Genomic DNA, 144179 nt, shown 5'->3' with positions numbered 1-144179 from the left:
TGTAGGGCCTGGTATTTTAAAAATCTGGATGGAGGTGGCCAATGATTACTACGGCCCTTTGCTCGCTGGGTTTCCAAGCCGCTTTCACAAACACCTTTACTGTAACCTTCCAAAGGCACATTCAGTGCTTAGTTAACACCCACTTAACACTTATACAGAACACAACACACAGATTTTCACATGGGATTCCCCCACCACCACCATTTAAAACAGACCAGAAGACAGTATATTGCCAAACTTATAATAATCGCAATTCCAAATCCAGGTCCAAAATCCATTGACAAAGGTAAATCCAAAAACATCCATTCCTTCCTTTCCAGACCCTTTTAGCCTAAGGAGTCTGGTAGAGCTTTGGCAGGACTCTAACTCACATCCAAAAGCTCTTACAACCCCCCTGTTGAGAAGGTAATCCACACTCAGAAGGTATAGCTCCTGTTTAACTGTTTCCCGGCTGCTCCTGCAGGACTCTAACCCTCCCACCTCCTTCGTTTTTTCTTTTATGGGACTCTAACCCACAATCCTGAGAGGACACTTACGCCTCTACAACTTCCTCAGGCTATCCTGCACATGACTTACGGATTTTAGCCAGTATAACTTTTTAGTAAAACACTTTTAGAATGCCTTTTAGAACACTCTTTTTAAATTTTTTAAAATATCCCCAGGGTTTCAAATTTTACGCCAGATACTTTAAATGTGGCTTACGAATCCGCGTCAGGATCTTGTCTATCCCCGCGACGATCCAGGGGTCCATGGAACCTCCTGCAGAGCAAAAGGGCTCCAGGGTGGCCTTGGAGGGGCCACAGCCCCGAGGGTCTCACAGCCAAACAGAGATTCTCCTGCTGGCTCACCACTTGATTCAAAGGAATCCACCGACAAACAAATTGTCCCCCAAAGTATCTTTAAACACCTTGGTGGAGAAGACACGGGGTTAACCACACAGATGTGCCTTCTGCCTTTCCACATTTTCCATGGGTTTATATAGCAGTTTTATCATAAATGCCAGGCACTCTTTACATTTCTATGGTTAGTAGCTGATAAACTAAACGGTTAAGCACATGTTACAATAGCATTCTGTTTTACTTAGGCCTAAGACATATTTTCTGGCTTTCTTGATAACACCTGTCTACGTGCCTAAAAGCAACAGTTGGTTACCTATCTGTTTCTCCAAGCCTGTTTATGTGTTTTTGAAGAAACAATTAGTTAACTATCTGTCTCTCGCACAAGGGTTGTTCCCTATTTGCAGCTAGCAGTTTTGAATATTCGTTAAAATATTCCAGTTTGCTAAGTCACACTAAACAAGGCCTGCTTATGCTAATTACAATTACAATATAAAGTTGACAATTCTTTGTTTCAAAGTAAACTGGCTTTCAGCGTGAGAACCACCTTTCACTTTTTCACTTTCGTAGCAGGAAAACGGAAAGGAAATGCCAGAAATAAGAAGTGTACTCTTTTAAATATTCCTTGATAACTTGCAGTTTCACAATGTTACACAGCTTGCAAAATGAAAAGAAAAATAGAAAAATATACCATTCTTACTACATGCCTGACCTTTGGAAAATAAAAATATGGTTGTTTATAGAGAATTAAAGCACATTAAATCACACGTGGGCAATGTAGTAATTATCACCACTGTACAAACAGCAGGCTTGTCAAGCCATATAATTGTGGAAGATGGACAGATGATATTGTAATACTTATTGCTTAACTCCAACAAAGAAAAAAAAAACTGTTCCACACAAGATCACCTCCAAATGTGGAACATTAATCTGTAAAAATCCATAATTACTCTTTTCAAGATTTTCACTAACTTCTCATGTTAGAAGTTTAATGGCAGTAAAGGTCTTTGTAATCCATGTCTGCTTTGGTTTCTTAGATGTTAACACCTGCTACACAAAGAATGCTCAGGTTTTAATCAAACCATCAAGGAACTGTTGATTCAAATCAACAATTCTTAATGCATTTTTAATCAAGTCTTTCAGCCTTGACATAAATCAAAATTTCTAAAACATTTTTTTTCTGGCTCTTAATGAGTTAATTTCTCCCACCTGCAGCATTTCCTCCAAAGCAAGTACCAAGTTTATTTTTACAGCTGAATTCATAAATAACAGGTCAGTGAGGGGAAGGGAGTGTTTGCTGCAAGTGGAGATTTCATGTTCTGCTTTTCAGTAATAGGTTTCTTTGAGAATTATTCTGGTTGTTGAGTATAGCGGCTGTTCAAGCTATTGGTAAATTACCCTTACTACGTTTAATTCTTTTTAAAAAAGAAGAAAGAAGCTACCAAGAAAAAATGCTGCCTCTAGAACAGTGGGAAAAGAGCCGTAATTTTTCCAAGGTAAATTCTCTGCTATTACCTTCTGACTGAGTCATCTATCCCCCTAAGGGGTATAGTTCACTTTCTGAGATCTTAAAATAGACTTTTGTAATGGGTTTGTTACCTCATCAGACACTTTACTTCTGTAGCTGCCTTAAAAGGGCTTAAATTCTTCTAGTTACTGCCTGATTGCCTCATTTCATATCCCTCATGTCTTTGGCACAGAATAATGTTCAAGCACTAGTTTTTTCTTCAAAAACATATGTTAGAATGCAGATTTGAATGGGAATGCTGAAAAATGCACGGGCTTCTGATCTCATAGCAATTACTGGCTGCAATGGTTGACTCCTCTACTTAGAAATACACATTTTGGGGCAAGCCCAGTGAGAGATCAGCTCTTTAAAGCTCTTTTGTTCTCTGCTTACTAGTTTAAAAGGTGGATGATGAAATGTGCTGTAGAACAGAAGGTTAGCCTATAACATGGGCAGTAGTTTTATTAAAGTGTCAGGAAAGAACAAGTAAGAGGTGCTGCCAGAGAGTATTCTTTTGCCTGTGTACTGTAACTGGTTTGTTTCTTGTGTGTGTATCATGTGCAATTTGAGTTTGCATTAATACTTGCATAACTTTCTGTTATGTTTGGGAAGGGGAGTTTTCATGTTGCAATTTAGTATTTAAACACTGATAACTTCTATCTGTAGTTTAATAAATTACTTTTATTTATTTTAATATGTCTATTGTTATGGTCACTCTTCAATGTCTAAACACTGTTGTCAAAAGTGACACTTTTTTGCTTTAATAATTTAAAATCATGGTGAAAACACAGGGTCTTTGTCTTCACTGCTTAAAAAAATGTAATTTCCCTTTAAAATAAGGTTGATAAGCTGAAGAATGTCTTTTCTCTGTAGCTATCTGAAAAAATTTCCAGGTGAGAAGGTAGCATTGGATTCCGTATGCTGATTGTAAACCTTTTTCTATCTAGAGCTTTTACAAAGGGAGCCCTAAGTATTAAGTTACCTTTTCAGGAAATAGAAGAGCAGCTTTTGTTAGCATGGTCTGTGCTGTGTTGGAAGCCTTTAACCTTCTGCTGCATCGCCCTGCCCTCTGGTGGGCACTCAAAGGCCATCTGAGAGCCAGCTTTTACATAAACTGGAAGAAATCTTACTTAATCTTACTTAACAGATCTGAAGATTTAAAAAGATTTGGGTTTCCCCATTGTGTTTCAAGCACAGTTCTGCAGTCCTGTGGTAGCAGCTGAGACGTGCATCTCGGGACATTAAAGTAAAAATGGTGGGATTGATGGCACTGCATGTTATATGGTACTTTCTTTTTCTCCCCATATTTTGGAGATCTCCTTCCACAGAGTTAAAAAGAACGTCAAAATTAGTTTTTCTGAATGCTACCTTGCTTACCAGTTTTGTCTGTGATATTTTTAAACACACTGAACTTTGAGCAGAAAGAGTAGCTGTAGTATTTGATTCCAAATTAAAGAATTGTGTTCCAGTGTACATTTTTATTCTGCAAATTCTTGGCTGTTCTTCTGTAATCTTAATAGGAAGAGAGATGATGTTTAATTTTCCTGTTTAAAAAATACCTTCTTCATCTTTCACTAAAGTTTTTCTGCCTTTCTCCCTCTGCCACAACTTGCCCTTTATCACTCCATGTATTTCCCTTCCAGTTAAGGATACAGAAATCAGTAAAGCTCAAAATGCCCTGAAGGATCTAATCTGAATTTACTACTGTTTCATTTTGAAGCAATCTGATACACGTCTTAGGGAGATGCAATCTTGTTTTATAACCTACTGAGGTTTTTTAAGTATAGACTATGAATCTGATCCTGCAAGCAACTAGTAGCATAAATAGATGTTATGTAATGGTTCACAAAGTCACCAGGAAGCATCAGGTTCTTATTAGGAAGCTGCTGAGGGAAAGACTTGTATAATACTAGTCATTTGGGTTTTTTTCAAGAAAAAAAGGGAAACCTTGGGCATGTTTTTGGTCATATTTAGTAAGTGTGACTTCTCATAAAGTGTGTTGTAGTCTTTTCTAAGTGATATATGCAGTGAAGACTGAAAATGCAAAATTCACCCAGGATAGTAATCTGAATCTTCTGATGAAATTGCAGCTGAATCAAACTGTCAAGTGGGAGTTAATGCTCAGACATATGTGGGGCTGAAATCACAACATAGAGGGTGTAATATTTGAATTAGAAGTACTAGAAATTACTTGGATTAAAAAAAAGTTCTTTATTTTCAATAGGAAGGGGTTTGGGGTTTTTTTTGTGGAAACAAAGTTGTTGAAAAGAGGGTAAATAGTCCAAGTTTGTCTGGAATATTATAATACAATATATATTAGTAGTTGTATATACTAAATACATATATATATATGTATATAGATATGTTTGATATCCATTAGGAGAGTCCAGATGAGGCCAACAAGATGATCAGAGGAATGGAGCACCTCTCCTATGAGGAAGGGCTGAGAGAATTGGGATTGTTCAGCCTGGAAAAGAGAAGGCTGTCTCTGGAGCCTTCCAATATCTGATGGAAGCCTATAAGAAAGATATAGAGAGTTTATTTACAAGTGCCTGGAGTGACAGGACAAGAGAGAATGGCTTCAAACTGAAAGAGAATAGGTTTAGATTAGATATTAGAAAAAATTCTTTACTATGAGGGTGGTGAGGCTCTGGAACAGGTTGCCCAGAAAACCTGTGGATGCCTCATCCCTGGAAGTGTTCAAGAGCAGGCTGGATGGGACTCCGAGCAACTTGGTCTAGTGGCACGTGACAACTGTCCATGGCAGTGGGGTTGGAATGAGATGACCTTGAAGGTCCCTTCCAACCCAAGCCAATCTATGATATTCTGTCATTCAACAAAGTTTACCTCATAAATGAAGAGGCAATTGCAGGCCTATACACTTGTGGGGCCCTCTGGTGGTCTAGTGGTTAGGATGCGGCGCTTTCACCGCCGCGACCCGGGTTCGGGTCCCGGTCAGAGGAGTCCCCCGGGTAGATGGAGCTCGTTAGCCCTGTAAGGCCATCCATCTAAGAGAAGGTCACTCTAAACAAACCTACGTCCTGAGGACCTCACTGCCACTGTCCAAGCTCGCTCGGCCCCGGCAGATGAACCTTAGGATTAAAGGGTGGGCTCAGCTCAGCGCACACTGTGTCTCACCTAAAAAATCCACTGCGCAGGCTCGAAGGGCAAAGACCCTTCCCAAATCTTCGTTCGCGAAGACTGGCCATACATACATACACTTGTGAAATATAGCTTTAGTGATGCAGTGTTAAAAGATGTGTGAATGTCTGTGTCTGTATATAGATGCTTGTATTTGCAAAGAAATGTGTACTGAATATTGTTTATTTATCAGTATATTGAATGTTTATAACTGAAGAAACTTGAAAGGGAATGGAAGAAAACTTCCGTTGTCTTCTTGTCCAAGTATCATGATCCAGTGGTCTAATTATGAACAATTTTTAACAAAAAAAAGGAAGAGAGAGTGTATATATATATCATTTTTGTATGCTACCTCAATCAAAGTTTTCATGGCAGAGGTCATACCCTCTGAGTTCTTCTATAGAAGGTTTCTGTATAGCCCTCTCCTCAAATACTGTCACAGAGAACTTTGGGATTAAAGCTTTGCTTTTTGTAATTTATAAACTAAATTATTGAAATGTCTTCACCCAATAGCCACTTTCTGCACAGAAAAGCACTTTAGGTGGAACCACGCAGATTCCTTTTACTATTGTGCCTGATTAGGATAAGAATGAAGAAAAGGTATAGTAATACTCCCTGTGCAAAATTCATAATAATGACAAATTATGTCCAGTGGACTGGCAAGGACGTTTGGCATCTGAAGTAGCAGTACTTCATATGCAGCTGCAATAATGTAAGCTTTAGATGAGAAATTACTTTCTTCCTCTCATTTTATGAACAACAGTATCTTAGAAGTCTTGGTGCCTAAGATGTCCACAGCTACTGTAGGATAAGGGAAACCCCTGTTTTTGTGAGGACTGTGGGAGGAGATCCCAAGCAGGGGCGTTTTGAGTATGTGTGGCTTACAGAAAACAAATACTTCCAAAATGATAATGATTTACTGAATCCAGAAGTGTTTTATAAGTCTTGACTAATTTATGAAAAACGCACAGTGCAGCACAGACAAAAAAAAAAAAAGTGATGGAAGTATTTCAGCACTTGAGTTTTGCTCTCTTCAGAGCTTTGAGGAACGCCTGCTGCTCAGAGAGGAGGAGTGTGCGAAGGAGGGGCAGAGCCTTGAGGAATAGACACTAATTTATTCCCTTTGGTAGGGAGGTCACTGCACCGGCCAGTGGATTTCAGTAGCGATCTGACGGGCTGCTGGTGCACGAATGGGCCAAGTGTGGGTGAGGCTGTACCTGTGTTGTACGTGCAATAAGCATATAAGAACTGTTGTGAGATGGGGCTCTACATATGAGAGATATACACGTACGTGTGTAAATACTCTCTGTGCTGACCTGAGCGCGGCTCCCCGTGGCCGGACAGCGGGACTACAATTCCCGGCGGCCCCGGCGCATATCCCGCGCCTGCGCACATGGGGCTCCCGCGGCGGCGGCGGCTCCCGCGGGTCCCCGTTCTGCGGGCGGGGGCGCCGCGGCGGCCGGACTACAGCTCCCAGCGGCCCCCGCGTACATCCCGCGCTTGCGCAGGCGGAGCCGGCCCGGCCGCACTCCGCCGTTGTCGCGGTCGGTGGGTGGGGGAAGGGAGCGAGCGGGAGGAGGAGGAGGAGGAGGAGGAGGAGGAGGGAGGCGGGGGAGAGTTGAGAGTTCACCCGCCGCCGTCGCTGCCAGGCCGGACTCATGATTCCCATATGCCCGGTAGTTTCGTTCACCTATGGTGAGTAGCGGCGCTCGGCGTGTCCGTGCGCGGGGAGGGGGCGGCGGTGGGGTCGGGGTGGGGGGTCGGTGCTGAGGCCCCAGTTCTGACCCGGCGCTCCCGCGCTTTCTCTGTCCCTTGTCGCTCTATTTGTGTCCCCTTCTCTCCCCTTACCCGCCTCCTCCCGCCGGGCCTCCTGTCATGGCCCCGGCCGCCGCCGCCCCTCGGTCGCCGCCGCCGCCGCAGTGCCCAGCCGGCTGGGGGAAGATGCCAAAATGGCCACCGGCAACTACTTTGGATTCACCCACAGCGGGGCTGCTGCCCAGTACAGGTAACCACCGCCGCGACCCGCCCCCGGGCCCCTGTCCCCGACCGGGACCCCGCGCAGCCCCCGCCCCTCGCCTCTCGCCCGGGGCGCCGTGCCCGGACCCTCCCGCCGCGCCCTGGGGTGCGTGTCCTCAGGCTCCTCATGCTCCTCATGCTCCCGGTGTCCCCCGGGGTGGGACGTGGGGCCGAGCACAGCGCGGGAGGAGGGGGAGGAGAGTCGGCGGCGGCATCGGGTCCCCAGGCCCTCAAATTAAAATGGCCACTTGCAGGCAGCAGCACCGGCGAGTCACCGAGTGCCGCCCCCGGGCCCGTCTGCTCCTGCGGCTCCGGGCAGCGCGGGCCCTGCTCCCCAGGGCTTTGCTGTCGGTGCGGGACGGCAGAATCCTTGCTAACATGGGTCGGAACCCAGCCTGAGAGAGACGGGATGGATAAGGGGAGAGATGGAGCACGGGAAAATACAGGGGACTTGATCCAGTTGAAGTAATGTTACGATTGATGTGTCTGAGAAAGTAGAGAAGGTACTTTCCGGGCCAGGTACCTTTTAGAAATATGTCCTGCTATGATTTCTAAGACCAGGAGCACGTACTGTAGTGGAACTTGAGGACCTGTGACGTTAGGCAGGTGTAGATACCTGCATCTTATAGGTCTGTACAGATCTCGTACGAACACACTGCCACGAGTCTCTGGATGTTTGTTGGGTTTGTTCATCCGAATCGTGACCAGGGTGCTAAAAAGCAATTGGTAGCATCTATTATCTCACATTTTCTGACATCAGGTTGCTTAGTTTGCTACATACAATCAGGAATGCCTTCACATTTTTGGCTTGTGTGGGAGTAGCACCCTAAAGTCCACATTTCAGTCTTATGTTGTTCATTCTGTAAATCTGTGATAAAGACCTTCCATGGTGCCTACATCTTGACTAATGGGAAAAACAAAAGAAGAAAGCATATATCTCAAGGATTATTAACAAACAAGTGCAGATGTATGCTACTCTAATAAAAATTGCATACCTGACACAGTTTCAGGAACGTAGTTTTATGGAGGTCTTGTAACGACTCCCAGACTGTTTTTTTGCAATTATTTTTTCCTGGAAATGGAAATGAAATGCATTAAATTTCATTTACTTCAATGTTTAATATTAAAGGAGAGGATTAAGCCTAGCTCATATTCTAGGTCCCTTTCCGTGGCACTGCTTTGCAGCATCTCATTTCCCAGTCTATCTGTACATCCAGGGTTGCCCTGTCCCAGATGCAGAGTTTAAATCAACACTGAAAAGACTATGGAGCTATTATTGGCACAGAATTTACAGTGTCTTCCTGGGATTCCAGTTTATCTGTGGCCTTGGTGGATCATTTAAATACTCTCTCATGCTGCACATGAAAGAGAAATTAAAATTTGTCCAAGTCTTAACATTAACTGCTGATATTTGAACCAGTTTTAAAGGCCAGATTGGTAGGTTCTCAGGTGTTAGATCTTGGATTTGGAAAATTCAGAAGTACTGTGTTGTTGCTGTTTAATCCCAGCCAGCAACTAAGTACTACGCAGGCTCTCACTCGCTTCCCACAGGTACTGGTGGGAAGGAGAATCAGAAAAGCAAAACTCCTGGGTTGAGATAAGAACAGTTTTAATAGTTGAAACAAAATAGAATACGATAGTATGAGTTATAGCAGTAATAATAATAAAAAAAATAGTAGTAATGAAAAGAGCGGGGAGAATAAAACCCAAGAGAAGAAAGTGAAGCACAACACAATTGCTCATCATATGCTGACCAATGCCCAACCTGTCCAGAAGCAAGCAGCAGCTCCTGGCCAATTCCCCGTAGTTTATACACTGGGCATGATATTCCATGATATGAAATACCTCTTTGGCTATTTCTTGTCAGCTCTCTCCATGCTCCCTCCTGACTTTTTTTGCAACTGTTCTCTGGCATAGCACGGGACACTGAAAAGTCCTTGATTTAGAGTGAGCCCTGCTGAGCAACTAAACCATCAGCGTGTTATCAGCATTATTCTCATACTAAATCCAAAACAGCACTAAGCCAGCTACTAAAAAAAACTAACTTCACTCCAGCCAAAAACCAGGACAGGCATGCAGGAGTTAATAATATTTACCCTTGTAACAGTGTGATTGGTATTGACTAGATAAGAAAAGGAATAGATGACTGTATTTATTAGTTCATAAATACTAATTTTCATAAAACACACTTGAAATCTTAACTTGTTTCATGTTTAATCAAGGGCAGCAAAAGAGCTAAGTGCCCTTTAAACCTGTAAATAATGTATTAGAAGCATTCTTGTTCCTTTCAGTGTTGTTGCTGCATAAAATTTCCTGCTATCCTACTCATTTAAAATTCTTTGTGTAATAGTATCATGACTTAATGAGAGAAGCATTAGATTATGCAAATACTAATGCAGGAAATGTTTCTGAATATTGCAATACCTTTCAATTTGTGCTTTCTGCCAGTGATGGTATTAGGGCCCAAGATTATAAACCTGCATTCAATGCAAACTTCATTTGTTATTTATTTTAGTGTCTACTAATCCATCCATTTAGAAGCCTGAAATAAGTGTGGAATTTGGTGATACTAGACCTCATTTCTTTGTGTCTATTCAGTGTGAAATTACCATACTAATATTGGCTTGTCTTTAGCATGTAAAAAATATTAGCATGCTTGGTTCAGTGCTGGAGAGAGGCATAATATGCTTTTATTCTGAAGTTTGCTGATTGAAATGAGAGGATGCTGATGGAGAGATAGGGGTATTGAGTAATGTTTGGACAAAGTGTGTGAATGTGATAGTCTTGTTTAATTAAATTTGTGTTATGATTTTGCCTTCTGTTAAAAAGATGAAGAATCTTTAAGTGCTTGAGTTTCATCTTAGAGATATTCATACCATGTCTCTGCTCTAGTGAGACAGGTTAGTGATGGAGATGCTCGTATAGTTAGGAGTGATTTGTTAACTTTGAATTGCCTTGAAGCAGAGTGAATATTGCTGAACGTGCTGAGCCTTCACAGGTAAAGGCAATTTTAGCAGTTCAGGTTCAGAGCAGACCACAGTATCTGTGAGTTTAGGTTCAGATGCAATCTTCAAAGCAGCCATATGGAAGTGAACTCCTGCAGTTAGAGCTAGTTTGGAATTCAGCTGTAGTGCTTGATGTTAAAACATACTTGAGTCTGGTGCAGAACAGCACAGGAGGGTGAATTGCTGTGACTGGGCAAGGTGGCTATTGAGAATTGATTGGGGGTGGAGTGTTTTTTTCACATTTGCTGGTATTTCTAATTAACTTTACTTTTGTCTTCAGTGTCTTCCCCAGGTACCTCTTCTTCAAGTAGGTACTGGTTTGAAAAGTATTCAGTCTTTCAGAGGCATTAGGACTGTAATTCACACAGGCATATAAAGTATCACTGAACATAAGTCAGAGTTGTACTGGTAGAAACAGATGAGAGCAATACTGAGTAGACTTTCTTCTGAAGAGAGTATGTACTAGTAGACTTAAACTTACACGAAGAAAAACATTTATTCATCTTATAGCACATACACCTTACTCTAAAATGCATGGACAGTGAAAATAATCATAGTTTTACCATAGCAGGAAGGTAAAAACTCCAAATACTTGCTCTGTGAATTTTATGCCCATACTCTCTTGAGTTGCATCACATCTTGAAGCATACAGATTTTCAGCCAAGGAGATTTCAGTGAATATGACAGAGCTGTGTGGAGCTGATTCTCTTTTTGTTTAGTCTTAAGTGCTATCCTAAACATGCTGTTCTAGCTTACTTAGTGTACACAAGAAGCCTCCATTACTGGTGTTTATGAAAGGATTTTGATAGACCTCTTTTCAAGTCAATGACGTCCTGCTCTCAAAGGAGGTACACCAACGGGTTTGGAAAGGCAAGGAGGGCTCTGAGCTTGTTAACATGGGCTGTACCAGTGTTGCAGTCGGCTGTAAAGGGGAGACAAGAGGAGGTGGTGGTAAAGGAGGAGGAAAAGTGCCTCAGGAGTCAGAGGAGCCTTTGTCATTTTAAGGAGAGAAATCTGCCAACTAGTTGAAATTTGCAGCAGGCTCTTGTCTTTAGGAGCAGAGCACTTGGGGAAGCATTTCTGTTAATGGCGTAGTTATGGTTAATGGTATAGTTATGTCCTTTGAAGTTGTATCCTCAGAATGGGTTGATGATTGTAGGCTTAACTCTAGGGTGTTAAATAATGTGGAAAATTTGATCTGTTTCTAAAACAAAACAGTGGTAGGTTAATGTGTTGTTACATTATTGATGCTAGAAAAGCAAAGTAATAGCTTAAGATAGGAAATACAGAATGTTATAACAATTTAATACAATTTTCCATACTAGTGAAGTTTCTTTACTTTTACAGAGAATGTGCCAATTTTAGCATTTTTTTCTATTTAAGATCTTTATTAATGGCCCAGATGATGGGGCAGAGTGTACCCTCAGCAAGTTTGCTCATGACAGATACCTGGGAGGAATGGCTGATGTGCCAGAGAGTTGCAGTGACATTCAGGGGGACTTCAAATGGCTGGAGAAATGGGCTGACAGGAATCTCAGAAAGTTTGACAAGGGGAAGTGCAAAGCTCTATATGAAAGAACAACCCTATGCGCCAATATATGCTGTGGGCCACCCAGCTGGAAAGCAGCTTGGCAGAAAAAGGACCTGGGGATCCCAATGGACACCAGACTTGAATGTGAGACAGAAATGGGTCCTTGCAGCAAAGAAGGGGAATGGCATCCTGGGCTGCATTAGTGCAAATATTACCAGGACGTTGAGAGAGGTGATCCTTCCCCTCTAATTCAGCACCAGTGAGGCCACACCTGGAATCCTGTGTCCATTTCTGTGCTTCGGTACAGGAGAGATATGGACATACTGGAGAGAGTTCAGTGAAAAGCCCACAAAGATGCTGAAGGATCTGTAGCTTTTACGGAGAAAGACAAGGAGAGCTGGGATTGTTCAGTGTGGAGAAAAGGAGGCTGAGGGGGATCTTCTTAATGTGTATAAATGCTTGAAGGAAGGATGCAGAGAGGACAGAGCCAGGCTCTTTTCAGTGGTGCCCAGTGCTGGAGTCAGAGGTAGTGGGCACAAACTGAAACACAGGAGGTTTCCTCTGAACATCAGGAAACACTTTTATTGTGAGAGTGACTGAGCCCTGGCAGAGGTTACTCGGGGAATTTGTGGAGTCTGCATCCTTGGAGATACTTGAAAGCCATCTGGATACAGTCTTGGGTGTCTGGCTGTAGGTGGTCCTGCTTGAGTGGGACTGAACTTCCAGATGATTTCCAGAGGTTCCTTCCCAGCATCAGCCATTCTTTGATCTTGTGATTTTGACAGGGATAATGTTAGTTAGCTGGCCCTTTTCAGGCAGATGTACCATCTCAATCTCAGGTCTTTTTGTGATGTATGTTACCACTGTGAACACGGCTGTTGACTAGACTTGAGAAAATCAACTTTTTGAAGAAAGCAGTATAGGCAATGGGCTGTGTGTTGTGAGCCAAGGGAGGTAGGTAACAGGGTGTATATTGCGTCACTGTTACAGTCACTTGCAGTACGTACATGAGGAAAACATTGCAGAATTTGATTGGAATTAAATCAGGCTGTGAAGCTAAATGTAAAGATTATCAATGCAGTAAGAGTGTTTTCAAAACATGGGACTGTTCACCTTTGAGGTTAAGTTATTCATAATATATGGTTTAGCCATCTAGTAGCAGTCATTAATTTTGGTTTGTATTGGAATGATACAAGCAAGTTCTTAGAACAAGGAAGAAGAAGGGAAACTCAGCTACAAAAAACTGTCTTTTTTAGGCTTCATGTAGTTAAACCATAGAACACATTACTAGGAACTTCTGAAATTTAGCAGAATCCAAGAGGGGATTGCACATTTGCATGCCTTCAGGCCTCTCTTTGTATTGCTAGTGAATTGAATTACAGTGTTCTGTTCACAAAACTGTAAGAATGGGAGAAAATTTAAAAATTTAATTTAAAAAATTAAAGTTCTAAAAATATATATTGAGTCTTCATCAAAATTTTTTTGCCTGCAGTGAGTGACAAGCTCTAGAAAAACAGAAGCAAAGTCACTTCTAAAGTACCACTTACTATAGTCTGTTATTTCAACATTTTATGCTGCTTTTTGTCAAGTGTGCTTAGGAGGAAAAAAGTTCTCACTTTTTTCTGTTTTTCAGTTATTATTTTGTTTTTACTTTGCTCTGTCCGTGTTCCATTAGCACACCTGAAACTACATCTGGTTATTCAGGAGTGCCTCCCCCTGGGTTAGAATCTTTAGCAGTAGCAGATTGCACTGCTTCTAACAGTTTTTGTGGCGACGGCCAAGAATGCACTCAGATAGCAGGGAAAGGCACACAGCTACTTTATTTACCTTAAGCTTAGACTTATATTCTTCTTCTCTGTCCACGTGCAAGCATAATATATTTCATTGGTCAGGTACTTCTATTCACACGCCTGAACTCGTCTTTTGATAGGTGGTCGACAGTTCTTCGCGTGCTGGCAAATCTCAAAACCAGCACCTGTTATTGACAGCAGTTTTGGTCCTTTTCTACTTTCCCATCCTGTATTGTTTACATTCTTTACAATTTCAGAGCTGCAACTGCTCAAATTCAAGGCCTACCATCCAGTTGTTTCCCACATTTTTGTAGAGTTGGATCATACTTGTATCAATCCTCATATTCCTGAAAAAGCTTCAAATCTGTATTTTTTTGCTATTCATAGAATAATCTATGAAACTTCAAGAAGTCTGGCAGTTAGGTACCATCAGCTATGGTTTCCTTGATGCTAAAATGGTCAAATATTCTTAAAAGTTAGAATTTAAGAAATATATCTTAATTAGTGAGGGGTTTAATTCAAGATACTTGTATTTTAAAATTTATTTTAAGACTTGCTTTAATGTTGTGCCAAACTAGTGTGGAAATCGCCTCTTTAAATGAAAAACACCTGCAAGAAATATGTTTTAGAAGTTGTAATTTCTGAGGAAGATTGTCATTTGGATAAGAGACAGACTTGGTTTTAGGCCAAATCTTAACTCTCTATCAAAATACCAGTCCTCAGAAAACTGAAACTAAAAAACTGAAGATGTTCTTTGCCTCTAGGAGAGGAGTTTTCAGTGTCCAGCAACCTAAACAGAGCTGGAACAGTAACGGCATTTGCATGTGTGTGTGTGCATATTGGTTGTTCGTACAGAGATGTGCTGGAGACCAGCATTTTTTTTCTTCAGGTTATGTACACATGAGTAACAATTAATTTCCTTTTTTTTTAATTAAATGAGTCGGTATGACGAAAAGCAAGGCTTATAGGGAACCTTTTATGTGTTTCCTCTATATAGAGCTTTTATATGCTATATATCTTAGTTGGAAATAGACTGTATTTTCCTGAAAATGTGTTATTCCTCTGACAGTAGTTGCTACAGATAGTTCATCAAATTTCTTAATGCGTGACCTACCCCACAAATATCTTCATGTAGAAAATACAATATCTTAAAATCTTTAGTTATCTGGAAAAATAGATATTTTCTTTTATTGTTAACATGCAAAAAATAAAGCTTTCTACTTTCAATTCAGTGTTTTACAAAAAGAAAAACCTCAATTTTTTTTTCTGGGAAAGGGTAATAGCTGGAAATGAAAAAAAAACATGAGCCAAGTGTGTTACAGAAGAGAATTCAATATTTGTTTCATAATTGCTCTTAATTTTCTGTCATTCACGGGTAATCCAGACCTTCTATCAGTGTTGTTACTTGAAAGTAACTAACAAGGGTTCCACTGTATTCTATCTAATAGTTTAAACAAGTTCTCAATCTAAGCTTTTTTGTGGAATATTGTTGCTCATTTACAAACTGACCTTATATAGCTATTTAAGTTAGACAAATGTGGTTTTGGGACTGGAGAACAATGTTTTGCCAAGTGGACATCAGTACCTCATTAATTGGTATTGATGAGCAATTTCTGCCTCCTAGGCAGCTTCTGACTTTTTTAAGTGTGTTCCCAGATTTATTTTTTTTTTTGCTTTTCAAGGCCATATTTCTTTTTCTGTATCAAAAACACTGCTATAGTTTTCTTGCTAAAGATTTTTGTGCAGCTCAGAAAAGGTTGTTAATTGCTGCTTGAGTGTTCTGATTTTTGACAAGGAAAATAAAAGTTACCAACAGAATTATGAAATTAATCTAGTTACTTTAACAACAAATATTGATGGCTGACACCTTCTGAGAGCTTGTGCTCAGGGTGTGAACTTTTTGTTGCTGATATTTTCATACAGCTTGGCCAAATGTAAGTGTCCAGGGTAGGATTTTCCTGGCTAAGTACCTATCTAGAATTTTACTGTTTTTTTTAAAAGCCGTGCTGTAGCTTATTCGATTTTGTGGTGTAGAATTGAGCAGGGAGATCTTCATAACTCTTTGGTGTCTCGTTGTTTTGGAATGGAGACTTTGCAAATGAGAAAAATATCTTTACATATTACAGTGTTTCAGAGTGATAGTTCTGAGTGTACACAACAGGTCGAATGGTGGTCGAATACCATGTAAACATCTGCTGTATTACTTTTATATCCAACTTAGAAAGTATTGGGGCAAAATGCACACCTGCTTTGAGAAAAGGTACTTGCACTTGGTGCGGGGGGTTCTGTGCACGAGACAGCAATAATGGGCAAGGCCAGTTTTTTCTGTGGACTTTGCTCTGGTATAAATTCTGCAGGACTGTGAGACAGTGTGGCCCCTGACTCCCACCCCCAGAAAATCAGATTGTCATGGAATTAGAGATTACTGTGGAGAAAGATACACAGTCACAGCTCACTACAGTCAGTCTTATCAAGGAGGTTTAATCTCATAGTGATATTTTCACAATATCACACTTGTTCTGATACTAACACCACAGAAAGATTAGTATTTCCTGTTGTTAGTGTCAGTAAAAATTAGAATAGAAGTTATTCAAAGATTTGAGTCAAAGGTGTTTTACAAAAAATACTTTTCTTGTGCACTGTAATACAATATTTGTGAATAAAGAATTCTCTCGTTCTTGAGGTTATTTAGTTAGGATGTGGAAGATGAGGGCAAGTTAAGTGTGCACTGAGGTGTGAAACTTTTGAATAGAGGTGACCTTATTCAAGAGAAACTAGTAGAGAGCATGGGTAAATAGTGATATACATGTGGAAAAGAAGGTAAGGAGAGACAAAGCACATTAGGTAGGGTCCTGCAGGTGACCTTTTGTAGTTGACTGAAGCATACCTACAGAACTTGAAGCAGAAGATTGAGTGTAACATGTGCACTTTAACCTGGCTCTGGATGGGATAGTGAAAATGCTGTGATGGGGATATCTGAACTGGAAGATGAGCGTTGAAGAATGTGTTCTTCCTAGAAAATAGAAATTAAGTCAACGTGGTGGGAAAGCACTGCTATTATTATTATAAGCTAAAGAAATAGGAGTAGTTATCAGTAAAATGTATTATTTTTGAATGAAAACTTCTGGTGGAAAGGGTAATATAGTAGCAATACAGCAGAGTACAATATGAAGAATTCTTCAAGAATTCTTAAAGAATTATGTTTATTTTGAAAGTAAATTTAAGGACTGTAAGAATTGTTACATGAAGTTACATTGAATTGAATGGTCAGAAACTGGATTTGCCTTATATAAATGTTGGTCTAGAGCTCATCTGTGTTTGAAACTGGAACATCTATAAACTAAGGAAAAAATTCTCAACAGGGTACTCGAATATTGTGTGCTGATTTTGGCTGGGGTAAAGTTAATTTTCTTCATGGTAGCTGATATTAGGCTGTGTTTTGGATCTGTTCTGAAAAGAGTGTTGATAGCAGAGAGATGTGTTCATTACTGCTGAGTAGGACTCACTGAGCCAAGGCCTTTCAAGGCCTTTTCTGTTCCTCGCCCCACCCCACCAAGCAAACAGGGAGACTGGGGGAGCACAAGAAATTGGGAAGGGATGCAGCTAGGACAGCTGACCCCAGCTCACTAAAGGGACTTTCCATACCATATGGCACCAACTCAGCAGTAAAACTGGAGGAAGAAGGAGGAAAGAGGTGATGTTCAGAGTGATGGCGTTTGTCTTCCCAAGTAACCATTACACGTGATGGAACCCTGCTTTCCTGGGATGGCTGAGCACCTGCCTACCAATAGGAAGTGGTGGATGAATTTAGAGACTCACAGAATCATAGAATCATTAAGGTTGGAAAAGACCTCCAAGGGCATCAAGTCCATCCTTTGACCAAACACCACCATGTCAACTAAACCATAGCACCAAATGCCATGTCCAGTCATTTCTTGAACACTTCCAGGGACAGTGACTCCACTACCTCTGTGGGCAGTCCATTCCAATGCTTAACCACTCTCTCAGTGAAGAAATTCTCACTGATATCCAGCCTGAACCTTCCCTGGCACAACTTCAGGCCACATTCTCATGTTCTGTCTCTTGTTCTGTGGGTGAAGAGACCAACTCCCACCTGGCTACAACCTCCTTTCAGATTGTTGTAGAGAGTGATGAGGTCCCCCCTGAGCCTCCTCTTCTCCAGGCTAGACATCCTCAGCTCCCTCAGCTGCTTCTCATAGGACTTGTCTCCAGACCCTTCTACACTCCATTGCCCTTTTCTGGACACACTCCAGCACCTCAGTGTCTTTCTTGGAGGGACCCAAAGCTGGACACAGGAGTTGAGATGTGGCCTTACCAGTGCTGAGTACAGGGGGACAATCAGTTCCCTGGTCCTGCTGGCCATACCATTTCTGATCCAAGCCAGGTGCCATTGGCCTTACTGGCTACCTGGGCACATGCTGGCTCGTGTTGAGCTCCTGTCAACCAGCTCCTTTTCCATGGCAGCTTTCCAGGCAGTCTGCCCCCAACCTGTAGCACTGGTTGAGGTTATTGTGACCCAGGAACAGGACTTGGCAATTGGCCTTGTTGAACCTCCTACCTTTGACCTTGGCCCATCGATCCAGCCTGTCCAGATCCTTGTTTTGCCTTGCTTGTGTGCAAGACTTTTGCTTTCCCTATTAAACTGTTTTTTATCTCAACTGACAAGCTTTCTCACTTCTATCTTCCAGTTCTCTCCCTGCTTCCACTGTGGTGGAGCAAGTGGGCAGCTTTTTGGGGCTGAGTTGGCAGCTGAGCTCAAACCATGGCACACTGGAACAGGTTGTCTAGAGAAGTTTTGCTATTTCCATTTTTAGTGATGATGAGAACCTGACTGGACAAAGCCCTGAGAAAGCTAACTTTGAAATAAACTGTGTTTTGAGCAGGTAGGAACAGATGACTTCCAAATCTTTGGTTAAACCTAGATTATTCTGTGATTTTTAAGCTCCACCTACTTAATAAAGCAGGTTGGACCCATAAAAACAGATAATGATAGGATAGGTGTACAGATGGAGTGAAAGAGGGAGTCCGGCAAAATAGTCTAGGAGGAGGTAAGTTCATCTCAGCAAATGTGATAAGGCACTAATCACCAAACAAGGGCAAGAACTCTTGTAAGTTAAATGAAGAAGTTGGCACAAAGTTATTTTTATGTAAATTAATTCCATGAAAATGTCTGATCATCTTAATGTTAAAAGACCATGGGGAGAAGAATGTCACAAATTTAGATGAGATGTCACTGTGAGTTTCTGTAACATAACGTAACATAACTTTTAGGAAGGAAGAAGCACTCAGTTCTGGAATACTTTTCTTGCAGTCTTGGAGACTCAGTCACCAGCTCTGCATGATGTTGCAGAAGCAAGGGAAGTAGGTTTGCTAAAATTAACATGGACATAGAACTGTATTACCCTTAGAAATCAAATTATTTGGGCTGTTGTCCTATGCTATGATAAGGAATTTTGATGCACAAGAAATGGAACTGCTTGTACCATGATCTTGTTAATAGTTCTGCCAGTAATGATTGTAATTTCTTCACAATATTAAATATGGAAAACTATCAGGTATCTTTAATCATACATATTCTGAGAACAAAAGCATTTTCTTTGATAAATAGACAGGCACTGTTATTTTGTAGTTTGTTGTGAACTCTGTATCATATTTTATAATAGTGACTTAAACGCAGTGAAGCTTGGAAGAGCCAAGCTAGTGCTTCTGCACAGCTCTTTCTCCTGCTCCCATTTTCTCCCCATTTTCCTATATATATAACTTACATGGGTTCTGGCACTCAGCTGACTTACTTTGTAAGCTCCAATGTTTCTTAATGTTTCTGCCATGTTAGAAAATGACCCCAGCAAAAAACCCTCTCTTTGTTTTCTTCTAGATTAATGAGTCAATGAATCAGTGCACTGAGTGGCTTGACAAGTAGCAGAATTAGCACCAGGGATGAAATAAAATGGCTTAGGTTTGGGAAAGAATAGTGTGCAGTAAGATTTACCTTCTTGGCAGTAGTGGACTGTTGGTGTGTTCAGTTGCAGTCTGAGTTAAACAGTCTGTTGTCTGTTTACTCAGTTTAATGTGATTTTAGGAAATATGTATGGTAGTGATAATTACTTCAGAATTTGTGAATATTTTACGCTTCTATGCTGTTAGCTATGGAGATAATGCAGCCTAATTTTATAGACTGTCATTCACTTTTACCATCATAAACTAGTTTTCCTGAATTCTGTGGTGGAGTCCAATTCTCACCTTAAACAAACAGAGAATCTTCCTATATACATCAGGTAGGAGGAATTGTTTCAAGCAGTGATGGGAGTTACATCAAAGTGGTTTAGTCTTTTCCTTCTACTCTTAAGTTAATAAATTGAAAATAACATGAAACATAATTGTGAGTACAAGTCACAAATGGATTAAAATTGGGTAGAATGCAAGTGGTCTTTTGAGCACTCAGGGATCTGTGATAGGCAGAAGGTTGAGTCCAGGCATGTAAGTCCAATAGCAGTAAAATTTTCTCTGTTTCTGCTGTGAGAATGCTGATGGGTGGGGAGGGGCAGTTGTTTTGTTTAATTGAAGTAGATGGGTTCTATTGTAACTGAAATGACAAGATAAGGTTTTCTAAAACTAAATTAAAAAAACATACTGAACAAAAGTGAGTAGTGGAAATGTCTTTTGCAAAGCTAATAATAGATACGGTTAAAAGGTGCTTTGTTTCTGTCAGAGGGAATACTGAAGACATTACAAAAAAGTAGTGTAACTTGTTCCTTTTGGTTTTGAGCGTAACCATATTTCAGTTCCACTGTGCTACTGAGTATGTTTACTTCAAATGAGATTTCATTTTTCTATTTTTTGAAAACCAGGGGATACTACCTCTGTACTAGGCATGGAGTAGTTTTTGAAATGCCTTCTAATAGTGCTATGGCGATTTTAAACCCTACAGAGATTCTTAGCTGTTATTGAACAACAGTGCAGAGAGTGTATTAAAAATTTAGAATTATCACTGAATCCTCACTTGATGACATTGTTCCAGATGGTGATATTTTGCCTGCTTTGCTTTATTTGTTTAAAAATCAAAATAGCTATTCTGAGCTTCTAAAAATAATCCACAGTTGTACATCAGTATAGGACAACATCACGCAGAGTTACACATCAGTACAGGACAATGATACTAGTTTCTGTTCAAGTACTTAAACCTTTGAAGCCATTATTTTTTACTTCTTCTGTTAGTATTTACTCATTCTTAGTATATATCCACATATTAGTGTCCTGCCTGCAAATTTTAGAGAGCTAGATTAGTGGCAGCATGTGCCTGGAAGGTTGCCAGAGCTCTGGTGCCAGTCTTTTTGCTCAGTAAGACTGACTGTTCTTTTGATGCTTCATGTTGTGTCAGTGGAATTCTGCGTGAGCAAGTGGGGCCAGTTTTTACAATTTTAAACTTCTGTGGGAGAAGTCCTCTATCAGAGGTGTCTATTTAAGTAAATGCAACAGTTCTGAGCTAATTTTCATGGAAGTCTTCAATAAATCATATTACTTGAATATGGTTTCATGGAAGACTTCATGCTAGTACTGGTCATAAAAAAGCTCTGACAGAAAAGTGACATCTTTCTTAGTTTGACACGTGTCCATCTTGTGGAAGAACCACTAAAGCATTTTAAAACTTGCCAGTCATGAAAAGATAACAGTTTAAGACTATTACATTATTTTGAATGAAAGACTTGTTCCACTGCTTAGAAAAAAAACAGCACAAACTCCCCCCTTGCTAAGAAAATCATCACCTGTATATGTCAGAAACTGTAATGATAGTAAAAGGAGTAATGGGTAAAAACTGAAAGAAAGGAAATTTGGGTTAGATATTAGGAAGAAATTCTTTACTGTGAGGCTGGTGAGACACTGACACAAGTTTCCCAGGAAGGCTGTGGAAGCCACAGCTCTGGCAGTGTTCAAAGCCAGGTTTGATAAGGCCTTGAGCAACCTGGTCTAGTGGGTGGTGTCCCTGCCCATGGCAGGGGGGGACTAGACGATCTTTAAGGTCCTTTCCCACGCTTTAACATTCTGTGATTCTATTCTGTCTGTCCATCCACAGAACCTTCAGAATGATACAGCCTTTTTCATGAGGGTGGCAGATGGGTAATAAAAGTATGCACAGGTGGATAGCTGCTCCAGGTCCGTCTGTAGAACAGACAAGTATTAATCAAATCTGGGATTTTGAAATGTGTGGGCAATGGCTTTGTATGTTGGAATAATTTACTTACTGTCCTTTTACCCAATGCAGCCAGCAGCCAGCCTCGGGTGTAGCCTATTCCCATCCGACCACGGTTGCCAGCTACACCGTGCACCAGGCGCCAGTGGCTGCGCACACGGTCACCGCAGCCTATGCCCCGGCAGCAGCCACAGTGGCCGTGGCCAGGCCAGCCCCTGTGGCTGTTGCAGCTGCTGCCACAGCTGCTGCCTATGGAGGGTATCCCACGGCACACACAGCCACGGATTATGGCTACACGCAACGCCAGCAAGAGGCCCCACCACCACCGCCTCCTGTCACCACTCAGAATTACCAGGTTGGTTCCTGTTGTGTGGTATTTAAACGATAATTTTAAAAGAGAAGGGCTGTTTGGAAAAGAAAATGGGATTTTGTGAAGCTGCTGCTGAGAAGAATAGCACTGACTTGTCTCAGCTAAGTGATGTTCAAGTGGTGTGCAGTAAAATGGCTCATGGAACTGATGTAGCTGAAAAGACTGTGCCAAAGGAACTATTCTACCTCCACTGAAAATTTTTACCGGAAGATTCCTGGGTGCCATAGGAGTTGTAGTACCAAGCTTATGAGGATAGAAGATTGCTCTAGAAGATAAACTACTCTGTAAATAGCTTTTGGGTGCCGTCTGTGAAATCCCTGCCTAACCTGCTGTGGATACAGGCTTCTGCAAATGGGAACTTTGTCCCTTTTCATTGTGAAATACTGTATCTCGTTTCAGCTGTTTAGTCCTAAACTTATCAAGGCATTAGCTAGATTCTAATTAGTAGCTTAGTTTGTCTAAAAGGACTATGTTATTACTGCATGTTCTCAATTCTTTTACACAGTTCCTCTAATTTTTTACATATTGTAATTATGGGGTCAGTTAATAGACAAGAAAGTGAGACCCCAAAAGTAAATAAAGTCATTTGTTTACATAGGGTGGTTTGAAAAAGGATTTTATGTTATATTTCTTGGAATTACAAAAGATTTTTATACGTTAATGTATTTCAGCTCTAACGGTTCATGCCTTGCTACTCCTCAGTTGATCAACTCTTTGTGCTTTACCACAAACACTGTGAGGATGAGAGAATATATGTACATATATGTACAGTGGCTTCCAGGTCATTTCCTTTAAGCTTACTAGGCATCTCCAATGTTTTAAAGGTGTCACATGGGCTATTTGCCTTGCTTTTATAGACTGCTTATGGTTCGGTAAGGAGAAGAAGGCTTTAAAAGTACCACCTTCACACTCCAAAAAACATAACGAAGAAAAATGTTGTAAATGATAGGATTTTTAAAGCCAATATGGGCTCATGTTTCTAACCTTGTGAATTTATGAGGGTTGTAGAAATTTACATTTTGTGGAGATCTGTTGTGGGTTTTCCCTTCATATTTTCAGAAATAGAATCTGATACAGTCATTATTAAAAACTAGTGAGATTAGATGTTTTTCAAAAACAAAAATAATTAGGTAGGGAAAGTGATGTAATAGCATGAGGTTAATTCCTGTATTAAGTCTATAAAAGGCCAGTAGGGTTGTTTCAGACCTGAAGTACCTTTAAATGTAAATTTAATTTCTTTAATGCATTTATTTGTATATACTCTATAGATAGATGGGGGGGTTTTCATTCTACTTTAGTAGGCCAGAAGAAAATGCTAACGACTTTTATTACTCTAGATAGACACCTAAAGGTGATTTCTCTGTTTTGAATTCTTAGGATTCCTATTCCTACGTTCGATCTACTGCCCCAGCTGTGGCTTATGACAGCAAACAGTATTATCAACAGCCGACAGCGACCGCGGCAGCCGTAGCTGCTGCTGCCCAGCCTCAGCCCTCAGTGGCCGAGTCCTACTACCAGACAGGTGGGTGGCGTGGTTCACACTGCTCTCCTCGTTCACAGCCTGTCAACTGCTTTAGTACCTTAAAAACAGTTGTTTGAATATTTCACTTTTTAGTTTTGTCACATAGTTTCTGTCAACGTGTTGAAAAATTTTCCGCTCCTAGAGCTTCAATGTTGTTGTGACATTGCCATAAGTAGCTGCCTCTCAGGTTTGGATTATTACCAGGTAGACTCAAAACATACCTCTAGGCAAAGGTCTTATTGATTTGTCTAGAAAACTTGCTGAAGTAGGTTCAGATGATAACTTGATTAGAATTACTCTTTTAAGTCTTTAGTTACTTCATTTGTGTAATTCTTTCATTATTCGCATCATGATTGCTACAAATCATCAATCATATTTATTTTTTTTACTTCACTTAGAAATAAGAGGAAAGTTTAGGTGTGTGCTTTGGTTTAGTAAAACCATTGGATGACAAGGTTCTTTAAAAACATAGTAGCACAGTTAAAAATAAATAATAAAAGTGAGGCTTACTAGTGTGAGCTGTGACATGGTTAAATTGTTATTTGATACATTGTATGCAATGTATAACCACGACAACCGAATGCACAACACTAACAAGCAAAACAAACAAAGAAACCAAAACAGAGACCCACTTTTTACACATTTGTTCACCAGCATGTTTTTAATTATCCCATAATATGGTTTGCATTTCATGCAACTAAAACCCATCAATCTTTGTACACTTACATTTTCTATCCTAATTAGCTCCGAAAGCAGGATATAGCCAAGGGGCAACTCAGTACACCCAAGCCCAGCAAACTCGACAAGTGACAGCTATAAAACCTGCAACCCCAAGTCCAGCAACAACTACGTTTTCCATTTATCCGGTGTCCTCAACTGTGCAACCAGTGGCAGCTGCAGCCACTGTTGTTCCATCCTACACTCAAAGTGCGACATACAGTACAACGGCAGTGACTTACTCTGGTAAGGATTTTGCATGTTTTGTTACTGGGATCTTTGCAGTTGTTACAGGAGAGACTTTCAATACTCAGAATTTTAGCAGTTTCTGTTCAATTACATCATAGTCTACTGAGAAATATCAACCAGTTAAATCATCGTAATTTTGTTGTATCTTTAGAAGAGGTTTGGTGTCTTATGTGCCTCTTTGGTTATATGTGAGAGTGTACAAGTGGCATTGCTACACGAATGGTGACTTACTGTAAGAATTGAAAGGAAGAGGTGAGGGATAGAAAAAATAAGGAAGTGCATCCACACAAATGTTACCCTTGGGAAATGGGAAGGGAACATGCAGTTACAGAGACAGTTCAGTATCAATCTTTTAAAATTGGGCTGTCTTGACCCAAAACGGGATGACAGTGGGTGCTGAAAAAAAAACTGTCATTCAACCCTTAAGAATCCAGAAAGTAGTTACTGAGGAAAATATGTTAACTTTGTAACCAGATGATAATCAGCTGGCATGTTACAGCTACCTTGAACTTTTTGTTTTCTGTTTAAAAAGGGATTTTAGTACTTCCTCAAGACAGAGACCAGTTTTCTTCATTTATTCAACTGATACTAGAAATCAAGAACTGCATAGCCAAGCTTTAGTGAGCAAGCATCTTCTCTGCGCTAAAAGAACTTAAATCAGTGTAATAGGATGTAATAGTAGTAGACATTCTGTCTTTTATCTTCATTTTTTCCCTTTCTTCTGCATTATATCAGTCCTCCTTGCTGTCTGGAAACTTGAACAGCAAATCTGGTTCTGGAAGATTGCTTTCTTCAGGTGGCCTTTGATAAACCTTTCACTGAAATTCTTGTTCCATCATACCCAATTTTACCAGATGTGCCAGGAAATTTCAGATATTCTTTAGGGATGCATTTATATATCTAACATAACTGTTTGTCTGCAAAGATATGTCTAAAATTGAATATATTCCAGTACAATTGGTACTTCTGTATTTGTGTACTGTAAAACATGAAGCGAAATTCAGACTGCCTGACAAGATTTCAGTAAATTATTTATATCTTGCCCTGCCCCTCTGTTATGCAACATGATTTGAATTAGTGTATTATGTAGTTGATCCATGATACCCAGTGATGTAACATTTGTTTTATTTTGATTTGTGAGGTACCTCTTACTCTGGCTATGAAGCTGCAGTGTATTCGGCCGCATCGTCCTATTACCAACAGCAGCAGCAGCAGCAACAGAAACAGGCGGCAGCAGCAGCTGCTGCTGCTGCTGCAACAGCTGCTTGGACAGGGACCACCTTTACTAAAAAGGCACCATTCCAAAATAAGCAACTGAAACCAAAACAACCTCCCAAACCACCCCAGATCCACTACTGTGATGTTTGCAAGATCAGCTGCGCTGGACCACAGGTACCTGTATTACATGGTTTTCTACTATGCACGTTATTCGTAATTTCTTCAGCTAAAAATCTGACCCTGTTAAGAGTCATAGAATCGTTAAAAGGCCTGAGTTGGAAGGGACCTTAAAGATCATCTCGTTCCAACACCCCTGCCATGGACAGGGGCACCTTCCAACTGACCAGGTTGCTGAGAGCCCCATCCAGCCTGGCCTAGAACACTTCCAGGGATGGGGCATCTGCAGCTTCTCTGGTCAAAAACTGTTCCAGTGCCTCCCCACCCTCACAGTAAAGAATTTTTTTCTAATATCTAAACTGCTCTTTTTCAGTTTGAAGCCGTCCCCCATTATCATGTCACTGCATGCTCCTGTAAAAACTCTCTTTCCATCTTTCTTGTAGGCTCCCTTCAGGTACTGGAAGGCCTCAACTAGTTCACACCAAAGCATTTTTTTTTCCAGGCTGAACAAACTGAATTCTCTCAGCCTTTCCTCGGAGGAGAGGTGCTCTATCCCTCTAATCAGGAATATGTGTTAATTTTTGAAGATTTGATTCTATACTTATATTTAAGGAATAATTAAATGAAAATGGGCACTATTATAGAAAGAGGTCCTATGAGAAGACAAAAGGATAGATCCCCAAGCTTGTACAGAGAAGCTTCACCTGTATTTTGGACTTCACAATTATTTGAAACTTTGCATTTGATTTACTTCTTTAGTATAGCAGACTTCTTAGAAAATACTTTTTTGAAAGCTATGGAATTGCATAAATTATGTGAGTGGTAAGCCTGAAAATTTACTCTTCACTGTATTCTAACATCCTCCTTTAGTTTTGCAGTGTGTACAAGTGCATGGAAAATAAGATACCAAGTCATGCAAAGTGTTGGCTAAAAAGTTCCTTTTTTTTTACATAAACTTGTCATTATTTCCCACCCTGTATGCTCTCTAGATTGCTGTGTTAACGTAGGAACTCAGATCACCTTATACATTACATTTTCAGTACAGCTTTATTTATGCACTGCCTTCTTTTAAATTGATTTTTCTGGTTATCTGGATACACTTGATCCCTGAGGTCTTGTAAGTTAGAGGAAAAACCAAAATCAAGAATAATTGAATGCAGTGCAGGAAACTGTGGTTTTCTGATCATATCAAGTTTTCAGTGGTAGTATCTGTTGACCACTACTTGACTGGGGAAGGCAGAATTTAGAGAAGAAAAACCTATATTGTTTTACCTAACTGTGGAATCCTGGTGGTAGAGAAGAAAATTTACTGGTCTTAGAAGTGGCCTATTAATAGCTGAAAACATGTCATACAGAGGAAATGTTCAGAGTAGGAAGTGTTTCCTATGTAAAGTGTGTGTTTTTTATGCTATGTTATATATTACGCGTATTCACATGAATGATGAATGAGCAGTACAAAGACAGCTGATTGTGTGTGTATTGTTTATTTAAACAGACTTATAAAGAACACTTAGAAGGCCAGAAACACAAAAAGAAAGAAGCAGCATTGAAAGCTTCGCAGAACACCAATAACAACAGTACTTCTGCTCGTGGAACTCAGAATCAGTTGCGCTGTGAGCTTTGTGATGTGTCTTGTACAGGGGCAGATGCTTATGCTGCACATATCCGTGGAGCCAAGCATCAGAAAGTAAGAGTTTTCTCTTGTTCTTACTGTGCAAGACAGTGTCTATATTTCTTTCCATCATTTTTTCTCATCTTAAGAAAGAAGATAGGCAGAAACAATATAACTTGAATTATTTTGTTTAAAGATGTTTACTACTTCTTTTCGTTTCGACCTTGTCTTTAAGCTCACTATTGGAAAGGCCTTGCTGAAAGAAAGGGGGGAAAATATTGCCATGACATTAATGAGAAGAGGATGTCTTGGGAAAAGTATGTAAATTGTAGGAAGAGATGTGGATTAAGATGAGGAAAAGAGTCATTGAGGACATGGGGTACCACGCTTGTGCCCCGTAACTGTTCTCAAGGCTTCTTGAGATTCATCCTGCTTGTCTGATACTGTGAAGCTTTCAGTGCTCTTTGAAACACAGTAAGCTGAGACAGTACCAAGAAACCGAAGTATTACGCATCACTCCTTGGTAATTCTTGCAAAGAAAATTGTCATATGGGAGCAAGGAACTGTAATAGACTCTACAATGCATACGCTTGGAAGACTTCTGATATGCGTGCTTTTCCTACTGTTTTGGGTGCATTTAGGTGGGCATTCTGGAATAAAGTCTGTGGGCTGCACTGTGAAACATTGTGACCTGTGTTCTAAATTTGGCCATACAACAGTAAATGGAGTAGTAGGGTAGAATGTGTGTTTTATATTACAGATTTTCCTCATAGCTCTGGAAAGATTAATGTCACTAACAAATACAGTATTAATACTCAGCTTTTGTAGCTCTTTGCATCTCAGAACGCAGGCATCAGTAACATTGTTCCTATTGAAATAAATCTCATAGCAGATTTAACATAAATTTCCCAGAAGACAGACTTGTCTGGTGTTTTGTTCTTCCTTTAATAAATTGGACCATTACTTTTTTGGGTTCTACCCAATAACTCCATAGTTATATGGAGTATAGTATATGTTATCCTTATGTAATTGGATGTAGTTTTCTCTTTCTGATAGGTAGTCACTAACCACTGCTCTTTTAGGTTCTTACCAGTATAAAAATGAAGTCTGAAAGGACTCTGTTTCTGTGGTAACTGAAGAACTGTGTGCATTCTACTGGAAAAAAAAGTAATTTTAAAGAGTTGCTTGAACTTAAATTTATGGTATTGTGTGACATTAATATGTCTGCATTCTGATAGGGAACATAAAAACTAAGAACCTAAGAAATTAATTTATACAGTTGTGAGCATATCATGCTTGTGTACATGTGTTTGCATTTAAGGCATGTCTCAAAGATTTGTATGGTTTTTACTCCTATTTTCAAAACCCAGTCTTTAGTTTTGGTTTTGCATGTTTTCTGCTTATGGACTACATGGATTGCTTTTCCAGGTGATGCTCAGCAGTCACCAAAAAGAAGTCTTATTCTGTCAGGCATGTTGTGGAAAGGCCTCTGCTTATTACTTCTAAGAATAAGCATGTACCTCTTTACTATGTAAGAGATATTAAAGAACTCTGAAATACCTCTTCCGTCCTCTTTAACTATTTCTGTACGTGTACCTTTTTCTCTTCTTAAAACAAAACAAAACAAAACACCTTTGCCCAAGAAGAAGCTCTTCAGCTTTGCTAGATGAACTGGAAATTCTTTCAATATGAATACTCTTAAAATGTAGCACTTAAAAGAGACAGTGTTGTTCAATTTAATTTATTACTTAAATAGTTTAATTAGTTACAAATACTGTTTGGAACCAAAATAGTTCAATGCGCTACACTTTTGGAGGGAGAATAAAAAGCAACCAGACAACAAAACAGACACATTGAAACAATGGGAGCAAAATGTTTTCTTGAGTTGTGCTGACTTACAAGTTTATTGCATTTCTGTTCTCATCTACACAGCTGTGGGAGTAAAAGCTTGAATTTCTCATGGAAATAAGCTATGTGACATAAATATTTACTGTTTCCTTGTGATACAAATGCCAAGAGCTTTCAAATGTCCTTTTTTTTTTTTTTTTTTTTTGCTAGGACTACTTTGATCATATTATGAATTTGAATTTTGAATTTCTCTTCATACTTACAGGTAGTAAAGTTGCACACAAAACTGGGCAAACCCATTCCTTCAACTGAACCAAATGTGGTTACCCAGGCGACTTCTTCAACATCCACATCTGCTTCCAAGCCAACTGCTTCTGCTTCAAATATAGCAACTAGCAGCAGTACTGTGAACTCTTCTGTGGCATCCTCTGCAGTGAAAATTCTTACTCCCACGGCAAACACACCACTTAACACTGCGTCCAACAACAAAACATCTTCAACCGCTGCTAATATACCTGTAAAGAAAATATCTACACCGAAAATTAACTTTGTTGGCAAGTACAGAAGTCAGTCTTTATTTTGAAACCTAACCTATTCTATAATTTTTTATTACGTATGAGTGCAGAGATACAAATGTATTTAGTTAACTTCAGGCATGAGGAACTCCGTTGCGTTTAAAGGAATTACTGATAGGTGAGAATAGGGATGTATATGAAAGTTTTTTTCAAAATTTGTGGTATTTTCTACCTGGTTGTCTCCTACCTTCATGAGAAATCTCACGCTTATGGTTTCTTATGTAGTAGCTGCTGGAGTATTGCAGTTTATAGTCCAGCTGGTCCTAATTTCAGTTCACAGCCTGGACTGTTGAGGCACCTGCAGTAGGTTGGCAGCTGGTAACTGGGCAACTGAAACATCCTTGTAGGAGTAGAAATGTAACCATGGAAACTTTGAACTGAGCATGACAGACACTGAGAGATGGGAAGCAGCTGTCCCACAATAAGTCCTTCTCTTCAAGGAAAGACATACACAGTTGCAACACTATACGGGTATACTGCCTTTACTAGTACAAACACTATAACGTTTTAAAGTACTTTTTTTGGATACATTTACACAATGTCAAAAAAAAAATTAAAATATATTCAGCTGACTTGTTCCGTTCTGTCCTGTCTCTTGGAAAAGTGGGGGGAAAAAAAACTCAAAACAGCAATTTTATAAAGCAAAACTTTTTCTTGTTAAAACAAAAAACTTTAGCGTTTAAGTCACTTGAATGTTGCTAAACTCATTTTTAAACTCTGTATTTAAAAATATGTTTAAGTTCTAACTGATTTTAAAAGACTGATAATGCTTTGGCCAGACCATTGATATTTGCAAATAAGGTCTTCAGTGTGCACATCATGTTTAATCACATTCTCATTTTATGAAAGTTAATTTAACATTTTTTGATTTCTAGGTGGCAACAAGCTTCAGACAACAGGAAGTAAAATGGAAGAAATGAAATCAGCTGAAAGTGTTAAAACAACTCCTGCTGCTACAGTACAAACACAGGAAGTAAAACCAGACACAGCAGCTGAACCGGTGACTCCCACAACTCTTGCAGCCTTGCAAAGTGACGTCCAACCAGTGGGCCATGACTATGTGGAGGAGGTATTAATGTGAAAATGTATATTTTAATTGTTTTAGTGAAGCATAATTGCAGAGTGGTTGAGGTTGGCGGGGACATCTTGAGGTCATCTGGTTCAACCCCCCTGCTCAAGCAGGGCCTCCTACAGCCAGTCACCCAGGACCATGTCCAGGTAATTTTTGAGGATGTCCAAGGATGGAGACTCCATAACTTTCTTGGGCAAACTGTGCCAGGGCTCACAATAACAAAATGTTTCCTAATGTTCAGTTGTGTTTTTGTGTCCGTTGCCTCTGGTCCTGGCACTGTGCACCACTGAAAAGAGTCTGGTTGTGTCCTCTTTACATCCTTCTTCCTTCAGGTATCTATATACATTGATAAGATCCCATCCCTATCAACCTCCTCTTCCCTAGGCTAGACAGTCAAGGTCCCTCTGGATGTCAGGGCAACCTTCTGGCATATCAACCACTCCTCTTAGTTTTGTGTTATCAGCAGACTTGCTGAGGGTACAGTCTGCCCCGTCATCCGGGTCATTCCTAAAGATGGAGCCAGTGTTGATCCCTAGGGTACACAGCTGGCTACTAGCCTCCAACTAGGCTTCATTCTGCTGATCACTGCCCTTGACCAGGCTGTTCAGACAGCTTTCAGTCCACCTCACTGTATCCTTATCCAACCTGTGCATTAACGGATTATGTTTGAGGATATTGTGGTCAGACTGTGTCAAAAGCTTTACTGAAGTCCAGATAGACGGTGTCAATTGCTGTGTCTTCATCTGCCAGGCTTCACTTTGGTGAAGCCATGCTGACTGCTCCTGATGGTTTTTTTGCCCTCACTGTACCTGGAAATGGTTTCCAGGATTAGCTACTTGCATCACCTTCACAAGGATCAAGGTGAGGTTAACTGATCTGTAATTCCCTCAGTCCTCTGTGGATGGCAGGAGTACAGAGACAAAGCAGATGAGCAATGTGATCAAAGTGATGTCCAATTTATTCTTTAAATCAGTTAACTTTTATACAGTTTAGTTTGTTCTGGGTACATGCTCACAAGAAGGTGACTGGATAGTTCAGTCTGTGCACTCGTCTCATGCTTTCAGTTTATTGGACCTGGTACTCTGTCCATGCGGCCTGAAATCATAGTTGGCATGCAAAGCTCTTTCTATTGATCTGCCTTTAGGGTTTTTCTGAGATCTGCAGGTGTTTCATTATCTCCAGTTTTTCAAGGCTTTCTTGCTATAAACGTACTATTTTCTCAAACTTTGTAACTATAAACACATGGCTAACAAGTATAAACATTGCATATTTTCACACAGCTTATAAGTATAAACATTACACTGCTTGCCACTTCTAAAGTCATGGCAAGCAAGGCCTACAGAGTGCAGGAAAAATTGTTCAGAGAAATCTCTCTACTCTGGCCACAGTCCTCCTTGAAGATAAGAGTGACAAGGCACTGAACCTGCAAAGGCTTGTGCATATGTTTACACTTTTGTATTGTACATATGTCTTTTTTGCTCAGTGGGGCATTCTTCAGGTGACTGGCATGAGAAAGGTGGACCAAGTCTAATGTAAATTTTGTATTATATGCAGTGGTATATAGGTCTGTAATTTATTCAGCTCAGTACGTTCGGGTTTGAATTTAAAGCTATGGACAGTGGTTGTCTGTCAGCAATGAAAGTTCTCCTTTGCCTTCTTTCAGTCATTGTATGAATTTCTTAGCATGTTTTGAGACAAGTAGACATTATCCAGTGTCACTGGATAGTTAATTTTTACATCAGCTTTATAAAAAAAAGAGAATAAAAGGCCAAAATGTGTTACAACTTTATTTTCCAGGTAAGGAATGATGAAGGAAAGGTGATCCGCTTTCACTGTAAACTCTGTGAATGCAGTTTTAATGATCCCAATGCCAAGGAGATGCACTTGAAAGGGAGACGGCACAGACTTCAGTATAAGGTTGGTACAAATGCTAATGCTTCTCTCTGAAAATCAACCAGATGTCACTGATCACGTGTTCTTACATTTAAAGACTAGAAGAAAGGAGGCATATGAAATAAAAGTTAGAGAAATACATTTCCTAGGGCGTATACTCTTTAAAAAATAATGCACACTGTGAAACTATTTTGGTTTGGGTTTTTGAAGATGTTTTAACATCGCTTGTAGTATGCAAGCAACAATAGGTTCTCTATGTTGTTTACCATGAATTTCAAATAGTGTAAAATAGTACTGCTCAATGTTTTTGTCAGGATAAACCATGTACACTCTTTGTGGAATCCTTAAGAAACGAGTGTTTGCAGATTTTTTTAGTGATAAGTGCATTCATGCAGCTCTAAAACTGCATTTTACTCCCCTTCATTTTACTGTAGACGAGTAGGGTTTGTTAAATATGTCACAACAGCTCTGTAATCTTGTGATGAGAAGAGGAAATCAACATTTAATTAATTATATTTTTTAACTAGAAAAAAGTAAACCCAGACTTACAAGTAGAAGTAAAGCCCAGTATTCGAGCAAGAAAAATTCAAGAAGAGAAGATGAGGAAACAGATGCAGAAAGAAGAATACTGGAGAAGGCGAGAAGAGGAGGAACGCTGGAGGATGGAAATGAGGTAATGCATTGTTTTATGAATGAATGAATGAGACAAAGCTGCAGTCAGATTATCTGAAACTAAATTCAGTAGTTACTTATTTTGAATACTTCTTTGAGGAACTCTGTACTGTCTTGTTTTAAATTAGGTTGTCATTATCTCTCTGGGGTTTTTGTTTGTTATTGTTCACTCCCTCTGAGGAATGTAGAGTTGTTAGAATTACTTTGCTGTAAATTCAGACCTCCTTTTAAAATAATAATTCATTTTAGTTGCCCTCTGGAGTTCACTGGTATTTGCTTATGACCACTAAAAAGTGGTTGGTGAGGACATACAAGAATCTCTTTAGAATGGCTGCAGGTATTAACTGCTATATAAAGAGAACACTTTGATTGATGCACTTCAGGCGGTATGAAGAGGATATGTACTGGAGGAGAATGGAGGAAGAGCAGCACCACTGGGATGACCGACGCAGAATACCGGATGGAGGATATCCTCATGGTCCTCCAGGACCTCTAGGCCTACTGGGAGTTAGACCAGGAATGCCTCCTCAGCCTCAAGGACCAGCTGTGAGTTTCTTAAATTGAGAAAAAAATTAAATCATACTTACCGGGAGACCCAGTTAAGAATTACAAATTATTCAGTGCTATTTCATTTGTCTCCAGTGTTTGTTAATAAAGGATTTGGAAAAGTGAAAAATTTTATGGCAATGAAATGGTGTAGGTGGACCTGTCTTCCAAAATAAGTCCACTGAAATGACTAGAGGATGCCTTAAATATTGTTTCTTCTGAAATACAAGTCACATTGCATTTCTATAGTTTTTATTTTATTTGACTGCATTACACAATTTGTGGACAAATGCTTGGATAAAAAGTGGCTGGATCATCAGTCTCAAAGGCTAGTGCTTAGTGGTGGATCATACTCTACCTGTGTGGAGTGCAGTACCACATAGTTTTATCCTGAGGTTAGTCTGAAAAGGACCTTATGGGTGATCTGAAAGGTGATGGGTTGAGTGCACACTCCTGTGGTTTGCAACTGGCATGAAACTGAACCAGTCTGGGATGGGGAGGATGGCTGATACCTCTGAGGGCAAGGCTGCCATCCTGAGGGAGTTAGGAAGGCTGGAGGAACTGAACTTTATGGAATTGTGCAAGGACAGATATCTAATACTGCACTCAGAGAGGAATAACCCCATGCCTTGATACAGGCTGGGTAGCAGCTCTGCTGAAAGGGATCTGGAGGTCTTGGCAAACAGCAAGCTGAATATAAGTCAGCAGTGTGCCCTGGCAGCAGGCCAGCAGCACCCTGGGCTTTGGTAACAGGAGCATAATGAAGAGGTGAAAGGAAGTGATCACTTTTGTGAGAAACAAACTGATATAGTACATTTAGTTTGGGGCTTGCCAGTAGAAGAAAGATACAATAAACTGTAGCAGGTTCAGTGTGGGGCTACCAGGATGGTCGGGTCTGGAATGCATGCCCTGAGAGACAGGGATCTGGGCTTATTCAGTCTGGAGAAGCAAGAGCTTCAGTGGGACATAATAGCATTCTGTTACCTATGTATTATAAAGACAATGGAACCGGGCTTTTACAGCCATGAGAGGGTGAGACACATGCAGCTTGAGCCAAGTCAAAAGAGGTTCAGATTGAAAACAGGAAATCATGTTTTTTCATGCAAATGGCATGCAGCCTCCATCTTTGATGGTTTTCAAAAACCGACAGGCTAAAGCCCTGAGCAACACGACGACGTGGTCTAACAGCTGACCATGTTTTGCACAGGACATTGGACTGTACAACTTCCTGAGATCCCATATTGTATGAATGTAATCATGGATACTTTATTTTGCATCAATATGCAAGTATTTCCCAGTTGACAGAAAGACAAGAGGTATTTTTTTGTCAGAGGTCCCTCTGATCCTGGGATTTGTAATTTGTTTAATTTTGACACATTTCATGTCTTTTCAGACACTACTGTTTGTGACCAGTGTAATTGTTAAGGACACTTCAATTCAATTTCAGTGATGTCAGGGTTGAATATTCTGTTGTTTAGCCACATGTTTGGGCTTTGATCACAACTTGGAAGTGCACTCAAGTTTCAGAAATACCCTTTTTTCTGTGTAGCCTTTGCGCCGCCCTGACTCCTCTGACGACCGCTACGTGATGACCAAGCATGCTGCTATATATCCAACGGAGGAGGAGCTTCAGGCAGTCCAAAAAATTGTTTCTATTACTGAGCGTGCTTTGAAACTTGTTTCTGACAGCATGACTGATCTGGAAAAAAGCAAGAACAAAGAGGGAGATGACAAAAAGGATGGCAGTAAAGACAGGTATTTTTTTAAATTAGTTTTTATGGATGTCATTGTTTTTCCTTACCCAGTTATCAGTGCTTGAGGGATTCTCTTCTCTTTGGGTTTTTATACAGTATATGCCACTGTGGTCCCAGAAGTGTGTGGAATACTATTTTGTTTCACTTCTCTATGTTCAGGATTATTTTCAAGGTTTTTACATTGTTGTTTTAAATATGACTTTTAACTGTAATTCACAGAGCTCTGAAGGGAGTTTTACGGGTAGGCGTTTTGGCTAAAGGATTGCTGCTCCGTGGAGACCGAAACGTCAATCTTGTTTTGTTATGTGCTGAGAAGCCTTCTAAGTCATTGCTCAGTCGTATTGCTGAAAGTCTTCCTAAGCAACTTGCAGTAAGTAGAATTTTGGGGTTTGGATTGGAATTTTTGTAGAAGTGCTGTAAAAGTCAAGTCACATATCAGCAGGGCTCACTGTGCTACATTTCATAGCTCTGGTTCAGTTTCTTTCCATTTTCTGAGTGTTTTCATCTGAATTCAGAGACTGCTGCAAATTCTGCTTTCTCTGTATTGTGTCCATACAAGGGTGCACTCTAGCGGTGTAGTACCAGTCATCATTTTATAGATTTTATTTAAATGGGAAATAGAAATGAGCACAAGAAAGACTGTTATTCAGTTATCAGCAGCAATAGGGGTAATTTGTGCAGTGTTACAGAAAGCTTGCTGCCTGAAGGTTAGGTTCTCCATTAATGCCAGTCTTTTTGTAGTTATATCTTGTTTCCCATTTGTGTCAGTGCTTTGTAGGTTAGCTTAGTCTTGTCGGGTGTTTTGTGTGATTTGGATCTTTAAAAAAAACAAACATACAGTCTTAGACCATTCAGTGAAATTAATATAAACCATTTGTGGTATTTCCACAAGGAAAGTTAAAAATAAAGTCTCTCCCTTCTCTCTGCTGAATGAAACCTGTCCGGTGTCACCCTAGAGTCCCTGTCACAGCATTAGTATTTCACTGCAGTCTAGTATAAACTCTTTGACAGAATATCACTGACATGGTAGAAGCTTTAACAGGATCAGATTAATTAGAAAATAGTCTCAGGTTTACCCTTGTTTGAAGTAACTGAATCAATTTGAAAAAATGCACATCTTGGGCTGTCTTTGTGGAGATGTCACTTGTCTATGTAGTTTGTGGAAGAATGTCACAGAGGTACTGACAGCTTCCTTTTGGGGCTGTATAGAATTATTAAATAAAGTTCGCAAGAAGCAATTTTTAAAAACAGCCTTGTTCAGTTACTCTTACATTTTTTCCCATGGTGTTTATCTTGCCCTTAGTTCTTAGCATGTTGTGACAGCCAAGCATAGGATGTACCTAGCAGTACCCATCCTGAAACTGTGAGCTTGAAAAACAACCACTGCATCTTTGCTTTTTAAAGGCTTCTGTGTTCCAATGAGAAACACCCTGCTGACATTCTAAGTGGCAGTGAGGCTTTTCTTTATCTCAAACACCGTCAAGATTCTCGTTATGTAGTTGTATCTGAATTTCCTTTCTGGGTAGTTTTCTTTCTTTTGAGTGCTTGATTATTGTTGTGTATTTTCATTAACGATTTGGAAACAGTATGCAAGTCCAGATATCTACGTCTTTATAGTGTGTTCTTTGGTTTCTATGACTACACAGGTATCTGCTTCATAAAATTATGTTGCGTTTCTGTCTTTCTGTTAAAAAAACACTATGTTGGAGTCCATTTTCTTCCCCACGCTTTTATTGACCACATGCTAACAGAAATTTCTGTTTCTCGATATTTAGGTAATAAGTCCTGAGAAATACGATATCAAGTGTGCAGTCCCAGAAGCAGCAATAATTTTAAATTCATGTGTGGAACCCAAAATGCAAGTTACAATCACACTGACATCTCCAGTCATTCGGGAAGAGAACATGAGGGATGGAGGTTGGGAAGTTGTTAAAGATGTTACTTTTTTCTCACCCGTTTTTTTAATGTTTATCTATTCTGCTTAAGATGGCATTAAGGTCCTGGAAGGCAACATGCTGGCACATATATTTGGTCAAAACCTTGGTTTAGAACAACCAGTCTTGGTAGAGAACAGTTGGTTAAAATAAATGCTTATATGATGCTTTTATTTAATTTTTAAAATTTTTAACTTTATGTCCAACCTCAGCTTTCTGGAAAAGGTACAAACTTGACTTTTTTCCCCTCTTTTAAAATTATGTGGAAAACTAAGTATTTTATACCAAGTGGCTATCAACTGGCTTCCTAGATCAGTCTTGCCTTAAGAGAAAGATTTTATGGTTTTAGAAAATCAAATGACAGGGTTTTGGGTTTAAACTGGATCAGTATTACCATCACTTAGTCATTCCAAATAGCAGCACATTTAAAATGCACTTTCAATAATACTTTTGATGGTAACAGTACTTCTAACTTTAAAAGACAATGCGATTTTTTCCAGCTCTCTGAGGTTGTTTTTTGGTCTGAAGTGCTTTTTGAGTATATTTAGGCTCCTGGTATTACTATCAGTCTTCTATCCAACTGGCAAACCCAGACTAATACAATAAGAAATGGCTTTGTCGTTGAGCTGAAGCAGAAGGTGGAGCTTGTAAATCAATTTGCATTTCTGAAGTCCACAGTTTCTCTGGTGCCAGCAGTGTTGCTTTAGGGTCTGTTCTGTAACACTTTCAGAGCTCCAAAAGCTTTTAAGCGAACAAGCATGATTAATGTCTGCAGTACATTGGTTCCTTTTATTTACGGGTCAGATAAAATTAACTTTTGTTTCCTTTTAATCCTGTATTTTCATAGTTGAAAGTGATCATAGCAAACAGGGTTCTGGTGTTTGACAGTGAACCTACAAATAGGAAATCTGAGGCGGTCTTAACACATCTCATATGCAGGTTGAAAGAAACTGTATGTGTGTATGTATACATGTGCTTGTGTATATACGTATTTATATAAGCCACGGAGGTTTTTTTATTTCATCTCATCATTACATGTCCTCTAAAATACTTGAGGTTTTTATATTGCATTAGTAAATGTCCTGTAGCTGTGCCTAGTGCATTATAAGCAAGCTGTGTTAACACAGTCATCCTGCATACTCAGAAAGAAAAATTTCAAGATGCATTCTGTGGTTTGGATGAGTTCCAAAGAGTCTTAGAGTGCTTTGTACATAATTTTTAAGCTGTGCATATTATTCCTAGCTATAAAGGCTTTGTAACATGTACTGTCACACCCAACCAATTTTACTTGTTTTTTAACGATCTAAGGGTAACGTGATTGGCCTGAACCTGACTTCCCATATTATTTAAGTTTATAAAGAATATGTTCACTTAAAAGATTTTATTCTTAAATTAGACTAACTATTAAGTGAAATTATCCTTAAACACCATGCTTATTTCTCAATGTGCTGTGCAAAAGTGCAATATTGATTCCTGCTACAACACTTAATTTCAAATAAGTGATTTCTGGCCTAAAATTCCATGATGTGGACTAAAAAGAATTTTCAAATTACTGCCATCAGTCCCTTAATTTATGCCACCAAAAGGAAACAAATCTGTATTTTTGTCTGACCCACACTTGAGTTAAATTATCTTTGTGAGTTTATTCACTGCTGAATGCAGTACTGCCTCTAGGCAAACAAAGTCAAGTTAAATTTCTCTTCAAGACACTGAGCAGTATAAAATGGATGTGCAGAAAAGTTCACTTTTGAAACTGGAGCAAATAGAAGACTGAATTGCCAATTATTGCAGCAAAGGAGTTCCTTGTTGCGAAGACTGCTGCTTATTTGCTGCAGAGTAACAGTATGTGTTTGTGTTTTTCTTACTGCAGCTTCTCATGCTCTGTGTCTTACATTGGTTTGAAGTTTTCATTTTTTTTTAGCCCGCTTGGGGAGCTAGTTCAGGTGTTAAGGAAGGCTTTACCGGAAGAACCAGTTCGAGTAAAGATGAGACTGTCTTGCACGTGGAGTAGAATCATGTTTGATGTGTAATTACATGATGAAAGGCTAAAAAAACCCCACCAAAACAGTGAAATAAAATTGTTAACCGCATAGCTACTGTTTCTCACAGTATTGTGCGTTTGACAGTTTCCCGAATCTGATATTCCAAGAGCTCTAACCCCTGCTGTGGAGTCTTCCTTCAGCAAACAAAGTGTACATACTTACAAAGACATCTGTGTGTGCGCGTGTGTCTTTTTTATCCTTAGCTAACAGCCCCGGTCCAAAGCCTTCTAGCAGAGGGACTTGATTCCTGTCAGGGGTGGCTGCCAAGACATCGGAAGGATTTTTGACCAAGGTTTTCTAAAGCTCAGTGTCACACCTGCCATGCTTTACAAAGGAGGGGTTTGGATGCATAGTCCTAGCATCTACTGTTACTTTGTGTTTGTTTTTTTTTTTTTTCTTTTCGTCTTTGTCTCTCTCCTAGAATTAAGCAGTGTTCACACTAGTCTTGAAATAGTTGACTGGATAAAATGTATTTCACATAATAAAACTTACCTAAATTGATACACCTGTTAACTTTTAATGAAGAGGTAGTGTGGACACAGCATGTCTAACTGAAGATTAACCCCTTATGTTTAGCCTAGTAATAAGTTATACAGGGTAAGAATTCGTGCCCATATTTTGTAAATTAATTCAGGTTTTGTCTTAGTTTAATAGGGTGGTAGGTTAGGCATCTGATTTTAGTTAAATAGTCTTTAAGGGGTTAATCCTGAAATGTGAAACATATGCAAAAATCCACAGATTAAATATTACAAGAGTTCCCTTGATATATCTTTTCAGTCAATGTGCAATACGTGCCTCAGCAACTTCTAACTTTCAGAGTCTTAAGTTTCAAGAATATTCTTATAATAGCTATTAGTAGTCCATTTTAGATGGGCATTTCCAGCACTGAGTAAGATTCTTTTCTGTGCATTTAAACTGCAATTATTAGTAAAATTATTTTCCAAATTAAAGTTTTTCAGAGGTAGAAGTAAAGTTTAAAATTCTTTAATGATTTGTTGTGCTAAAAGTTTGCACAGCGTCACCTATTTGCATATTAGTTTTAGAAGAAAGTAAATAATTGACTGATTAGGCTAGTAGGCCCAACAACACATATTTTTATTTCTAGTTCTCAGCCTTACTTTCCCACTTTTTCCTGGTGTGGGTTTTCTCAAGATGTTCTCCTTGTCTCTTATATCTGGGTTGTACTCCTTTCATCTGTTACCTTACCTGGCACCCCTCTTTTTTAGGTTTTGAGGGGATTATTTTGCTGTTTTTTTTTTTTTCATTTGTTTTGTTTTTTTAAAAGAAACACCACTTTAGATGTCACCATTTGCTCTGTAATTGCCTTGTTAGTGCAGATTTTCATCTTTCCACTTCAACATGTAGTATATAAGTTGGAATACCTGTGTGAGAAGATACCAATGTTCTTCTCAACTTTGTTCTTATGAAGTCCTTCCCCTTTTATCCCTGTGCAATCAAAATGCTCAAATCTGAATGTAGTAGTTCACATTAAATTTAATTACTGTATTGCAAAGCTATACCACTGTATTAATTCATGGCTTTTCACCGCTGTATAGTAAAGTATCCTACTATTTATTTTACATTTGTGGTTTCAGAGCATTATTTCTGCAACATCCCTAAAAGCTTCTTGTTGCAGGCATGTTTGATAAGTCTCTGTTTTTAAATTTTATTCTCTGGCTTAGCTAAATTTGTATCTTTTTCTGAGTAAACTATATTGCTCCATACAGCCAGCTCCTGTGAAATGAGTGCCATTGAGTGAGGGCTTTTTGTTCATTTTATCTGGTGTATCACCAGTTATGCTGCCAATATACTTTGTTAGTAGTCCCAATAGCCATTTTCACAACTACCAAAAAAAACTTCTAAAGGTGATCACTGATCTGATTATACCAATATAATTTTCAGCCTGTGGATACCCTTTCACATTTTTCAGTGGTTCCAGTTTCGCTGATGAAATCACTTCTGTGGTCCCTTCCTTTTTGGTAGCAAAGCAGTCAGTTTGGTAATTAAATCCCTTTCTGAATATTTAAATACACAAGGTCTACTCTATTTTTTTATCTTTCAGGCATTATGCTTTGTTTTTTAGACTATTCCTTGCTTTTCTCTTTCCTGCTGAATCTTACGTAAAGCAGACCCTTTTCAGATCCAAGTGTTGCTGGAACACATCACGTGTATTATCACTGAGGAATTTTATTTACATGAGTAAGAGAGGATACTGGAAAGCAATGGAACTCTGTAATATTGAAGAACATTTCACATTCCTTTAGTCAGGTTTTTAAAGCAAAATAATTTCAAGTTTAAGGTATGATAAAAATAACATCATTACTAAACATTTAGTGCTGTTAAGATTTGTTATATTTAGTTTTTCTTTTAAGAATAGGTCCCAAATAACATGTGACCATTAAAATTTACAAGAAACTAAGTTTGAATGTTTCTGCTTGGTTAAAGTGGATTTTTGTGTTCCTTCTGTCTTGTGTTCTCTGTGCTGGTGCACTGTGTCCAACCATCCTTCCTTCAGAATTTAATTTTAGGGGATATGTGTTTTTCCAGTGTTAGCTTAAAGAAAGAAATGCTGCGCATTGCATAATCTGCAATGCATTTGAAAACAACCTCAGAGCTGAAGCGCAACATGCTCTTGATCTTCCGACTGGGTTGATGCCCTCATCCGAATTGAACGACTTCCGTTGAACATTTGCATTTGTTGCTCAAGGGTTTTAAACTTTAAATGGCATGTGTGACATTGAAGCTATTTAAGGAAGTGTCTTGCTCACCTGGTCAAACACCCATTCCTCACTGCATTTTGCCAATTCAATCCATTTTAGATGTAACCTCGGGTATGGTGAAAGACCCACCGGACGTCTTGGACAGGCAAAAATGCCTTGACGCTCTGGCTGCTCTACGCCACGCTAAGTGGTTCCAGGTTCGGAACATCATTTTACTTTCTTCTTGTAGCCTTATGAGAGATTAGTTCAGTTACAATATAAATGTTTAATTGTGTGAAAAAACTCAGCGTTGTTCATGCTAATAATACTTTTTCTGGTCCCTAAATTTAACTGTAGAAGGTTGAGTATGGAGGAGCTGCTTTATGCAGTGGTAGCTCATTTGACGTCATTTTTTTTTCTGGTCATGGAGAAGGCGATGTTGAAAGCTTGACTCGCTTGGGGTGATCATACGGTGTATATTTGTTATATATTCCATAAGGCTGCAGAGTAACTTCGCTTTAAATAATGGAATATGTGTTTAAAGCTTTGTGTTTAGATTTTAAGACCTTTTTTTTTTCTATTTCTTTAAGTGCATTAAGTGTAGGGAATGAAAGGTGAGAAGCAACTGTTTGGTTTAGTGACTTTGCATGCTGGCAAAGGCACAGTAAAGAAACCAAACAGATTCCCTTGACCTTTCAGTCTCTATACCTATTTCTTAGATCTTTACTTTATTCTTTTTTTCTAATATAGAAAGATACTGTATTTATTGTTACAAATGAACATAGGTCAAAGTGTACAGGGGATCAAGAAATGTTATTCTTGTATAACCTGTGCACTTTGACTTCTACCACCTTAAATTACTAACCCTATATAAAATACTGCTGTAAATGGCAGCTCATGGAATAAAGTTGTAGAATGATTTGTTTCAATCTTGTATCTGAGCTTCCATTGAACAGCGGTGTTTTAGTCGTTCAGCAAGTCCTATTTGCTGCAGGTGCAGGGATTAATTAATTTGATTTTGTATTGCTCTCAAGGCTAGAGCTAATGGTCTGCAGTCCTGTGTGATTATCATACGTATTCTTCGTGACCTCTGTCAGCGGGTCCCTACTTGGTCTGATTTTCCAAGCTGGGTAAGTAATGTCCTTTTGAATGAGTGTTTTTAATAAATGTGGTACTGCATGTAAAGTGTAGGGAAGTGTTACTATAATTCTTCAATTTAGATTTTTTCAACAAGTAATGTAGGGGTTTGTTTGGAGCATTTTTTGGAGCATTTTTTGCTAACAAATCCTCCAGATTCCCTCTTAAAGTATAATTTTCTGAGGTTTTGTCATTTAAAGCTGGAAGTAATTATTTTTTCCAAAAGAATTTTCTGGTTCTTTTGTATCCTCTGTGGGTATATTCTTGTTGTAGGTTTTAGCATTTTTTCCCTTTACTCTGTATAAAAGAATATATTTTTTTCTAACCATCTACTCTAAAATGCTTCGAGTTGGCTGAAGCCTATTTAAAATAATGTTAGCTGTGCCCAGATAGTTCCATGATAACAGAAAGGCTACTTGAAAGAATAAATCACAGTAATTCCTGTGATCATTAATATGGCCCTCCCACAAGGTGAAATGCCACAGTACTTCAGTACAGTCTGTGGTTGTGTCACCATCCGATTTTAATCAGTGTCACTTAAATCTCTGGGTTGTATAGGGTCAACTCTCTAAATTCTTGCATCTGAGTGTTCTTGGAGCATTGACCTAAGTGTCCTTTTGCATTGACTATTAAATTACCTCTCCAGGAGTGCAGCATGTGCTCCAGATATTAACAGATGTTTAATCTGTGGACCGGACAAAGTTTGTCTGAAACAAGTCTCTGAAACTTGTATTGTGAGGAAATAAACTTAGCTCTGACTGTTTCATTTCACAGACCAAATCCAATTCCAATGTGCTCCTTCCTATTCAGATTTGGCAGGAAGGGCACAGTCATTGTCAAGGAAGTTTCAGCAGTTGGCTTTATTTCAATGAGAAATGTTTTACAACCCTACTAAGTTTGCAGACAATTTTATTAAATTACTTCTGATAGTATTTACTGCTTCTGGAAAGAAGTGGAGCGGTTACATCTGGTTTTTAAATATCTAAAGGGAAAAAAGTACTTTTTGTTTCTGTGCTACATTTGATGAAAAGTACATTGGACAAATAGGGCTTAAAAGACACTAAGAAGTAAGTGCCCTCCTAATGATGATACTGAGTTGCCAAAGAATAAACCCTGGCATACTTCTAGAAGAGCATCCTTAGAACTACTGCAACACACAGCAGGCTGCACATGGGTGAAGAACATGGAATGTAGTTCCTTAATGCTCACATTACCTGTTCTAATACAATCCAAAAGGGAGGAGAGGTAGGAAGCAACTTGTCAGACCTATCTGTGTCTCAATTCTCTCCAAAAGTGATTCCTGACTTGCTCTTGGCACCTGATGCATTATCAGTGACATGTATCAGCATTGAAGCATAGTCAGCAGTTCTTTTGTCCCGTCGGAAAAATCTTACTGATTAAAACAATGGCTAAATGAAATTGGTGATTTCTGCCAGTCACAGATGGAATTTCATAGACTGGAGAAACACAGTTTTCTCAATACAGGTCTAACTGATATGCCAGAAACCTCTTACAAACAAAAGAGATGCCAGAGTTTTAAAAAAAACCCAGCATAACTAGTTGTGAAAATAGAAGATATTAGGAAGTCTAAAATATTGATATTAGTAGCATTTTATGTGTCTAAAAGTAAAAATAAAATTAAAAAGCGTTGTCAGGTTCCTACAAGTTAGAAGAAACTATTAGTCAAGTTTGGTGTTTCAAACCTCAAATCCAGCGTTTTGTGGACATAAATGCCAGGGCATCAATCATAATTCATATTTTCCTAGAATTGAGTTCTAGACTTCAGTGTATTGTATGAGGATTCAAATGAACTAGTCTTGAATAAATGCAGAAGCATGGTCTGCTTTGTTCTTCACTGATGCATTTTGCTTCCTACTCAAAAACCACTGTTGCCAAATCCTAAGTGATACAGTGTGAGTATGGAAATAACATGCTCAAGAATTGAAATATGTCAGTTAAATGGAGCTAAAATAGAAAGGAATGGGCACCCTTGGTGAAGGATTGGGATCAGCACTGCCTGTAGTTAACTTGCATACCTGAGAATAAGTATTTACATGTGGAAAGGAAAAATCACTGTAAAGGCGGTGAGAAGGACAAGGACCAAACAACAAATGTGTCCAAAAATCCTACCTAAGAGAGACACATTGTTTGAGAATTAAACTTGCCAAAGAGGTGGTAATGAAACATCCATTTAATGCTTGGAAAGGAAACTAAGAAAATCTAGTCTTTACTTTTACAAATATCTTTTATAGATTTTTCTGGAAAAAAACAGTGTCTTACAAAAGTAAACAGTGGAAATAGTCACAGAAAAAATACCAATGTTTAAAATACAGCTGATGATTTAAACCATTTTAACTAGTATCAAATAATGTGTAAAATTTAGAAAACATGTTTATTACGGGGTCTTCTTTTACCCTTGTTTAACATCTGAGTTAGTGTTAGGCAACAACCAGGAGAAAACTTGCTATGAACTTCAGTTTTGCTAGACACTTAAACATTTTAAGAACATAAATTTTTTTATGTTTTCTGTACTCTTGTAGAAAAAAAAGTCTTTTTCTGTATCATCCTGTTAATTTCATTGGCTGTACTGTGTACTATGTTAACATGGCTTACAGAATCAAGTGACCCATGATGTTTCCTATGCTTAAAAAATGGCTGCACTAGTTGTCTACCTGCATATGTAGGCTACAAGTTTGTAAATTTTTACAAAATTATTGAACAACTTGTGATGAGAACAATGATGTCATAGCATCAGAGAATTGTTAAGCTTGGGAAAGACCTTTAAGATCCTAAAGTCCAACTGTTAACCCAGGACCATGACCATTAATCCATGTCCTTAAGTGCCATATTCCCGTTTCATGAGCACTTCCAGGGATGGTGACTCCACCACCTCCATGAGCAGCCTGTTCCAGTACCTTACAACCCATTCAGTGAAAAATTTTCTGCTTATATACAATATAAATCTTCCCTGCTTCAGCTTGAGGCCATTTCCTTGTCCTGTCACTTTGTTCCCTGGAAGAAGAGGCTGACTCCCACCTTGCTGCAACCTCCTTTTTGGGTGGTTATAGAGAGTGATAAGGTCCCCCCTGAGCATCCTTTTCTCCAGACTGAGCCCAGCCAGCTCCCTCAGCTGCTCCTCACCGGACTTGGGTCCCACACCCTTCCCCAACTCCATTGTCCTTCTCTAGATATTCTCCAGCACCTCAGTGTCTTTCTTGGAGTGAGTAGCCCAAAACTGATCACAGGATTCGAGGCATGGCCTCACCATTGCCCAGTACAGGGGGACAATCCCTGCCCTGGTCCTGCCGGCCACACCACTACTGCTGACACAGACCAGGTGCCATTGGCCGCCTTGGTCACCTGGCCACACTCTGGCTCATGTTCAGCCACTGTCGACCAGCACTGGGACACTTTCCAGCCACTGTGTCCCAGGCCTGTAGGTCTGCATGGGGTTGTTGTGACCCAAGGGCAGGACCCAGCACTTGGCCCTGCTCAGCCTCACAGAATTGGCCTCAGCCCATCGATTCAGCCTGTCCAGATCCCACTGCAGAGTGTTCCTACCCTCCAGCAGATCAACACTTCCACCCAGCTTGGTGTCATCTGTGAACTGACTGAGGATGCACTTGATCCCCTTGTCCAGGTCATCAATAAAGATATTAAACAGGAGTGGGCCTGATACTGAGCTCTGGAGAATAGTGATTGGCCACCAGTATCATTATCAGTATTCAGTGTTAATCTTGCACCACCTTTCTTTTTATTTATCTTTATAAAATAACAGGAATTTTTTTCCTTTTTAGCTGAAAGTGTTGTATGATGTGTGGTGTTCAAAATTCCAGATTCAAAAGTTCTATATTGAGCAACAGGAGCAGCTTTTTTCTGTCTTAATCCATATTCTGATTTGACTGAATTCTCTTATTTTTGGTCTAGGCTATGGAGTTGCTTGTGGAAAAAGCAATTAGCAGTGCTACTGGACCACAGAGTCCTGGAGATGCACTGAGAAGAGTTTTTGAGTGTATATCTTCTGGAATCATCCTTAAAGGCAAGTTGCATTTGATCAGTGTATGTGTATTATGCTTAACTAATGTAAAGTCTGTAATCTTGGTTGAAATCTGGAAAAGATGAGCTACTAATAGCCTGATTATTGTAGGTGGTCCTGGCCTTCTGGACCCTTGTGAAAAAGATCCTTTCGATACACTTGCTGTAATGACAGATCAGCAACGAGAGGATATTACTTCAAGTGCGCAGGTAAGGAAAGGATGTGTAAAGTAACTAAAATTGATGGATGCTTTTTGGTTAGGTTTAATTTTGGGTTTGTTTTTTTTCAATGGAGCTATATATTGGACATGAATTTTTCTTCCTCAGAATGTAGTCGGATCTTACCAGTCTTAAGTTAGGCATTAAACATGTAACATTAGAAGATGTAGAAATTAACGTATTGTCCTGAAAGGTTAGTAGCATTCTCATACATATATCTATCTCTCTGTAAATAGGCTCACTCTGCACCAGCATGCTACTAGATTGGACATTACAATGACATTTAATATTTTATAAATAAATCTGTTGAATTTTAATTTTTAATATGACGGTAGTGACCATTCATGCCTGCGGGTTAACAGGTTACTGCCTCTTCATTTGATCCTTTTGCTAAAGTTTACTAATGCCTAATGGGACACGTGACAAGCCTTCCCTGCTTCAGTGCAAGTCCAGCAGTAAGACACATGTACGTTATTTTTGAGCTAAGATGATGTACTTACAGAAGCAGCGAATGCGACATACACATTTTCTTATGTTGACTTTGTTTAGGGAAATAAAGAAGGGATAATTAGAGTTAAGGATAATATCATGCACCAGTAATGTTCTTCCATAATTGTTTGATGAAGTACTCAGAATTGACATTTGTTCCTAACAGAAATAACTTCTTTCTACCCTTTTTCTAGTTTGCACTGAGACTCCTTGCATTCCGTCAAATACACAAAGTTCTAGGAATGGATCCATTACCACAGATGAATCAACGCTTCAACATCCATAATAATCGTAAAAGGAGAAGAGACAGTGATGGGGTTGATGGATTTGAAGCAGAGGGAAAGAAAGACAAAAAAGATTATGATAACTTTTAAAAATGTTTGTCATCATTGGTAAGATTGAAGGTAATGAAAAGTCCATTTGTTGCCTTGCTTTTACTTCATTCATAATAATGTCTGCTTAAAACATCCAAAACATGGATCTGGTTCCAACTTGGGAATTAGATTTTGAAGTTTGATTAGTTTTTTAACAACCTAGTTCTTCTATGAGATTCTGAATATTTCAATTGGATGTACTGTACCAGACAAATTATGGATGGAAAGACTGCAAATGGAAACTCTGTTGTCATAGGAAAAAATAGTTTTCCTTCATTTCATTTTCTTTTAATGTTTTGCTAACTTTAGTAACTTCTTTTTATTCTGTCTTTTTTATTAACAAGTGCATTGTCTTCCTATCTTGACTATATTTAATGCAGCATTTGTGCTTCTGTTGCTTTGTGTATTTTGACTTTTTATTTAGAAGTATTTTTATTTGCCTTTGACACTAGTTGTATGAGTTACTTTGTGTTAGGTAGTAGAATTGTTCCCCTCCCAAATAATATTTTGCAGAAGTTGGTTGGGTTTTTTTTGTAAAGTGAGACTGCAGGATCATGTTTTATTCTAAATGTGAAGGGATTACAACACATAATTGTCCTGCCATTTGAGTGCTCAGAATTCAATGTTTTTGCCAATCTTGTGGCATTTGTCTCCTTAGTGTGATATAACGGTGTAATTAAGACAAATTTGTGTTAATCTAATCGAGTTTGCTGTTAGTTGTGCATTAGCAGTATAAAAGCTAATATATACAGTATGGTCTTGCAACAGTTTTAAAGCGCTGCATAATTGATCAAAGATTTGCATGATGGTTTTTTTTTTTTATAGAAGGGCTTTTAAAACTATTACCTTAGGTTAAATGCGTAGATCTTTGTATGATTGACTTTGTGACATAGCAAGGCCAAAAAATAACTTTCTGAATTTCTTAACAAGCAAAAGTGGGCATTTCCCATTTAGACAAAGTTAGTCATTCTTTTCAGTCAACTTTGTCAATATGGTATTAATGCCTTTCAGCCCTTAAAATAAATGTTTGTCATATCAGTGCCTGTGAGGTTATCCTTATATCTGTTCCTGTATAAACTTTCTGTGACTTTTTCATTAATTGAAAATTTAAAAGTGAAGTATTACTGAAAAAGTGAAGGTTATCAAAGAAAAAACCCAGAAAATTATTTGCTGTGGCCATAGTGTATGCTTATGTCTCTTTCAAAAATCTAAATATAGCAGTGGTGTAAGTAAAGTTACATCATACTGTTAATGTATGCTCTGGTACACCGGTGTGATATGTTGTCACAGCACTACAGTGGAATACACAAATAAAAATTAAAATGTATTAAATGGCTAAAATTCATTATATACTGGAAAATGAAATTTCACTCTGTTAAATGTGTATTATGCTTTGTTGCAAACCCATAAAACACAGGTTAACATAGACTAACATTCCAGTAACTACTTTATCGATGGCTGTATGAGAGTATCACACATGACAAAGATAATTTGTTAATTCTGGTACTATTTATTAAGGAAAACCCAGCTTTTGTTCCATTTCAAGGTCGAATTTATCTTTGACCTTTTTAATAAGTCACTCTTGGAGTAAAGGGGATGTTTCTGTTCACAACATTTACTGCTAAACAGCCTGGGCCTGTGGAATAAAAATACAATATTTTAAAAAAACAGAGGGAGTCTAAAGACTTAAAAGAAAAACATGTAATAATAGTGTTCTTCAAGCACCAGAGTGCAATTTTCAAGGGAGTGACTAGCTTTCTAAATAATTTCCATGTCAGAAATACAAAAAAGCAGAAATGCTTTAATATTACTTTAAAGAAATTACACTAGTTCTGTTGTCCAGCCTTCATGCAAAGCTCCAAGCATATGCTTGTTCTTAGGGGATATCTTGCTGCCATCATGTCTAGTTAGCCATTACTATTTATTTTGGAAGCTACAGGTGCTATTCATGTGGCTAGTTCAACTCCATACCAAAGTTTCTTTCCTCATAAAACAAACTTGTCTATTCAGGAATGTGACCCTAAAATACAGGATTAAAAAGGTCAAAGATGTATTTTGGATTTTCTGTATTTTTGTTCTACTGGCTTTTAGCTCCTAACCAGTTTCTGGATCTTTTGAAATATTGTATACTTAAAGTGATTCCACATTAAATATGAAGCTGTGACCATTATTTTCGTGCTGTGTGGTGAAGGGTGAATTTGCAGTTTGTTTTCGGTTTTCCTGGCCGTTTGAATGGATAACTTCTGACTCTGGTTAACAAGCCTAAGAAGAATGGAAAAACGAGGTTTTCAAAAGTACAGAGCTAGCTTTTACTTTAAATATTACACAGTGCACTTAGGAAGACAGAACTGTAACCAAGTAAGCATTTTAATATCCTTTGTTTTGGCAATGCTGGCAGTTGACTAATAAGTAGCGTTTGCCTTTTTTATTCAGCAGTACTGGGCGTTAAATCTCAGAATCGCAGACACTGTAGTCCTTATACACAAAAGAGAAATGCACGAAGGAAGGATACTCCCCTCCATGCTCACCTTAGAGGAACAGTTTGTGAGAATGTGAGCTCTTCTCTTTTGAAGCTTTTTCAGCCTTTGACTTGTCTGCCTAGTTAATAAATATGTCCTGTCTGTGAGCAGTGTGGTTTCACATGGATTCTTGCATAAAGGCATTGCTGGAAATTAAAGTCTGTTGGACATAATCCATCAACTTCTTGCCCTTCTATGAAATTCTAGATGAACAGTTAAAGTTCCAGAGCTATTGAATGTGATGCATTCATTTGCAACTTCTGTTTTTAGACCTATTTCCCTACACAGAAGTGATTTAAAGAAGTACTTAAAATTGTTTTACCTAGAAAATTTCTGAGAGTTGGAATCAACTTTAAACATTCCTACGACAATTTGTATGCATATTTAACATTCTGGTTGCTGTTTGAGTATCTGCTGATCATTAGTCTGTTAAGTATTCACACAATGCTTAATTCTTTTCTTTATGAAACAACTAAGACTGTCCAATTAGGACTGTCCAAATGGATTTGAATAGCGTAGCATTAATAATGGGGGGGAGTAGACACAGTTGGCAATGTTTTTTTCTACTTTTATGGTAAGTTTACAAAGTACAGTGACAGATTCAACAAAAACATCTGTTTTTCTTCCGTTTGTTGGGGTTTTTTTTTCAACGACAGCTGTAAGCCAGAGAGTTTTCTAGCCAAAAAGACTAGCAAATTAAATTTCTTTTGAGAGATTCTTTAACAGATCTTCTCAGAAGATCTTTTTTTCCTTCAATGTGGTATTTCTCAGGCTTTTAATAATGAAACAGATACTTGGTCTTTTTGAGGAGGAAAAAAAATCCAAGGAGTGTTGTCTATAGACTTATCATGATGATTTTTATTTATATGCAAATAAAAATCAGGCTTCATTCTGTAAATATCTGTTAATTGTTATTCTCCCATTTTGTTCCACTTTTTCATTTGGCTTACAAAAATCTGAGAGAAGTTTGCTGTTTATTGAACTGCTTTCCGATTGTTTACAGTTTGCATTTTAAGAAATGCTGCTCTAATAATACTTTACAAGTGTAGAGTTCCTGCCAGGATAAAGGTCACTGTTTCTCAGGGGTACATGACTTGCAGCTCTTGCTGGGGATCTTTACCCTGCACAGAGCACACTTTCCCATATAACATGGCCCTTACGCGCTTCTCTTAGTAAGGGTCATCATTAAGAGTCATCTTCTTTAATACATGTGTTTTCTTCAACTATTTTGCAAGGCCATGGCTGTTAGTATTTATTTATTGCAGGGTAGTTTGAAGCCTATCTACCTTTTAGAGGCTCAGCCTCTAGTTTAAATACTTTCCCATATACTCTGCATCAGTCCCACCTGAGGCTGATTTCCTAAATTGATAGAAACATGGAATGGCATCAAGAAACCTCTGTGGATTTTTTAAGTTTCCTGTACGTAAAAATCTAAGATTGCAGAGTGGAGTAGGTGGCCAAGAGAAAATGAATGGCTTTTTCTACAGAAAAAGGTTGCTTTAACATTAAAAAGGTGACAAAAAGCCTTTTATTTCTACAAGAGAATCACAAACCTTGCTCCTTACATAAGCTCTTTTCTTTCCTTTTCTGCATGCTGCATCATACTTGTATTAATAGTATGCATACTATAAATCAGGAAATTCTATCCAGAATATGTAAAGCAGCCTTATCACAGGCTTCACTTCTGGCACACATTTACATTTGCCAGTAATTAACCGGTTATGCAAGTGTGCTGGTTTAAAAGTTAACCAGCAGGGGAAATGAACTCAACTCAAAAGAGAGATTATAAGTCAGAATAACAATTTAATAAAATAATACAACAAGCACAACCACACAGACAAACAATTGGTCTCAACCCACAAAACCCCAAATGTACAACCCAGCACCCCGGCGCACAAACAAAGTGGTGCTCCCTGGGCCCCCCCACCCTGAGTCCAAAGTAAAGGGAGAGGGGAAAAACCTGCCAGTGGAAGAGCTGCTGCAGTCCGGCCAACAGTGGTGGTTGCAGTCCAGCCGAGGGTGGTGGTCTCAGTGTGGCTGAGAGCGGTGAGCTGCAGTCCTCCTCTGGATCCCACGAGTGGTGGAAAGGTTCCGAAACTCCAGGTTTATATATTCTCCAGCTCAGGCAGGAATGCTCAGTCCTTCCCTCAGAGCGGGGAATTCCATAAAAGGATGCTCAGTCCTTCCCTCAGAGTGGGGAATTCCACAAAAGGGTATGAGGACAGGAACATCCCTCCACCTCGAGGGCCTCTACTGACAACAGTTTCTGGGAAATGGCATGGAAGGCTATAGAATACACAGTTTTGGGCTACACCCATCCAGTGATGAATCGGTCCCAGCTGTTCTAACTAGGACAGCAAGTTAATGGACAACATGGGAGAGATGAAGGTGCCTGAATACAGGAGTTTACTGTCATGTTTTACATGCTCCCTAGAATATGCGCTGCTCCAAAAGAGGGTGGGTTTATCAGAGGTTCAGGCCCAGGGCTGCCAGTCCCACATGGATACCTTGTTGTCATAGGATGTCAGGAATGTCGTGGCTTAGGTAACTACCCTATATTTACACACATGAGAGAAAAGTGCAGTAAGTTTAAGAATTGGGAGCCGGAGTGGTCCAGAATGTTGCCAATGTAGTCATGCGAAACTGCAGCCTTGGGAAGGTGGGATAACCATGAAGGAAGCATTGTGGTACCAGCAGCAGAGTGTGTTTGTCACAGGTAAGTGTCTGTGATAATTGTCATCCCAATTTCTACCAATAACTTAAATAGTTTATCTTAGAGCGTAAATAGTGGAAAGGGAAAGGGATATAAGTAGCGGAAATGGATTAAAGTAGAGTACAATAGAACAGACTCCAGTTGGAAAGGATCTGCAGTCACTGTCCAGTCCAACTGCCTGACCACTACAGGGCTGACCAAGTTCAAGGATGCTTTTAAGGGTACTATCCAAATACTTTTGAACACTGACAGGCTGGGGGGGCATCGACCCTTTCTCTAGGAAGCCTGTTCCAGTGTTTGACCACCCTCTCAGCAAAGAAATGCTTCCTAATGTCCAGTTTAAATCTCTCTAGGTGTAGCTGTGAACCATTCCTACATGTCCTGTCCCTGGACACCAGGGAGAAGAGCTCAGCACCTCCTCTCCCCTTACCCTCCTCAGGAAGTTGCAGAGGGCAACGAGGTCACACCTCAGCATCCTTTTCTCTGAACTGGGCAAACCCAAAGTCCTCAGCTGCTTCTCACAGGAAATCTCTTCCAGCCCTCTCAGCAGCTTTGTTTCCCTCCTCAGGACACATTCCAAACCTTCACATCCTGCTCCACGTGCAGGGCCCAGCATTGCACACGATGAGGCCGCACAAGGCTGAGCACAGCGGGATCATCCCCTCTCTGGGCCGAGTGGTTGTGCTGTGTTCAAAGGATCCCGGGATGTGTTTTCCCCCTGGGCTGCCGGGGCACACTCTGCTGACCCACACTGAGTTCAGTGCCAGCTGGGCCCCCACATCCCTCTCTGCAGGTGTCCAGCCACTCCTGTGCCTGCCATTAATTACTCCATCCTAGGATGCAGAATCCAGCATTTGGACTTTGTTAAATTTCTTTCCATTAGAAAGGGGAAAAAAACCCAAGAAAAATGATTACAGAAGAACAGAAATAATTAAATGGGTCCAATTGAAGAAATGAGGAAGGCCATTAGAGAGCTACAAATCAAAGCTAAATTAAAAAGGGGGAAAAAAAAGATCAAGTAGTACAATAGTCAACTCCAAAAACAGTGTGGAAAATTAAAAAGAAAGGCTTTGTTTCATCCAGAAAGAAGACTAGTGCATGGTTTGCCACTCATACATCAATTGGAGTGCCCTACAAAAACAGAACTAAAAAAGAAGTTCCAGATGATTGAGGAAGTTGAGACCAAAATAATTTAGACCAGCTGAGTTAAGGTTTTAATAAATGTTACATGTCATGTCACTGCAAGTGAGCTGGGGGAAAAGGTGAAGGGAAATTTGAACAGAAGCGACTGGAATACTGACCTTTCATGCATCTGTCCTACCTCACATACAAAACTGAACATGTAGTGTCCACACACTGCTCCCTTACACGTGAATGAAGGGTGTTAAAAAGTGTGTGAAGACACTTCTCCAAACACTTGGAAACCCAAGTGAATGCTTAACAGCCAAAAAAGAAAGTGCACTTTTATGCAGCAAATCAGCGGGTCTGTATTTGTCCCTATGTGCTCCCAGCAGCAGAGAGCGCTGTGTCCTCAGCAGCAGCTCCCACTGGAAAGACAAAGTTCATTCTCACCTTTCTGTGACAAGCAGGAAGGGAAAACTGATCAGTTTCAGCTACTACAGTGTTCCTCTCTATTGCTGAAGAATGCATTTTAAAAGCATTTTAAATAAGTTTTCTTTAAGTCGCCATGGCAGCAAAACCCAAAATAAAATCTCTTGGTGCGTTAGAAGAGAGCAGTGGTTACAAACACAATCAGGACTATCTTGTGAATAAATTAGAAATAAATACGGAGATAAAGAAATTAAACAATTCAGAGCAGGCAGAAGGGAGAAGAGAGATTCAATTTGTCCAGAGTCACTGGGAAGCTGCAAAGAAGAAATGAACTGTGGAAGCTCTGCAGGGTAAGGATAGATTCCCACTGAGGAAGGTGACCTGAGAAAGGTTATAAAGGAAGACTTGATAAAAGTGTGTCAGAACACTGTGTCTGGCAAATCACTGATAACAGGAGGAGAGGGACATTTCAGATGTAATTCTTCTGTGAGGAGGTACTTGTGGTTTTGCTTTCTTACATATATTTCTTAAGAAGTTTCTTGCAGGCTACTACCAGGGTTGATTTCAGGGCAATGTATTCAGGATAAGCATTCCTCATATGTCGGTTGTAAATCATAAATGAAGATTCTGGATGCTGTAACTAATGTCCCCAGCACGTTTTCCAGCATATCCAAAGGCATAAGATGTGCCAATTTACAAGCTGTGTGAGCAGTTCAGAGCTCCAGTTACAGGAGTAGCCAGGCCTGAAGTGTTTCCCAAGAAGCAGTGATACAGAGAAAACAGACCTGAAAACCAAAGGTTTGGGACAAAGTCCACACAATAAACTTCTACCAATCCTCTACTGGTTTATATATTCTCCCTGAGGAAAAGTACCTCTACAAATTTCACCCACGCATCAGAAAAAAATAGAAGACTTAAAATAACTTTTTCCCTTGGAAAAATATTCTGGAGTTCTATAAGGGCAGGTGAGTTTTAGAGTTATCAAGAAAGATACTTCCAAATACCCATCTGCGTTCAGACATGCCAAATTCCCCTATAGACATCAGCATGAACATGTTTTAATTCTAGCACAAATATGTCTTAATTGTAGAAAGCTTGGTCAAAAAACTTTCCAAAGGCCTGAAGCTGAAAACCACAGCAATTCCAGAGAAAAATATTCTAGCAAATCGAAGACAGTTGCTAACAGGGTAGAATATATGAGTTTATGAGATATCTTTTACAAGATTTGCTGCTTCTATAAAGTTTGCTGCTTCAAAGACTCATTTGTCTTAGCCAAATAAAGGCTTACCTTGCTTAGACAAAGGCCTTTTTGGAGTCAGGGACAAAAATGAGAACTTAGAGCCAGCCTGTAGACTTAAGTTTGTGGTTTTAGTTCCCACTGAAGAGTGTGTCGCTTTCCTGAAGGGGTGGGTTTGTGCCTGTTTCTTAAATTATCTGGGCTAAATTTTTGAGTTGCAGCAGCTGTATGGGAGGTGAAGACAACAGCGTGAGCATTTATTTAGCTGGATGGCTTCTCTCTTACCCAAAATCCATGATCAGTGACACACAAGTGCCTTTTCCATTAGGAAATCAAAGCCAAGAGTATGTCGAGGGCCTGGTAGGCAAAGTAAAACAAGCACATTTTTTTACTGCAGTCATGCACTAGATACAATTGTCACACAAGGAAAGAACATGAGAAGCTACCAAAAGCTTCAAGTCTGTATGTGCCCTTCACAAAGAGAAGAGGCTACTGTATAGGCTTTGTATTTCTCCCTAAGGATACTCTGGAACCTGCCTGTCCAGCACCCCGTGACTTGGATGCTGGATGGTTCTCAATAGCTCCCCTTCTCCCATAGCAGAAGTCCTCGTGCCCGGTAGGAAGAGTCCTGCACAGGAAGAGCTATTTAACTAGATGGACCAGATTCCTAGGTAGTGATGGAGAGCTGAAAATCTTTCCCAAGGACTTTCCAACCATACTGCATTTGGAGAAGTTACTTGAGCAGAAAGAATCGGGGCTGCCCAAGGATACCTTGGCAGATTTTTCTACCACTCAGCTCAAGGACTGGCATCAAATTGGGATCTGAATGTTGCTCTTTGGTTTCCTGGGTTCATTCCAAGACAGAAGAGTCAATTCACACCCTTAGATATCATGAGGACCGCATAGCTACTTATCATTCTTGTTTTCCAAGAGATCCTTCAGACCTCCCTTTGGTCTGCAGGTTTAGAAGAACTGAGGGTGAGAGGTGATCCCTGATTTACATTTTCCTGACATCCAGACATGGCATAGGCTTGTCTCCTGATACAGATGGGCTTTGGCTCACTCTTTGGGTACTGTTAAGGGTAAGAAGTCTCCAGCCTGAAGTGATTTGGATTCACAGCTTTTTGAAGAATGAAAGAAAGAGGTTCACTACACAAACAAAGAAGTCTCTGTGTGCCCATGAAAAAGGAATTGTGTTTGCTTTCAAGAGATCAAAAAAAAAATGAGGAACTTTTCTAGCTCTTGTATTCTTGTTTGTGACACCCATGCTTTCCTGGGTGAGTAGAGTTAGTAGTTACTCACTTCCTCTTCTCCCACTTGTAGCTAATAAAAGAAGGTGATTTTGCTATTAGATGTGAGATGCTGTGTTCCTTCAGTTTTCACAAGTCTCATAGCAATACTTTGTTTTCCATCCTCAAGTTTAAAACATGTAATTCCCAGTTAGTCTCTATGACTAACACTCTGTTCCAGGGTGTGTTCCCAGCAGTTAATGCCTGTGTCTCATTGCATAGTTGTTAATTTGGACCTGCACTCTTCTGCATGCATGTTTTGACACTATATGCCCTATATGCTCCAAATGGTGGATGAACCTTCCTGGTCATTGGTCAGATGTTCCCATGACCCCTCTCTATGGCCTTTTACCATCTAGATTATTACTTAACCAAGACTCCAAATTTTAGCTCTGGAAGGCCCTTGTAGAACAAAAACATCCAATAATTAGGGGATGGATACAAAATTGCTATGGTCTGTATTGCTACTGCTGAAGGAACTGCTGTTTGCCATCTGAGTCATGATGTGGCCATGTGGGACATCCCAGATGGCTTTACTTAAGAAATAAAATGCATCTCTTCAACCACCTTCAGGGAGGAACTGGGCATGTGGCATCCATAGATTGAGACATGGGATGGATTAGGAGTCAGACCCAGAGTTTTCAGCTGATGAAAGCTAGAATAGATCTGCTTTCCCTTTACTAGGGGAGATTCACACAAAACCTCCCCAAAGAAATTAGGTTCTCACAACAATGAATAGAAAACGCTACATACAAAATTGAAACACACAATACAGTCAGTAGAGAAAGATCACTGTAACAAAGATGAGAGATAAACAATTCATGTAAGACACCATTACACAATCTCTGACCATATACTTCATAAATGAGGATGGAAACAAATGGTTATACTCCACACCTCCAGTATTACCTTGGAGTTCACCTCGAAGGTGACAGACTGTAATCTGAACCAAGTTTGGAAACTAATTCCCAAAGGACACTGGAAGTCCTGACAGATGAAAATGTCAGTGTGAATCCAGTGCTAAAAGCAACATCTTAGAGTAGAGCTTTTCTTTTATTTTTCTTTTTTTTTAGAATTGTCTTAATTTGCATAAAGCTAACATTCATGACTTTTCATAGGAAATTATCTTAACCTGTGTAAAGCAGAGATTGCTATAGACTGATTTGCTGACCTTTTCCCAGGGGACATCACAGTATATTCCTCATTTATGATTTTTTTCTCTGATAGTTCCCAGTAATCTGACTGCCATCTTCATCTTAATTCTCCTATATTTCTTGCATACTGATTTCAGCCACTTTAATGTGCTTAATATATTAAGCCCTAAACTGAGTTACTTAATTGAGCAGTAGAAATAGGGACTATCAGACCCAGCACACATGGCAGATCTGTTTATACTCAGGGTAAATCCAACACTTTGGGGACACCTCCTCCCTTCTTAGCACGCGTGACCATGTGTAATGCTCTGGGAAGTGTCAAGAGTAACTCTGCATGTATGACAGAAATACCCAGGTTTGTGCAGTTCTTCTGGTAATGCCCAGACAAGCGTGAAAAAAAAGAAAACTCTTCAAATTCTGTCCAGGTAGCTTTTCTGGATAGAAGAGGAGGATTGTGAAACCTTGAGAAAGGGTAACTTTGTGAGATTCTCTTTCCAACTGCTGTGTCAAAATCTTTATCTGTGCCACCAGTGGAGATGCACTTACTAACAGTAGTGTCCACACCTGGATGTAGCCATGATGGGAGGTCAAAGGGGTCCACAGCCACGGAGTCCTGCCAATGATTCACCCCTCTGGAATGGAAGCTCTGCCCACCTGTGACTTTGCAGGTCTATAGCAGGGCAAAGGCTCCTTCTATTTTCTTCAGCAAGAGGAATTTGGGAGTAGAAATTCAGTAGTCGCACAAGTTTGCTCAACACCCAGAAATGGCTTTAAAAATTCGTGACACCTGTGCAACCTATACCAAAGCATCCACAACACAGACACTGACCTGCATCCCACCTGAGTGCACCACAGTGCATCCGAGCACTCTTTGGACTCCCCAAGGCACCACAATTTACAAAGTCCCAGGCTCAGAAAAGCTGGAATGTGGCACAAAGCTGTGTTCAGTGATCTTTGCCAACTGCGCTCCAGGTACGGCCTTGGATAACGCCTTATCCAGGCTACTCACTCCCCATGGCCAAGGCAATGCTGATGAGGAGGACTGCCACAAAGGAAAATAGGAGACACAACTTGTAGTTGAGAGGATCCTTGAAAAAAAATTGACAGAAAAGCTGCAAGTGGCTCCGTTGTGTCTCCCCTCCGTCAGCTGTTCTCACCCAGCCTGGGCACAGCTGAGAATTCAGCCCAAAGAATTACTCAAAGTAATGGCACGTAAATTTTTTAAACAAAGCAATCTCTGTTCAGGGGAAGAGCAGAGCTGGTCTGTGAGTTTCCCTCTTTTAAAGGTGAATACTGTGATTATGTTTTTAAAGAGTTCAAAGTCTCAGGATAAAATAGGGGCAGTAAAATGCCGTATGTTCCTCACCCACCACAGATAAACTAGAACTTGACTTTTAAAAAGTTTTACTCTTCTACATTTTTATGACTGTCATTGATATAACTGAGAAATGTAAAACTGAACAAAACTAAATTACATAATTTTACACACTTTTTTTTTTAATATACTGGAAGTCATTGGCAGAATGAAACAACACTTTCCATTTAGAAGTAACGTGGGAAGACATATCCTGTTAATACACCATCCCAGGAATTTAAATTTGTTGCAAAATTATGTCTTAAAAAGTCTTCTCTGGTGAAGAGAATAATCCCAAATGATGCAGGATTGAACTGCCTTATTTCCTCACAGGGAGAAAATTACAGAGGGTAATTTGGAACAACACTACAGAGTGAAAATGTGCAGGGAGGGAGCACATGAAAGTGACAGAAAAGTAAATATATAAATACATAAATGAGAGGCAGTAGATGACTATAGTGTAAAGACAAGGAGGGGAAGTAGGGCACTTCAGAAGACCAGCTTCAGTCTGACCAAGCTGATTTCCCGAGGTGCTCTGAGCACTGGGCACTCTCTTGAGGCTCTTTCTTAACAAAGACTATATTTGGGTGCCTTCACAAGGAGCCTATTTCTCTCCGTCTGCAGGAGGAATCTACGGAGATCAGGTGGCTGGGTTGAAGTTGGCTTTTGTGAGTACTCCCCACAGACTCCAGATTTTAGAAGAGAAAAGGAGAAGACAGAGGCCCTTCTGAGGAAAGGGAAGATCCCCGAAGCCCTCAGGGCTCTGTAATCTGTTGGGTCACTGTGGGCTGCAGCTGGCCCTTTCAGATGCCAGTGTACTTTTCTGAGGTCAGTTAACCTGCATGTGTGATAGTTTATTTCATTCATTCCAGAAAAGGTGAACACACTGACTGATGAAGGGGATCTGAATCCCACCCTTAAATTCCAGGCAAAAGGCTTCAAATTCCTTCTGTGATTGGTTGAGCCCTGCACATTTGGCAGCCTGGAGAGCAAACCCCAGGAAGGAACACTTCCTGTTCATTACCAGGGACAGGACACGGATTTTTTGCTGTGAATATTAGCAGTCACATTCCGATTTTTTCGGATGTAGGGCTTTTTTTAATGAGATGTTGAAGAAAGAATTCCCATGTGCTATGTGGGAATTAAAGCTCCTTTTGCACTTCCCATCCAAGTTAAGACTCTGGCCTAGTGTCAAAACATCCTTCCTCTTTGAAACGTGTTATGTCAGTAAGTAGCTGATTTTTGCCTTAGCGTGCTATAAACTTCATAGCATTCTGATGTATTCATGCTATTCCCACTGTAAATTCAGATACTTTAAAACTTTTTTTTTATAGTGCCGTTCTCTTTCTTTGTGTATTTTAATACACTAGAGAGCACAGAAATGCAGTCCTACATTTCCCCTCTCCCTGGACTTACACCAATTTAATCCCATGGGGTGTACTTTTGACCTATGCAGCTGAGGTCAGCTGCAATGTAAGGAATGACAAGGAAGCAGCTGTGGAGTGAAACAAGAGAGCTCTTCTGCGTGGGATCCCATACCAGAATAACCTTTGTTGTAAAACTGCTAGTGAAACCTAATCTCTGAATTTTCTTTTTTTTCTGACAATTTTCTTGAAGGTGATTAAATCCAAAGACTTCTTTTTCCTTGAATTTGAAAATAGGGAAATTGTTTTATTTCTGAATTAAAACAGTCACTCTATTTTATTTTTATAAAGGCTGTCTTACACACGTAATCCTTTTTCTTCCTCTTTTAGTTTTCCTAGGTCTGGGTTTGGAGCAAGGTAAATAAAGAGTATTGCAATAAAAAGGGAGAGAATGATATCAGAAGTACTTATTATTATTATTTAAGTAGCTATTGATGTTCACATCTTATGGTCTACCGAAGTTTGTAAAGTATGTTTTATTTTTGTAAAAATATTTCCATAAGCTCTACTCTGTGTGCAAATTGTCACCTGGGTTACCATTCATCATTTGAATTGCTGTGTTGTCTTGCTGCATTGCCACAGGCCACTTACAATATTTGCATTGTTCTGTATCCATGTAAAAATGGAGCTTTTACAAGTAACCTAGATACCAGGTAAACCTGGTGTTCGTTTACAGCATCAAAAGACAACTTTCGTGGTTGTAACACACGAACAGACATTGAGCAGAGGACTTCTTGGGGTCTATTAGCAGTCGGGTTTTAGAGGATTTAGAGGATTATTTCATGGAGAGCTAATTTTATGCCATTTTCCTTGCACTTCTCCTGCCATAACTAAAACTCTACGCCTCAGTGCTTTGATTAGATTTTATTTAATGCTGACTTTTCTTATAAGTTTGCACAGATACAAGACTGGTGTTTTGCAGCTGAGTACAAAACAGTGCAATGGATGGCTGAAACAAAGTTTAGATTGGATATTAGGAAGATGTTCTTGACTGTGAGGGTGGTGAGGCACTGGTACGGGTTGTCCACAGAAGCTGTGGATGCCCCATCCCTGGAAATGTTCAAGGGTAAGTTGGATGGTGTTCTGAGCTACCTGGTCTGGTGGAAGGTGTCTCTGCCTATAGCAAGGGGATTTGGAACGAAATGAGCTTTAGGTCCTTTACAACCCAAACCATTCCGTGATTTTATGACTCTGTGGAAGTGACAACGGGACCGAGGCACCGGCAGGGACAGGCGCTCCTCTCAGCAACGCAAAAAGGGACGCGGTTACCCCGAATTCAAAAAGCCAGCGGAGAAGGGATCCCTGGTAGCCCAAGCCGCGTCCAGCAGATCAAAGCAAGAGCCACCTGCACCTTCCCGGGACATCCCGCGGGAGATGCCCAGGGCCGTGCCCTCCCACCCCCAGGGACGGTGACTGACAGCCGCCGGGCCCAGTGAGGGCTGTGGGCGGGAGGCGGCGCCCCAGAAATGGCCGTCGCGGGGCCGGGCCGGGGCCGGGTTTGGGGCTGTGGGCGGGCATGGGCGGTGTCGACTCCGTGATGCGGATCCTGGCCGCGCCGCGGCGGGCTCGCTCCTTCCGCTGTCTCCCCGCTCGGGACGAGCCCAGGGAAGCGGCGCGGCCGCCGGCCGGGGCCATGTTGGGCGGCGGGGCCAGGGCGGCCAAGCCGTCCTTCGTGTCCTACATCAGCCCGGAGGTGCGGGGGGCGCGGGGGCGGGCGGGGAAGGGCCGCGGGAGGGGCGGCGGGGCCGCGGCGGACACGGCGGGGGCCGCGGGGTCCTCCCGCCCTTTCGGCCCCGGCGGGTCCGCGGGGAGCGGAGGATCCTGAGGGAGCGGGGACGGTGCCGGGGGTGCCGCCGGAGGCTGCGGGGCTGAGCCTCCCGGGGGCTGCCCCGAAGGTGAGGGGGTGGAAAAAAAGCTGAAAAAATATTAAGAAATATCGCTGGATGGTCAGAGGAGTTGTTTTTATGAGCGGGGACCAGATGTCGGGCTGTGGCTGCTCGTCCCGTAAGGTGGGACTTTCCGAACCTGTTGTTCTTATTGTCCCTGAACATCACTTCGCGCTGTGCCTCGGTGAACTCCTTGCTCTCAGTTCTGCCACTGGAAAGCTCTGGATCTCCCTCCGCAACAGCTCTTGGCTGTGTGTATCATTCTGTGTTCAACCTTCATATTGTTCTTCCCTCTTGTCCTTGCACTTACTTCTTGAAACTTGTGTTGGCGGCTTGATCGAAGTGACCTTAGACTCGGTTTACTGAGGTCATCTTGTTACCAGATGGCATTAGGTCAGTATTATTCTGTATTTCTCCATTCTTATTCCTAGTAAACAGCTGTTTTCTAGTTAAACCAATCCATGAAAATGAACCATATGTGTTGGGGTTTTTTCCCCCTCTCCTAGTTCTTTGTAATGTGTGTCAGACCGGTTCTTCTTAGTTGTTTGATTCTCATGAGATCTTAAGGAAGAGATTTTTGTTTATCTTGTTGGTTAGTACAGTCTGTCACTGGTAGGACCTTGGTAAGTCCACTGCTTTTATTTTTTACTGGATCTGAAAACAATGCAGAGTTGTTACAACTAAAGTAGCTCTGCCACTTAAAACTTAGGTCCTTAGTTTGTGATAGCAAAACTGGTTCTATATGTTGTTCAGGCCTAGTGGCTTGTAGTCTCATTGGTTTGCTTTAAAAGTTTTCTCTTTCTTGTATTTCCAAGCGAAAACGGGTGTAAATGATATGTGCAAATATTTCTGGAGTCAGCCACTATATCCCTGTGTGATGTCACTGTTTCACCTTAGGAAAGTACCTTGTACAAACATACAAAATTCAGTTCTCAGGGAACTGAATTTTGTGAAGGTCACAACTTGACTTGTTGGACTTACTGGATGCTGTTTCAGCACTTAAATGAAAAAGGTGGATGCCTAAAGCTCGCTAGAAAAAATGGCTGGTCTGGAAAAGTACAAGTCAAATATATATAGTGCAAAATAGTAAAATATCAAATAATAAAGAGTACTTTAACTTGATTTCAGCTGCACTGATGCAACACCTCAAATATGATCCTGATGGCTGCAGGAAGAATAACAGAAGTATTTAATATTGGAAGATGAAGCTCTTAATGAAATATCCTGATTCACTCGAGCTTGCAGTCATTAACTCTTGACGTATTCCTGCTGCTTTTAGCCCTCTCCTTTTTAGACTTAAATTTAACAATTTCATGGACTCTTGCAGCAGAAACTTTGTGTTACAGTTGTGACTTCTGCCATAGAATTGGTGTCTCACTAGCACCTTCAAAAACTCAGTGAAATTGAGGTCTGATGTGAGTAGCAAGTAAAGCAAGTGTCACTCTGCTCTTGTTGACAGCCTGTGACTTCCTTAATGGTTACACAGGAAACTGAAGACTTTAGTGGCTTTTTTGAGGATTAAAAAAAAAAAAAAATTAGATAATGTGTTGAAACCTGTGAGGCTATTTGGGTATCTAGAAAAAGCATGTTGATTAAATATCCTAAAGTAAGCAGAAGTGAGCATCTCTCAAGGAACTGTATTCTGTATGCACCCAAGAAAAATAACTTTCTGAACATGAGTTTCCTGTACAAGTTAACTTTCATGTAGCTGAGTTTTTAAAATGGATCTAGACTGATAGAACAGGGGAAATTCCTGATTCCTTGTATATGGAACATAGTTTGGTTGGCTGAGAAATTTGATCAAGGTAGTGTTAACTTCCAGGTGCTCAGGGAGGAATACTGGCAACAGGTGTATTCAGCATGATGCTTCCTCTGGCAGGTCCTGTCAAAAGATGGGTACCAGCAGTTCAGGGACTTGATGAGTTGAGTTTACATCTGGGTAGCATTGGAGTTAGTGATGAACTTCTTGCTGAATTTACAGAGCCTTACCTTGAATCTCTTTGTGCTTCTAACCTGCAGCAAGATTTCCTGTCAACCATGGTGCAACAGAGAGTGATATACTAGTGTTATGCTGTAGCCCCTCCTTGCTTGCAGCCTCCAGGTTCTTTGGACTTGTCCTTGTTTGCTTGGGAAGCTGTTTAAGACCTTAAGCTGCCCCTTCTGGGTTAGGGGAGCCCTACAGTAAGGAAATCAACAGCCAGCGCTGAGTTTTGGTTTAGCCCCTCTTATTTATTCCATCTTCAGATACTTGAGGGACACACTAGGCGATGTTCTGAAAAGTAAAATTTAAGTTAGCTTTAAGCTGTGCTGTGTGTTTGATTAAGAAAAGAAACAGGAACACTATTCATGTTAATATATGACCACATGGAAGTAAGGAGTGAAAAGAAAATGCTCTTGATTAAAGGAACAGAAGTATTTTCTGCTGTGAAACCCCAGAATGTCTGGAAAAGCAGTGTTTTTGACATCTGACTAAATATAACCTAGTTATGCTCTGCTGTATGAAACCACAGATCAATCAATGGTCTGTTGAGAGTGAGACTGTAGGATGTTGATATTAATGACACACTTCCCCTCAGGACAGACTTGGCTACCCTGCAGGAAGTGGGGTGAATGCTGGGGTATAAAGTCAATGTTTTGACATGTCTGATCATAGACTTGGAATATTTGTCTATGGAGACACAGAAACAAGGACCATTGAATTACTTCATGATTTCTAACTTTTCAAACTTTCAAAACTGAGGGGATTTTCAGGGCAAACAAGGTAGATCATATTTTCCTAAAAAAAAAATCTTAATTTGGATAAAAAAGTAGATATTAAATTTGATTTCAAGCTTAAAGTTCATTTTTGTGGACACGCGTTCTTTAGAGTTAAATCCTTCATGTTAATTATTATGGAATGCTATTTCATGTGTTAGCCCTTAAACTTTAAAAGAGGTTGTTCTGCTCCATGCTGATTGTCCCTGAAATCTGGAGTACACCACAGACTGCTGAGGGTAACTTTCATACCTCTTGTGCTTTGTCTCTCAGATCCTGCACATTTTTTAGCTCATAACCACCGCGAATACTTTTTGCTTGTAAATCTTGGTACAATATTGTGCGTTCTGTAGTAATCGCTCTTAAAATAGCACAATGCTCCTTCAAAGCTGGAATGGTGTAATTAAAGGGTTAGTGGTATATGGAATAGGAGTTATTGAAGAGGACAGCTGGGCTGACATGGGGGAAGCCAGGAGCTGATATCAGAGGGGATGGACAGGACAATGTAAGGAAAGAGGAAAGGATAAGAGATGAAACGGACATGGAAAACACCCGCTATGATCTAATGGACTGTTGAATAATGGAGTGAAAGGAAGGAAAACAAGCAGTTAGAGATTATTTTCAGCAATGTTATTAAACTGTAGTAAGTATATTCTCTGGATTGTTGGCATCCAACATGGGATTAGGCTTGTGTGACCAGTAAGGAAAATACCAAGTACTTAATGTGGTTTGTTTCAGAATACAAAGTATATGCTATGCATCTGCACAGGTATTTCCTTTTTTGTGTGACATTCTGGTGGAATTGTCAGGCACAAGTTTGATTTATTTTACTCAGGAACGCTGTACGTTGTTTGTTGGAGCGCACAACTAGCTTGCAAGTATTTCAGTACAGTTTGACTTTTACAACTGATAACTTTCTTAACTATACATTTATCTTTCACCCCTCTTTTAATCTTTTGATGAAGTAAATATGAAAAAAAAGCAGATGTTCATAGCAAACCGCACCATGATGTAGAGCTTCCCCATGCAGAGCTTACTTTTGGAAAACTGTATAAAAACACGAAAGTATCCTGTGTCCTCACAGCTCTACTATTTGCTGTCAGCTTTGAAAGAATGTACTTTTCAGCCAACACTCTTGATACCCTGAAAGCGATAACTGGTTCCTTTACTGTTTGAATCTCAGAAACGTGTTTTCTAAGTATGTTTACTAAAAATCTTATTTTTCATTGTTGGAACTACCTCTAGCACAAATGTCCAGCTATGGATAAATGGAGGCATTACTGTGGGTAAGGTGGGTTCAGAGTTTATGGCATACAGTTTGCAGTAGCAGACTGTATGCGTGGTTTCTGCTGGGAGTGATGACCAACATCCAGGGTCAACAGACTTGTATCTTTCTCTCTCTCTCTCTCTCTATATATATATATTGCAATACCGATTGAAAAACAGATATCCAGATTTTCTAACAAGGTCTGTGTTCTAGCATGCAGATAGTGTTTTTCTCTCTTTACATATCTCCTGTACACAGTTGTTTACCTCCACGTGGAGTGAGAGGAATTGCTCTCAGTTGTAGTGAGGCTGTAGGACAAAAAGCAGGACTCACTTGGGATTCCTTTCCTGCTCCAACTGTTAGGACCCTCTTAATGAAGCACAGCTGCTGCTTGACCTTGCTGCCCTGAACTTGATGTTGCCTCACATGTGCCTTCAGCGCTTGGGGAAGACCTCCCCAGACAGATGTGGGGAATATACACTGGTCCCTTCAAATATATATGTTTTTGGGAGACCTGAATGTAGTCCCTGGGTATTGCAAACTGTGCAGTTGTTGCTCATACTCAGGTAAAAACCAAGATGAGAAGAGGTGAGCCTTTCCTTAAGAAAAACAGTTTCTGTATTGTCTTTTCTCCTGTGTTGAGGCAGAGAATCTGTGAGCAGTGTGGTGTCTCCTTTCCCTAGCACTTCATGTTTATATAGGGCAATCACCTGGAGTTGCTTTGAACTAGCTAGGAGGAGTATGCATTATAATAAGGTGTCAGCCTTATATGTCAGCCTGAAATTGTGGGATGATTTGGTACTCTGCACTGTTACAACTGATAATTAAAGGGCATTGCTGTAATACCTACCACTATTCTAGAGCCTGGAAAAAGGACTGTAGCACAAGATGAGTGCACTAGTGAGAAGCATCTCTGAGAAAGAAGTTTCTAAAACCCTCAGCAAAGTTCAGGTCTTTGTCTCTATAGTATCTGAAGTTAATTTTCGCCATTTGTGTGGTGTCCTATGGGTGTCTGCTTTTAGCTGTGGCTGCTAGTAGGGTTTCCTGTGTTGTATCTTGAGTAAGAAGCGACGAAATGCTGCTTGGGGAATTCAGAACAGGGAAGCTACAGATCTATCTAAATAGATCTATAAGAAGTATCTCTCTACAATCTGCATAGCTTTCAGTGGTCACATATGGAAAGTGCTTGCATGCTTAGCTTCAGCAAATGGTCAAAGGGTGAAGATTCCTGAAGTCCAGATGTGTTTAGTAGCTTTTTGTGGAAAAGGACAGATTTACTCCTGCTGCTTCCCTTTCTTTTGTTTCTGTGCTCATCTGACCTGTTGATGAGCCAGTTCTGCTAACAATGGGCACAAACTGCAAAACCAGATGTAGCACAAGTACATACATCCCAGCTGATCTTATGAACCAAATTACCTCACTATGTAGTCAGACAAACCCAGGGATAAAAGAACTGGATGGGAGACTATGAACCTGTGACTGATTAAAGGGATGTTGAACAGCATGAATTGTAGCGTCAGCAGGCTCTTAAGTTAGTGGTAGGATCTGTGTTACCCCAAAACTTAAATACATATTAAAAAAAAATTTGAAACAGAATGGAGATGGTAGCTAAAGATGTGGTTTCCTGCACAACTTGCACAGACTCACGGTGAGTTAACAACATATCTTCCTAAAGATCTTTGCCTTCTCCCTGAAAAGAGCAAATACAAAATGTATCTACAAAATGTTACTAGAATTTAATGTATTTTAATACCCTCCCTTGGAAAATGAGTGCCACAGCATGGATTCTTCGGCAACATTCATGGCTTGCAGTCTAGCTATCCCTAGTATTTAACATGTTCATTAATTCATTATGGGAATATAAATGTTGATTTTCAAATAGAACTGTTCTGTAGGCTTAGCTCTTGAAAGCTGTTGAATGTTACAGGGATTCTGCCTGTAGTAAGCACTTCAGTGAGTGGGGTTTTGTCAGCAAAGCAAAACTGGATTTTACATGGTGGTCTCACTGTTTGACTGAGGTCTCTAATCTGCTCTGATGGAATCTAATGAAAATTCTAATTTCTTTTAGAAGATAACCAGTTTAACTTGTAACCAACACCCAAAGCACCTGTACAAAATTATTGCCTTGGATACCTGTATAAAATCTTCATTGCATTTTAGCAAATGTGTATAAGCATAAAGAATTTCTTTGAGGTCAATTTTTTTTTCCCTCAGGTCTTATCTGCCAACAGTAACATAAAATGGTACTCATGGCAATGAGTTAAAACACTGAAGCAGTGTGTATACAGAAACAGTAGTTATTACATGCCTTATGATATCTCCCAGAGTAAAAGTTACTGGAAAAGCACCTGGTTAATATACTGCTTTACTGTTCTGTGGCAGTGATTATTGGCATGCAATTTCTGAGCAGTGTTGCATGTAGTTGCACACAAAGAGTGATTGTATAAGGTATGGCTATTAAAGTCACTGGTAAATCCAAAGTTTAGCTCAGGAGTGGTGAGGAGGCAACACTGGAGAAAGAAAAGAGTGTGCATATCTTCTCTGAACGCAGTGCTTACATTAAGCTACAGTAATTTTTCTAGCTAACAAGTGTGAACTTTGATTAAAATCTACTTGTACAACACCCACTCTTAGAAGTCAAAGGTAGCAAACTGTGTTTTGCTTTCTGCATTAGCTGCCAGCTGTAGTTATGGATTTCTTTCTTCACCACCATTTTAATTTTATAACCTTTTTCTCTTTTCAGCCTGTCGCGAACATCTCTGCTGTTCTCATGACATGATTTCCTGGTGGCTTTAGCTTTGCTGTGCAACTTTCAAACTTTGTTCTGGGTCTTCTGAGTGTTGAGGGCAAGTGTTTATATGAAGGGCAGGGGGGGTTATTTTTGTACTCTCAGGGGCTTTTGTTTCTCTGTACTTAATCCAGCAAAACTATTATTGCTTGTATCTCCCTTTGATTGCTTGCCTTGATTTGCAGTATCTGACTCTGGATGCTGGTGACAAACTAAAATTAGATTGCTTATTGCTGTGGCCCCCGGGGGGGTTTCCAGTTAACTGATAGTTTTCCAGAAAGATTCCAATGCGTGTGAAGTGATTGGACTTGGAGGAGGAAGTTCTGAACTGGCTGAGCAGGAAGGGTGTAGCATGTCCTCTAGTTTATTAGTCTGTTGGCTGGAGATTTTAGCCCAACTATCAGTACCGTGAGGCTGGAATAAGTGATACTGAGAATGTTCATTTTATGCAGTTTAGGTCCAAACTAAAGAATATCCTATCACTGTTTTTTACCTCTTGACTCTGAGATCCTGAAGTCCCTTTTACATTGTGTTAGTGCTGTTTAAGTAACTTTTTGTGCTTTGATTGAAATAATACATGTAAGAAAATCAGAAACAGGTAGTGATGGATGAACCTTGAAAAACCGTGAAGGATGCATTAGAAAAAATAGTAAGTCATATGTTGCAGAGCTTATGAGTGAATTCTGGGAGATGGTGTTGTAATACTAAGTTTGTGCTTATTCAGATGTGCTGAGAGAACTTAAAGTGTTTGTAATGCTTTATTTTTGTCTGTTCTTTACACAAATAATGCATTTTTTTTGTGTGTGTTCAGAAATGCATGTAACTTTCACTGTGGGTGGCAAACCACTTAATTATTTAGCTAATAGACTACTGACACTTAGTGGAAGGATCACATTGCAAACTTACTCTCCTTTTGTATAGAAGGCGTTTTCCTTAATTTTAATTTGCCTATTTGCTAGAATGTGAAGTGAGTTAGAGGGGGAGTGTAGTTGTTTACAGCATGTGTTGAAGGTAATAATTCAAAGTAATAATTACTCTTTCTGTCTTTAGGAAATACACATAAAGGAACCCATAGAAAAGGAAGTAAATCCTCGCTTATTACCAGGTAACTGTTGTATGTTATATGTTTTTGTTTGTTTGGGAACTGAAGACAAGAACTAGAGGAAACTTTCTGGTTGCTTTGCTTCTACTGTGAGTTACTTAGGCCTTTTGATGCCTAATTTACTGTTAAGACTTTTTTTTAATTTACAATTATTTCTTTTTAAAAAATCTTTTCCAAGATCAGGAAAGACAAAATATCAGTAAAAGTTTACAATAAACTAGTATTGGTGTATTAAGTTTCTTACGCTTTCTACGGAAGACCAAGAGTTTGTCTAAATGTACCTATTAAAACTTTATTTTCTTAAACTTGAAGTTCAGTTCCTGTGAATTCTAAGACTAGATCTTCGTTGACCATTATTTATGCAAACTTATGTTTGAGAATTTTAAAATAGCCCTGGGACCTGCAAAATAAGCAATGTCCTCAGTCAAAGTTATGAAAAATTAACCATGATGAACTTGAAATAATTAACTCAAATGTTTCAGCATTGTTAGAGTTTAACAGAAAGCAAAAATTGGAAGAATTAACTTGTTTATTGACCGGATACCCTTTGTTGTCATTTGTTTTTTTTTTCAAGTACACACTGGCAAGGTTGTTCTTTGCAACTCTGTGTGTTGTACTTCTGCCACTTAGAGTAGGCCATGACAGAGGTACCTCTGGTTACAGAACTCCTGAGCATCTGCAGTTCAGGTCGTCTGGAGTAGTGTGAATAACCTGGAAGGCTCTCAGTGTGCTGATTCAAAAGCTGCCTCTTAGTGTTTTTGTGTCACAGTCATGAAATATTTTCAGATGAGTTCTGAGAAGCTGTCAGGAAGTTAATGCTGAGTGTAAGACAACAACTGAAACAATTAACTTATAAATATCAGTTATGTTGCAAGTTGGTGTTTCTTTTGTACAGGTGAACTGCTGCTTTGTGAAGCAAGCACAGTGTACAAGTATATGCAAGAAGATGGATCAAATCGTGGCACCTACGGGAAACTCGTGTGCACAAACTTCAAGATTTCTTTCCTTGATGATGATTCTGCTTCAGATGATAATGTAGGAAAGCAAGTTTTCTAATTATGACCAAACAGGCTCTAAAGCCTGTAGTGTTTCTGAATAAATAATCATATGAGGGTTTTTTTGCATCCCTGTGTAAAGGAAAGATAAGTTTATAAATTGTTCTAATGCATGCAGAGTAACTTTATTCTGCATCTGCATCCTCAAGCTCTAATGACTATTTTAAGTAAAAACAATGCAAGCTTAATGTGGACACTTACCTTAGTGAGTGGATGAAGCTTAAGTTAAAAGAATCTATTGTTTTGAAAATTAAATCAACAGTTTGTTTAAACCGGATTTCTTACTCCTTGTCTGGTAGCAATAGTGGAAGTGTGAGTGTCAAACATGGCTCTGGTACTGGATAACATCTGTCTGACTTGACTTGGGCTACATCTGCAGAATTACTTCAGGGCTGTACAAGACTGAATAAGCTAGTACTCAGTGGAAATGCTCCAAATAATTTGTGTGGCTCACTAAGGCTCTGAATTATTCCATTCCAAGTCAGGTGTTACTGAAAAGATTTAAAAATCTAGTGCTGTTGAGCTTACCAAACAGTGAAAGCTCCTCAAATCTTAAAAATTATTTCCATCTTGTGTCTTTTGGTTTAGGTGCTCAAATTGAGCTGTGAAAGGGGAATGATAATGCCACACCTTTTTTTATATGCTTAAGCATTGAAACAGTTTGGTCCATTTAGGTGATAAAAGTGACAGAAGAGCCTGGTATGTGGCTCTTGAGTGCAAGATGATCTCAACAGTGAAGAACAGTGAGAATAATATGATCAGCACACATTGATGGTAGTCAGAAGTTTCTTGGGGTAAAATTTCACAAAGTTTAAGCATTAAAACTAAGGCTTCTGCAGCCAAATACAGATTTTTTGACCTTCTGGAATTAAAACAAATTGTGGAGTTTTTTAGTATAAATTGCAAGTGATGTGGAAGTAGTTGGTAATTAGTGTGGAAAGTTAGTAATGACCATGCTACTTTCTGTTCTACCACTAACTTTAGACCTTGGTTTTATAGTATGCCAAGTCAACTATATTTCTTTTAACAAAAGTTCAGTATTAGCCACTTGATTCAGAGTACTGCAGACCTGGAAGTAACGTGAATAAGGTTAACTCTGTTCACAGCAAAATATAATTTACTGATGTAGTGTATATCAGCCTTTTGGTAATAATATTGTACATAACAGTGTTTAATTGTGGCATCACTCAAATGCCATTTTTAACTCTGAACCTGTGGAATGATAAAAGTGGAGGGAACTCCAAATCACTTCAAGTTTGGTGACACAGTAATAATTGGGTTGTGTGTGTCTTCACTTTACCCAGTGATAAATCTGGCTGTGATGTTGGAATATTCTCGGGATGCTTGTTCTTTTAAGAGACTTTGTATTTCCTGCCAGGTTCCCATAGCAAGGAAACTTGTCATAAAAGGGCTTGGATTCCATCAAGTTACTGTGTTTCCTGTTTACTGGGATGATTCTACTTTGAAAAGTGACTCTCAGTAGAAATGCATGCTTAGAAGCTATTGGAAAAATAAAATCTCTGTCTACATTTCAAACATGGCTGAGACTTAAAAAAACTGTATCTGTAGTTTACAAACTGTGTAACCTGCATCTGTCTGTATTTTAATAACTATTTTCAGTGTTTTACCTTACACAGCTTGTAGGAATAAGAAGTGCTGCTGATATTAATGTACTGAATGCATCCTTTACTTGTGAGTGCTACTGCTTAGCAGTGTGACTTTTCTAAGAATATTTTTTTATGTTCTAGGAACCAGAATTTAAGAATAAAATTGTAGGAGAAAATGACATAACCCTGCAATGTGTAGATCAAATCTATGGAGGTAGGTCAGCTTTCTCCTCTGAGGTGTTTTGTAGCGCTCCTTTTACGTGTACATTGTTTTTAGAAAACTGATAGATTTGTCACTTTGGAAACTAGGATTGGGTAGTCTAGAACAAGCAGCTGCAGTTATATTTAATGATGTGACAGATAAGAAATCTCTCAGAACCCAGTCTGATCCTTCAAGCTTGTCGAATTAATTTTAATTTATTTGACTGAATTAATTTGATTAATTATCTTGCTGGGACAAACAGAACAATCCCTTCAAAATACAATGATTCAAACCAGAGAATGTACTGTGAAAAGTCTCTTAAGTTTGGTGCACAAGGATCTTCCAGTGTATCAACTATTCCTGTAAATGTGGAGGTGTTCACTTCATCTGAACAGTAGCACTGCAGAGCAGTACAGGTACCAAATTACCAAACAATACTTGTTGTTTGTCTGAGGGAACGTTGTTTTATGAAATCCGTGATATCTTCAACATATTAAAGGAGATCTAAAACGAGGTCTTGGTTTTAATGTTCAGGTAAATCAAGGAGTGCTTTGCAGCTGGTTTGGTACAAATTTGTTTTCTACCTCATATGATGAAGTAATTTGAGGGGTTTAAAAGAAAAGGTTGAGTATATAAACACAAGAGTGTGCCAACCTGTGTTGTATTATACTTGGTTTTTTCTCTTGCTAAAACTTGGGCTTGAAATAGTTTATTGAGAATTCTGAAGAGTCAGACAGGTACAACTGTATCAACGGATGGCAAATATCTTTTTGATACTTACTTGGGCTTTTTAATTTTACAGTTTATGATGAGAAAAAGAAACTTCTAACTGGACAGCTGAGAAAATACCCGGAAAGGTTAATTATCTACTGTAAAGATCTTAGAGTATTTAATTTTTGCCTGAGATACACAAAAGAAGAGGAAGTGAAAAGAGTAAGTATAGTAACTTAATTTGTTTTTCTATTTTTAAGCTTAGTGTTGAGTGTTTGTGAGGATGAGAGAAGGGTAAAATTCAACATGAGAGATCCCTGAAACTTTAAGTATTTTCTGATAATTTAAAAAAACTTGCTCTGATCACCTCTGAGAAAGACTGATTTCATTGAATGTCATTATGTGTAGCAGTTAAAAGATCAGATGCACTGGCTCTTTAAAGAAAACTGGAACTTTAGAGTGCTGCAGGAAATCAGCTTCAGCTCAGGCAAACTTGTAAAGCTGTTCTATTTGTGATGTGTAATTTCATTATATTTTAGACTTCATCCTGTTTCTTGTGAAAGCTGTCAGTTTCCTGATAACTTCAGTTCTTTTGACAGGTTAATCTGAACTCCAAACTAGATGTCTACTAGTTTTATTTGAATATGAGTAATTCTGGAAGTTAAACATATATAATACTACTTAGGCCAGGTAGATACAGTGTCTTGCAGACTACAGAGAAAGCTTACTAGAAGTCAGTTTTCAGCTGTTGGGGATAGAATCCGTGAGTTTTGTTTAAAACCTGGATGGAGTGGGTGGCAAAAAAAAAAAAATCACATTTTTAACACTGACAGTCTTGTTGTGTGTTTGGGTGTTAATTTTTGGTCCTCTTCTAGATCGTCAGTGGTATAGTTCATCATAGCCAGACTCCTAAGCTGCTTAAACGTTTGTTTCTGTTCTCTTATGCATCAGCTGCCCCAAACAACACAGGTAAACGTTTTTCTGTTTTTTATCTGTTTGTTGCATAGTTAGTTCCTTAAGCAGTCTGGGATGTTTAGTATTTGAGTGTGTGCTTGGCTTATGACTCTGTCCTGCAGGCAGATAGCCTCAGAAGATTAATTTTTCCCGTGTTAGACTTGTTGTTCAGAATCTTTAAATTGTCTGCTGTTGGTGTCTGTGTCCTTCGGGTAGTTGCACAGAAATTTTCCAAGCAAGGGTAGCACCCCTGGATTGAAAACTTACTGTGACCAATATATGCAAATGCTTTTCACGTGGTTCATCTACAAAACACTTTGTGTATTTTATCAATGTGGTTTTTCCTGTACTATTGCTGTGAACCAAACTTCCTGCTCTTAATTCTGAAATTATTGCATTTGCAGTGGCATCGTGTCAAAAAGTATTTCCCTTTTTGCTCTCATTTGCAAGCAATATGCTGCTTCCAGGCAACTGCAAAAAAAGCATGGGTTTGCATAGCAGGATTCTGGAAGACATCTGACTTCCTCATGAAGCTGATTTATTACATAATCTTCCCTCTTGATCAAACTGGGCTGACTAATAAAGTAAGCTGCAAAATTCAAGATAAAAAAGTTATCAGTACGCTTTTTAGCATTCTGCAGCTCAGACCTCAGTAGTGCTGTTTTGAATTAGGAACCTGATCCTCAGTGCAGCAGCAACACCTATTCCTTTCACTGAGGGAAGTTTTGATGTATGCAAGGAATTAATCAGACAGTTAGCAAAATACGTCAAGGAATTTCAGAATCACCGAGATTAGAAGAAACCTCTGGAGCACTGTCCATCTGCCCCCCTTCAGAGTAGGATTAACTACAGCAACTTACCAGGGTCATGTCCAGTTGGGTTTCACATATATCCACAGCCTTTCTGGATAGTCTGTTTCATTATTTGACCCTCCTTGTAGTGAAAAATTTTACTGTTACATTTAAATGGAATTTCCTGTATTTCAGGTTGTGCATAACTGCCTTTTGTCATGTCACTGAGTCTAGATTCATCTTCTGTACTCTCCTCCCCTGCTTCCACTCTTAGTCAGGTGTTTATACACACTGGGAACACTTCGTGCCCCCTGTGTGCCCCTGCTGAGCCCGCTCTTTTGTAGCCTGAATGATCCCAGCTCTGTCTCTCCTCATAGCAGGTGCTTTGAGCCCATCAGTGAAGACAATGGGTCTTCACTGAGCTTGGCTCAGGAACCCTGTGCCTGTCTTGTGCTGGGGAGCCCAGCACTGGGCACAGCCCTTCAGTTATGGAGGCTGAGAACAATGGTCACTTCATTCAGGTGGTGGGCAGTGGATTTCTGATTTCTGTCCGCCTTTGCTGCAAGGGCCTGTTGCTGGCTTGGGTAGTTGCTGCAGACTTTACCTGTAACTGGTGTTCACTTTCAGCTACAAACATGAGAAAGACTAAGCTTTTCCAGGGAGAGACTGAGAAATCTGGGAGAAGCCTAGTCTTTATAGCAACATTGGAGTGCTGTGCCAGAATTCTTTCATGCTTTAATAACTGTTTTCAATAGTAAGTGTCTAGGTCTCATCCTTTATGAAATTGTTACAGGACAAACCAAGTAAACTTTAGAAATTGTTTTTTATGCCTCTTATGGTCTGATACTTTTAAAATTGTAACTTTTCTCTAAGAACTCATTAATAATGTTCTGTTTCAAGCTGTAAATTTTTCATCAACCTTATCTTCTTACAGTGGAAAGTTTCAAGTTGCCATTATATCTTCACTAGAAGTTCTAACTCTGTTTGGTATTTCAGTGTTAGCTGATGTTGCAGGATGTTACTTAACTATGATGTGTGCCTAAAACAATTGACATTACTCCATAAATTATATGGTTATTATACAAGAATTGAGGCTGAATCAAGCTACTGTCATAACTGTTGCTGGAGTGGCTAAATATAACTACAGGAAAGGTTCTCAGTCGAAATTATTGAGACTGAATTGATGTAATCAATTTTCTGCTCTTATCAAGTGCCTGAGATGTTCTATTCAATGCAAAACTGCATCATAAAAGAATGAACTTTAAATGAAATGCAGTATATGAATTTTTGTAGAAAGGTTTTTGATATGATTGTGAATTCTGCATTTAAACCTGTATTATTAGATGCCAGTCAGCAGCATAAGTATAAAATGTTATTTGCTGCACAATATCCTGGATTTTAAGGTGGATATGAGGACAGCCTCAACTCTCTGGGAGTTCTGTGAGAACTGATTAGTTTCTGTAGGAGAAACTATTCCTGAAGTTATTAGTCACAGCAATATTTGACAAAAGGTATCTTATTAAAGATCAAACAGAGACAGCATGGTGTACAAAAGGCATTTTATCTTTGACTTTCTGTACACAAGAGGTCTTGCTTGCTTACCTTAGTGGCAACCAACTCCATTATTTAGGAATGCTTTTGTGTTAAAAGTTCCTAGTAGTCTGCAAAGTTAACATTATCGAATATCTGACAGATGGAAGAAACCAAACTGTGATGTTTGATACACTCGAGGACTGGCGTGATGAGTTGGAGCGGACCAAAGGGAATGTGAAATACAAAGCAGTGATCACCAATGAAGGCTACAGAGTGTCTGAGAAGTAAGCTTGCCCTAATGAATAGTGAACTTTGGATTTGCAAAACTCAGTGCTACTTTTGATGCTGAGGATTATACAGTTGGGGCTCTTTTTAGGATCTGGTTTCCATTTTTATTTGTGAAATACTTAGATTTGTGACCTCAGGAGGTGATCTTACACAACCCTCAGCTCAAGCAGGGTTAATTTCAATAGCAGGTCAGACTACTCAGGACCTTGGTCAGTCAAGCTTTGTGCAGGTCAAGAAGTAGAGAATACCACCTTAAAATGGAATAGGAAATATGTACGTCTGGGACTTGCACTGCTGTCATACTGGTTAGGTTGACACTTTCTCAATCCTGCACCTTTACTCTGGTAAAATTTCAAGCTAGGTGCACTGGAGATTTTTCACTGATTTAGCTGAGGGGGGCTGGATGGGGAAAGAGTACCTGGTTTAAAGTGTATATGCAAAATGTGCCGGTGGAGGTTGTGTTGCTTTTAAGAGAAGGTTAGCTGAGTTTAGCTACCAGATTAGCTGAGCAGCATCTATTGGTGAACCCTTTAGAATGTATACAAACCTTTGTATACTACTGCTTTTTTGTTTAATAGTCAAATCTTGAAAGGCTTCACAGATCTTGGAAATGAATGCCAACATTCAAATAAGTCCTAACTATTTATTCTACAACTGTTTTGAGAGACCCTAACCAAGTTTAAGAGTACTTACCTTTGTTGCTTCTCTGGGCCTTGAATATAAATAATGTTGGCTAATGCTAGAAATCCATGATATATTAAATTACATTCTTGAATTAGGGTGTGAACTGCTTAAAAGGCCTGGAAACAGGAATAGTTATCTAATACTGCAAGGGTATCTTTTGAAACAACAAAGCATGAGAAAACCAAGGTGGTCTTTACAATCAGTCTTAGAGGTTACAGCTAAATGTAGTATTTAATTGCAACCTTGGAAAAACAGAGGAAAGTTGCAGGGAAAATAATTAAGAGATCAAGATTGGAAAAAAATACCTTGCTCAGCTGAAAATAAAGGGACAGCATTGAGGAAAATATAATTGTCTGTTTGGAAAGATTATTGTAGCAGTAAGAATGAATATATAATTACCATGTGGGCTAGAACACTCACTATCATTAAAAATGGTTGGAGATTGTTCTTTGTTTAATTTTTAAGACCAGTAAACTCTCCTTTGTCATCTTAGGCTGCCTTTGTATTTTGTTGTTCCCATATGCATTTCTGAAGAGAGTATCTTGAAGTATGAAGGCAGAGGCATTCCTGTAAGTATGTGCATGGCTGAGGGTAAGAAATCTTACTGAGATGGCAAAATTTCAACTAGCACTTCAGATGTGACTGCATATTATTTCAGAACTTGTTTCGACAGCTTACATGTTGAATATACCTGGCCATCTATTCAAGGGAAACAGATGTTGAAAGGAGAGGTGCTCAAAGTATTCTGTATTTCACTAAACTGGGTAATACATAGCAAAGACATAACAGCAAAATATGTATTTACTATTCACAGTTCCTATTTTCTTACTTCAGAAATCAATGTTCCTATAGACTACAAATACTACTAGTCCTTCTGTCCATCAGCCTGTTTGTCATGAGACTGTACTGACTGGTGTCTGGCTGGGGCAGGATGTAGGACTTGAAATACTGTTTGGTTATTGAGGTGAAGACCATGCATGTCAGGTGAAGGTGAATACCTCCAGTTACCTGTCTTGGGTGCTGGTTAATGGTATGGCTGTGATGATGCAGTGCTTTTACAAAGTCAAATAACCCGACTGAAAAACTAGTTCTACCAGTCCAAAAGAAAATGAAGTAAAATATACTGGTTTGCACCCTGTAGCAAGCTGGCTTTGGCTTCCTACCTTGTAGTTTAAGAACCAGTAAGACTGAGTAGATGGAAACAAGGAGCAAAGCAATCTCACTTGTAAAGTCTTACCTTAGTTGCTGCATGTCCATCAGATTTGCCAAGGAAACCCATGTTCATTTCATGCCTTTAAGTTAATTGGTCCATAGAGAAGATGGTACTGTATTGTCCTGACTAAAGTTTGGTTCAATTTGTCTCAGTGTCAGAGATATATTACACTGGCTCTTACAAACAAACAGAAGTGTTTTCATTTGTTGGTTTGTTTTTTGGTTTTTTTATACTATCTTGCATTCATAGAATCACTGAAGAGTTTGGGTTGAGAGGGGTCCTTTTAAACATCATCTAGTACAATCCCCCTCTGGAATGAACAGAAACATCTTCTAGATAAGGCTGCACAGAGCTATGTCCAACCTGACCTTGAATGTTTCTGGAGCATCTACCATCTCCCTGGGCACCCTGTTCCATACAGTGTTTCACCACCCTCATTGTAAAATGTTTCTTCCCTGTATCTAGTCCTGAATCTACCATCTTTTAGTTTCAAACCGTTACCCCTTGTCCTATGACAGCAGGACTTAGGAAAAAAAAGCCTTTCCCAGGCTTTCTTACAGTCTCCCTTTAAGTAATGAAAGGCTACAGTAAGGTCTTCCAGACCCTTTTCTTCCCCGGATGATCAGAGGGCTGGGGCACCTCTGCTACAGAGACAGGCTGAGATCACCTTTGTGTCTCTCCTCTGGACCTGTTCCAGCAGGCTGGATGACAGCATGTGTAGCTCTTGTCCACTGTTCAGAGGCCTTGTAGAACTCTTCTCGTTATTTCCAAATTACTTTTGTGAAGGTAAAGCTAGTTTAACAATATTAAGGTGGTTTGAGAAAGCAGTGAAAGGACAGTATGGTAATTTTTTCCACACTTGATGATTGTGAGTTTCCTGCATCCTTCCGAGATGCTCCCCTTGGTTACTGTGAGTTGGTAGCAGACCTTCAGCTTCCCAGTTTGCCCTGTGTGATACTCCTGTTCAAAATGATTCTTACTCCTCGCTTCAAATCAAGTTTAAAGATGAGCTCGAGAACATCGAGGAGTAGGTGTGAGTCAAGAAATTGTGTAAAGAGAAGTAAGAAGCTTTGAGGACTGATTTGCTACAAGGAGTACCTGGGAATAGGCAATCTGATTCAGTTTTGGAGTGTTTAATTTTTATTTCATATGCCTAAATAACCCTTTATGCATAGTTCATGTGGAAAGGCATATCAGTGCATCTATTGTGAGTTATCTTAAGGCTGAACTATAAAAAACCCCTGCTATCAGTATGGAGAAACTGATGGGTGAAATATATAAGTTACTTAAAAGTGCTGTCTTGCTGTGGCATATATTCCAACGTATTTTGGCCACGCCCTTTTTTTTACCTGTGAGGGCAGTTGAGAAAGCAGGGGTTTTATATAATCTGACATTTTGTTTCCTTGTGTCTGTGTAAGTTTAAAACTTCACTTAAAACTTGCAAGTGGTAACATGGTGTACTGAGGCATGTAATTTTGGTGCAGGTGTAGATTTGCTTCTACTGATGGTGCTTTTGAATACATCAAAAACTCAGTGAAGCACAGCATAGAGAAATTTCTTGTGTTAAGCAAATATCTTGTATGGGACAATTTACTAATTTTTATCACCTGATAAATGTCTTTCTGCAGATTTGGTGTTGGTCTTGCCATAACGGTGCTGCTCTTCTCAAAATGTCTGCATTTCCCAAAGAACAGGACGACAGCACTTCACAAATGCAAAAAGCCTTCTTGGATGGGTCAGTAATAGCTATTCTGTCCACAACACTTTGCTTGGTATGGACCTTGCTTCTCTTTTTCCATATATGCTATATCTTTTAAGCTTTCACACATCAGGAAAGAAGTTCTAGACCTGAAAGTAGTTTTCTGTAGTGGAATGTATTTAAGCCCTTGACTCCACGGCATTGGTCAGTTGTGCAGGACTGGAACTTCACTGGAGGCTTTTTTGTGGAAGTATGTATGCATACCTGAGTAATCTCTCTACAAACTATGGTGTGTTATTTAGGACAAGCAGCACCAAAGCCTGTAGGTGTTAAGTACAGTTGAAATATTATTAACTGATGGGCTCAATTCTGTTTGCAAGTGGGAAAAATCTGGACTCCATCTCTAAACATGGATTTGCAAGCTGAGTTTTTAAGACTCTGCCATCTTCTGAGAACTAGGTTTGTGTTTTTATAGACAAAGTGATGTAAAAATCTCTTGAGACAGCCTAGCAGTTCACTACTGCAGCTTTCAGATGTGAAGCCAGACAGTGCTTTTTCAGGTGAGGCAGTGAACTGAATTAGTTTAGCAGTTTGAAAAATGCAAAGTTTAGTTTAATGGAAGGAGCACAGCTGCCTGACTGAGAGTTATGGTGATGATTTGTTGCTCTTCGGTCTTGGCTTTTTTAAGCTGTTGGGTGTCCTGGAGAGAACTTCTCAAAGCAGCCAGCTTTTGATCACTCATGTACAGTCTGTATGTTCAACATCAGCTCCTTGCTCCTCAAAGATGAAAGGCCTGTTAATCACACAGAACTAACAGAAAATATCTTGATTGGGTTCTTAAAACCTCTTTTGTTTATAAAATTAATTATACTTGCATAGAAAAGGCTTTTGACTCTTCCTGCAGATTCTCTAATGCTTCTCGTGTGAAATGGGGAAGAATACAAGACTTAGAACTCTAATGCTATTTCATGATGCAAAAATAAGTAAAATTATACTAAGCTGTTACAAGGTATCGACTGATACTTTTATCCCTTTTCTGGAGTCATTTGAACTTCGGCTAGTATTGCTGATTTTTTTTTTTTTTTTTTTGCTGTGGAGTACTGGTGCTTTACCACTCGTATCTAAAAATATATATACAAATTGTCCCCGAATGTGTGTTAAGGTGCTGTTGTAACAGTAGTTGCAACTCAGGCACAAAGCAGGTGTTTACAATTAACAGCTTATCTTATTGAAAAAGCTGTTCAGAGCCAGATCTTGCAGCACAAACTGTTTACTTCTTTACTACTTCACTTGGAAGAAGTAATGTATTTGACCAGTGATTGCTTTCCCTCAGTTCTTTGATCTGAGGCACATTCCGGTAGGTCTAGTAACCTGTGTTTCTGATGTGGATGCCTGTAGTTCTCACTTAAAACAGGTTTCTGTGCTACAACATACAGGAAACAAAGCACTCTGTCCTGCCTGGAAAAGTGCCCACAAGGCTTCATTTCTGAACTGTGAGCTAGATCAACTTTTCCCAGGTCTTGACAATAAAAAGCCAGCATGACAGCAGACATATTTACTAAGCTGATGTTCATCTGAGCTCTGGAACCTGAATGAGAGGGGATGTTCTGGGTCCAAACCAAAGCTTCATCTGGTCTGGTATTTTTTCCTCTCCTTCAAGGGAAAAAAATAGCAGATACCTAGGGAAGTGCAAGATATATTGTCTTTTTTGTGTCCAAATTTTCTTTTACTCATGTGTTTCATTAGCAGACCTGGCAGCTGGGTATCAGAATGTAATTTGGTTGGTAGAAATCAAGAGAAATTGTAAGCTTCTGCTGGGAGAGTTGAGTGTTTCTATCCATCTTTTCTTTCTGAGTTGATCTCTAGTAGCCTGCTAGTAAAGTGATTTTGGTATGTCTGGTGAAGATAATCAAATAGTGCTTACAATGTTTGTAGCTGCACAAATAGGCATGAATGTAATTTTACTGGTGTAACAGTTAAACGCATCAAACCTTGTTATAAGCTTGTAGGCAAGCTTTCAGACAGCACTTAAAAATGCATGGATGCCACTAGCTTTCCACAGTGACTGTCTCTTGATATTACAGCTCTTTCCCAAACCATGCCTATTAACTTTGTCATCAGTGATAGTAGTTGCTGCATTATTTGACTTGTGAAGCAGAAGGCTTTAATCTCTTAATGATTTGATTTAGAATCTATAAGACAATTAGCAAACCTCCCTATGAACTCCTGAAGGTGGATGACTTGTCAAGCAGCCTTCCATCTCTGCAAGATATCCAGACTGCATATACAAGATTTAAACAGCTGTTTTTGATAGGTAAGTCGAATTTTAAAGCAAAGCACAACAAGGCTGTGCCATGTCTCATGAATGCAGTCATTTTTACAGTGTCTTGCTTTTGAGGGTGGTTAAAAGAAGATTTTAAAATATGTAACTGAACACAGTGCTTATGTCTGGCACATTAATGAAGGTTTGTAGTTCTTAGACTTAACTACGTCTTGCTAAGCTGTATCTGAAAATGACAGGCTTTTAAAGAGGGTGTCTGTTAGTTGGAATACACCAGCTGGAGTGAAGTTCATAGGAGAGATTTTTTCCAGTCTTCTGTGGTCCATTGAAGTTGAATGTTAAGTGTCAACCTTTAGTCTTTGTGCTATGTTAAGAGTTGAGTCTAAATGCTGATTAATTTTTGCCCTGGCTTTTGTTGTACATTAGTCACATCTCAAAACATATGACGGTGCTTAAATTTCGTCCACTTGAAAGGAGTAAAATGGGATCCATGAGAAAGTGTACTCCAGACTTACAGGCTTTTTTTTTTTTTGAGACTCTTTAACTCTTCTGCTATCATGAAACAGTACTTTGACCTCACCTCTTGACATGAAGAGAGTTCCACTCCACTTTGCAATATGAGGTATTTGCCAGAGTTTCGCACTGAGGATTTTGTCCAGAATACACTGTCAAATCCGCAGTGAATCTTAAGAGCTAAAAATAAATACCTATCTGTTAACATAGTTTCTGGTAACTCACACCCTTCTCCTATATCCTCCTATATGAAAAAGGCCAAAGCTTGAATTTAAGTCATTTAACATCTCTCAGGAAATACTGCATGTTTCAGTGATGTAATTTTATTATTGTCTTCTATTGATGCAAAAGGGAATGTGTTAAAACTGCAATCCACTAAGCGTTTTTGTCTTATGGCTTTTTAAATAAGGTTTGTTAGTGGACTGTACCTTACTGAATATAGCACTATGCACTGACAGTCTGAGAAAAACATTCAGGTAACGTTTTGCAGAAGTACTAAGATCTTACAGAAATTTACTACCTCTTTGCTTGCTTTTAAAGTCCGAACATGTTAACCATTATTCGTGTCCCGTACATGCTCAGCCCGTACATGATTACCAAAATCAATTTGATTTAGGTAACTTGACTCGACCATGTGCACTCACAGCCCAGAAAGTTAATCCTGTCCTGGGCTGCATCCAAAGCAGGGTGGGCAGCAGGTGAGGGAGGGCCTTCTGCCCCTCTGCTCTGCTCTGGTGAGACCCACCTGCAGTGCTGCATCCAGCTGTGGGGTCCTCAACATAAGAAGGATGTTGAGCTGTTGGACTGAGTCCAGAGCAGGGCCATGAAGATGATCAGGGGGTTGGAGCCCCTCTCCTATGAGGGCAGGCTGAGAGAGTTGGAGTTGCTAAGCCTGTAGAGGAGAAGACTCCAGGGAGACCTTATAGCACTGTCCAGTACCTAAAACTAGTACTTAAAAGGACCTAAAGGAGACTGGAGAGGGACATTTGACAAGGGCATGTAGTGGCAGGACAAGTGGGAATGTGGAGGTTTAGATTAGGTATTAAAAAGAAATTCTGCAAGGTGGGGAGATAGATCAAAACTGCATATAATGTGAGGAGAGCTCACTAGGGAGCTTTGAAGGTGTGTTCCTATGCGTTTTTGGAGAACTAGTTTCTATGGTCAGGGTGAAAGGAATTGGGGAAAGGAAGACTTTAAGTGTATTGAACGGGGTTGAGGGGCAGAGGCGTGGAGGTAGAACAGCTACAGGAACAAAACAGGTATGTGCCTGTGTACTTGAGGATCATAGATGAAAGATGCAGAACACACACAAGTGTATATGGGCTGGAATTAAATATTGGACGTACACGGAGAGACTTTGGGAGGTGAGCAGTTGCACAGAAACATGCAGAACTGCAGCTATCCTGGGAAGGGTGGGAAGGAGGGAAGTGTGATACGTATCAGCAGTTTCTCAGTAGTAGAACTGTCAGACCTTGGGCTTCAAGATTTGGCTTATGCAGGAAAGGTAATGTATTCTGGTTTTAATTGCCTGTATCAACTTGAGAGCTTTCCAATTTCTGTTTACTGGCTTTGATAGAAATAAAAGCAATGGACACTTAGGTTGCATTTAAAAAAACTATAGAAATTCTAGTGAAATTTTTAAGAGTTTAATGAATTTATGGTATGGTAATTTGCTTTCCAGTTTGTTAGCTGTTCCTTTTTATGTATTTTCATGCCTCTTCAGTTGCAGTGAAAACTGTTTAAAACCTTCTTCAGGAAGTTTTACATTCCATAAGTTTTTGTAACCTAAAACCGATTGACATTTCTGGCTTGGAGGGTAATGACTTTCAAAATCCAGCCTCCTTATGTTAAGCTTTATGTAGATCATCATCTCTGAGTAAATTTATTTTCTTGTCCTTTCACATTTTGTCAACAGGTTTATTTACCTGGTTTGATTGCTATGAACCTTCAGCATACTTTTTCTAAAAGCTTATGGTGGTATAAAACTTTACTGGTGTTTGTAGGACTACTTCATTTCCTCATTTTAGTTATAAGGTGTCAACTTCAGCAGTGATTGGTACTTGCTGACTCCTTGGTATTGCTTGTTTTATATTGGTTCATAACTGAAGGGTAATACCATGGATGGCTGTTAATTAGCACTACATATATGTGAATAAACCAATTTTTGTTTTGTTTTGGGGTTTTTTTGCAGATAACAGTACAGACTTCTGGGCAACTGATGTGAAATGGTTTTCATTACTGGAGAGCACAAACTGGCTAGAGATAATCAGGTTTGCTATATCCTCAGCTTTCTGTGTTTCAAAATTGTTGATAAATGCATTTGTAGTGGATTTTCTAGCTGGTTTCTTGAAATGTAACAACATTCTTTACCACCAGTAGGAAAAAAAATTAAGACAGACTTATGGTCCCATTTATATATTTTATTTCTGCAACTTGAGACAGTGGTTTTTACAGTGCAAGTTTGTGTAAAGCCTCCCACAGTAAAGGATGTGAGAAGCAGGAGATCATTCCAATTACAATTCTTCCAGCAAACCTATTAAAATATAGATCCAGTAATTTCTCTCCTTCACTAAGCCACCCTCTTTCAAAACTCAAGAATCCTATTTGTTTCTTGCATGAAACCTGTTCCGTGTCTCTGACTAGCCTTGCCATTCTTCTCTGTACTCTCTACTTCTGCAATATTCTTTAGGACGGGATGAACTGCAGTGTTCAAGATCTTATCCCACCAAAGATTTATAAAATGACAGTTGTTCTCAGTTTTGTCCCCTTCCTGTCCTGATTGTTCCTCAAGTTCTTTTTTCTTCTCTCAGCAGTCCACAGTGAGTAAGTGTTGGAATGGTGTTGGCTAACTGAAGGCTTGTTATAGTGGAATGTTGAGGAGCTTTATTTGTTTCCAGTGTTGCTTTGTGCCAGCTCTTTTGTCTGTCAGTTTATTCTGTGATCAGCTTGTTACCATGAAGTGCTTCTGTAGTCAGCTCCAGACCCTTCTAGTCTTAATCAATAAATATCAATAGTTATCAATTCATTAATTCAGAATTTAAATGTGTGTTTAATAAGAGGTTCTAGCGAAGACCATGTGTTGAGAAACTCATTGACATAACCAAGAGCACAAGTTTAAAGTGTAAGCCAGCCCAAGTTCCTATCCTTAGGTTGTTTTGAGACTGGTCATTTCCATACTTGGATCCAGTTGCTTCCTGGATCAGCCTGGTCTTGGCTCTTGCAGTTTGTAGGAATGCCTGCTCAGCTGTTCTAGGTGCTAGAACAAAGAATCTGACAACTCCACACTTAGGAAATTAACTGTCAGCTTCTACTAGTGACCTAAGCAGTTGCAAGAACCCTAATTTGTGCGCAGACTTTTGCTAGAAATAACCACCTTGATGAAGATTTAGATCTAGAAACCAACAGTGTTACATCTGTTTTTGTGATCTTTAATTCCACTCATTTTTCCTTGTGTTATGATAATTCTGAATAAATTTTGTCAGTGCATTTACAAGATCTGATTGCTCATCCTTCCCTCTGCCTCTTAAAACCAGATTATGGAAGAAATGTATTATGTAGTACATTAGAACTTAAATTGTGGGGATGTTGACTCTTTCCAGGGTAAAGATCTGGCCCTTAGGAGTTGTAATACTTCAGTGATGGCTGCTGTTGGTCCAGAATGAAGTGTTTTGTATAACGACTGGAATTGCATGATCAGTGGACAAATAAGATGCTCTTGAAGCTAAACAGTTCTTCATTTACACAAGCTGAGCATGGGGTTTGTGTTTTAAAGGAATAGTCAAGTTTCAAGTATGGCATTCTAACCCTATTTAGGGGAAACTAATGTAAGAAACTTAATTGTAAAAATGCTATGAAAACATTCCCTTAACTTTTCTTGTACCACAACAGGAGAGTCTTGAAGAAAGCAATAGAAGTTGCTGAGTGTCTTGAAAGGCAGCATACAAACGTTCTCCTTATAGGTAAGAACTTAATGAGATTGTCCTATATGTTTATTTTTTTAAATTTATTTTGATTCATTTCAGTTACTTAAGCTGTAAGGTTATAATTATGGTAGGGACTTGGTAAAATTGATAGAGTATTCAAGCACCAGACCCCTAAATCTCTTATGCTCTTGAAAATGCTTCCTCTAGTTAAAAAAACCTGGTAAGCATAGTTCCAGGCTAAGAGAAATATGATGTGAATGAGAACTGCTGATAAATTCACAGGAGAGCCATGCATAAAGAAGATGTAGCATTCCTGCTTCCTAATTTATATTATTGAAGGTCTCCCAGACTCTTTGCTATACTTCGAGGGAGGGGGACCATATCTACACTAAGGACTAGCAATGTGAAAAGTTTGTAAAAGGACTTTTTTGTGTTCTAGATACACACTGAATACTGTGTAGTCTCTTCATGAAAAATAAATGAAAGAATATGCTTACTGTACACATGTTGAGCAGTTTGTTTTCTTAGATTAAATACAGTAATCACACAGAAAACCAAAGCTAATGTTAACCATTAAGTTACTCTTGGATTGGTAACTTAGTTGGTTTTTTCCCATGTGTTGCCATTTGAGAAACCTAGAATGGAAAAAAAGGTGGTTTTGGGAGGCAGCTGAAAGGTGAAGAATGAGGAGGCAGTTTCATTCATACCTTGTGGAAAGACACACGGACGATAGGAGGGGTAAGGAGGGATAGCTGGACTGGTGTGTGTGTGTGTGTGTGTGTAGTGTGTGAGACTGCAGGGTGCAGACGTCTAAGTTATAATAGTAAAAGGTTGGGGTTTGCAGGTTTTATTGTCACAGTATTTTCCTAGTATAAATGTAGAAATAACCTTACATTTTTACAAACAGAAGTACTGGAAACATGGATTAACTTCTCTCTGATGGTGTAACACTTGCAAAAAATCCTGTTTCCCTGATCTTGAAATACAATTTTGTTTATGCTAAGATAGCAATTCATTACTTTTTTACACAGGGTTTTAGGAATGGCTTAGTAGATAATATGGTTTCTGTTCTCTTCTGCAGAAGAGACTGCTACTGATCTGTGCTGTGTGATATCTAGTCTGGTTCAAGTGATGATGGATTCATACAGCAGAACAAAGTCAGGGTTTCAGAGCCTTATTCAGAAGGAGTGGGTAATTGGAGGACATAGCTTTTTGGATCGCTGTAACCACCTACACAAAAGTGAAAAAGTGGAGGTATGATTTTATTACATTCCTTGCTTACTACTTGCAAGTTTACTCAATGTAAGGAGGAATTTAGCTGTTAGTCCAGAAGTTACAGTTACTCAGGATCTTTTGTGTTTTGTTTTATGGGTTGATATTTTACTATTTTTGCTGTTTAGAGGTCAGCAATGTCTTTAACTTAATGGGAAATTTTATATTTGTTCTCTTTAATTTTGTAGCCTTTTGAAAGTCATGTATCTTCTGTCCTTGAAAACTGTGTTAAATGGCAGTAATTTCCGTAGAAATAACTCAAATGAATTGCCTATTCGTGTTACATCCAAAGATCAACTTCTGCTGTCTTGCTAAATTTTACAGTCTCACCTCTGTGTTTGTTTATATCTTGGGATTAGATCAGATGGCTATACAGAATGGAAATAATAGGTGTAAACTGATCAAGAATTGCTATAAACTAGTTTTGCTTTGCCAACTTTAATAGGCTGCATAGTGGCATCTTTCATATTCAGGGTAGGAAGGGCTCATCTCATCTGTCAACAGTTGGCCCAAGGGTAGCTCAGATGATACTTCTTCAGAGCTCAGCCAAATGTATGTGCAGCAGTTCTGTAGTTTACCAGGCTTCTTGCCTTAAGACTTGTATTTGGAGACACTAAATACTGTAAAATAAATAACCTTCATGGTGGAACAATTTTTTTTTTCTGAAACTGATGCAATATTTTCTTTACTTAGGCTCCTGTTTTTCTGCTCCTGCTAAATTGTGTTTGGCAGTTGGTACAACAGTATCCTCCAGCATTTGAGTTCACAGAAACTTACTTAACTGTCCTGTCAGACAGCCTCTATGTGCCTGTTTTTAGCACTTTCTTCTTCAACTCCCAACATCAAAGAGACACCAGTACGGTAAGGGTTTGTTATTTTGTGGATGGAGAGTGTTGGAGAAAAAGTTTGACTAAGAAGCAGGGAAAACTCAAAAAAGCTAATTCCCTAGCAGCACCTCTTTTCATACTTATCAAAGTGAGTGAGTGTAACTTTGGCTGTAAGGAGTCGAGTTCAGGACTTAAGAGTTTATGATGGCAGAACGGATCTATTACTTCTCATGTGTGGCTGTAGTTTCACGTTTATTGCTCTTCAATGAAAACAGAGCTCTTTAACCTAAGAGGAATATCTGGCTGTCCTTCAGAATAAGTTATCTATGAAATTCTTGTATAGTATTTTCAGTTGCATTCCAAAATCAACATTTCCTGAATGCTGACTTTTATATTTGGTTTATACTTTTCTCCAGCCTAAGAATCTGGAAGCAATGGAAGTATCCTCTGCAAGGCTGCACAGAGACTAAAAAAAAAGGGGAACACCGCTGTCTTTCATAAATAGATTGTTGATCACAAAATCTAAATAAGTAGCACTGCATAACTGCACTGTCTAACGTTACCCGTGTTTGAAGAATCTGTCTCATGCCCAAGTTTGAAAACTCTTTTTTTCTTAGATAATTTAACCTTATTTTCAAATGTGAAAGTCTAATTGCACTGTTGTTCAGTAACTGAACATATAGAAAGAAAAGAGTGTTGTTGCAACTCTGTAGCCTCTTCTCTGAAAAGCCAGTTTCTTAATTTCACCTTGACTTGGTCAGAATTCCTTTCTAACAGTATTAATTGTAACCTGTTTGTTTTGGCAGAGTGGTGAAAGCCTCAAGACACAAAGTGGTCCTTTCAGATTTCTTACCGTGTGGGACTGGTCTGTGCAGTTTGATCCCAAGGCCCAAGCTTTTCTGAACAACCCTTTTTATGCAGAGAAACCAAAACCAGATAAAAGTCAACGGAAAACTGCACGATTCAAAGTAAGATATGTGCTGCTTAACTTTTTTTTTTTTTTAATGATAGAAACATTTTGCACATCTATTTCAAATTTACTTTCAGTGGAAGTATTGGTACAAAGGTGGGGGTTTTTTAATTGATAAAATACATTTGCACCTCAGACTCACCTGGATCTTAAGAACCCAATTTGCATCCACCTCAGTTGTAAATAATTGTTTTACAGCAACTATTCATAGTCATGAAGTTAAGGGCTTTTTCTTCATACTTTTATGCAAGTATAGCGGTAAGTCATGAGATTTAACATTTAGGTTAGTTACACTGGCATGTTTGAAGGGAGTTTATTTTGTTGTTGCACAGACTACCTAACCAAAATACATAGCAGGTTTATAATTGCCTCCCTAATTTTGCCTGAGTGTAACTGGAGTGCATGTGTGCACTCAGAGAGGGAGAGGGACCAACAACAGCAAAAACTGTCTGGGGTGTGGAAGATTACGGGTGGGCCACCTCATTATTGGAAAGTAGCACAAACTCAGGAAAAAACTGAGCTTAGAGTTGCCTCTTTCAATTGAAATTTCTCCCTTGGTTAAGTTCTCTACTGTACAAAGCATTCTCGAGTGAGGCGCTGCCAATATGATCTACAGCATTAATCTCTTATGGAGAGAAATGCAATAAGGAACCACTGCATAAGCACAAATCAAGTGCTCTTTGATTTGTGACTAGTTTAAACTAAACAGGGAAGTTTGTAATAGTTGAAAGGATTTGGCTTTTTCAGAGAAGATTGCTTTACCAGTGTTACTTCATTGCTATAGTTAGTGCAGGGAAGGTATCTGGCAATACTGAGTGTGCTCTGTATTTGGTGTATTAGCCGAAAGAACAGTTTAAACACAGCCACTGCTTTGCTGTATGGTTGAAATGACTTTATTGCTTGCAAGTAATTTCTGAATACAAGTTTTTCTTCCTCTTAAAGTTGCTTTCTGAAGTCCCATCAATATTTATCTCAGTATTTCTCTTTTCTTTTCTCTTAAAGCATCAACGGCAACTTTCTTTGCCACTGACGCAGGCAAAGCCTTCCACAAAGAGAGGATTTTTCAGGGAGGAAACAGATCATCTAATTAAAAACATTCTGGGTAGAAGAATTGGCAAGTTCATAAATTCTTCAGACGAGCCTCCCAATAATTTAAGGGAGTTCTATGATAGCTGGCACAGCAAACCTGTTGACTATCATGGCCTTCTGTTACCTCGCATCGATGGCCCTGAAATCAAAGTGTGGGCACAGCGGTATTTACGATGGATCCCTGAAGCCCAGCTTCATGGTGGTGGAACAATAGCTATAACTGCCAAGATTTTGGACTTGATGGAGGAAGTGCAAAGCTTGCAGGTGAAAATAGAAGAAGAACATAGTCAAGCTGTTTCCGGAGATGTACATTCTGTTACCACGCCGAGAAATTCTGCCCGTTTGTCATCCTTGTTTCCATTTGCATTACTCCAGAGACAGTCTGTCAAACCAGCTTTACCCACCAGCACCTGGAAGGACTTGGAAGATGAAGATGACTTGGTCAGGAGGGATGACGAATTTCTTGATCTAAGTGGGGATATGTCATAACATGTATATACATTACAGTATGGATTGTATGTGGCTAAGCTCTGAGTTTAAATGTTGTGCTGTATCTTCATATATGGAACTTGAGCATCTGCAACCTGTTTAATCGGTTTGTGGGGTTAAAAAACCTTGATTGGAAAGAACTACTTGCCATAATTAACTGAGTGTGTTTTGAACTTCTGTTTCACTCTAAAGATATTTATTGCTGAAACGTGTTTTTAGCATAGGTGTAATAAAAACAGGAGTCTTGGCTGGTGTAACCCTGTGGCCACTCTGTTTAAAAAAGAAAAACAACAAAAGAATACTTTCTGCTGCAAAGGTGGAATACTAAATGCATACCGCAGCAATCTTGCCATCTTAACATAACACCTCTTCCCCTTATGCTAAGAGTACTGGGAATGGAAGTACTGTGATGAGGAACTTAATACATCTGCATTTCCCCTCCACATAAAATAAACAGCGAAAGGTGCAACTAACTGTGCATTCAAGGATGAGCTTTTGACAGCTGAGGAATAAACCTGTGGTCACCAGGGGTTTTTTGTCTGCTGTTGCATCAACAGAAGTCATGTGCTTGCCCCCTCCCCTCTCACAGTGTTTTGTCTGTGTGTCACAGGTTGGCTGCTCTGAGCCTGTGCATGTGCTCAGCTTAGGGTGAGATGCAAGAGCTTGATGATACATTTCAAGTCTTAGTGCTGCTGTGCTATATGCCCTTGCTGCCTTGGAATATTAAGTTTGCTGGTAATGTTAAAAAAATGGCCTGACTATGAGATTCTAATTTGCCACAAGTGGTTTTTCTCCTTTCAGTAGAATGAGAGTTTCATTTTTAGTTTCCCCCGTGGATACCAGTTGCCTTTGAGGCTTTCTGTAGCTTGCACCCTCCACATAGCAGGGAAGACTCTTTTCCTGTAATCCTGCAGTGAAGCAGGATTTGCAGTCTGTTGCCACTTACCATGGGTTGGTGGTACAGCTTATGAATGTGGCATTTATACCATAGGACATTTGCATCCTGTTGCTGGATGTTATAACAGTACCTCAGTGAAAAAAGCCATAAAGAAATGCCTGTTGACTTGGATCTACTGTGTGTATGTTTATATAAAGTATTTTTACTGCAAATAATTGTCCTTTTTAAAGCTCAATATTATTTGACTGTCAAATCTATTTTGAACCCTTAAATTCTAGAATACACCAAGAATGGATTCAAGTCATAAAATCAGTTACACTGAGAGGTTAGACATTGAATAGTTTCTCTATTCTCATAGGAATTTAGAAATCCATGCTGGAAAACTTAGCTGGTGGTTAAACTGTTGCTTAATTTGATCAGCTCAGTGAAACTGGGGATATTAAACTTTGTTACTGACTTATCACTTCATACTGAGTTGTATTAATAGATAGCAACAATTCATCAGCAGCCCTCTAAAAATAATTTTTCATATGTTAAAGTAAATGTATTCATGGGGAAAGAGGGCGAGCTTGATGCAGCTATGCCAAACAGAAGATTCCCAAGTCTTGATTGCCTTAAGTCAAAGTGCGAGGACAATACTTGAGTTTGTTGTGTCTTATTTAAAAATACACTAGTACTTATGCTTTCTTCTGTGATATGTATGATCTTACAGCTAGCACTTGCTAGAATGGGCTGTACAGCACATTTCCTTCAGACTTAGTTGTTGTAATTCATGTGATTCATGTATGCAATAATACTTTGCATGTTGAATGAGCAGTGTATTATTATGGTGAAGAAATACTTGTCATTCTAAGGTCATTTGGGTTCAAGGGTGGGTTTTTTTAAACTACCGGTAGGAAAAAAAATATTAAAATGATTTTTCTATACTTTTGATCAAACTGTTGTAATATTTCAGTCATGAAGATTACATATTTATGTTAAAGAACAGATGTTGGACGTTTATTTGTACATAAGTTATCAGAAGTATATATAGAAGAGAAGCATATATCTGGAATTGAACATGGGAACACTTCTAACGTAGAGTAAATACCATTGTTACTGGTTTTCTGCACTGAGGGATTGGAAATGTACTTCATATTTTTACTCCAGGCTTCTGTTTATACCTCCAAGTTTTAACACTGAATGCAAGCTAGAAGCTTTACAGATTTTTTTACCTTCTTGTTATTTCCAACAGGCTGTTTGAAGAGTGTCAATAAAATATACTTTGAAATACTTGTCCTGAAATAAGAATGTATGTTTAAAGTCCTACTTTGCAAATGATGCATTAAATCATAGGCAGCTTGACAATCTGCAGTGACAAGGCTTTTCTGGTTATAACCCTGTTTTTACAGACTGTTGCAGGGAGGAAGCTGTGCAGTTTTGACCTGACTGTACTTACTGGAGAGGTGCTGTTGGCACAGGAGAGAGCAAAGTTCAGTGTAGTGAAGTAGGATGGCTGTAGGAAGTTACCAAGGTGATCTAGAAGCTGTCTGCTGAATGTCCGTATTTGGGGAGTTATTAAACACTGTTTATTTCGGTCTTAGCGAGGTACTCCCCCCCTATCCAGAACAAACATTGTTCTTACATTGTTAAACTAAGCAACTTCTTGAAATCGCCACAGTAGGGTGTTTCTGGAACCAAATGTATGTTTGAGCAGGGACTGAGAGTGGTCACAGGGAGCTGTGGAGTACGAATCAAAAAAATTCCACTTTTTTTCAAGACATTACAGATTACTAGCCCCCTGCTCAAAGCCAGCACTTGTGCAAATCACACGTTCAAAAACTGTGCCACTTGGGATATTTCCTAAAGCCTGTGCCAGGCTTGTTCTTGGAGCCCTGTACAACAATAGCTGGTGTAGCTGCTGCAGGTCATGTTGTAAACACAAGGTGTGCCTTTGCCTCACCCACACCTTCTAAAGACCAGCGAGTGTACTTTGACCACTTGGCTTTGATTTAAGACTGTATTCACTATTGAAAATGTTCAGCTATTGATGTGTAGCAGATTGGAATGCACTTTATAAAGGTGCTTACAGCCAGTTTGGCCTCCTGATCTGTTGCTCCAGCTAAGGCTTTTTCTGTTTATGCTCAAAGCATGGAAGCAGAACTTCAGGTGGTAGCATAATACTTTCTGCTGAGGATTTCTTACAATGGATTAGTTTTGTCACACTAGAGGTCACCTTCATTCTAATCCTTAGCTGGAGAGCTCATACAGAGTATTTGCAGCTTGGTACTTCCTTGGAAAGAGCTAGGTTTTGCATAAAACTATTTAAAAATTAAGTAGGATGGACTTCATTTTCTGGGACAGGAAGGAGATTTGAATAGTGAACTTAATCCGAGTCTAAAAAGACCATTCTACATACAGAACTATACTTGCTCTTCCGCAGTGAATTGGGCAAGGTGGGGGAATGAAACCCTTCTTACCATCTCATGTACTTTTCCTTGGCTTATAATAAGGTTAATGTGACAAATGCTTTTGTCAGCATTTGCAGGATGAGGGAACTTGGTGGGATAGTAGAGTTACCTTGGAAAGGAGTGGACACAGAAGGTAAGGAGAGCTGATGTTTGAACTGGTGAAACACTTCTATGGGCAGGGCGCCACTATGTTGAACATAAAGGGAGTAGAAATGGGGTTGTTCAGGCTGTGTTAGAGGAACATAGTAGAGACTACGCACAGTTCTGAGACCCAGAGGACTTCCTCTGCTTGGGAGGTAAGTTTGACTTGAGTCACAGCTTTAAACTTGCTGTGGAGGCTGAGAAGCGGTTAATAGAGGACTGCTAATATCTTGGCAAGTGTTTGTATGGGCAGGGGATACCCAGTGCTGCCATGTTGTGGGCTGCTGTGGAGCCTTGTGCTCATGTTTGAGCCCTGTGAAACAGTAAACACTGCTGCTTGATTGCAGCATGTTACTCTGCGTTTGGTTTCTCTGTTTATTGTTTCAGCAATCCAGTAGAATGAAGTAGGTACTTAACGTTATGCTTAAAGCAGGACGATAACCCATACCTAGGAATACATTTGGAAACTTAATTTGTGAACACCAGAACTACAAGGTCTGATTTCCCATGGCCTTGTCTTTTCTGGCCATACCACAGTTCCCTCCACTTTGTCCTTTCTCCTGGCATTTCCTGCCCTTGTTCATACAATAGCATCTTCAGTCTCCCTCCGTCTCCGCTCTATTCCTGACTCCTGTGCTGTACCAGCACTTTACAGGTTTGTCACTGCTGACTTGCTGGACAAGACAAACTCAGTGTTTTGGTTCCTGGGGGACCAAGTAAATACCAATGACTTGACCTGGCCAGGCCACATAGCCTTCAGACTGACTGTTGGAATCTAGTAACCCTGGAAATAATATTTTGTCAAAACGCATCAAAATTATCTGCTTGTTTTCAGAGCAGGTGGGTGGAGAGGCTATTGACGAGCTGCCCTGTGTGGTTACTGAGGAAATCAGGGTGGGAGAATGGAACAAACTCCCCCGTGCCTGCAGTTCAGGCATGATTCGAATCTGCAGTTCTCGGGCTATAAACAATGCTGCCCTCAGACAGGAAAATCTGCTCATTTACAGCCACATCAGGTATCCCTGTTTTCTCAATGCAACTTTTTTTTTTTTTAATGTTGCATATTATCTGGTTTTGTGCTCTGAAACAAAATTTTTGTTACACTGTAGAAGTCAAAATTCAGGACATAGAACCACTGAGTTTCCTGGAAACCAACTGACATTTCTATGAGTTCTGAAAGGTCACTTACAATCCTCACTGTTATTATTACTCCCATCTGAAGAGTATGTCAGATTAAGAACAGCAAACGCTGCTAGAATTAATGTACAGTTTTGCTAATAAAGAGTGTAAATTTTCAAGTATTTTACAAATACTAGTGGGCTTTTAAATGTCAATGCTTTGTAGGCTCACTTTGGGTTCAGTGGGACTCATTTCCTTTTGTGTTTTAGAGCCTTTTTAAAGTACATTTATGCATGTGATGACAGAGAAGCTAATTTTATGCAGAGGGTGTAAGTGCTCATTGCTTCATGTTTTGGTGATGATGCAAGAAGATATTTCTACTTTAGCCATGACCCCAATTCATAAATCAAAACAGCATGCTCCTCACCAGCCTCCTTGAGTTCACTACACAGATGAACCCAGTTTGTTTCCTACAAGCCATTTCTTGTATATTCCAGTTTCCCAACTGGAAACCAAACACGGATTTTCCTCTGTGGGTTCGCTCTTAAAGAATATTTGTTGTTTTTCCAATGGCTGTTCATTCAACTTTGGAAAAGACTGGTTTTATACCTGCCAGCTATACATAGTTTTTCCTGTTGCAGGGCGTGGTGGGAATTTCTGAAAGCGAGACAAGGAGTACGACAGATGACTTAACCAGTCTTCTCAAAGCACAAGGTCCCTCTCTTCCTTGCCAATATGGAGCATGGCAGCTCTGGAATTTACCCTGTAATAATTATTATTATCTGGAGTAAGTAAAATCCTCCTGGACAGCATTTTTTCCCAAACAAAAACTGCATCAAAGAAAAAGCAGGGTGGTAATCCTGATAATAGATGTATTTTCTAATGCAGCACATCTCCTGTAGTTTCAGTAGTTTGCTGTGATGGTTTGGGTTTGGGTCTGGGTCACACCTAGTGTGGGGCAAATGCTGACAGGTGCCAAAGGGGGTCCTGCTATGCGCTGTTAGCCTCGGGTAGCTGCCAGCTGATTGAATGGAAATAAGTATTTTGCTTTTGTGGATTAGCTTTCTATCAGATCAGCTCATTTACCCAAATCACCCGATGAGGGTGCAGGGGGAAACAGGGGGAGCAGATGGTTTAAGGATGCCCCTCTCAACAGGCAGCCCCCAGTCAGAGCAGACGAGGTGGAAGGTGGAAACACAGGAGCAGGAAATTGCTCTTGATCTGCCATGTTGTTGAAAAAAAGATAAATCCTGGGAACCACGACTGAAGTGTGGCTAGCTGAAATGTTGTGAATAACCTGTCCAGCCAACTCCAGCTATTTAACACTTCTGAGGGGAAAAAAAAAAAAAAAAGAGAGAGAAGAAAAAACCACAACCCAAAACAGCTTTGTTTTGAGGCTGCCTGTAGAAGCCTTACAGGGTGATTTAAAGTATAGTTGCATTGGATCTGGCCTGTTTGCCGTAGTAGGAAGGTAAGTAAGGTAAGCAAATCCAGTGAATTCAATCTGTGGCCATCCAACATGCTTTGATGCTCTTCAGGCCTGTAGTTTCTTAGGCTGTGGCTTTGGTTTGGATGGCAGAGGTTTTAAATGCCATCATCCTGCCTGGGCTGTGAGTAAGCAGTGATAGAGGGCAGCTGTTGAAAAGCAAAAATCATGTTCTGACTTGTAATCTAAAACCAGCCATCACTCAGGGAGTGATTTTTTGATTCCTGGGGCATTCCTGCTTTTCTCTTCTAAGCTCCAGCCACACATAGGTTAGCTGATCGGTTACTCCCCCACACTCCTTTAGCGTATTTTACTTACTTTTTATTTAGATTTAATGCAGGTGATCTGCTTTGTCCATATGCCACCCATTATCTCTCTCAGGTGTAGGATATAGTACTCCACCTGATTTTCCATGGAAATTTATCTACCTAGTGTTGTTCTGAAGGCAGTGGCACTTTTTATGGTTCAAATTGCAGCAGAATAGCTGTCTGGCAGAGATGATGATGAAAAGGGCAAGTTACTGAAATGAAATACAGTAATAGTAAAACTACTACTCAATGGCTTGCTATTAAGAGGAGGCTGCATGAATATGCAACCCCCTGGAGTTCTGAAGGTAATAATGAATGCTAGAAACAGCTGAAATACAATTACCAAGGACCCAGGCTGACTTAGGCAGCAGGAAATGACCAAACATAAATCTTTTTTACAATCTTTCGATCTTATTAAAGTAATAATAGCTCTGCTTATGCTGGCTGCTGACATTAATATTCTGTCTAGGCTGATAGACATCCTTCCCCCTCCTTGAACGTTTTCCCCCTCGGTTATTAATATACAACCTGCTGCCTTCCAGCTCTAGCCTCATGAGGGAAATATCTCCCCAGCTGCAACACAGAGGGAAAGGCTGACTGACTTCTCTGCATTTGTCAGAGGACCGTAGTAAATGGCTGCTCCCTGCCAAGAAATTTCTTTTAAAAAGTTACATTCAGTTAGTAAAATAATATCTGAGTGTATCAAACCAGAGTTGAAAAAGCTAAATTTAATTACAGAATTGGAAAGGAATTCTTTAATACACCTGAGCTCTTTCAAGCGAGGAAAGGAGGATTAACTCTTTCCATGGACATGTGAGGGAAAGGAAACACTGTCTGGCTGTCCCTCTGCAGTCCACGGAGGTCCATGTGGGAACAGACCTGAGGACCCCTTGCTGGAGCAGGTGGATGCCCAAAGGAGGTTGTGACCACTTAGGAAGCTCATTTGTTATATGTTCTGCCCTGCCCTGTTGAGGAGAGGAGTGACAGAGTGGCCTTGGTGGTCACCTGTTCTCCAGCCAAGGTCAACCCACCACGAACACTTAAACAGTTGCGCCCTTCAGCAGCATCTGTTCGACTGTGTGGGCTGTTTGAAAGCTTTTATGGTGAGAATTTCAGTCCCTTTAGGTATGGCTGAGTTTAAAAGATGTTGAAAATGTATTTCACGCATCTGTACTAGCTTTTGTTCAATTCATTTAACTATTGATCTGCCAGTAGGTGGCCACTCTCGCAGGACAGTCTTGTTCAGTTAAAACCACCCACTGACTGGTATTTTCCAAGTCTTCTGAATGTCATCCTGGGCCTGAGAAGATACGTGTTGCATTAATAAGCCAGTTGTCTTGGTGTGACCATCACCAAATCCTCACTGCTGAGCCATGGAAACCCAAGCATTCTGTTTCATACTGGGGCAGGGAATAGCCTGGTGGCTTTGGTGTGCCAACTCAGTCAGATTTCCGAGAGGTATTTGATGGCAGTGAGGAGCATGAAGTGGAGAATTGCTCTGTGGAGAACTGGTAGAGAAGATGCCTTGCGATAGGGCTCTTGGGTCAGGTGCTGGCTGAAAGAGCTGTGTTTGAAGAAGCTGTCTGCCTCCAGCTCTTTGGTTCATACTGTGCTCAAACAAGAAGGGCTTCTTATATTTTTTTGCAAACAAACCAAACTGCATCAAAGATGCTTTATTCCTAACTGGAGTAGCTTATTGGACACTGAGCTGGCCAACTGCCCAGATTAAGAAAGATCTCTTCCTGTGGAAGGGAAACTGTCAGATGAAGCAGAATTAGGAATCTTGCTGGGTTTTTTATTTTTGTCAGCTGTGGTGGACAGACATAGTAAAAAGCCTACTTTGAAAAGGTTTTATCTATCTATATATTTTCAAATTTCAGAGTTACTTCCGTGCAGCAGCATCTTTCCAATATGATCTTGCCAAAGATGGTAAAAATGGTATCTTCTTCTTTAAACAGTTTTGGTCCTCCATATTCCATGCCATATTTTGTGATATTAATGGCAAAAAGGAGTCCCTGCTACAGTCAGCCTGGAGCACACCTTCATAAAAATTATTTACTGAAGTTTTCACTTCTGTTGCAGTAGAATAGCTGAGAGCAATGTGGCCTTGTGAAGCATCAAAAATAGTTCCTGCCATAAAACAGGATGTTAGAAACACTTGGCACTTTGTATTAGCCTTGTATTAACAAAGACTAACAAATACATGTTTAAATATGACATTCATATCTGAGGCCAATTTACAATCCTGGGGTCATGCAGATGTAAGTAATGCTTTCGTTTTGACTGCAGGATGTTTAGGACTGATGGTGAGGTGCCAAGTTGGTTCTCCAGTTCCAGGCTGAGTTCAAAGCTAGGAAAACAGAACCTATTTGATTTAAAGAGGAGGGAAAGTGCAAAATTTGTGTTTTGGATTGAGGTTTTTGCTTTTTGGTTTGTTGTTGTTGTTGTTGTTGTGGTTTGGTTTGGTTTTTTTCTTTTTTACAGAGCTGTGTTTCAGAGTGGGACCATGATTCCAGGACAGGGAGTGCTTTCTTTGCTTTGGCACAGTGCCTGGCCTTGCTCTCCTGCTCTAAGCCGTGCGAGATCACCTCACTGGATTTCAGCCACAGGTGTGTTTTGACCACTGAGGCCAGTAAAAGCTTAACTGTCTTCTGCTCAAGCATTTGTTCCGCAGAAACACAAGACTTGCATTTGTTGTTCCATAACAGGCAATGAAAAATGAGACTGGTTTTAGTCTGGGGGGAGTTTTTAAGGATTTTTTGGTTGGTTGGGTTGTTGTTTGGTTTTGGTTGTTTCTTTTTTTTTTTTTATTTTCTCTCTGAAGGGCTTAACTTAATAAATAGCTGTTAATTAAAATCACTGTTTTATCCCTTGGCAAAGAGAATTAAGCTGGCGCCTGAGTAAACATCAGGGAAAACACTTAGTGAGAAAAGACCATACATACACACCGAAGTAGGACACCTTGATGCAGATGGCTGACTCATCAGTGTGACATATTCTGTGTTAAATATGGAAAGCTCAGATGTCATTTGCTGTATGTCAGAAAGACAGAAGGAGATTTATTTTTATTTGTTTCTTCCAAAGATGCCTTGTAAACCAGACAGAGTTCTCGACTGACTGTCTGTGCAGGTGAAAACACTGATACACTGTGCAGCTTCCCTCATTCCCGACTGCAGCCATGGCATGCATCCCTGTTGTTTGGAGGTTTCTGGGCCATGCCAGGGCAACCTTCTTAGGCTGCTGGATGTATTTCTGTTACCACTCACCAGCTGGGTTTCTCCATTAACTTTTTGTTTCTAACTTCCATCTTAATTTGTGACTGGTGATAATTTAGCTGCTAATCCTTTTTCATTTCTCCTCCCTGGGGCAGTCATTGGAGTCCTGAAAGTCTCATCCTGGCTTCACTGACACAGCTTATTGCCATGAGGATCAGGGTGCCTCCAGCAGCTGTGGAGGGCAGATTTTTGGGAGGCTCAGGAGATAGGCTCTGATGTGTAGATAGTGCTGCAATCCCATCAGCGCAGGATGGTTGCCTGCTGCAGCGAAGGCAGGATTGTCATGGCTTGAAGTTATAATGTAACAGCAAATGGATTCAAGAGGAGAGGAAGGCTTCTTCTGGCCTATTCAAATATAACATTTGCAACAACTTATACCTTTTAAAAAAAAAAAAAGATAATGCAAATGTAAGTGGCCATTGGCAAGACAGCAGTTCATGTAACTGAACAAGTGATGCAAGCACTTTTTCACACTTTCTTTCCTTTTCCTCCCAGATATAGAAAAGACTTTTGGGGAACTAATCTCATGCCAAGTTTTTCAACACAGTTTTTGTCAGGCTCACTGGCTGTCACTTGGTGCTTGCTGCATGCCTGGGCATGCAGAGAAATGTACCCAGCTGCTGGTTCACTCTGGAGTCAGCGAAGCATTTGTCTAGTAAGTCCCTTCCCCATACCAGCATCCCTAGAAAAAGAGTCATATAACATTTCCAGCTCTACTGTGTAATTCTGGTGCTGTTTTAGCTCCTTTTGGCTTCAGTAGTGAAGTTTCAAATCCCCCATCTTTTTCCTCAATCTAGTTTTCACAGGGAGAAAATATAATGCACTCACAGGCAGAAAGATGAGCATGCTATAGATGTGTAAGGCTGATGGTAAAATTATCACCTCTTCATGAGTTTTCTGACAGTTCCTGACTACTAATCAGGTTCCTGCTCTCTTTGAATCCACTGTGATTGCTACAAATACTATTTTTAAAAAACAGGAGACATTCTAGAATCCCCCTCCTTCTGTGTCTCATGGTTATATATTATACACCATCTTGACTTAGTTCTGTGTAGAAAGTCTTGTGTTTGGTGCTACATTAGTACATAGAAGGAGTTCCTACACATCTGTAGATAATTAATCAACTCTTAAATTCAGTCAGTGCTTATGAAAATGTACTTATTCAACCGCTCAGCAAGAAGTTTTTAAATAACTGGCTAACCTTAGAAATAACATTGTGTTTTAATGCTAAAATGCTCATCAATCTCTACAATGCAGGTAGCATTTTAAACAGCCTTTGTCCCAATCATTCAAATTGTTATTTCAAATTGAATTAAGAAGGTGGTGCAGTGTAGATAGGATCCCCTGTGAAGAGGTTTCTGTTTGAATAACAGCTCTTTTGCAGCCCATTTATATATTTGCACAGAAGGTAAAGTGCTTGCTGGTGAAATCTCTTTAAAAGCCATCACATAGAAATGATATAACGATAATACCATTTTTCAATACCGAAGACTGATATTGTTTCACAGATATAATCCAGTGCAGAATTAACCACCCCAAAAATTCAGTCCATATTTCACTTGTTTTCACCCTTTGTGGACCCATTCACAGGAATAATATTCTCAAACTTTCTGCCTTGCAGTCAGAGGAGGCACCTGGATTACAGATTAAAACAGAGAGGTGGCAGTGCTGTGGAGCTGAGCACTCCATGCTGCTGAGTGGGGAGTCCAACTTCTGAATTTCCCCAGTTAAGAGCAAGTGCATCTCCCCAAAAAAAATCTAGAATTTTCTCCCCTTGTCATAGTCAGCTGTGCAAGGTAGCTCACAGCAAGACGGTGAGACACAGTGCTCCCAAAGACTTAACTTGGATTTCATTCTTCCTTATTTTCAAAGCTAACTTTAGCAACCCAATTAGAAATGCTTCCATCCTGGTTTGACTCTTGAATGAATCAGGAAAAAGGTAATCCGAATACGTCTGTATGTTTAATCTACAAATGTTTATCAACGTTTTTTGCTCCCTGGATAGAAGGTACTGTGGGAGGTATTAACATCTGTGCCAGACTTAAAAACTTTCTGGCATTCCCTGTGTTCACAACCTCCTGGCTGCCATCAGGAGTACAAATCATCCAGCACAAGCAGGGTATGCAACTTGTGCCAGGAACAGAACAGACTGCAATGCACTTGGCTGATTTTTTCAGGATCAAAGTAACTTGAAAATGCAGCTTTATCTCCCTTGAACAGGCTTTATAGAGGCTCAGAGCTGGCTGCTGCCAAATATTTCCAGATTGTTCTTCCATTTCCCCAGTCCCAGCTGCTCACACACCTTTTCTGAGCTGATGTGACCACTAGTTCCTGGAATCCATATTTTTCTCCCTCACTGACCCCATGACTCTGTTTGCCTCACATCTGCAGTTCTAAAATTACCACCCATTATTTGATTCTCTCTGCGTGGGTCTTTGGTCATGACGAGAGGGTGTAAACCTAAACCTACCAAAAGTTATTCTGCACCCAATACGAATGCACCCAAGTACTCTCTATTCAGACAACATGAATGCTGCTCTAATCACTATTTATGTTGTAGATTACAACTCTATGGAAACATTTGCTTTGCACCATCTGGCCTGATGTATTTTTTAATGAGCTGATGAGTATTTATATGCGTTAGAAGGAACAGATAGCAAAGCATTTGTTACAGTAGGACGTGAAATAAAGATTTTTCAAAACTGAACTTGCATAAAATTCACAGTATTAAATGTTTTAAATTTTGCCAAAATACCAGGGACAGTTTTGGCGAAGGCTTTATGGGACTCATTTTACTCAGTGAACATCTATTAAGGAAACTGCACATTTTTCTTAGTGATGCTGGTTGAACAGGACCCCTGTGTAGAAATGAAAGGCCATCTCAATTAGAAACAGCACTTTGACTGATACTTTCATCCTTATGACTTCTGTACTATAATTGTAATATTAAAATAACCAGTCCAGGTTCTTGCTGCTGAACAATCTCACTCAGCTACAAGGAGGAAGATGCTATTACAATACAAAGATTTCAGGAACCAGGATGATTTGAACTCTCCAGGAGGTAAGAAAATGAGAGGATCTGGAAATACTCGAAATAAAGAAAACCTTTTTGAAATGAGCAAATGTGCACAGGGCTTCTGCATTTCTGCCTTTGGTCTTTCTCTAAAAATCCAAAATTTATTGCATTGGTAGATAAAAAAAGCAGCATGCACTGGTTTTTAATTCAAAGTCATTTGAAGATAAATTCTATTACTAATGTAGAGGCTGCATCTGATTGTATATGAGCTTGGTGTTAAAAACTGGCGCTATGCTGCTGAAAGTAATAACTAATTCTTCGAATTCTTTAGAAGCCTAAAACATCGTCTTTGAATCAGCCTAAGGGATAAGCTTAAAAGAAGGCTTGTTGGAAAAGATACACTTGCAAACTTTGATTTTATAAACTGATAATTTAAACAACGTCTAAATTGCTGGGCATTAAAAGCAATCAAAAAAGAGTTTGTTGCGCAGACAGAAAGAGTCATATCAGTAAGGGTTTTTTACTTAGAAAAATTTGCTGCTAGTGTTGAAAAGTTCATTCCAAAACCAAGAAGAAAAACCCACCTGGTTTGCACTGGCTGGTGAAGGATTTATTTAGTAACCAAAACAACAGTAGGAGTAAAACAGGTGCAGCTGAAACTGAAAGAGAGAATATTACATGACCACCGTGTACCAGACACGATTTCTATGGCCAGTAGATCATTGTCTCTAGTTTCTTCCCACATACAGTGTTACACATTAGTCTGCCCATGTCCCATATCTCTGATCTCCTTCTCTCATAACTCTGCACCTTTCAGCCTCTCGATTCTTATCGGAAGTGAAAATCTTGCTCTTGGAGATCCTGCTGATAATAATGGATAGAACAAACCTCAAGACAGTTTGTTTCCAGTTCTTTTCTGGCATCAATGTCTACTCAAGCACTCAAGCAGTGAATCTGCAATCAGCACGGTTTTAAAGACCATTTGGCCTTAGGAAATTTGTGTCCCTTTGCTCCTAGCCCTTGGGCTTCCATACTTCATGCTTCTTCAGTAATGATACGGTGCCTATATGTGAGGCTGCCCTGTCAACAGATCCCTGAAATTATATAGGGGAATATGGCCTTTTTCTTGACTGTTGTTTTTAAGTCAGACTCTTACAGGGATTCAGGCCACAGCTGCACCTGACATTTGTTTTTAATGGTGTAATTGGGAGTGTCAAACTTTCACTGGGAGGGAATGGAAGACACAGGCAGGAATGTAAACAAGCTTGACTGGCGAAACTGCTGGATGGTGAATCTCTGTTAGCCAGCAGCCATCTTCTAGAAAATAGCTCCTGTTTTCTTGCTGTCAGCTTCAAAACATGTATATCCTTTTCATCTAATTGTCCTTCAGGGGGAAAATCTGCCCAGCAGTACCTTGTTATGATGCTGTGACAGCAGCACTAGGATTCACCCACTATGTCTGAAATTCCATAGCCTGGTATGTCTGTTAGGTTGAAACTTCCACAACTTCTTGCTTTATCCAGCTCTGCCTTGTGCTCCTGACGTTCAGGTTGTTCATTTGTCTGTAGTTAAGAACATGCAAGCCCCTACTTCAGGTGTTAAAGTTACACTTTGCCCGACCTGCTGTCCCAACACACGCTTGCACTTAGTTTGTCACTCACTTTTCCTGCTGGCATGACTGTGGTAATCCCCTGCTCCTACAGGGAAGAAAGTCATGGCAACTGCAACTACCACAACACAAAGTAAGGCTCTAGGACCTATACCTTTGCTATTTTCCCTTTTAATTCAACTCCCCAGTTGGCTAGCAGCAATCCAAAAACCCTAGCTCTTTCAGAGGTCTACTGCATTCTGCCAGGTATGGGCTGAATAAACAAGGATGAATTACAAGGGCTATTTACTGCAAGATGAACAAAATTGTTTCTAGAGTACAGCCTGTACTCTTGTATTTCTTCTTAACAGAACGCTCGGAAGATTTCGGGCCTCAGCTCTTGGGCTGGATGCCACTGGCATTGGGATGGGGGAGGAAGGGGGTCCTGTCCCTGGCAAGATGCCCAGTGACAACCCAAATGACATGAACCACACATTGCAGTGTCAGGGGCTACAGCATTCTGAACTCCTGGTGGAGCCATGGAGGACTCAGAAATATTTTTCTAGTGTTGCTTGGTACTGTAAAACAAATTACAGGTAAAAAGGTCATGACACAGGATCTCCTGGGTGGGTATCTGCCAAGCCCGGTGGCCCTCGGTAACACACCAGATCTCAGCTGTGTTGACACTGACAAAATCATGTGCTGAATGAAATGCGTCCTCTTTGCCACCCTTTTCACTCTGATTTGGGTTTTCTCTGTCAGTGTTGCACTGGTGTAAAAAAATAATTTAATTGGCTCAAAATTCAATCATACGTGTTCTTAATTTGGTTTGCGCTGAACTTATTAGCTTAGGTTGAGCAGATGAGTCAGAACTGAAATTAATAATGAAGAAATAAATTTCTTTGAAATTACACCATTCAATTTGTGCAAACATCTGAGTTACTAAATCACAGAAGTGACTGTCAAGTATAAGGAACTTCATAGTACACCTCATCCTAATAAAAATGAAATTGATCAACAAAACTAAAACTTATTAACCTACAAGCGATCCTAATTTGTCCCCTTTTGTAACAAAATACAGAAAAGTGGGCAAATTAATAATATGATTAGCAACTATTTTTAAAAACTGATTTTTACAAAACTGAAAATAACAATGAGTCCTTCGATGCCCCTGAGGAAAGGATCCAAATAAAAAAAAATAAAACTAAGAGTTGCTGATAAATATTCCATCAATTAACCTTTAAAATGCAATCAGGACTAAATCCATAAGTACTTAAATGTCACAGTAGTCCAGTGGGACAGTTAAAATAATTGTAACAGCCCAAACAGCTATTCTATTGATAAGAAAGGAGAAGATAAAATTGCTTCATTAATTAAGGGTAGGAATTAGAGAAAACAGAAATGATGTTGAGAAATGTTCTCTTTTTTTTTCCAAGGGAAAGAAACAGGATTGAATGTAGGTGCAAGGCAAATTATAACAATGATATTACTAAAGTGAAATGTAAGAATTTTGCTAATAGTGCTTTTAAGAAGATGTGTTCAACAAATAGCTTTGCATTCTGGGGAAATAGGTAAAGATTATCAGATGGGGTAAAGATTAAATTCTTTCTACTAATAGTATACTTTAAGAAAAAGTTTAACAACAGTACTAAAGTTAGGTAATTCCTATCAGTAAGCCAGGATAGCTTGCATACAGTTTTCTGAACTAGCTTTTTGGAACCTCTTTTTGATCTCTAGTTATGATTCTCAATAAACCTTGGGAGTTCTAAAGAAAGCTAACCTAGTGACTACGTTGAAAGACGGCTCAGGTAATGACCCAAGTTAATTATATGCGTGTCATCTTGATTGTAATCCTCAGCAAAATATCTAAGTTGCTCACAGAGGACTAAATTAATAAATCTTGGAGTTTAATTACAACTCAGAAAAGACATTTCCGTAAAACAGATCTTTTAATGCTATTGTGGTGTCTCTTCCTTAAGCAAATGCTTATTTGATAAAAATAACAGTCATGTTATATCCTTAAGCTTCAGTTTGGCATTTGAGCTGGTACAGTAAGACACTTTAATTAAAAAAAAAAAAAATTAGAAGGATTAAAAAAACCCAGAACGTCATACAGTAAGTGGACTGTGAATAATTAGCAGGCTTCAAAAAACAGAAGAGGAACAATCAGCAAACCCTTGTGAGAGCAATCCAGATCCTCTGGGGATCACTATTGTCCATCTGCTATTCTTCCTCAAGCTGTACCAAATTGTCACCAAGTCACAATAGCAGGGGATGCAAGGAATGAGGGTGTGGGAAACAATTGAGGCTACAGTCAGAGCTCTCAGTAAACAGAGTCCAGTTAAAAAAAACCCTAAACCAACAACTCACTAAAGATAACTCTTTATTAACATATTTTATTTAGATATTAAATATATGGTTTATATATGTTTATATGTATGTATTTCAGTATGGTCAAATGCAATATTCAAACTGTGAACTAAAAAGTGTAGGCCATCCTTGCACCACAAGCACCTTTATTCTGCAATAAAACACACTGCCCGGAAACTTACAAGAATTTTTTTGAGTTTTTGGTGTGCCATCTACAAAAGGGCTAAAGGTTTGAAAAGGTGCTCATTGACACCAGAGCTGAGGGACTCCATCTTTGTGGTTTGAAGTCAAAACTGTTGAGAGCTCACCTGAATTCATTTGACAGGTATATATATATATATATATATATACACATATATACATACCTTTAATCGTGGAAGCACAGAGTGGTTTGGGTTGGAAGAGACCTCAAAGATCATTTCGTTCCAACCCCTCTGCCATGGAGAGTCCATTCCATCCACAGAGTCATGGAATCAATTAGGTTGGAAAAGACCACTGAGATCACTGAGTCCAATCTTTGACTGAACACCACTGTGAGAGAAATCTCTTTCGAATTTAGAAAGACAGTAAAAACCTGTGAGACAAAGGAACCATAATGGAAGGTTTTATTGGCAGCACGCTGGGTGTCCAGGCCACTAGGGTCTGGAAGCACACTGCCAGTTTGAAAATCCCACCTTTTGTAGTTCTTTTGGTTACATAAACTGTTACATATTCAATAAATGCAGTTTGTACCTTAAAAGATTACTTTCTGACCAGGGAGAGGGTGTTACCCTTCTTTTTGATTGATTGTGATGTTCCCAGTACACAATAGGCTACCACATGGCAGAAAAGGTCTTTGTTTAGTTACATCTTTACTTTTTGTATTTTTGTATTTTTCCCTATTCCCAGCCGCAAAAGTTCCCTGGTGTCAGGTGCAGACAGAACCATTCACCTTACAACTCCGTGACACACCTATTTTAATTAAAAAAGAAAAAAAAAAGGACCCCTCTTTGGGACCCCTTCCACCTTTCTACTCAGTTCATTTGCTTGTAATAAAATCAGGTTATTTATTTCTCCTACCACCATGTCAACTAAACCATGGCACTAAGTTTAGTGCCAACTAAACACCTCCAGGGACAGTGACTCCACCGCCTCCCTGGCCAGTTCCAGTCCAATGTCTAAACACCCTTTCAGTGAAAAAATTCTTTCTAATGTCCAACCTGAACATCCTCTGGTGCAGCTTAAGACCGTGTCTTTTTGTCCTGTTGCCAGTTGCCCAGGAGAAGAGACTGACCCCCACCTGGCTACAACCTCCTTCCAGATTGCTGTGGAGAGTGATAAGGTCCACCCTGAGCCTCCTCTTCTCCAGGCTAAACACCCTCCAGCTCCCTCAGCCTCTCCTCACAGGACTTGTGCTCCAGACCCTTCCCCAGCTACATTGCCCTTTTCTGGACTCACTCCAGCACCTCGATGTCCCTCCTGAACTGAGGTGCCCAGAACTGGACACAGCACTCGAGGTGCGGCCTCACCAGTGCCCAGTACAGGGCGACAATCACTTCTCTGGTCCTGCCGGCCACACACCTTCCAGCAGCCCAGGGTGCTCAGCGTCCCATCCTGGCCTTGAACGCTTCCCATATGGAGGGAATGAGGCTGGAAGGGACACGGCCTTCTGGCTAAACATGAATGGCCAGGCATCGGAATAGGTTGTCCAAGGAAATGGTGGAGCCACAACCCCTGGAGGTGTTCAAGAGGCATCTGGATGTGGCGCTGGGCGACGCGGTTTAGTGGTTCTGGGGTTACAGCGGCAGCGCTGGGCGGGCGGTTGGACTGGACGTTCCCGAAGGTCTCCTCCAGCCTTGACGGTTCTACTATTCCATGAAACCAATCGGACTTGAGGCAGCAAAAGAGGCACCTTTAGCAGGACGCCCGCCGCCCGCACGGAGGGCAGTGCCCGCCCCGGGTCACGGCCGCGCTCCCTCAGCCGCGGGCCCTTTCCGGCGCCGCCCCCGCCCGGCGCTGCCACATCCTCCGCTGACATCAGCCCGCGCCGCCATATTGAGCCGCCGCCGCCGCCGCCGCCAGCGCGGCCGACCCGCTCCGGACCCGCTGCCCATGTCTGCCCTCGGCCGGGGCGCGTAGGGCGGAGCGGCCCCCGGCCCTTCTCATCCCGGAGCCCCGCTCTCCCCCCGCCAGCCATGACTTCCCTGACCCAGCGCAGCTCCGGGCTGGTGCAGCGCCGGACCGAGGCCTCCCGCAGCGCCGCCGCCGACAAGGAGCGGGGCGCCGGCGGTGGCTCCGACGATGAAGGGCGCCGGGACGAGCCCGGCGACGACGAGAAGGGCGATTCCAAGGAGACGCGGCTCACCCTCATGGAGGAGGTGCTGCTGCTGGGCCTCAAGGACCGCGAGGTGCGGCCGCGGGGGGTGCCCGGGGGGACACCGGTTTTTTGGGGTGGTGGGGAAGGAGAGCCGGGTGGTGCGATGAGGCCAAGGGCGCTGCAGGGTGAGGGTGGCTGCGGTTTGGGGGCAGAGGGGACGGGGAGGTGATGTTGCTGGAACGGGCTCGGTGTTTTGGATGAGGTGAGGGAAAGGTGCTCGGATTTTGGCAGAGTTTGGATCGCCTTTGGGGTGCGGGGTTCGCAGAGGGGCTGTCCTATAAATATACGTGATGGGACATATACAGAGCTTGGGGCAAGAGGGGGACCTGGATATGGGGGCCAGCGCCTCAGGCCAGCGTTTGACTTGGAGGCCTGAGATGGATCTGGCACATTTATACTCCTTCTGCTTCAACTTAGCCACGGCTCTAATGTGGGAGACCCTTTACTCCTGTGGGTTTTGTCAGGCGGAACTCCGTGATAGTTACGGGGTTCTCAGGTGCTCTGGGTTGCTGAGCAGCCCTTTCTACTAAGACTTTCCGGAGTAATGCATGTGAAAAATGTCTTACAGGGTTATCTGACAAAAATGGGCCCTGAGTAACGAGAAGCGTGTCAAAATGAGGAAATGGCATTACTGTATAATTCTGTGTTTTTACTGGTTTCACAGCTCAATAGTTTGCTGTGAGACTGTGAATAAGTTATTGAGGAGGGTATACTTCTACCAGTGTGTCGGATTTTTGTTTCATTTGAAAGAGGCAATCAATATGGAAAGCACACACCCTGCAGAAAGCCAGTTCTATCGAGGAAGCAGTTTACTTTGATGTGGTGTATGACGAAGTGTGATACACCTTTATTTTAGATATGAAATATATTACGGATTTGATTAAGCAACCTGCCTTTTTTTTTTTTTCCTTTTTCCTTGTGTGATAAGGAAATTAATGAATCCAGTTCATTGATTAGGGTGGAAGTCTCTTGAAACTGTTCATGTTCCTGAGGACAGAATAATGGGGGAGGGAAGCTGCTAGGTGATATGTTCTTTGACATTGCATTGCATCTACAATAGACTTGCTGGTTAATAGTGAATAAAGAGTAGTTTTCCAAGTTAACGCATGTGGATGTCTTGGTGTAAGTACCTGCTGCAATAGCATTTCTCTCTCAGACTGTGTGTTTTTGGCCATATTCTTGTAGCCCTGTTTTTCCAGGTGGACCTTGCCATGGCATCCTCATAGACTCAGTAGATGCTAGTGGTGTGGGCTTCCACCGCTTGAAGACTTGTGCATTTCTCTTTCTACACACCTGAATGATAGGGGGAAAGTAAGTTGGGGGGGCAAGAGAGATTCCTGGCAGGGTTGCCTAGGAGGTCTTACCTTGAAGAAGGTGGGATAAACTGGGTGATCTTTTAGCTCTATTTTTTTTTAAAAGGACTGTGTGCTAAACCTGCTGAATCTGTGGGCCTTAGGTTGTAAATATTTCAAGATAAGGGAGCATTATGTCTGCCTAGGAAAGAATATATGACCAAGAAATCTTGGTGGTATATCAAAAGGTGATAGTTGACATTGGGCCCAAAAATCAAGCTTTACAGTGTTGTGCATCAAAGTTGTAAATTATCTGACTTTGCTAAGTTCAGCAGTGACATACGTTGCAGATGTAATATTCCTTTGTATGGAAAAAGGAACTGAGTGATTACAGTGGCGTGGATATCCATAATTCCCTTGGGATTTTGCAGTGGAGACATCAGACAAAAAGAATGATAATGTTGTCTCTAGGGCAGGGGACATATGTGCAGGAACTGTAGCACAACCTGTTTGTGAGCTTTGTTAGGCATAAAGTACTGGGGTTTGGACTTTGGGTTTGTTCCCCTGTGTACAGGCTACGCTGTATAAATCACTTGTCTTATTTTCTCCTTTTGAAACTGGAAATAAAACTATAGGCTCGTTTTCCAAGAGGAATATTTTTTTTGTTCTCTTTTGTTCTAATGATAACTAAGCAGAACTAACTTACTTTACACATCTGGAAATGCTTTTTACAAAGTCTTTACTTCCAATAGAATGGATTTACTAGAATATTTGTGAGACTTTCTCAAGAGAGCAGGCAGAGAAAAGCAATATAGGGTCTGTAAAGTGTAACTATGAAAAGTCTAAGGGACAGGCTAAGGCAGGTTTATGAAGTACAAGCTCAACTGAAAGCCAGTTAATTTAAAGCTGATAACATTCTTCCTTTTTATTCCAGCAAGGATGAAGCAAAAGTAGTCTGCATTGGCCAAAGAATATATAAGTAAGAAATATAAAAACGAGGACTCTCATTTGGCTAAAGAACATGTTTCCCTAAAAATAGCTTCTCTCTCAGAAGAGTCACTGATACATGCACTGATAGCTTTGCTTTCAGATTTTTAGGTAATTTTTTTTAGAAAGTTAAACACTAGTGAGTATGGCTTAACTTCATATAAATTTTATACAAAATACCTCACATGTACAGAGCTACCATTTATGATTTGTGAGTGTAGGTGGAAGAGTCTGTATGATTAGGAGACAGTTTTTCAGGAAGATCTATTCAGTGATGGATTGATGAGTTCAGTGTTCATAGATTGTTAGATATTTATGTGAATCCTGCTTTCAGGAGAGAGTGATGGTCGTAAACAGCCACAGCAAAACTTCTTGAGTTGTTGCCCGGTTGCTGCTGCAGAATGGGTTCAGTGTTGGGAATGTCTGGCAGCTGTAAAACAAACACACCGCCCCTCAAACCCATTCCTAATGTGTTAACACAATTAAATGCATTTGAACATGGTTCTTGGACATGGCCTTTTTGTATGTTAATGCCATACCCCCCAGCAGTTTGGCCTAATTAAGTTAATACTTGATGTATATGTGTTTTCGTTGCTCTATTCCACTGGTGGTTCCTCTTCCGTGTGTATTTTCTGTGTATACGTAACTGTTTCTGTATTCCAAAGTCAAGACAAGGGATATGTGCTGAAATATGCATCTTACATAACATGACAGATGCTGTGTCCTTGGAGGAGCAGGTAATAAACTGGAAGAAAATGCATTACTAAAATTTTTCAGGGAAGCGTCACAAGAACACCTACATGTATTTGGAAACCCTTCAGAAACACGTCTGGGAAAGGGAGTCTTGTTCATCCATTAAAAGCAGAGCAGTAGCCTGTTGCTATAGGAATAGAAAACACTCACTGAAGTAAACCACTTTGCTGTATTAGGTGAAAAAAGTGTTATGTGTGGTATGAAAGGTCAAAGCCACAGTAAAAGGGAGTTATTGTGTAGAACTACTGAAGCATCTGAGGTCATTGCTCACGAAAGAAGGGAGTGATAAATGTTAAAAGTTAGATTATAGCTTATTAAAAAATGATAGCTAAGAGATGAGTGGAGGGTAGTTTGTTTGTTACAGGTCCCCCAGACATCTCGTAATTCAGTCCCATAAAAACTTAGAGGTTGCCAGATGGCTGTGCCATGTAACTGTTGCTCCATTGAAGTTCTTTTAAATTTTTTGTACATGTGCAGGTTTTTTTTTTCCCCTCTTTTTTGGAATTCTCTCTTAGTACTAGTCAGGAATCTATTCTAGCACTGTGCTGCTTCTATCCTGTACACAATTGCCAGAGCTAAAGAAATTGAAGCAGCTAGAGAGACCTGGCACCTACTAATATAAAATATTTATTTGTTCTGTAACTAATTCCTTATTTGCTGAAAGAATACTCATGTAAAGTATACTGAATTAATAGCTGGGTGCTGCAGTCTGCTGCAACAGTAAATATTTCCTGGGGTTTTTACCCTTCCTTAGCTGAAGACTGAATGTCATTTGTAGGAGTGAGATAATGTTAAATCTCTTTGTTAAAACCAGAAATTACCTTGGATCTTTGTTACTTATGTTTGGCCATAAGAAAGTTGATTTATTGCTGAAGGTTTGGTTTTGCAGCATAGCTTTATGTCCAAATAGTTTGTGTGAAGATCTACTGCTTACAATATTTTTCATTTTATTGAAATAAGATTTTAGGAAGCTAGTCTGCCTGCTTGAGATGGGCTATTCTGTGTTGATCAGAATAGGGCTGAAATGTAGTTTACTTATTCTTCTTAAAAATATGAGGTTCTGGATTTGTTTCTGATTTTTATATTTTAATTCCTAAAGATATATTTGTGAAAGGTGTAATAGGAATTTTGAAAACATTCAAAATGTGGTTGGCATTTTTCCTGCTCTTAAGATTTGACTTTGTGAAACTCACATTATGATGCAGAAGCCTGAGGTTTTTTGCCTGTGTAACAAGTGATCAGTTTTTAAAAGGTCGTCTACCGTCCTTTCAGTATTTTTTTTTCCCCTCATTAAAAAAAGTTTCAGCAACAGACTGAACGTCAACTCGGAAGCGCCCAAGTTTTGCTGGAAAATTTCTGAGACAAACAAGTGTAACATGAAGAGGCGTCTACTGGGAATTCATTTGCATTGAAGTTGAAGAATGATGTATGAATGTGTTGAAACTTGGACAAAGACGTGCTTTTTCTCAAATGTTCAGGGCCTAGTAACAACAAACTGTGGTGAAAAATCCTTTCTTTCGTAGTTACCCACCTTTTTGGTCTTTTTTTCATTTCATGTCCATTACACAAGTTACAGGCTAGGAAAAGATAGGAGGTGTGAGAGGAGGAGTACCTGGTTGCTACAACATGCAACCAGAAAAAAAAAGTGCCTCTTTACTGTGCTGCTGAGTAAATAAATCCTGCTTTGGGGCTCTTTGGAGGATATACTGATTTCAGAGCAGCTGCATGCAGTTTGTGTGGTTATCCCTGTGCTTACAGCATGGCTAATCTGTAATCTGTATTATTTTTCTATGGATAACTTTAAGTGCAGTGTAGTCCCTTCTGTCATGTCAAGCTGCAGGGCAAAAGTATTGTCAAAGCCTTTCTAGTGATGCTTTCCAGTTTTTTGAAGTGCTCTTAAAAAACAAAGCTTGAACTCTAGAGTGCTCATAAAAGCACACCATAACTCTTCTTCCTCTGCCTATAGGAAGCTCCTTAAATTTAAAGTTTTGCTTGAAGTATAGATAAAAAAATATTGCTGTTTATTGCCAGAATGGAAATAATAATGAAACTGAAAACCAGTATTTTATATTAAAGAAGTAGTGGTATTTTTTCAGGTGTTCTTTGATCCTGATGTAGTTAGAGTACTGCAGCATTTTTATCTCAATTAGTCAAGCTCCATGTAATGGGACTTCCTTACAAGGCTAAATTGACCAGACTGAGTGCTACAGGCTGTATATTTAAGAATGAGTTTCTTATTCACAGAACAAAGAATTACTACAGCACATATTCACTTCTGTGTTGCATTATTGGAGAAATGGCAAGCTAGTCTGGAGTAAATGTGTGGCTTGATCTCCTCCGCACAGACAATATTCTCAATAAGTTTTCTCATAACTCCTAGTAAAGGAAGAAAAAAATCAGTGGCTTGCTACGTGCCACTTTTAGCTGGGTTTTTCCTGGCTTGCAAACAGGTCTTAGATAAATGTCAGTAACTTACTTTCTTTCAGCAATATTCATAAAATGTTACTGCAGAGTGATTTCACATACATTTTCAGACATAAAAGTTATGAGGTTACACATAAAATAGTGCATGTCTGTTCTCTTCCTCTGAGTGCACTGTATGTAAGCCTGGATGAGTAGGAGTCCAAAGGTGCGTGGTATTATCACTGGTATTGTGCATGTCGAGTCTTTCCCACCCCCCCCCAGTATATCCTACACTAAACTACTCCATTTCACCAATTTCTTTTTGTTTTCCCCCACCCCCTGTTTGTGATGGACCACTGAATTAATAAAATACTATTCCTTGTGAGCTAGCTCTTTATAATTGGAGAGGTGTTACACTCAAAGCTCTTTTATTATTTGTGGATGTTACAGGATTTATTCATCACGCCGGGAAATTAGTCTGTCAGGCTTTTTGCATATCTTTCTGTTGTTGATACTCTTAAGCACTTGTAAGCTGCTTTTTTGCTATACACTTTCTAGTCATCTGCCTTTATGGTCTTGCTAGATAGCATCATGTGGTTGTGTTATTTACAGAGTCCTTGGCTGCCAGGCTTTTGTACATGGGTTGTACCAGGAGCTTTGTATTTAGCCTGTCATTCTTGTACAGAACAGCACATTGCACTTTCATTTTTTAATTTCGGCAGACACTTGACTTTACTGTGGTACTTCCACATGGGACAGTCTCTACCACAAGAGAAGCACTCCATATGTATTGTGTTGTAATTTCAGTATGTCTTCTGTATTGCGCAGTGGAGAAGGCAGGTGTATAACACTTATTGTCTAGGTTGAGGTAAATGCCAGGTGGATGTTCTGTCTACGTTAATCCCTTAGGAAGGGCTAACAACAACTGCTTTGCCTGTGCTGGATAATTAAATGGGACTTCTGCTTTAGCAGCTTCTGCAGACTGTGGCTGAGATTTTCAGTTCACAGTTAGTGTGTGTTAAGTACTGACTGGAAGAACTTGTTCTTTTGAGTGTGAGAACAGTACAATAAGAGGATTTTCCTTTTTTCTTTTTTTTTTTTTAATCTCATAATGAAAATGTTGGCATGGCATTATTATGAGATACTCTGTTTATTAAAAATTGTTTGCACCTGTACAAGTGAAACAAGTGAGAAACCTGTTTGGAAAAGAACAAACTGAAAGTAAACTAGGAGAGGTTTAGACAAAGAAAAGAGGAATCTCTATCCATTATGTACATTTTTTTTTTTTGAGACCCAAGACATGACTCTAGAAGTTCATCCGTGTTGATGGCCAGATGTAGATTCCTCAAAATTGTACAGCTCCCCAGATCTGTAATAACACAGTGCTTTTACACAGTGTTTTAAATTGTGACTGCTGTAGAAGAACAGATGGAAGAGAGGGGCAGCTGTTTTATGAGGACAGATACACTGTATGTGTAAGCCTGGAGAAGGGAGTTATAGTTTTAATTACTGTGACCTAGTTAGTCAAAGTTAGTGAAACCTCCCCCTATTACTTAGTCAACCAGTAATGGACCTGCTTTGTCTGTATTAGAAGGACATACCAGATTTAGGTTTCTCCTATGCTTATTAAGAGAAGTACACTGGACCTGACTGGGATAGAGTTAATTTTCGTTGTAGGGCAGCCAATATTATGGTGCTGTGGTTTTGATTTTTGGCTGAAACAGTGTTGATAACATACCGCCTGTTTTTTCTGTGGCTGAACAGTGTTATACAGTGTTAAGGCCACCTCTGTTTTTCACTCTGCCCACCCCCTGAGTGTCAGGAGATTGCGTTGTACAGAGGGAGGCAGCCAGGACCCCAAATGACCAGAGGGGTACCCTGACCGTAGGTGGTCATAGCTTGAGGACTGCCTGGACATCAGTCTGGTTGTGGGAGGCGGTGAGCAAGTGTTTTGCATCACTTAGTTTTGTATTTTCAGTGCTGCTCTTCCTTTTCTCTCCTCCCATCCTGCTGAGGTGATTGAGGGAGCATTTATGTGGGACTTAGCTGCAGCCATGGTCAGCCCACCGGTAGGAGACACTAAATGTGCACAAGCTGTGTGCTGTAAGGTTCTGGGTTGTTAGCAGGATCTGATCCTGCTCTATTTGCTTACTTTTCTGGGAAGATTTGGTTTTTTGAGTGAAATATCTGACGTGGAGTATTTAGGCACTAGTTCTAATTAAACATTTCTTTCAAATAAATGTCAGATTTTACGCTCAGTGACAATAGCTGGTAGACTAGAAATCAGTTTGTAGAAGTAGGAGGTTATTGAACAAACTAATTACATCTTTATTTTGCTCCAATATGGAGAACAGAGATTGGACCCCTGATGAAAGGTGGATTTGCAAGAGCCATGCAAATATTTGAAGTCATTATCTGCTTGTGTATACACTTAATCATGATAAAAGTCAGGCTTCAAAATTTGTCTTTTGGTTTCTAAATTAACAGTCAGACTCTTAAGTGTTGATTTAATCAGAGATCTCATAAGGGTTCAGCAGTGTGCATGTGTTAGTTTGCCTTGTCCTCAGCAAAGTTAGGTGTTTTTATTATCTTCATTTTAATGAGAGATGTGTCTGTGTAACATATGCCTATGTCTGTGCTTGAAAAAGTGGGCAGTAGCATTTGGCTTTGGTGCTTTCAGCAGTTGACAGCAGTTGCTCTTTGTTATTTATTCTTAAATGCAGTGGCAGGTTAATCAAATACCTGACAAGTTTCTTATCAACAGTACTGTGCTTTGTAGAATCTGCATGCGTGCTTTCCTGAAGGATTTCTAGTGTTTGACTGTCAGAACACTTCAGAGATTTCCCTCAGTAAGTTATCTTCTCTTTATAACTGGAGTACAACTTATGTTCCAGTAAAATGGCTAATGATTTCATTTGCATCCAAAGAGGAAGTTGAAAGGGACTAGAGTCAGACATCAGAGCCCTCACATTGTAGTATTCCAGTAATAAACACTGATGCACTCTAGCTTGCATTTTTTTCTTAAACAGATACTAATTTTCAAAAGTTTCATACGTTCCTGCAAGCTTCTGTGTTGAGAAGGTGATGTCTTACTTAATAGGCCAGATTTGCAGTAAAGAGCTAGTTAGGTATAGTTTGGCAAATACCTGTAATCTCATGTGAAGAGGATTCCATTTTATTTTAGTTCCAAATGACTTGAAGTTTGAGTATTTTTCCTTTGACACATCCAGAGTATTTGAAAATCCAGAGTATTCCTGAGGCATCACTCTAGTAGATATTTTACTTGAGTATTTTTTTTATCATTCACAAGTTGTGGGCATCTTGTTTTTATCTTTTTATTGTTTTTATCTTTTGTGTCACCAGTTTGCTGGTGACACTAAATGAGGACAAGCTGTTGGCTGCCTGAAAGTCAGAGAAATCTTGCAGAGAGACCTTAACAAATTAGACCAACTGTATGAAGATTAATGAGGGCAAGTGCCAGGTTTGCTTATTGTTATGTTGTGAAGCTGCTTGCATCAATGTGCTGGAAGAAAAGACTTCACTTTTTTTTTCAAGTGTACCTTATGTTTAAGGTATAATCTAATAATTATGTGATTGAAGCTTTTAGGTTTGACTGAAAAAGACAGGTGTCAGATTTGTTGGACAAACACTTTGTGAAATATGCTCAATATTAAATTAAGTATCTGTGGCATCAATTTTGCTGACTCTCACCCCATTCAAGAGATTCAAAATGTGTGTTAGTTGTTTCTTATAGAGCTATGATGTTCCTAAACTACTAACTTTTAAGAGTTTTTTCTATCTGAAGAGTCCCTAAACTTACTGCAGTAACTCAGTTACTGATTTTGATTTGCCTGAGATTTCTGCTCATAGTTGTGTTATCACAAATAAGAGATTTACTTACCTGCAACAATATCAGGCAGTTTTTCTTTCAGCAATCAACAGTCCCAACCAGCAGCTTTACTTTCTAAAAAGGATAGGAATGACAGAATCATGTGCAGGTGTTGGAAGCCAGTGTTCACTTACTGTTCTTTGTCCTCTCCTACCACTGTCAGCTGTTATCTCCATTTAATTCAAGAGGACGTACTGTTTCTGTTGTAGAGGAGTGCTGGTGATAGATGCATTTGGAATTCTTGAAATTAAGCTTTTGGGTCAACAGAAAGAATTGAAATTCTATGCTAAAACATAATTTATAATAATCCCTTTTGTTACATTTTCCCTATTCTTTCTGCTTATGTATTTTGCCTATTTGGATTTGGGAATAGCTTTAAGGAGATGTGTTGTAGAAGTTCTTCAGATGATGTAAGTGCTTTCAAAAATCCAAAGTAATACTAGTTGTTGTAGAGAGACTACATGAAGGAAAACGTATATTTAGATGGTTCTTTGTCTTTTTTGGGAATATGATAGCCCTGTGCTTTTCAGTCTCTTCATTAAAATCAAAATACTGTTAGGGAGTGTTTGTTATCAGCAGTCATAGCTGTGAAGCAGATTAGAGTTAGAAAGTTGCTTGCTAGGTTGGAGATAGGATGCAAGGGGAAGGAAGCAGACATCTGACTTGAAAACTGGGGCAGGTCAGAGTTCCTAATAACTCTTAACCTGCTGCAGTGCACCTGGACAGTGTATGCTGTTAGTCCTTTCCCTTCTGTCCTCACCAGCTGTCTTTCTCTAGATAACAAAACTGCTACTTCAGAGAGGAACTCCTTGACTAAAAAAGGGACTGTTCTTTTGCAATTGTAAGTCCTTTGTGAAATTCAACTTGCCACAGCACATATGTCGAGATAAATTGTCTCTGCCTGCCTTTTGCAGTAGGTTTCAAATGGGTGACAGATGACGATTTTAGATTATTATGTTCTGTCTGTGCTTTGTGTTAGCTAATAATAGGCTTGAAAGAACTTGCAATTGCTTCTGAGAATTGGAAAGGGATGCTATTGCTGTCCTGTCAGATTTAAATAATATAACTTTTTGATCATCAGGTTAATCACTGTCGAGGTCCAAAGCAGGGATCTGAAAGTAATGATGAATATAGCGCATGATACCTTAAGCCTTACGCTTTTTATATTTTCTGAGCAGATTTTGCCCATGAATGGCTTCAGTACAGGTACACCAATAGCGTACAATTATTTTTTTCTTGCCTCCAGTTCGTTATCCCGAAGACTAAGCGAATAGTTTTATCTGTAAGGATTCAGGTTGTGAAAACTATTCAGGTTTTGCATGCAGTTTGTCCATTGAAGTGTGAGTTGTCACTGAAAGGGGTGCTCTTGCCTTTTGCTGTCTGTCCCAGCGACATTCCTTCCCTTTCCCCTGTGTCTGAAATTTGTTCACCAGTGTGGTGCATCAGGTGAGGGAACTGACCATTAGGTCTCAGACATGAACACTTTCACATCTGACTGACAACAACAAATGCTGCTGTGGGCTCAAGAGAGAACAGCAGTGTGCTTCCGTGGAGTGAAAAAATACTTTGTCTTCAGCAGCAGCTCAGGCTTTGTTGGAACTGTCTTGGGTTTAGTCCTCAAAGGGCTAAGAATGAAGATGTGGAGGAGGACGTACCTTCTCTAATTACGTGGGTTTGTGCATGGATAAAACGAGATGTGGTGACGTTGACTGGAAAGGTCACTAAAACTGAAATTAATCTCTCCAAGGAAAAAAACAATATTTCAAAAGAGATACTTGTACTGGCAAAACAATTAAACACTGGGATATCGTTTTGTCCTCAGTTTCTTTTCCTGCTTCCCCCCCCCCGATGTTTCTCTCTGCCACTTTTAGTACCTCTGAGAAAAGGTATCTATTTTATGTATGTACAAAACATGTGTCTTTCTCAGAATTGAGATAACTATGCAAAGTAAGTATGCAAGCACATTCACCCTTCATGACACATACTGTGTAAATGCTAGCCATAAGTAGGCTCTTTGTGCTATTCAACATGAAAATCAGGTCATATATAATTTATACCAGCAGATGACTCAATTTACCTTGTCTAATCCAACAGATGGCCTAAAATGACTTTGAAAGGTTTTTTTTCTAAGTTCCACATTCACTTTAATTAGTCTATCTCAGATGATACATCTCTTGACAACAGATTCTTCTTGTTTTCATTTGAACAGTAGAACTGGACCTTGTGTGTTTTACAGATCTCCAGAATGTATTTTTGTTATACTGGCATGTGTCTTTGGCGAGGGCAACTAACTGGACCTGGAAATAATTGTCCTCAGTAAGTTCCCATGATACCAGCAAGTACAGAATGTTTTCTAGTCTGTTTGTCATCTGTGTTTTTTGAGAACATACCATAAAATTAATCTGCCACATATTGGAAAGAAGAGATAGCAAGAAACCCTCGTTTGGGAAAGCTCAGCAATTTTTTTGTATATAAAGAAACCACTAGTTTTATGTTTCAGAGCTTTTATATTGCTACTCCAACACAGTGTTTGAATGCCATCTAATGCAGAAGTAATAAAAGTAATAACAAAGTCCAGCGAATTTGAGAAGTCTTATTTTTCTTATCTTGCATCATGCAAGTAGAGTCTGTTGATTTTTTCTTTTTCTCTAAAATACTCTTCTAGTGGAGAACAGGGTACCTGTAAATTCAGAATTTAGTTTGCTAATGTGAAAGCTTTCTTTAGCCTAGATTGTGCCTCCTAGCTGAGAAACTCTGAAGTTAGGGATTTCATGTCTGTTGACTAGACTGTGAGATGTATTACCTCAGAGCTGGGACTTCCAAACTTCTAAGGAGTGATGATGGTTTATCTTTGCTTTCTCTTAATTTCCAGATTGGCCCAGCTGCCATGGCTGGAAAGGGTTAAAACATTTTATTTCTTCTGTCTCTACAGGAAGTTTCAGAAATTGCATTATTTACCAAATTTCAAAGTCTTTTTTTTTGTGTCTTTCATAAAAGAAGAATTTGGAATTTCCTGAGAACAAGAATTCATGGTTTTGAGTAGCTGTAGTGATGTTCCTCCTTTAGGAGGTTCCTTTCAATTTTTTGGTTTATTTCAGTTTGTTTATCATAGGTCTTTTATTTTACTTTTTAAGTAGAGGGTACTAGGTGAGAGTCTAAGGAATATTATCAAGTTTTAACGTAAAATGAAAAGGCTTTTGGTAAGAGAAGTAGACTGGGCAGTGTTACCAGTGCATTATCCCAGGGAAACTGTTCTGTTGTGGTTCTTCGTAAATGTAAATTGAGTCTGAGTCAAGGCCAAAACTTTGACCTAACACTGACCTGTGACACTGAATAGTCCAGGTCTGAGAACAGGCCTGAGGGGCCTGCTGTGCTAAACTAGAGAAATACTTTATTTTTTCTTTTTAGTGAGTAGGCTGTTGTAACCCACAAGTTATCTTCACAGACTATTACGTGACTTTTGATGCTTTTTTGGGAGACTGACAAAGCTGATTTCCATTTGTAATGGCTCTGTGGTCTGCAAAGTAATCTGTAATAGCAGGAGACTCATTGAATTAGAATGCATTGGCTACAGTCAGTGTTCTGTAAACAGGTGGCCTTAACCAAGTAAGTTAAACACCTCATATTTATTTAAATTATCATGTGTGTATTTTGAAGCCTCAGGGTTGTATTCTGCAAGCGTTTTTCTTTTCCTTTCTCTTGAATCTGAGAGATTTTCACGGGTTTTTCACTCTTCCCTTCTCTTGCCTGATCTGTGCCAGGTATAGTGGAATTGTAGCTCACATATTCTGAGTTAACTGAAGAAGCGGAGAGAGGATTTGTATCTCTTCTCTCTGGGAAGATTTTTAGTAACTGATGCATAAAACAATGTAACTAAAAGATTGCCTGGCCTTTTGTACTCTATTTTATTAAGAAAGTTTTCTTTTTTTTTATTAACTTCACTCTGTAATCCAAGATTACATGATTATATTCTCTCATGATTATATTACAAGATTATGTTCTCTTATAGTATAATATAAATATAGTCAATATAAATGTAAAATGGCATCTGCAATTTAGTTGCATTTTTTGCACTGTTACTGCCGGGTGGCTTTTAATTGGGAAACGGAAAATAGTGATGTTTCTGTGGGTTTGGTGGGTTTTTTGTTTGTTTTGTTGTTGTTGTTTTTCTTTGTTTGTTTCAAATATAGCTAGTGTAACAGTGGCCTGGATGCTGAGTAGAGCAATGTGAGAGTGATGGCTCTGTGAAGGTTGGCTGTTCTGTGCTTATGTGAAACGATCTTTGAAGTTTGTTTGCAAGTCTTAAAGTAGCCTTGATCGTGTAAAAATCAGTAACATACTTGGCACCGAATACCTTCAGGCACGTCTGGTCATGTTAGTCTTGTCATTCTGATTTTTTACATACTTATTAAATTATAGTGGTTATTGCTGCAGTGCCTTACTGGGTCAGAGATAAAGAGTTAGCCCTTTTTTAAGGGAAAAAAAAATAATTTAAAAATAATCTTTGAATTACAAAATCTCTCGAGTAACTTGTGGATTTAAAGAGGCAAGGTAAAAGCAGGAAGTGGAAGGGAAGGTAGTTTGGGTAATTCCAAGGCACAGAGCCTTCGTTGGGCAACCGACTATTTTAGTATGTGAGAGTTTCAAGTGGTTAATGGATAACTGAACAGGAAGACCTGTGTGAGCTGGAAGTTGGGTAAAAGGAACGAGAATAGGAGAAAGGGAATAAATGCCACAGGAGGTGGTGGGAACAAAATTGCCTAATGAGCATGGATTTTGAATAACTTGTTCTTAAAACAGAAAGAGGATCTTAATCTTTAGCTCTGTGCTTTGCCATGCCCGTGTAGAAAGTCTGAACTTTCAAAGTTAATATGGTAGAAAGTTTTTGATGTAAACTTGATTCTTATTTCCCTTTATGCTCGTCTAGCAAAACTAGTTTTTATCTGGAAGTTTCTAGGTCAGATCTGATGAAAAATGCTGTGTTTGTGTAAATAAACATGACAGTTGTAAACATTCTTTTGATCTTTGAGTCACTGTAGATTTAAAATTTTGTCTTGCAAGCTATTCATAGCTTAAAGTGCTATTCTGGTGTGATTGCTGTCAGATAAAAATAATTTCCTGCTTTGTAAGACTTCCCCCCTGCTGCTTAGCAACTTTAATGAAATAAGTATTTCTTTGAGTTTAGGAAGTTTATAAAACTATATAACTTGAAAGAAGATGGATAAAGTAAAAATATTCAGTGTTATATTTGTGAGAAAACTACTGCTGTTTAAAAGCATTAAATAGTGGAATGAGTTGCATTTATAAATGTGGTGTTTGATCTTCAGTCAAGTGTTTTGAGACTGTTAGGTGTTTGGAATAACAACAGTGTTAAAAATCACATCCCTGTATTGTTCCATAAGCTGTAACGAGCAGTGGCCGGGTGATGTTCAGGGAATGACAATTTCTCCAGTGTACACCTGCTTCAGCAGAGTGGGAGCTTCCTGGTCCATGTGTGGTTTACAGATCAGATCCATTGCTGTCTGTCAAACTTTATTATCAATCTCAGTTTTTAAAGGATTTTAAAAAAACTTTTAGCTCCCTGTAAAAACAGTTGAATAGAAACAGAGAAAAGAAGTTGGCCGCTGACTTTTCTAACCTGTGAGCTGACTTCATTTACCACCTTTTAGACCTTGTTTGCTTTACAAATAATAAAGTGCATTATTCTATACTGCCATTCTGCCCCTCCATTTATTATTATTATTATTATTATTATTATTATTATCATCATCCACCCCTTTGTTTCTCTTTTGTGCACCTTTTTCTAGTTATGCTGTATGCCATTTAAAGTAAGTGTCAAGAGGGTGTTTGCAGTGTTGAAGATAAGTGTCTCCTATTCAGTTCCATGTAATTCAAGAAGTTTGAGTTAAAGGATGAGTTAGACTGTCGTGTCCTTAACTGATGTTCTGTGAAGATTCCTTTGATTATCTGGTATCTTTGCAGTAGGTGTCAAAAACAATCAGTTCATCTACCTGAACAATCTGAAAAGATAAGTTTAATTGATTAAAGAATGCTCAGGATTACACAGACTGTTATAAAATATCTCCTTCCTAACTCTGTTAGTAGCAATCTCTGTGTATGGAAATAAGATGTTCCTTCTCTAGAGGATCACCTGCAAACTCATCTTAGCAGGAAAAAAAAAAAAGGGAAAAAAAGAAGATGGTGACACAATATGTATTCTCATGACTTTAATGTCATCTAACCCACCAGAGCAAGTGGTTCCATTTATGAAGACTATAATCTCCTTGAGCTGTCTTTCAGGATCACTTGATTAAAAACTGTTGGGTGGTGGTGCAGTCTCCATTCTTGGAGGTTTCAGAGTCTTGCTTGAATAGAACCTTGAGCAACTTGACCTGAGTGCAGCAGGAGGCTGGACTAGAGATCTCCTGTGGTCACTTTGAACCTGAATTATTTTATAATCCTGTATTTCTCAACAACCCACAGCCTATGGCCATCTGTGTTGATTAACCACTGGGGCAGAGGAATTTACATCTGGTAGCTACTGCAGGGAGTGGTGTAGTTAATGTCACTTCATTGAAAACTAGTAATTTAAAAAAAAAATTCAGTTTTCATGACTAAACAAAGGGGAAGAAACATCAGCACTTGGGTTGTTTGCATAATAGTATAATCCTTTTTGTGAATAGAAAGACGTATACATTTATTGTGCCTGTGAGTTTGTGCAGTAGATTTTTAGTTTGCGTATGTGTTGTCTGATTTCGCAAATTATTATGTAAAGAAACTGATTGGAAATAGAATGTGGGAGTCATATCTCTTCCCCCTCAAGCAAATACTGCACTTTATCATGCATATTATTTGGCGAAGAAACGTCTGGTGCCAACTAAAATCTTAATTACAGTATGGCAGTACAGGAGTAGCTGATACTTGCCAAGTGTCAACACTCGAGTGGAAGGCTGATTAGATAACTTCTCAAATGCCTCTCCAACCTTATATTTATGGCATTTTAAATAAATATCTGTGGCATATTTCAGCAATTACTTTAGAGATTCAGGGCTTTTGTAGACTTTTCAGAAGTATTGGTCATCTATATAATACAGCTCTTGAAAATAGGTAAGCGGGAAGTGGAAGCAAGTATTACCACATTCCTGGAAACATGTACTTGATGGCATTAGTTAGGGACTGGTTTGTAAGTTGAGTGCACTTAGGATGTGTGTGTCTTGTATCTCTATATGTTGGCAGCTTTTATCTGCAAATAGAATAAAGTTGAACTGCTCTTGATTTAAGCTCATTTTTGTTATTGGTTAGGATAAATTTTATGAAATGGAGAGCTCTCTCTTCCCCCCCCGTCCCCCTACCCCTTCTCTTGTTTACAGCACCTTTCTCTGAAGTATCTCAAATATTTTCAGAATATTTTCAGAAGTGCATCACTAGAGGAGTTTTGAAAGCGCTTTATGGATCATACCGAGTGTTTCTGCAGACATTTCTCAAAAGACAAAACATTTCTCAATGATTTTGTTTTGATACTCAAGTTTGTTAGATACTCAAGTATTAAAAAATGTGCAAGAACACTGTTGGCTAATCTATAGATAAAATAGAATTCTTTTAAAAAGATTTTTGGGGTCACAAGTGTTGAGCAATGGAGTACAAAAGTCAATGCATGTATTTTTCTAGATACTGATTAGTAAATGTTTAGTAAATGTAGTGGATTAAATCCTCTCTTCTGCCATTTAAGCAGACAGCTATCAGTGCAGACATAGAGATAAAAAAGCATGGTAGGTGTGATGTGCTTCATAGAATAAATGTGTTTTGCAGTTTGTATAAGAACTATATGCTTCCAGCTTTAAAAATACATGTTTTCGAAGGATTTAAATGATGGAGTAGCTATTCCAATTATTTCTTTAAAAACTTTTGTCTTTACTGTATTTAAACTAAAAAAAAAAATCAGTTCTGTGATTTTCTCTGATTGCTACATTTCTGTTTCCAGTATACTCTGTAGTTTACTTAATATTCATTTTCAGGTTATTGTTGCTTTATCACTGCCATGGTCTTTATGCATTTAAAATCATGTTAATGTTTCTCATTAAACTCGGATGAGTCTGCGGTGCCAGTAAAGCCAAATGCTTGATGTCTTAAAAATGCAGTAAGTTCATTTTGAGCATGTATAAACTACACTTCATACCTCACAGTTCTTGGTATCACCCTCTTTTGTTCTGTATCATTTTCCTGATGTTTCCCTGTTCTTCAAACAGTAGAGACTTGAGTGTCAAAACTAATAGGGGGTGAGTCTGTTCCTCCTTCATGTTTTCAGGGCAGGAACTGGTGACTAGTGATGCCACTTCAAAAGTGTACGAAGACAGGAGAACTGCTTAGAGAACTCAGTGAGCCCCTTCTGCTGTTTGCTTGCAGGTGGAGATGGAGATATCTTACTGTGTTTCATTCTTCACAGGGTTACACATCTTTCTGGAATGATTGCATCTCCTCAGGGTTGCGTGGCTGCATGTTAATCGAATTGGCATTGCGGGGGCGTCTTCAGCTGGAGGCTTGTGGAATGAGGCGTAAAAGTCTGTTAACAAGAAAGGTAAGTGGAGGAAAATGATCACATTTACTTGTGTCACGCTTCAGGCAATACAGGAGCTCTAAATTGCAGCTGGTTCTAAGAAAACGATTTTTTTTTTTTTTTTTCTCTACATGAGAATAACAATTCTGAGTAGTGACCTAAGTTGGATGTCCAAAGTTGGGAAGTGTTTCAGCAGTGAGATGAAATGCCTTGGGAAGTCTCTGGTACTTGTTCTATGCTCCTGTTTGCTCCTAGTAGTGTTGGGAGTCTTGCACCAAGAGGTTCCTGTTGGCAGTGGCTCTGGCCAGGGTGAGGTGGCAGCAGTTACTGCGGGGAGTCAGAAGCACCAGCTGTGAACTGCTGTAGAACTGGGTTTCGCAATGCCGGTGGGATGTGGGCTGATGCTGAAAGGAGGGGATAACTGACAGCCTGCCAGATGTGTCCTGCAAGCCAGCAGTTCTGGTCTACACAGTGCTGCAGTTTGTGCCTGCAATGCATGGAAAGGAAGCCATCCTTGTACCTGGGGCCCCTGAGAACACAAAAATATATGCAGTTTAAACATGTGACTGGTGTGTTAAATTGGTTGTGCTCCCTGACTGTTAAAATGGCCACATTTCTAAGGTCCTTTATTGAATATTTGAGGCCTTTATATATTACTTTTACCACTGGGTTTTTCCTTTGTACAGAATGTGCAAAGTGACAGTCTTTTGAGAATTTCTACTTCATCAGCATTAGAGGATACTTGTAAAATAAATTTATTGAAAACGTGGTCAAATGTTGCCTGTTCACCACAAATAAATTCTCTTATGGCACATGTCCCGGTCAATATTATCTTTTGCTAAATTTTGAGGAAAGCTTATGCATTCCCCAACCTTCTCCCAGCTTCCTCCACTTCAGAAAAATTGAGGCTCTGTTCAGACAAACAGCACCTTCTTCTTTTAGCCCCATTTAAGCATGTTCAGCATTGATTAGTTTGCACAGTTTTTTTCCTCCAGAGCTTTTGGCTTCTTTGGCATTCAGTAATGTTCTTTAGGAGTTATTTTCGGTCTGTGCAAACCTTGTCAGTTCTGCCTACTTGAAATATTAACTGTGGAATTGTTGGGATTTTTAGGAAAATGGAAAAACAACCTGTGTGTATATTTACTAAAGAATATAGGCAACATTATTTGCTCCTTTTGTGATGGTCCAGGTTGTGTTTGGGTTTTGTTTGTGGTTGGGTGTTTTTTGTTAAAATTTTATCATGTGGTTTTGTGGTTGGGCAGATGTGTTTGTTTAAAGCGATCTCAAAGCTACATAATATTGGAGGTTTTCTTCTGTCTACCGTTGTAAGGCATTGGAGATATCTTTTTTTTTTTGCAGGCAGAAGGATTCTGTGAAAAAGTTGTTAATTAAAAATGTAAATGAAGACTGCTCAAGTATTTTCCTTCAAATAGAATCCCTAATTGCACCACCTCCCTCAATTTAGAAATAATTCTTGTGAATGACTTGTGTTGTCTTGTACTTTTTTTGAAGTTTCCCATTAACACCAGATTTCAGTCTTGTTTCTCTGTTGGCTGGACTTAAGTGCCTCAACTCTGTCCTCCTTGTCCTGCTTCTGCAGACTTTGCTCTACTTGCCCTTGGCTTTGGCTGCAAATTAAATACTGTGCTTACTAAGTGGAATGAGCTGCCTGATAATATATCTGAGGTTGTGATTCCCTGGCAATACTGTTTTCTGTAGCTTCTGCCTCTCAGGAGATCCCTCTTTCTCCTTGCCCCAGGTCCATCTTTCGATTTAGTGGGAAGATGAAACCTTAAAACTCAAAGCTTTGATTTGTGAATCAAAACCCTGCATCTTCAAGCCATGGTCTGAAGGCAGGATTTTAGGCTTGGGTCACTTCAGCCCATGCTGCAGCTGGGAAGGGTAGCCCTGTCCGTGTGAAGAGACTTATTGGAGTCTCTCTGAAGTTATTATTCTGCACAGCCTTGCCAGGTAACCCCTCTGGCTGAAAACAAGTTCACTTTGATCAGTTTAGTTTTCACTTGAAGTACTCTCTTGACCTTGTCATCAGGCACAGGTGACACTGCTGGCATGGGAGATGAGGTGCAGGCAAAAAGAGGGTAGAACCAGTTCTTTGGGCAGTAGTGGGGATTTATAACCAGCCAGCTGTGGCCTTGATCATACAGTTAACTTACAAGAATGGTAATGATTTCCACCTCAGGCCTTACATCAAGTTGATCTTTGCTCATAAGATATTGCAGTGTTTAAGGCAGAACTTCAGAGTGGATTGGGATGCATTAAACCCATGATGGAATGCCATAGAGAGACAAATAAGACTGAGAAAAGAGTCCATAAGGACCTAGTGGGCATTAGTGAAACTTTGAAAGTGGATATCTTATACATTGCAACATCCTTATAAATTTGGTTTAGGAGTATGTAGACACTGCATCATTTTGGAGTTCTATCTACTGGGATCAGTTTTAAAAACAAATAATTGAATGTTGAGATTTGCAAATGGAAAATGGTACTCTACATTGCCTCACAGCTTCAGAAAGCAAACTGAATCAACAGAGTTATTAAAAGCAAAAGCAATCCCAATCCTTGGCAAACTTACTTAAGTATTTTATTGCTAACAATTATGAGCAATTCACGTGTGAGGAATTTTTGTATTAAAACTAAGCAATGAAGTTAACTTAAAAATCAACACAAAAAGGGCTTAATCTTTAGCTTTGCTGAATTGCCAAACTGCATTGTGAAAAACACAAATTAAATATTCTGTATAATCGAAATTTTCTCAGTAGATGAATACCAGGGAAATCTAGTATCTGATAAATCACTGAAAAATATGAATAAAGAGATTTTTTTTTTTGAAGTCAGGCTGCATCATCTCTGAAGAACAAGGATCTTCGCTTCTTTCTCTACTTTAGCCCCCCTTGTGGATGCCTAATCTTCTATGGTGATTCAGTTCATGAGACACCCCCCCCAAACCCACTTGATTTCCCACTCTGAAGAGAGTTAGTCAAGAAGGATTCATCACTAAATCCTTCAAGAAAGAGCAGATCAATGAAGACAAAGAGGTGTCTGGGCTACTGCTGCTGTTGCCTGTCTCCATGTGCTGGGAAGGAGAGGGAAGAGAAATATTATGGAAGTGAACTGAAATACTTTTATATGAGGGGAAGGATAATCAGAAGAAACCAGTGTGGATATTCAGTGTAGCAGAGGAGTGAGGAGAAACAGCATTTGGCTGCAGAGAAGGTGGTAAACTTGGAAACAAAATAGCTGTGTGGTGTGGCTTCAGAAGAGCTAATGGAGTCAGTCCTGAATTGAATCGAGGCCGCTGTGCTCCTTACAGCTCTTTCCTATAAATTCCTGTATATTTAGGCTCCTATTGTCATGGTGCATTAAATTCATGCTGGCTTCTTCAACTTCTTTGCAGTGGTAGAAGAAAGTATTTTAACTCCCAATAAGCAAGGGAAGCTATTTTCTAAACTTAAAAAAAAAAAAAAAAATCTTTTTCTTATGTCCTAGACTTTATATTTATTTATTTATTTATTTATTTAAAAAACAAACAAACAACCAAACAACCATTTTTAATCTTTTCAGTGAGGTTGGTTTGTTTGTTTTTAAGAATAAATCAGGTTAAAAAGATGACTTCACATTTTACCTGTTAAAATGAGATGGTGAGTACCAGGTACCAACTGCAGAAGGATGGAGAGATCCAGTGTAACAGAGGTTACCGTGAAACTAATCATATGAGACACTTCAAAGAAACTAAAATACTGCTGGAACATCAGCTTTGAAAAGAAGTAAAGATGGCTAAATTGGCTGGTTTTAGGCTAATTATTAAAGGAATATCTGAAAAGTGCCTGTTAATATCTACAGTCTTGCAGCTTAAAATCCTAGCTTGAAGTGTGCTCCTGATGAAAGAACAGGCACTTCCAAAAGTTCACAATCTTGGTACAAAACTGGAAGATGTGTAATATAATTATATGTGGTTAATAAAAGTTTTGAGTGATGCTGTTCGTGCTTGTAAATAGGAAAGATAAATATGTGTTGTTGTGTGCTTAGTTTCAAATAGGGATTGTGTGGTTTTAAATGCAGATGTGTTCTTAAAACAGAATATCTGAAGTCTGTGTTGGAGTGATCTCCAGCTCCCCAAAATGGAGACCTGGACAGTATCTCACGAGTCCATCTAATCTGGATGCAGTAACAGAAAGTGAGGTTTCTCTGGTCCCTCCTTGGCAGATGTTTATTCTTAAAATTCTCCATTACTGAATGCAGTTCAACAACCAGGTTGTTTTAATTGCCTGATGAAGTTTTTGAGAGTATCTTTTATATTTACCAAAGTAGGCTCCCTAAACTTCTGTTTGTTTTCCTCTTTGTAAAAGTAACTCTCTTTTTAGATCTAAATAAACTTCATTCATTTTAGCTTGGCATTGTGGATTGGTTCATTTCTTGCTGATTTTTATTGAAAATCTTAGTTTCTTGCTTTATATAGACCACCTAAATTGGAAATAGCATTCCAGCTATGACCTGTTAGGTAGTCACAAAGATCTCTTCATCAATTTTATTTTCATCCTGTTCACTTTGTACGCTCTTGTACATCGACCGGGGATCGTCTTGCCGGGGTTGAAGTTGTCTTATCATTGCTACTCATTTCAGTGTCATCAACAGACCCTATGAAAATGCATTGCATTCCTCTATTGTTTGTAGTAAGGATTGTTGATATATTAGTTTTTCTGTCAATGACCTGTTATCTTTTACCTGATGCTTATGAAGTGCTAACTTGTAAAACTACTTCAGTTGCCAGATTATAATTATTTTAGTAAGTGCTTTGAAATGGTAGTAATTCTTCTGTTAATAACGAAAGATAGATTTGATTTAAACGTGTTGACCTGGGCTAGCTTAATCTGTAAATTTTCATTAAGTGCTCTTAATTTTCCCACCAGAAAAGAAATTGTATTTCGGCTGGTTTATAATACGACGTATACTGATAAACAAGCAGTTACTCAAATTCTTAAATTTTATTGTATTATTCTGAATAAATTTTTTGGTTGTTCTCTTGTGCTTTCTTGAGGGAACCCCCAAATAATTTTAGAAGTTATGAAATAACATTTATTGTTGCATATTAAGAGGTTTATTAGTACATATGTATTTTCCCTAATACAAATGGTTTTACTGTTAATGAGTGGAACAGTGTTATGGGCAGTATGTTCTTCAGAGTTGTAAAACCTGCAGATGTTGCCTTGAACTTATTTTTATCCATTAATATCCGGAAGCAGAAAAATAATTTTTATGCTTTTCCAGTGTGTAATTTTTTTATTTCCACAAGACCTAATTGTTTAGCTGAAGTATTTTGAATAACTTGACTTGAAGCAGTAAAATAGACTGCCATCAGAGACTAATTAAGAGTGTGTAGCGTACTTTGTTTTGAGGAGCTAGCAAATGACCTGCCTGGGTAAGTGGTTTATTTTTCTTAAAAAAATTAGGGTTTAAGTGTGTTATTAATATTATAGTTTTAGTCCATTAAGGTTAATTTAAGTTACAGATAATGTCACACTTAATATATCTTTGAATTAGAGCCTTATTTTTTTTTAACAACTAGGGTTTGGGTTTTTTTAAGTTGTATATTCTTAAGAGATAGCTCCTTATTTTTTAAAAATGTCCTTGCTTTTCATAACATTTTTTTTTAATTGATGGGTGCTTTTGTCATATATGAATTAAGTCAAAATACTTGACTGCATTTTATTCTATCCTAGGTGATTTGCAAGTCAGATGCTCCTACAGGGGATGTTCTGCTTGATGAAGCTCTGAAACACATAAAAGAGACCCAGCCTCCTGAAACAGTACAAAATTGGATTGAACTGCTTAGTGGTAAGCCTTGGACATAACGTATTTGCTTTTTTTATCCCAATAAAGCTAATTATCTGGCATCACTAGAGATTATATTGTAAGGTTTTTCAAGAGAAAGTATGCAAAAAAGTTAATTAGTCTGTCCTCTAGGGTAGTCTCTTGTTGATTGTAACCTTTAATCAAATATAAGTAACTGTTGCTTTTGACTTAACTTGGTACAGAAAGGATCTGTGTGGAAGTGTCAGAGGACATCTCAACTGTGGAAGAGGTGCCTTCCACTGACTGAAGTAAATCAGGACTGCACCCTGGAGATGTAACTGCCTTTCTCTGTATTTGGAAGTGAGGGTTAGTGGAAGTTTGGAGCCTAAGTGTGTGGATTCAGTATTCGGATCTTTGGATAAAGAGGGGAGATAAGGAGCCCATAGCTCAGACATAAAAACTGAGGGTGATTTGGCCATTAGTCATAAAGAAACAGTAGTCAGGAGTTCTGTTTTTTCATTAACTGAAGAAGTGTAATAAGTATTTTAAAATGTTAGGCACTTCTTGATGATCAAAACAAAGTCTTCAAGGTGAGTGCTTTGCACAATGCTCTTCCTGTAAAGCTGGTAAGTTGTTGCACAAAAAATGAAATGCCAATTATCATAGAATAATTCAGGTTTGGGTTGGAAGGGACCTTTACAGGCTATTTAGTCCAACCTCCCTGTAATTAGCTCGGACACCTTCTACTAGGCTGGGGCTCTTTCCAGGGATGGGGCATCCACCACCTCTCTGGACAATCCATTCTAGTGTTTAGTGCTCTCGTTGTAAAAACCTTCTTCTTTGTATCCAATCTCAGTGACCTCCTTCACTTTAAAACCATTATCTCATGTCCCAGGCCTTGCTTAAGTGTCTGTCGGCCCCCTTTAAGCACTAAAGGCTGCAGTAAGGTTTCCTTAGAGCCTTCTCTTCTCCAGGCTGAACTGTAGACAGAATTGATCACCAGTGTTCATCTGCTTTCACAAAACATGTAAAATGCAGCTTCCTTGGAGTAGATAAGAGCTGTACTTCAGTTGTGCAAACAGGAAAACAAACATCTTTTGTCAGTGATGGAACTGGGAGGTCTGGGGTAATGAGATTTGGGAATTTGCCCATTTAAATCTGTCACTTCTTACAAGCAGTAAGAGCTGCAAAGATGAGCAAAATCTTTCCACCATGCTCTGCTTTCTTGTTTTCTTTGTTCTTTCGGTTTGTCTTGCACCACCTTGAACAGCCTTCCTTCAGCACCAGTTCATTCTCAGGTCCTTGCCATCCATCCTCTCCTGCTCCTTGGCTATCAGGCAGCGGGGAGACAGGACTACAAAGCAGCCCTTGTCAGGAACAGGCATGGCTGCTGCAGAGCCTTGCAGTTCAGTTCTCACTCAGCTCCCCTTCACTTTTACAGCCTGCAAAACCAATTCATTTTTCTTGTCCCAAATATGTAATTTGTGCTGACATTTCACCTTCTTTCCCAGTGCAGAATACATCAAGTTAGGGCTCATTCAAAAAAGGTCAGCTAATGAATGAACAGTGTTGTAGGCTTTGAGCTAAGCTAAGGTTTTTCTGACCCCACTGAGCTTTGGCTGTAGGAAGACAGTGCTGTGGCTAAGGCTTGAATCAATTTTTACTTATATATGGTTATTAATTACTAATTCTTGAATGGCACTAGTGTTCTTTGCATTTCCTGTGGTTTAGAGGACTGTCCTTTGAAGAAAAATATTTCAGTGTGGGGGTTTTTTTGGTAGTTTGTTTTGGGGGTTTTTTGTTCGTTCATTTCTTTGGTTTTGTTTTCTTTTATTTAATAAATTCATAAACTCTCTTAGAATTTTGCTTTAGGGCCCAGGTCCATCCTGGAAAATAGCTACTTTATCTGTAATTATCAGCAATGTGGAGAATGCTGCTTGAAGTTACGGTACAAATGAGTTCAAAGCCATCATGGAAGTATTTATATGGATGTGTAAGGTGAAGTTTGCCAGGCCCATGTTTATAAGATAGCCTCTAAGGGAAGCAAGTGTAGGGAATACAGAAGCTGGGATCAGAATGTCACATTTCCTCTAGATGTAGCAAGCATCTGTCTGTGTCGGGGACAAGTGTCTGTGTAATTGAGGAGCTTGGTCACAAGGTGTCACCACAGCACTGACTTTGGTCCACATGACAAATGTAGAAAATCTAGGAAATAGTCTTTGCCATGTGAAAGGTAGTAAGGAAACTACTTTTTTGTGTTTGGATGATCCTGCTGAGGAATCACATGTGGGATGTATAGGGACTTGTGTAGTCCAGGCCTGGGTGGGTTCTCTGCCTGTCACTCTGCAGTTGGAATCACCTCATGTGTTTATTTAACTTGGCTGTTACTTGAATACAGTGTATGTCACCCTCCATCACCTTGAAGTCATTTGTGGTTTATGCTTATTGTTGTTTTTTGTAATTGTTACTGTATGTAAACCAATAAATTTTTTAAAAGCTTGGTGAAGAAATTCTCATATAATTTGTAGAAAACCTCCGTCTGTGTAAGAAATACTTAATGCTCTTTCTTACCTCCTAAAATGCATAGTGCACACACCCACTGCACACATACTCACACAGTGCATGTTCACTGTTTCATCTGATAGAGGTAGGAAGGGGGAGAAGAGTGGAAACCTGAAGAAATAAAGAAATGCACAGGGTGGGTGTGCATGATCCTACCTGTGTGGCAAAAGAAAGGCAATGACACTTCTTCCAGTCTCTGAAATGGTAAAAGGCTGGATACAGACAAATGCACAAGACTGTAGGGGGATGCTTGGTTTTATTTTTATTATTAAAAGTAAGCTCTTTCTTTGTGAAAGAGCTTGGTTTGGTTTTTGTTTTATGAGACTGCTTTCTCATATCTTTAATCAAGACATGGCTTAGCCAGTGTTTCATCCAAACTTTAAATGTACTCCAGAGTTCCTCCAAAGAGGCCCTCCTGGTTTCTGTCTCTGTGCCTTTTTCTGGGTAGGTCAGGGCTCAGAGAAATGCTGACAGGAGCACAGTGTTGTAGTGTAATACTCAGCTGTATGAATTTGACAGCTCCTCCTGCACCACAGAGTGGGGAAAAAAAATCACTGCAATAGTACAAACCTTGTCTGACTGTTGTGGGTTTTTTGCCTTTTTAGGTGAAACATGGAACCCACTGAAGTTGCACTACCAGCTACGAAATGTCCGTGAACGGTTAGCCAAAAATCTAGTGGAAAAAGGTGTACTGACAACAGAGAAACAGAACTTCCTTCTTTTTGACATGACTACCCACCCTCTCACCAACAACAACATCAAACAGCGCCTCATCAAGAAGGTTCAAGAGGCAGTTCTTGACAAATGGGTGAACGACCCCCACCGCATGGACAAGCGCCTGCTGGCACTGGTGTACTTAGCCCACGCCTCGGATGTCCTGGAGAACGCTTTTGCCCCCCTCCTGGATGAGCAGTATGATTTAGCCACGAAGAGAGTGCGGCAGCTTCTGGATTTAGACCCTGAGGTTGAATGTATGAAAACCAACACAAATGAGGTTCTCTGGGCTGTTGTAGCAGCTTTCACAAAGTAACTGCGTTCAGACTGAGGTGTTCTCTCTTCTTTCATGTAAACCAGTTGTTTCTCTTCTATTGACTATTCATGTTTTCTGTCATTTGTACCTTCTCACATGATAAATTGACTTTTGTTTAATGGGAACTATAAGTTGGTGTATTCCCTACTTCTCTGTCTATCTGTATACAGGATTCTGCTGGTACAAGAGACTTTCCTGTTTGAAAACAACAGAAAAAGGGTTAACTGCCATATTGGCATTCCATTTCCTATTCAGTTTGAATTTTCTTAAATACTCCGTTTAACTTTTCACCTTGTTATTGAGATGGTTTAAGTCACCAAAGCTCCATGTTGAAGTGTCTGTCAGGACATTTTATATACAGATGTTTTCAATTATATCTAACAAAATTACTTTAAAAGCAGAAATGCCATTAAGCAGCTTTGTTAGTAGTTCCTGTAAAATGCCCCATACATTTTACTTTCCATGCAAGTCTCTTGTGTACTTATATTTTCATTAGAACAGTAGCTGAGTCATAAGGCTAGTATAGAAAGGTCCAATTGTTTCATTAACCAGTTTTGTGAGGGGATACATTCCATTATATTGTATATATAGTTCAAATTGTATATTAACAACTGCCCCATCTTAGTATTTTGCAAGACCTACTTACCTGTACACCTGGTGCCCCTTATTTGCTGTCAGCCATTGCCATTTGATGCAAAGAAAGGCCTCCTGCAAAGGTCTTGTATGTGAAAGCTGTTTGTTTCCAGAGTCTCCAGAGTTTGCCATCCAGGTATTCTCAGTCTATGCATTGCCTTTGAAAATTAGTGAAGGGAAAGAGACCGCTTTCTATTGTTGTTTGTACTTTTTTCTTTCCTTTCCCCTCTCTATGGAAGAGGCTCGTGACCAGTACCATTCTTAAGTGCAGTTTTAGATTTGTACACAAATTAATGTTTGTCTCTTAAGCCTCAAACTATTTTACACTTTAAAGACAAAAAGTCAGTCCTAGCAGGTGTTGCATGTAAATGGTTAGCAAGTAATGACTGCAGTTCAGACAATTCAAATTTCTGTAATGGGACGCTCTGCTATATTTTAATTTTTATATATACAATTATGCTGATTAGCACACTACTGTAAAAGAAAACCAAAACCTATATAAAACTTTGGCTTTTTAAAATCTGCTGCCTCTTTGCTACTGCTTGTTATTTCCCATTGGTTTCACAGTGTAAATATTATGCATTGAAAAAGTTAGGCATTGATTTATATTTTTTTTTTTCCTCATAACAATGCAGATTTATAGTGGGGCTTACAGGTGTTTAGAAACATTTTTGGTTAATATTCAGAGCAAGAATACTAGATGGTGTATAACTGTAGAGTTGAAATTTAAGGGATCCCTTAATCTGTATACTAGCTTTTTACCTACAGTAAATAAACTATGATCTTGAAAGTGCCTGAAACAGAGTAAGCATGTCACTTTTATTTTTTGTTGCTAATTAGAAAGGTTTTATTGCCTAGCTGAAAGCTGTAGTTAATATCCTTCTTATTAGAAAGGGAGAATTTATATTAAGTAGTTCAGACTGACTTAATCAGTGGTGTCGCTCGGATCTGCAGGATTCATGGCTGGGGCAGACTTGAGTTAATTTGTGAGTGTGCAGCTGTGCCTGCCATGGGTAGATCTCTTCTATCTTGAGCACAACTCTACAGCCTCATCTGTGACTGGACTTCCAGTTTTGCACTTCATTTTCAATCATTTAGATGCTTAAGTAGTTGACACTAAAACACAACTTATATTCATCATACCTATATAACCTTTTTTAATAAAGGTTTTTACAACAGGTCCTTAACACTTAATGGCACACTGTTCTTTCAGTTCTTAATGCTGTTTCTTTAGAAAAATGAAATTAAAAAATATATTGTAAGATATTTCAAATTCTGGTTTACAAATAAAAAGACAGTGTTCTCTCACTTGTAAGATGCTGTGTTTAAAACTTTGAGGAGCTTGGGCATGAACTGGGGACATTGTTTTTTAAACATTTCAAACCATGATTGCTTTAAGTGGAGGAAAAATGAAAATTGCAATGTTGCTCTTATATTGGACAGCTTACAGCAGCTTACTTTCTGTACTTGGTATTATATGCTAACTCACTGCTTTCATTGTCTCTTTCTCCTGTGATCCACTTTCTTATTTTCTGTTGCTCTTTGAGAGAAGAAAAAAGTCTTTAGGTGGAAAGGTCAGAAAGATAGTGGAGTATGGAGGAGCAAGTTCCGTGCACAAAACTTTTAAAATGGCTTTGAAAATCGAAGCTACTTGAAACATGCTTCAGACTGAAAGTATCATTCATAGTCCTTTTTCTGGCCTCTCATCTTCCTTCTGTGAGTATTTTCCTTGTTCCTGCTGATTTCAAGTTTCGTTGTGGGGGATATTGGAGGTTTATCATCCTTACAGGGTGATAAACCAATATGGTTTAAAAGAAGTCATGCTTTAATCCCCCCTCTCAAAAGATGATTTGGGATTTTTTGACTTTTTTTATTTCCACATAGGGGATAACTGCACACAGTATTTATCAGCTTTATTTTGCTTAAAGATAGTACCTCTGACCGTGATGAGGAGAGTTGGTGCTGGACATGTCAAAGAAATGTGATGTAAGCAACAACGGGTTTGTGAAGAGCAACAGTGTCTTTTGCTGAACCCCCTGTTGTAAGCCTGGATGTGCAGGGGAAATAGATGAGCTTTTGGAGTCTTGAGTCCTATGTAGTGCTTCAAAAAGCCCAAAGCCTCAAGGAAGGTAAGTTTGGTAGGTTAACAGGAACTGATTTAGCTGACATGGTTGCCTTCATTCCTATTTCAGGATCCAATAAAATGGTTAAACATGGGAGACTGCTTTGTTCTGCTGAAATTCAGGTGCCCTTCTACCTGTTAGCTGCTACTGCAGCTCATGGAAACCTGGTTTCCTGACAGCTGTCTGCTCCAAATCCTCAGCTCTCAGTGGCTGCTTGAAGTGAAGACTGTTATCCATAGCCTGAACTTGAACATGTGCCTCAAGGAAAAACATATATTATTCAGGGACATGTTATTTTAAAACAAACTTTGAAGTCGAAACCAGGATTTTGAAAGTTAAATCCCCAAGCAGTGCATATATATCCATGGTTTCACAGTCCTTGAGGTTTACATCCTCCTCTCCTGTGTCTCTAGAGCTGATGTTGCAGTGCTATTACAAGGAATGCTGGTGAAACCTGTGTGCCATAAATGATGCTTTTGAGGCAAAACATGCATAAAGTGGTGATACAAGGCTGGTGACTGAGTGCTCACGTGTTCATGCCCATTTCTCCTACAAAGTGAAGATATGTACTGACTGATGTGTTCTCTGTGAACTGGACTGAATCTGTACTGTAATAAAATAAAGACCCTTTCATGCTATGAGCTGCAGGTGGTTAATGTGTTATTGCATGCATGCAATACCTAAAGGTTTGGGGGTTTTTTTTCATTTGCTCAGTACTTTCCAGTGACTCTGGTATTCACCAGTTTGGGAAACAGAACTCAAGGTTTTCATCAAAGCCTCAGTTCTGCCTCAGCTGGGCTTCAAGCACTTCAGGTAGCCAAAGCCTGCTATGTCCCAATTTCCCCTCTTGGCCATCTGTCTTTCTCT

General features: G+C 39.5%; 3 protein-coding genes and 1 non-coding gene across 11 annotated transcripts; all 4 read left to right on the top strand.

Annotated features, from left to right (window-relative positions):
* Positions 1-7038: 7038 nt before the first annotated feature.
* ZFR (zinc finger RNA binding protein) lies at positions 7039-52493 on the top strand. 5 transcript variants are annotated; one of them, XM_032674606.1, is made up of 21 exons: positions 7057-7179; positions 7405-7489; positions 22108-22390; positions 23783-23927; positions 24672-24890; positions 26035-26285; positions 27724-27915; positions 29954-30254; positions 31139-31332; positions 33133-33252; positions 33756-33901; positions 34284-34446; positions 35996-36201; positions 36420-36570; positions 37976-38117; positions 42996-43093; positions 43910-44005; positions 47940-48051; positions 48160-48257; positions 48950-49159; positions 51566-52493. In XM_032674606.1, the coding sequence occupies exons 1-20, from the start codon at positions 7143-7145 to the stop codon at positions 49127-49129; spliced, it is 3219 nt and encodes a 1072-aa protein (XP_032530497.1). In that variant the 5' UTR covers positions 7057-7142; the 3' UTR covers positions 49130-49159; positions 51566-52493. The 5 variants fall into 5 exon arrangements, with proteins under 5 accessions (XP_032530498.1, XP_032530499.1, XP_032530497.1 ...); XM_032674605.1 differs by having other exon boundaries at positions 51563-52493; XM_032674607.1 differs by lacking the exon at positions 51566-52493 and having other exon boundaries at positions 7039-7179; positions 29954-30242; positions 48950-51299.
* Positions 19161-19296, top strand: LOC116781270. Its single transcript, XR_004354837.1, has one exon. It is a non-coding gene; the product is annotated as a small nucleolar RNA SNORA66 (small nucleolar RNA).
* An 11391-nt stretch (positions 52494-63884) lies between the features above and the next one.
* Positions 63885-96438, top strand: MTMR12 (myotubularin related protein 12). 4 transcript variants are annotated; one of them, XM_032674611.1, is made up of 17 exons: positions 63960-64063; positions 71021-71123; positions 72116-72170; positions 73063-73202; positions 74971-75043; positions 75834-75964; positions 76618-76711; positions 79181-79304; positions 80486-80561; positions 82834-82940; positions 85094-85218; positions 87890-87968; positions 89587-89657; positions 90703-90875; positions 91587-91754; positions 92527-92688; positions 93693-96438. In XM_032674611.1, the coding sequence occupies exons 4-17, from the start codon at positions 73104-73106 to the stop codon at positions 94266-94268; spliced, it is 2058 nt and encodes a 685-aa protein (XP_032530502.1). In that variant the 5' UTR covers positions 63960-64063; positions 71021-71123; positions 72116-72170; positions 73063-73103; the 3' UTR covers positions 94269-96438. The 4 variants fall into 4 exon arrangements, with proteins under 4 accessions (XP_032530500.1, XP_032530501.1, XP_032530502.1 ...); XM_032674612.1 differs by lacking the exon at positions 63960-64063 and adding an exon at positions 67347-67653; XM_032674609.1 differs by lacking the exon at positions 71021-71123 and having other exon boundaries at positions 63885-64063.
* Positions 96439-112742: 16304 nt separating this feature from the next.
* On the top strand, positions 112743-143953 carry GOLPH3 (golgi phosphoprotein 3). Its single transcript, XM_032675724.1, has 4 exons — positions 112743-113306; positions 131043-131174; positions 136892-137006; positions 140132-143953. Exons 1-4 carry the CDS (start codon positions 113094-113096, stop codon positions 140554-140556), a joined length of 885 nt encoding a protein of 294 aa, XP_032531615.1. The 5' UTR covers positions 112743-113093; the 3' UTR covers positions 140557-143953.
* The last annotated feature ends 226 nt before the right edge of the window (positions 143954-144179 follow it).

This window comes from Chiroxiphia lanceolata, chromosome Z (assembly GCF_009829145.1).
Source record: "Chiroxiphia lanceolata isolate bChiLan1 chromosome Z, bChiLan1.pri, whole genome shotgun sequence".
NCBI classification, from domain to species: domain Eukaryota; kingdom Metazoa; phylum Chordata; class Aves; order Passeriformes; family Pipridae; genus Chiroxiphia; species Chiroxiphia lanceolata.
This window is presented reverse-complemented; position numbering and strand designations above follow the sequence as displayed.

Excerpts from the sequence above, each read along its gene's own strand:
- GOLPH3 (XM_032675724.1), top strand. The coding sequence starts at position 113,094 with ATGACTTCCCTGACCCAGCGCAGCTCCGGGCTGGTGCAGCGCCGGACC. Across the intron at positions 113,307-131,042 it reads TGGGCCTCAAGGACCGCGAG|GGTTACACATCTTTCTGGAA; the intron begins GTGCGGCCGCGG and ends CATTCTTCACAG. Across the intron at positions 131,175-136,891 it reads AAAGTCTGTTAACAAGAAAG|GTGATTTGCAAGTCAGATGC; the intron begins GTAAGTGGAGGA and ends ATTCTATCCTAG.
- MTMR12 (XM_032674609.1), top strand. The coding sequence starts at position 63,887 with ATGGGCGGTGTCGACTCCGTGATGCGGATCCTGGCCGCGCCGCGGCGG. Across the intron at positions 79,305-80,485 it reads GGCTACAGAGTGTCTGAGAA|GCTGCCTTTGTATTTTGTTG; the intron begins GTAAGCTTGCCC and ends TTGTCATCTTAG. Across the intron at positions 90,876-91,586 it reads ACAAAAGTGAAAAAGTGGAG|GCTCCTGTTTTTCTGCTCCT; the intron begins GTATGATTTTAT and ends TTCTTTACTTAG.
- ZFR (XM_032674606.1), top strand. The coding sequence starts at position 7,143 with ATGATTCCCATATGCCCGGTAGTTTCGTTCACCTATG. Across the intron at positions 27,916-29,953 it reads GTGGAGCCAAGCATCAGAAA|GTAGTAAAGTTGCACACAAA; the intron begins GTAAGAGTTTTC and ends TCATACTTACAG. Across the intron at positions 48,052-48,159 it reads TTCTGGAATCATCCTTAAAG|GTGGTCCTGGCCTTCTGGAC; the intron begins GCAAGTTGCATT and ends TGATTATTGTAG.